This window comes from Erinaceus europaeus, chromosome 8, assembly GCF_950295315.1.
Source record: "Erinaceus europaeus chromosome 8, mEriEur2.1, whole genome shotgun sequence".
NCBI lineage: Eukaryota > Metazoa > Chordata > Mammalia > Eulipotyphla > Erinaceidae > Erinaceus > Erinaceus europaeus.
The window spans coordinates 25,934,039-26,078,217 of NC_080169.1; the positions used below are offsets into that span (position 1 = coordinate 25,934,039).

The following is a 144,179-nucleotide window of genomic DNA, read 5'->3' on the forward strand; positions in this document are numbered from 1 at the left end:
CCCGACCCCCAGGATCCTGTCTTTATCCTTATTCCTTTCTATTCTAAATATGATGTGTCTTGGTGTCTTTAAATCTGGCTTAATTCTGTTTGGGACACTCTGAGCTTCTTGTACCTTTATGTGTTTTATATTTTCTAGACTAGAGAAGTTCTCAGCTATTATGTCCTGAAGAATGCTTTCTTCCCCTTCCTTTCTTTCTTCCTCTGGTAAGCTGATATTACGTATATTATTTCTTTTGCAGTCATCCCATAAGTCTGTTGTTGTTTTTAGTATCTCTTAATCTCTTTTTGAGATATCTTACTTCTTTTTTAGTCATCTCTAATTCATCCCCAATCTTGCTAATTCTGTCTTCAGTTTCTTTTATTCTATTCTCTCTCCCCTCTATGTTTTCTGGAGTTCATCTATTTTGTTACCCTGTTTTGATACTGTTTTAGCTTGTTCAACTAGTTGTGTTCTTAGCTTAGCTATTTCAGCTTTCAGCTCTCTAATAACTTTGAGATAACTTTTTCTTCCAGGGTCTCATTTGTTGTTTCTGCATTTCTGATGACAATTCTTTCAAATTCTTTATTCACTCCTGTGATATTTCCTTAACTAGTGTTTGGACGTCAATCTCATGATTTTGTGCTTCAGCCTTTTGGGGGCTTTTAACTGGACACTTGTCATGGTTCATTTTTCCAATTTTTCTTCTTTTTGGTTTAACCATTCTATATAGTATGTTATGAGGTCCATCTCTCTGTATTTTTCAATTTACTGATCATTCTTGCCTGGATGATCAGTACTTACTTGTGTCTAAGTAAGGTAGTTAATGAGTTCACAGTTGTGGAAATTAACAGTTGTTTCAATATTATTTCAATCCCTCAGTTGGAGCACAGAGACTGTTAAAGCCTCTTTTGTTATTTTTCTTCCATGTAGGCTATGGGAGCCTGAAGCCTTTTAAACTATAAGTAGGCTTTTTAGCTTAATCCCTCACTCCTGACCAAGAAATAAAGCAGAGTGGGGGAAAGATCTCACAGTGATTATGCAAAGTGTCTCTCATACCCCAAGGGTCCAAAGCTCTAGGCTCAACTCAGCTTCTCTGCCAAGCCAAGCAGCACTACTGGGCCCTATGAGTTTCTAGCAAGTTCCATTTATAGTCTGTAGGTTCTGAGGCAATTATTCACAATGTTCTCATCAGGAGAACAATGTGCAAAGTCTCCCACTATACAGCCCCACTGTTAGGCCATCAACATGTATATCTCCTGAGTTTCCTGGTCAGTTCTCTGTTCCCAGATGTCAGCACAGGGCCTCCCCACTGCTGCTTCAGCCTCTGAGGGCAGTAGCAATGGAGACTCACAGTTGCATTTGGTGAGTCTTAGGGGAGTCCTCTTCTCCCTTCATCAGACTTGTTGTTGGTAAAACAGACTTGAGGTTGTGCCTCAACTGGTAAACTACATACCGGATTGTTCCCAGCCACTCAATCTCTCCTTAGGCTTCTTCCTGTCCACGAGCCACACGTGTTTGTACTCACTGGTGGTTTGTTGGGTTCCTGAAGTCATTCTAGTCCTGTCTTGTTGTGGTCCCAGGTGGTCTCCTTTGGTATTCCTAGCTGACCCAGGAGAGGAGAGGAGAGGAGAGAAACATAGCTGTTGCTGCTCCATAACCCTGCCTCCCGATGTCTGTCTCTTGCTTTTTTCTAATCATCTCTGTTTTCCTTGCTTGTCTAAATTCCTGGTCCAGTTATTGGTCACCACAAATAACTCAGACTTCCTTGTGTGTAAGCCTCTATCTGTAGAAATTACGGTGAGAATCCAGTGTGATAATTCAGAGGCAAAATGTTGATATATGTGAATGTTGAATAAAGTGCATTGATTTATTTAAAGTTTATTTTGGAAGAGTAACAATAGTAATTATTTGTTCAGGAAGAATCAATTTAGCAAATGTTGACCAGATAATCTGATACGTTGGTAACTGAAGATACACAATAATAGTTTTGCTAGGATAAATGGAAGTATCTTTCTTGGAGCCATCATACTTGTGCAAGAAGTTTAGTATTCTTTGTGACAGCTTCTAGCACTGCTTTGAAAAGGGAAAGCCTCTCTTTCTCTCTCTTTCTCTCTCTCTCTCTCTCTGTGTGTGTGTGTGTGTGTGTATCCATCTAAGGACAATATGCTGTGACACCGAGCTACAAGTAAAAAAACAATTAGCACCTAACCACACCATCTGATTGATTCAGTACCTTTTTAAAGACTGACTTATGCGGTGTCAGATGTTTGGTAAACTGTTGCAGAAAAGTAAAATCTTTAGAAACTGAAACCCAAAGCCAACAGAAACAACAGTTTTTCAAGAAACATACAAATAACCCACTAACACACCGTAGTCACAATTCCCTGCCTCCCACATCTCTGTGCCACTCATCTCTGCCACATGGCATTACTGGGAAGTGAAAGTTGGGCCTCTCGGGTCTTAGGTATGCAAGTTTTGTGTTCATATGCTGAACTGTCTTGTCTCCCTGGCCTCAGAACTATTTTAGACATAGCTCTTTCTTAGTTGCTTTACGCAACTAGGTCTGTACTATTCAGCAGTGAAGGGGTTATTTGTAAGTGTGATCAAAGATTTAAACTGTCATCTTGATAGCAAGATAAGGGACAGGCTGCAAAGGAGCTTTAATCAATCTGATCTTGACTTATTGCAGAACTTCATTCAGCAGAAAATTATTTCTGCAGCATATTGAGTGCTCTGCTCTGATGGAGACCAAATAAAAGAAAGGTGGAAACGAGGAGAAGAGAATGGAAATTCAATCCACATGTGGAGGGGAGGATTCTTCAGTAAATTTTCCTCTGATGAAATAAGAAACAGAATGTGTAAGGCTCCTGGAATATGGTGTGCTCCTTTGACTAGTAAGAAATCTTACGAGAAGAAAGTAGACAAGGTGTGATTCTCAGGCAAGATCATTACAGAGGATGGACGAAAAGTGAAAATGTGACTGATTTAGTCTTGATGGTACAAACATTTGTCCATTGAACCAACCAGTCTTTTACAGAGTTCTGTCTATGATTGCTACAGTGAAGCCATTGAGGTGAGCATGGCACCTCTAGGAGTTACAGATAATGATTTGCACATTTATTATACCTTTAAAATTTGTCCAGCACCAGCTCCATTCAACACCCTGTGAAGAGGAGCAAAGCCTTGTTGGAAAAACTCTGAAGAGTGTGAGAATATATAGTCAGATTTCAGACAGAAGAGTTCACACTGTCTCCCAACACAAGTACCCACTACATTGGAGTGTTAGTTTTTATTTGTTTGAAAAGGGTAATTAAAATCAGGCAGGCTTTCTCAGATAGTATGTGGCTGGAATATTTATAAATTTTTTTTTGATTTTTTAAAATCTTATTGCATTACCATTTCACATTTTAAAAAAGGAATAGAAGGTTAAGACTTCACCTAAATATATATAAAATTTCAGTTCACAGAGTACCCTTTTAATCTTAGGCCAGAGGTAATATGAATTCAAGGGATAATTTAGGAGATAGGACTTCTCTTTCCATGCTTTTGAAACTATGGGAAAAAGCTCAAGATAAAGGCAAGAAAATAATGCAAGCTTTTACTCTTTTAAATAATTGATTCACTGTTAGTTTGCTTGTGTTTTCTCTGTACACTTTCATTCTCAAAGCTAAATGTGTTTTGGGAACAGAAGGCGTTAGATATGGGTTTTTGGTTGCTGTTGTAGAGGTTTCTAAATTCATGAGCCTGCTGGGTATTCTAGGAGTGGGTAATATATAATTTTCAGAGATCTGCAGCTTCCATCTCTTCTTTTTAAGTTTTGTAGCTTATGTGTGTGTGTGTGTGTGTGTGTGTGTGTGTGAAGAGTTGATATGTTTTGTGATAGATAAGCCAGCTATCTCCCCAGAAATTTCAGCAGTGAACCCAAACTTTAACAGACTCTCTCCTATGGAGTTATGTGCTTGTGTGAGCCAGACTTGGAGTTTCTTCCCCACAAAGGGGAGGAGAGACTGCAAGGGAGAAACAACTAGCTATTCTTTTCTCTCTTACACTGATCTGGATTAACATTTTTTAGATAGAGATAGAAGAACACACACACACACACACACACACACAGAGAGAAAGAGAGAGAGAAATACTAATACTAATACTAAAACTTCTCCTAAAGCTGTGGGAAATGAGGCCTTGAACTTGGGTCTAGCTCATGACAAAATAGGTGCCTTCCCACGTGAGCCATCTTGCTTGTGTATAAATGGCTATCATAAACAAGGGGTTAAGATGAAAACTCAGATATAGTGGGAAAATAAGGATTCTCATCTGCCAGGGAGCATGGAGATTAGATGTAAAAGGATTAAAAAAAAATGGTGGGCTAAAAAAACGAGGAATAATGTTCTTTTTTTTTTTTAATCTCTGATAACATGTCTCCTTCAGAACAAAGATACAGTTAGTCTGGGGACTGTACTAATAAGGACTAGACTTATCAGCAGAGCTGGATTAACCATCCAATATGCAATATCTAAGTATAATTTAGTTACTCCCAGTAAGGAGTATGTCCCAGAGGGCATACGTTTTAGAGGTGGAACTAAGTCAAAGGACCTTTCTCTATGCTTAACTCTGTTTCTGTCTTCCTCTAGCTCCAGCTTTCTTTTTGAGAGTTGAACTTGGGGTGGCGTGAAGCAGGGTGAGGTTGGTTAGCTCTCCAGGAAAATTTGGAAACAGCCTTGGGGTTATGAACCTGGAGAGGCAAATAAAATCAACTGTTGCAAAATAATTGACTACAATTGCATAAGCTTTCTCAGTGTGTTAAATATTTAAAGGTGCTGAAGTATGTCATTCATGGATTCATTTTTTTTTTTTTTTTAGATGCAGAGAGGCAAAGAGAATGAAAGAAACCACAGCACGGAAGCTTCCTTCAGTGTGGTAGGGCCCTAGGTTTGTACCAGTGTCACATCACATGGCAAAGTAGCACACTATCCAAGGGAGCTAGTTCATAAGCCTAAAACTTAGAGTTTTTAATAAAATTTATTAAAATATTATTATTTAAATATTATTGATTTTTTTTAAATAAAAGAGAGCAAGTGAGATAGTATAGGGTCCCAAGCACCTCTGATATATGCAGTGCCAGACATGAAACCAGGGACTTTCAACCAAGGCATGTGCTCCACCACTGAGCATCTCTGCAGGCCTTCCCGCCTATTAACTACAAAAATAAATTTTATCCCGATGAAGGATGTATTTCCAATGGTGTGGAGTTATATCTTTATTATTTAATACTTTTGTAAATCATTAATAAAAATAAGACAAAATAAATAAGTTTAAAAAAAAAAGCCCTAGAGATGCATAGAAACTTGAGATTTCTTTGTCACACTGCAGAAATTTCATCACTACTCTTGCCACTTTATCCTACTTGTACAAGAAAGGAACATGCTGCTCTTATTTGCTTCATGGTTTGTGGAAACCAAGGTGATTTCCCAACCTGACCTTATCTCCATAGAGACTTGAATTTCTCTATTTTCCTGGATGACTTCTACAGAGGTTGAAAGAATGACAACAATTAAAATTTTGATTACTGCAATTTAGTCCCTTTAATTTAGAACCAGAAGCAAAATTACAAATACATGTGGATTTCAGGAACAGTGTCCATTAAATGATTGACTGGAAGTTACAACCAATTAATAAGTTCATTTTTTAAAAAACATCATAGATCTTTTGTTGCCCCAATATTGCCACATGTGCTTAGTTCTTCAAGGACTTTTCTTTCTTTCTCTGCTTATGAGATAACTATTAGTATACTCTTATTTCAGTCTTCAGAGTGGTTAGAGTTCCTTTTCCATGACCACCATCCCCTTTTCTACCTAAAGCAAATTTTTTGACACTCCATGTCAGAGAGTTCACACTGAACAAAGGATTTGGAGAATTCAGAGGGAACTTTTGACAGAATGTTTGGTGTGAGGGGGTGAGAAAAAGCCTGCAAAAAAACTAAAGGGGGCTTGGGCAGTGGGTGTTGGGGTTGAGGGAGGATTGGCTAAGATTGAAGGGGAGGAGGTTTCAGTGATCGTGGGGGAGGGCTTGATTATCTTTTTTTTTTTTTTTTTTTAAATTCGTGCTTTGCCCTGAAACAAAGAACACTTGAAACATCTAAGAGAAAACAAAACCAGTGGCTGCAAACAAAGCTGATCAATCAGAAGAGAGAATGTTGTGAAAGTACCACAGTGTCAGAATATTTTATCTCTGGAGAGCCATGGGAAACTACTAATTAGCTCCATTAAAACTCAAGAGCAAATAAAAGAAAAAGGAATGTACCTGCGTACAGTCTTTAAAAATACATGCTTCTGTAAAAAAAGAAAAAATGTTGCCTGCTATACGTAAGGTGGAAATTTAACTAAATCACTGCTGGAAAAAATATTTGGTTAGGTTTCAAAGATTGGAGAAACCAACTAGTTGTAAAATGGAATATTTGAAATGACTGCCTGAGAAAAGTAAACTTAAAAACTGGAAAGGTATGCTCAGTAGATCTAAAATAACAAAAAGGTACAGTAGAGGCCATGGGATTTCGCATTTGCAGGGATGAGTGAAGGTGCTCGAGCAGCAATTAATTTGTCAAATTTTGAGTTGTGACTGTGTTTTCTTGAAGAGGGATTAGGACTAGTCGTTAGTGCAAAGTAGCGTTTTATTATGGAACAAAAATTCTTCTAGGTTCTGGCTCAGAAATTCTGAATTGTGCTTCAGGCATTTGTCTCCTGTCTGGTTAACTGTAGAAATAAAATTGAAGAGAATTTGGCTGCTAGGTTATATGGCTGGAAAATGCTTTGAGAGACCTTCTGGTTGGATTACTTCTAACCCTTCTCTGACAGATGAAAATTTATCTTATTTTTAAATGCTCCCCAGAGGAAGAGTGTCCATAGACTCCCTTATTTCAGATTTTAATGACCTCCACATTCAGGAAATTCCTTCTTCTTTCATACCTAAACCTATTCTGCTTCATCTTTAGTCCACTTGCTTCTGACTTGCCCCAGAAGAGATGGAAAAAAAACGAGGCTACACTCTTGCATAAACATCCTTTCACATAATTAAAGATGAACTGTCCTCAGTTTTTTAAAAAATCTCTTCTTCTTTATCACATCAAATCACTCCACTTCCTTCTGTTTTTTCTCAGGGATTCAGTCTCCCAACCTCTTATTCACCTTTGCAGTAGCCTCAGAAATTTACTTCCCTGTCTGAAACCTAAGCCATTGACTGCAAGAAAAGAGAAAAATGTGGCCATGCATGTCCTTCCCTTGTTTCCTCAACTGGCCTGAGCTAGGGCTGCTGTAAGAGCCTAAGTGTAAGGTACTGATAATGTTTTATACTTATCCCAAATTATAACTTTTTAAAGTTGATATTTGCTCATACAGTAAATTAGTGGATATATACAGGGTGCATCTTTCTAGATTTTGGAGAGTGAAAACAAAGCATGTCATATAGTATTAATACAGCAAGCGTGACTCAGTTCACTGTATGGGTGAGTCTAATGGTGGCTTTGAGATAAGTACAAATCTACCTTGGTGCATGAGGTCTTTCTACTAAGCTTAGGAATTCTGAAAAATATACTTTCAACTTTGCACAATTGAAATACTTCATTAATTAGTTCTTGGTTCTTAAATTGAACCAATGACCTTCCTCTGGTTCTTGTTGGTGAGACCTAGAGCCTAAGTAGATGTCACCCTTACCAGTATGCTATATATATGCTTCTAGGGCAGGAGAGTCTTGACTCATTTTCCTGGACATCAAGGATTTTGACTAAACAAAGTAATGTACCTTTTTATTTTTTATTTTATGATGATGATGATGATTTTGCTTCCAGGGTTATTGCTGGGACTTTTGCTGCCTGCACCACGAATCCCCTGTTCCTGGTGGCTGTCTTTTTTTTTTTTCTTTCACTTTTCATTAGATACGACAGAGAGTAATTGAGAGGGATGGGAAAGATAGAGAGTAGGAAAGAGAGATAGACATTTGCAGAGCTGCTTCACCACTTGTAAAGTGACTCCCCCACCCTCCGCGCAGGTGGCTTGAACCTGGATCCTTGAGCTCTGTATTATGTGCACTTATAATTTATTCTTGCACTGAGCAGAGTCTTTTCTTACCTATTTGCAAAAAGTTTGCAACTATTCAGACATTTGGGGATCAGAGAATCACAGATGATGCTTTATTATAATTTATAGTTTCTCTAATTTCTCCCCTCCAAGTACTAACCAGGCCCAACCCTGCTTAGCTTCTGACATCAGACGAGATCAGGCGTGTTCAGTTTTGTACAGCCGTAGACAGTTTTTCTAATTTCTAAAAAAATTTCTAGTAACAATTTGAAGGTTTGCACCCCCCTCCCATCTCCCTATAGTTCACGAGATAATGGTGTGAGAATGTTAAATGGGAAGCAGGTGCTTGTATTAACAACCAGTATCTGTTTTATGAATCATATATTTGCTTTTACTTATGTCTTAACAACAGATTACAGAAGAAACTGAAACACAAAGAAAGCAAGTTACTTGTCAGTCTCACAAGGAACACTTTTATAGCAAACTGTGTGTGTGTGTGTGTGTGTGTGTGTATGTGTGTGTATGTGCTAATGAAGAGACAGTCCTTGAAGCCTTCAGTCCTTCATATTAATCAGTTTATTCATTGACAGTCCCCCATCCTGATGATAGGTCATTCTGTAGCCTCAATACCAGGGATGTTACAGAGGATAAAAAAAGACAAAAATCATCGCCTTCAGAAAACCTACATTTAGTTTTTGTTTCACACACACATATCCATCCTTCAGCACCACCTAATAGAGTGAGAAATTGTACCTCAAATACATATTCCTGGGGCTGGGCAGTGGCTCACCTGGTAGAGTGTGCACATTATAGTGCCCAAGGACTCAGTCCTCACCTGCAGGGGGGATGTTTCATGAGAGATGAAAGTATGCTGCAGGTATCTCTACCTCTGTCTTTCTCCTCTCTCTCTCTCTCTCTCTCATTCTGTGTCTCTATCTAAAATGAAAAAATAATTAAGGAAAATGTATTCCTGTGGCCAGTAAAAAGATGCAGTATGCAAATTAGAGTGTGTCATGCCCCAGGTTTGATGCCAGGCACTGAACATACAGGAGGGATGATCTGATTTTTTCTCTCTTCTATAAGGATACAAGAGATCTTTTTTTTTTTTAAAAAAAAAACTTTTATTTTGAAGTTATTAAAGTTATCATTTATCTGAAGTTTACAATGAATGTGGAAAATGCTTTGTGATTATCATGTTAAAAGGCTACAAAGTTGTGTATATATTCTGTTCTAAATCAAAGTTAAAATAATGTAATCACTCTTTTCAAAACACACAAACAAGTAAAGCTTACAAAAACCAGACATGTAGAAAAGGTTGAAAAAATACAACAAAATGTTAACAGTGTTTGCTTGAGGGTAGCAGAATGATGAGTAAATCTTTTGCTTTTGTTTTTTGGCATTTCTCATTTTTGGGGTAGTTCTCATAAATTACTTTTAAAATGGAGTGACTGATAGTCATTAAGAGACAAATATTTCTTTTGTCTTTAAAAAAGTTTTCTTTCTTTTTTTTTTTTAAGATTTTGTAGCCTTTTATTAAAATACCCCTGTGATGAGTCAATTCATGAGCCATTGTCAGTGAAGTTGGAAAGGCAAAGGGGTGTGGGGCAGGATGAGATGGGGCTGTGGAGGTGAGTGGGTGGAGAGATGATGCCTGGAGAGAGATGCTGGAAAGGGAGGCAGTGTTAGTTACAGCACATTGGCCGCACCTCTAGGCAACTATGCTTCAGGCAATGCCATGGGCCTGAGAGGCAGAGTTAGTCTTTCATTTGAGGGTAGAGTGAAGAAATGAACATTTAATATGAACATTAGGCATGGGATCTTCCAGAGTATTCCATTCCATTTTAGAGGAAACTGAGCTTGGAGGTGTCATGAATGGCTTCAGGAAATTAAGAAGTGAAGTCAGGATTCAAACCAGTTTTGCCTGACTGGAAGGCTATCTGTCTTTTCTGAACTTTTTCAAATGTGTTCCCCATGTTTTTTGGGTAAAATTCAGTTTTGCCAGCGATATACCTGGAGTGGTCTAGCTCAAGCTGATTGAAATTAAATTTCATTATTATTATTATTTAAGGAAATGTGTTTGTTAAATAACTAAGTGTGACTCTAACTCTGATAGATTTTTTTTATTATTATTCAGAATATTTTCTACCAACCGACTCAGCTGGAAAAAATACCTTTGTCAGACCCTATGCCTAGTTTTGGGTCAGAAAATAACATCACTTTGGACTGCAAAAACAGAGTAAGAAATGTGATAGCCTAAGACCTTTTCTTGAAAGAGCAGGCATATTTACTGGAACTATTTTGAATAGCTAAGTATGTATACATATGTAAATACATAGACTTCAGTTTGAGTTCAAGATTTGTGTGGAAGTCTCTGAGCTTCCGCCATCTTCACATAGCCACCAGTCTCTAGGATGTGCTGAGCTGGGAGTTTAATCTACATTCTGTTAAACTTGGGAGTTATTTTCCTAAGGTTTTTCTACTAAGACTCAGGAGCTGTAGAATCATCCAGATTTTTTTTTTTTGTCAACTATTTTATTTCTTTAGCTAGATGCCATGGGTATTACTGACGCCCATATTATTTACACTTTGTGGTCAGTCAAGTGAAGGAAGTTTGAGTCAGTAAGTGCTGTGTTCAAACATTCCAAGGGTTGTGTACTATCAATTGGTTGACAGACTAGTATGCTTCGTATGCTGATAAGACCAAAATAAAATAGTTGTTGCTCTGAATACATCTTTCCAGAAAATATTCTTAGTCTACCTCCATGTTAGCTATCAAACTCAGGCAAAAATTACTGAAGTCACAGCCTCCTAGGAACATACCTAAAAAAGAATTCCTAGCTTCTAACAACCCTAAAAACCCCATTCACCTGCTCTATTCCTACTTTCTGGTTCCTGTTTATTACAACATTTTGTTCTGCTAAATATTATTATTATTATTATTATTATTACTTATTATAAACCAGAGCACTGCTCAGCTCTGGCTTATGGTGGTGTAGGAGATTGAATTTGGGACTTTGGAGGCTTGGGCATGAGAGTCTCTTTGCATAACCATTGTGCTATCTACCCCACCCACTGCTAAATATCTTAACTGCCTTTCAGACACCAAGATGCAGATGCTACTATGATTCCATCTTGAACTTCCTGGGCAGATGACCTCATCAATGTGTCCTAGAACATTACCTCTCCAAAGCCCTACCCCATTAGGGAAAGACAGAAACAGGCTTGGGGTATGCATTGACCTGCCAACATCCACATTTATTGGAGAAGCAATTACAAAGGTCAGAACTCCCAACTTCTGCACCTGAAAAAGAATTCTGGTCCATATTCCCAGAGGGGGAGAAATGATAAGGGAAGATAGAGGGCTCTGAAACCCAATTCCATCAGGACCCAGAGAGAGAAGAGGAAAAATATAAAAGACATTCAGAAGTAGTAATAGGTATAGATGTGACATAAAAAGAAAGAGAAGGCAGGACAATAAGAAATGTGGGCAAAAAAATTATATATATACAGTTATAGACAGATAATTATAGAAATAACAGTCAACTTAAATTTGTGACCTTGGGAGAACCATTGCAGTTTCCAATGAGGAAAATGGAGACACAGAACTCTGGGGATGGGAAGCGTGTAGAATTGTACCCCTGCTATGTAATTTTGTAAACCAATATTAAATCACTAAAAAAAAAATAAATAAAATTCTTGAGCATACCCTACACTGGAAGTTGGTGTAGGATGAGGTGTCCAGAATTCTTTAGACTCAAAAAGTTGGAACATTTGAAGCCATGGTAGCACAGCCACTTAGGCAATGGGGCGGGGGGGGGGGGGGGGGAGAATGGAAGAAGGAACAGGGAAAGACAGGCAGACAGACAGAAAATGTCATGGTAAATTGAGTTAAGAAGGAAAGCAAGTTTTGCATGAAAATGTGATAAAGTTTCATTGCTCCATTTTAATGATAGCATGGAATTCTAAGTAAACATGGATGAAATACAACTTGTCAGCACAAAAAATACTGCCTGTCACAGTCATTTGTGTATAAAATATGACCTGCAGGTTTGAACCATATGGTTACATGAGTTCTAATTTACGTGGCATCTTCTTAAGTCAGCAGAACACGTCCTGGCCGGCCTGTGGGAGGTGGAGTCAGCGCCTCACCCACTCAAGTGGAAAAGGTTCCCCGGGGTTCTGATGGAGCCTCAGGAGTTGAGAGAAGAATGACCCTCTCCCAGATAGTGCAGGGCTGTCCACACAGTGACATGGCTGACCAGGCTGTCCCTACAATCAGCCTGCAAAATTGGACATGCGAGATTGAGAATTATTAAACATCACAGCTTGTGACTTAGACTCTCCTTCTGTTCCCACTGGGGGAAAAAAGAGTAACACAATCCCTTCTAGATGCACTAGGGAGAGCGGACATTTGGATGCCATTTTAAAGCAATGCTTAATGAAGTGAGAAAATGCATTTGCAGCGTTGTGCTCCGTGGCACATGTACGCAAGCCCAGAAGTGCACAATGGACACATTTTGTGATTTAGACATGAACTGGAAAAACCAAGGAAACGGTATTGAAACAAAAATCAGACTCAAAAGTTGAAGCTCAGCCTGAAACAGAAATACATTTTTTTTTGCTCCTGAAAGAAAGGAAGAAAGAAAGAAAGAAAGAAAGAAAGAAAGAAAGGAAGGAAGGAGGAAAGAAAGAAATCCTATCTTTTCTGCTCCTCCCTGGGGGCTGTGCCCTGTCACTTATCTTGAGATGACCTCTCTACCCAGTCTCTATGAGAAGCTTTCAGGAATCTGGTTGGAGCAAGTGACTTTTGTGACACTTAACCTTTCTGTAAATTCTCGGGGAGCCCCAGGGTTCTTTGGTGACCCTTTGGGTGGTCCCCAAAGTTACAACCACAGATGTCTGCTCCTGATAAGTCCAGAGACCAGGGGGGGAGGGGACCCCTCACCAACTCTGCTAGAGGGTGAAGCAGCAACCCGGACTGGACTGCCAAGTAGTGGGGCCCAGAGCAGCTGCTCATGCTGGGAAACAGGAATGCAGGCCTCAGTGTCACTATTTTCCTGGCAGGGGTGAGGGCAGTTACCCTTGCTTTTGGAAGATCCTTACTCCCCACCCCTCTACCCCCATCTCACCTCCACGCCCACCATGGTTAACTGACAACAAAGTTTTTCTACTGTTGACATTCCCTACAGCATTAAGGCCCCAAATAAGACTCAGACATGATACTCAATATAAGTTAGCCTCAAAATGGAGGTGGTGATTCACATTGGTTTGGAAGAATGAAAGCCCCAGGCAGAGGTGTGGGGACAGGTATGTCTACCCAGTAGAAAAGAGAAAACAGAAAATGTGAAAGAGAAAACAGATCTAGAAAGCATCGTCTCAGTTGTTATTAAGTCATCATTGCTGCAGAGAAAAAGTCACCTGATGTTTACTGAGGACCAACTAAGTAGCAGAAATAGAGTTGGCTGTTTCTTTTAATTTTTTAATTTTTTTAAATTTTATTTATTTTCCTTTTTGTTGCCCTTGTTTTTATAGCTGTTGTAGTTATTATTGTTGTAGTCATTGTTAGATAGGATAGAGAGAAATGGAGAGAGGAGGGGAAGACAGAGAGAGGGAGAGAAAGATAGACACTTGCAGACCTGCTTCACCGCCTGTGAAGTGACTTTCCTGCAGATGGGGAGCTGGGGGCTGGAACCGGGATCCTTATGCCCAGTCCCTGCGCTTCGTGCCATGTGCGCTTAACCCATTGCACTACCACCCGACTCCCAAGTTGGCTGTTTCTAAGATGTAGTTTCACATGGTCTTCATCAGAGCACCATCAAAGTATTCTAGGCTTATTACAGAGATTAAACAACAACAACAACAACTGAAGTTCATAGAGATTCAAATCATGCTCTTGGGCACAGAACTAACTTGTTGAGCCAATTGCTCCAGGATTCTATGAATCCAGCTCCTGAATCTTTCCCACTTATGGTCACAGTAATATCTGATCCTAGTGATTATTACACTGCTATTTGAGATTAAGACCATGTTTTATTCATTTTCTAGTAGAAATCTGGTATTTGCTTATTATGCTTTCACGTGGGAGATTTTTTTTCTAGACTGAGAAGTTTGTCTTTCTCTGGTTCTTTTAAGTGAATCTTGCCTGCCTACAAATACCCATGCCCACATTGTGTTAAAGTCACCCCAGGATGTGAGTCTAGGAGTGGTATTGGTGGATTGTCAGGTATTTTGTTTTTATTTAAGGACTCTCCAAACTGTTTTTCACAGAGGTTGTACTAGTTTGCATTCCCACCTACAGTGCAGGTGTTGCTATTTTCTCTACACACTTATCAACACTTGTCATCTCTTGTTTTGTTGATGTGGGCATATATGCACTCTATGTTCATAGCTACACTATTTAAAATCAATAAAATATGGAAACAACCTAAATGACGAGTGGCAGATGACTGGATAGACAATTATGGGCTAAGTACTCACATTTCTGAATAGAAGCACTATGCTGGAATTAAAAAAAGATGATATTGTGTCTGTCAGGATAAGATAATTGGAACTGAAGATGACTATTGAAAGACTAGTGAAAGACAACTACTGAATGATTTCACTCATATGTGTAATATAGATAACTAAAACAAAAAAACTTGCAAAAAAAAATAGAATGGTAACCAAAATACCAATTGGACTATGTGAGAACTATAGTGGTTATGGGGGTGAAGGACATAGAACTTTGGTAGAGCATGATTTACACACTTTGGGGCAAGGTGTGAAATTGTACCCCTGAAATTTGGAATTTTATAAAATTCTATTATATTACTTATTAGTTAAAAAGTTTAAAAAAAGAGTTAAAAAAAAAGTCATGCTAAGCATGTGAATTTTGTCTTCAGAATTCACCTAGCTCCCATTTTTAAAGATATATTCTGGCCTTTTCTTTTCGGGATCCCAGATTTTGTGGTTTTTCTACCTCCTCTGCTTGTTTGGCTTCTGTTTTGTCCCTGCCCTTATCTGGCCACCTGCCTTGGCCTTCTCCTCTTGTACTCACATAGCTACTGGTGCCTACAACTAGTTTCCGTGTGTGACTGCGATGGGCAATTGATTTGGGAGGCTTATAGAAGAGCTTCTTCCCCCTGGCTTCCCTGCTCAGTGAGTAGACTTTCATTGGCACCATAGCTTTAGGGAATTGATTTTTTTTTTTAAGTGAAAATCTCCTGACATGGACCAGATAGCCGGGGGTGCATTAGGTAGAGCAAACATATTAATTAGCATGTGGGAATACCTGGGTTCAAAATCCTTACCCCCCCACCTCCACCTGCAAGGGGAAAATTCCACAAGCATTAGAACAATGCTATAGGGATCTTACCTCTGTATCTCCTTTTCTATCCCTCTCTGTCTCTTATCTTCAATTGAAAAAAGAGATGAAAGGTTAAAAAATGTTTTCTGGGAATGGTGGCATGATGCAGGCATGAAGTCCCAGAGATAACCTTGGCAGTAAAAAATTAATAATAAATTAATTAAATAGAAATAAGAAAATGTCCTGACAGTAAAATACCTACTTTTGTTTTATCCTATCATTTATTAAATATTATTATAAAATGGTGAAAATGTCAGATCACTGATAGATTAAGGCTAAAAGTCTCTAGATAATTTGTGCTATTTTTCTATACTTCTTTTTCTGGCCTTTGCAATTAATGTTTTTGTCCATCAACATATAGCTTTTTATGTGTGATTGTTATAGTTAAAACTGAAGATGATTTTTGTGATTAAGAGCATGGGCTTTTCAAACAGTCTGTGATATATATTCATATATATGTGTACATATATATATATATATATATTTTTTTTTTCCTACTCAGTGTTATTGCTGGGGTTCAGTACCAGCACAATGAATCCATTGCTCCTGTGGGCTGTGGGTCTGGTCTCTCTCTATCTCTCTTTGATGGAGACAGAGAAATTGAGAGGAGAGGGGAGATACCTGCAGCACTGCTTCACTGCTCTTGAAGATTCTCTGCTTCAAGGGGGGGTGGGAACTTGAACTTGGGTCCTTATGCATAGTGATGTATGCACTGTACTGAGTGCACCACTCTTTCCCTGAAGTGTTTGCTTTCTAAGGATATCTCCTAAGCCATCTTGTCTCTGTTTTCCTCATTATACATAAACAAAGCAGCCCTGGGTAGGGACATGTTGTCAATTAACGACCCTACCTTGAGGAATAGATCAATGGCTGCCAACTATTTTGCACCTAAACATACTTTAACACTCTTTTTTCTCATAGATTCAGTGTTTCAGAAGATTTTATTATAAAATCACAATTGTTTTTCCAATCAATCTTTTAATTTCCCAGAAATACCTAGTTATTAAATGGCAATTAAAAATTTCAGCCCAGGTCTGTGTGTTGACTATAATCTGAATTCTAAATTCATACTTTTAGGTCAAAATGAGAGAAGTATTAGGTTGAGCCATGGGCAGTTTCCAATGGCTGGCTATTTCTGACTTATAAAAATGACAATGACATAGAGTTCTACCAAACATTAGGCTTAATTACCATAATTTCAGGTAGAACCAATGCATTTTCTATGTCAGTCTAGGTAGATATGTCCTGGAAAACATACAGCTTTGGGAAATCATCTTTCATAGCTTTAGTACAATATTCTTTTTTATACCGCCCCCCCCAATCTGCTCTGCTGTGCCCAAATCTTGGCTTTCCACAGGTTCTAAGAGCTTAGGACATTAGCTTGGGAAATACTAAATTAAAGGTACAACATAAATTCTGATATATATATATTTACCAGCTGGTGCCTTGTGCAGGTACAATTTTATAGCTCCTGAACCAGTATTTTTATTCAGAAAGAGACAGAGAAAGGAAGGGAGAAACATCCTTTAGTGTCATAGTACTACCAATGTGCTATGCCACTCTACTCACCAAGATATTACTCTGGTCTCCATGGTTGTTGTTTCTAGGACTTTACCAGCCTTGGTTGACTTTTTCAGAGAGACAGAGGGAGAGAGGATGGTCCCTGCATGGCAAAACAGGCACCCACCCCACTGAGATATCTTGCTGTCCTCTTTCCACCATGAACTTTTTAATAGAAGTTCATTACGGCAGACTGGGGGTATGGACTGACCAGTCAACGCCCATGTTCAGCGGGGAAGCAATTACAGAAGCCAGACCTTCTACCTTCTGCAACCCTCAACGACCCTGGGTCCATGCTCCCAGAGGGATAGAGAATGGGAAAGCTACCATGGGAGGGGGTGGGTTATGGGGATTGGGTGGTGGGAATTGTGTGGAGTTGTACCTCTCCTACCTTATGCTTTTGTTCACTAATCCTTTCTTAAATAAAAAATTTAAAAATAAAAAAAAATAAATAAACTGTTAAAAGAAAAAAAAAAAAGAAGCTCATTACACATAAGTAATTGGTGTTTGTATAGAATTCTGGTATTTTTTCACTTCCATGATGTCTGGTCTGTGATCACAAGGTAAAGAAGGAAAACTGCTAGATGAGAGAACTACCTCAGGATTTGGTACTGTGTGCTCTAAGAGAAGGTTGAGCTAGACTACATGACTTCCCCTATAGAAGGCAATTATCACTGATCATCACACCAATTATCACTAAAATATTTAGCACACACTTATTTTAGGTGTACAAAGGACTCTTACAATACTTTGGGCTTTGCTAACTTCTGTGAGACATGTAATAGTTTCCTAATTTTGTAGGTAAAAAAAAAAGAAAGAAAAAAAGAGTGAATGTTAAGTTCAGGGCAGTGAAGATAGTTGGCTCTAGAGTACAGGTGCCCCATAGAATTTTTTGCCACACTGGAAGTGTTCTGTGTCTGTGCTGTATAATGTGGTGGTCACTAGCCACCAGTGATTGATGAACACTTGCAACGTACTTAATATAATAGCATTATAAATTTTATTTAAATCTAAGTTGGAACAGTCTTATCTAAAGGTTACTGATTAGACACTACAGCACTGGAGTTTGTATTTTCTTCTTTGTCATGCTTTCTGTTTGGTGTGGGCATTCTGACGACAGAAGAAAAGGGAAAGCAAGCTCACTCTAGAATCTGAGTCTGATAGATACAAAGTGTTTTTCCAACACTGAAACGGGTTGCTAGGGGTTACACATAAACTTTGCGCAATCACTGTGTGCAAAGGCTATTATTCCACGCGGTACTCTGATTTGTCTGGAGTATTGAACTATATTGTCCCCCCCCAAAAAAGCCTTCAGGACAAGCTAAATCAAACTCTCCAAGTTTCTTTAAAGCCATATGGTATTATGACAATCATGACTAATTCCTTCTCTGTTGGTCTGAATCTTGTTAATCTGCCAATCTGGTTAGCACCCATTAGAAAGCAGCTTTTATCTGAAAACTCTCATTAGCATGTGAAATTAGTTTTAGCCTAAACTACGTTTTGCCAAATCTTCCTTTGGTCTGATCTTGAACTAGAGTGTGTACACAATGGAGTTTTTGTTTCCTGAGTGTCAGGCTATCTCTGATGAGGTCAGATAACTCCCATAAGCATTTTATTATTATTATTATTATAAGATGTTTACTACTTTTTACTATTAAACTTTGAAAGATAAATGTATACATACCTATTTTAAAATTTCACTTGCACAACAGAGAACTTCTTTGTTGCTCAACAAACTGTTCTTTATGGTTTTATAGAAAAAGAAATCTTAAAAACTAATTTCATGTCATCCACTGATGTATCTAACTATCCTTTAGTTACTAAAATCTCTGAAAATTTCCAAAAAAACTACACTTTCTCACCATTGAAGGGAAGTACTAGAAAAAATAGAAATGGGCAGAGTAAAAATGTTTTATATAAACTAAACCAAGGAGTAAAACTATACCACGAAATCTTATAATTCTGTAAAACATTTAAATCAAGAATAAAAGAGAAAAAAAAAAACCCTATTTTTACAATGATCGTTGTTATGTCTTTTTATCTTTCACATTTTGACCCAGGCCTGGGAAAATGTCATACTGGAAGGCATTTGCAGACAATAAGTATAGACAAGAAAACAAAAGTCTTCTTGATTCTGAGCTTGCATGCTGTTCAGCAGTTTCATTACTATTTACTGGAACAGTTGTGACTATGTATGGGAAGGAAGACATCTCTCTCTCTCTCTTTTTTTTTTTTGCATTTCCTGTCATTCCCTGCCAAATCTATCTTCCTTTTAAGAACGTTTGCTAAGCCTACCCAAAGGCAAAGTGATTGCAAGTGATATACTATTGCATTAACATACTCTTTAGAATCTTGACTCCTCTCAGGTTTTTTTCAGTGTTGATTGTCCTTTAAAAGTATTAAGGGCCAGAGAGACTGAAACAGTACAATACAGGACAGGATGTGTATGCAAGCTTCTGTTGTGGGACTATTCCATCTTCAACAACACCAATAAACAGAGGCAAGCATTAATCTGGCTTGGAAAAAGGGGGGCACAAAAGAGATAAAAAGAAACAAGAGGGAGTCGGGCGGTGGCGCAGTGGGTTAAGCGCACGTGGCACAAAGCGCAGGGACCGGCGTAAGGATCCCGGTTCGAGCCCCCGGCTCCCCACCTGCAGGGGAGTCGCTTCACGGGTGGTGAAGCAGGTCTGCAGGTGTCTATCTTTCTCTCCCCTCTCTCTCTGTCTTCCCCTCCTCTCTCCATTTCTCTCTGTCCTATCCAACAACAAAGCAAAGTCAACAATGGCAATAATAACAGCAACGAGGCTGCAACAACTAGGGCAACAAAAAAAGGGGGAAAAATGGCCTCCAGGAGCGGTGGATTCATGGTGCAGGCACCGAGCCCAGCAAAAACCCTGGAGGAAAAAAACAAAAGAAACCAGAAATAGTCTCTGTGAGAACTATGGAGGCTATCTCTGGGAAGTGGGAGGGTGAAGACACGTAACTTTGGTGGTGGGTATGGGTGGAACTATTCACTATAACCTTAACAGTTTTATAACCCACTATTAATAACAAATAAAAAAATAAAATAAAAGAGGGGCCGGGTGATGATGGTGCACTTGGCTGAACCCACATGTTATAATTCTCAAGGGCCTGGGTTTAAGCTCTCAGTCCCCCCTTGCAGGGGGAAAGCTTTGTGAGTGGTGAAACAATAATGACAGGTGTCTCTTTGTCTCTCTCCCTCTCTATCACTCCCTTCTCTCTTGATTTCTGGATGTCTCTATCCAACACATAAATAAAAATAATAAAAAATTAAATTAAAAAAGAAATTAAACAAATAAAATGAAATTAGAAAGTAATTTCAGGGGTAGATAGCATAAGTTGATGCAAAGAAACTCTCATGCCCGAGGCTTCAAAGAAAAAGCCTCTCTTTTAGTGCCCTTAGACATGGTGCAATGGGTAGACAGTTAATAGATATATTTTTAAATTTCTTATTTATTTACTTTTAAATTTTTAAAAAATATTTATTTATTTATTCCCCTTTGTTGCCCTTGTTGTTTTATTATTGTAGTTATTATTGTTGTTACTGATGTCATTGTTGTTGGATAGGACAGAGAAATGGAGACAGGAGGGGAAGACAGAGAGGGGGAGAGAAAGACACCTGCAGACCTGCTTCACCGCCTGCGAAGTGACTCCCCTGCAGGTGGGGAAGGAGTCTGGCGGTAGGACAGCAGGTTAAGCACAGGTGGCACAAAGGGCAAGGACCAGCACAAGTATCCCGTTTAGAGCTCCCGGGATACTTGCGCTGGTCCTTGTGCTTTGTGCCACCTGCGCTTAACCCGCTGTACTACCGCCAGACTTCTTTATTTCTTTATTTTTAACAGAATTATCGCTGGGGATTTGTGCCTGCAATATGAATCCACAAATTCTGGTGGCCATTTTTTCCCTTTTTCTGGTTTCTTTTATTTTGACAAGACACGGAAAAATTGAGAGGAGAAGGAAAGATTAAGAGGGAGAGAGAAAAGAGAGACACCTGCAGATGGGGACTAGGGCTTGAAGCTAAGCTCTTGTGCATGGTAATATGTATATTCAATCAGATGCACCACTGCTTGGTCCCAAGAGTTAATCTTATAGATATGACATCCTGAGGTTGATTCCTAGCATCACATATATCAGAGTAATGCTCTGCTTTTCTCTTTTTCTCCCTTGTAAGTAAATAGATAAATAAATAAATGTGTGTGTGTGTGTGTGTGTGTGTGTGTGTGTGTGTGTGTGTTTTGGTCACAGTAGCAGCTTTTTTTTTCCCAAATAAAAAGAGAGAGACAGAGAGTGAGGAGGGAGATACTACAGTACTGAAGTTTCCCCTTGTGCTGTAGGAGATGGGGCTTTGAACCTGGGTCATCTGCATGACAAAGCAAGAGACCACAGGTGAGCTATCTTGCTGGCCCAATAAAATCTTAGGAAAAAAAATAGCTCAGCTGGTAGAACACAGGACTTGAATGTCTGAATCTCCTGGTTTAATCCCTGGAGCTGTATACACCACATTGGAATTCTGCTTCCCCTCCTCTTCCTTATGTTCCTTAAAATAAATTTAAAAAATTTGCCCTCTGTCTGTCTCTCCTCCCCTCTTGATTTCTCTCTGTCCTACCAAATAAAAATAAATAAATAAAATGCACCTTTAAAAAATATTTGTCATGTCAACCAAAACAAGAAGGGACAAAACTTGAATTGGAAGTATATGCCAGTCAAGCCCTTGTACTTCTGGTCCCAGAGAAGATCAGTGACTAAACAGGAGGAAGAACTAATGTATTCTTGCTAAGCACCCAGAAAGTGAACCCTGCTGGTCTTAGCATATCTATTAAATAGTTTGGGATGGTTCTGAGTGTCAGTTTCCTCATCTGCAAGATGGGGATTACTATGTGTTTCTACCTATTAAAGTTGTTCTGAAGATCTGTTGGCTAGTACAAGATGTGGGCTGTGGTAAGGGCACAGTGAGTGGCAGCTATTGTTATTTTTATCTGCAGGACATTGGGTGCTGGGTGGAAGGTAAAATAGCTTTTGTGCCTGTCATTGTTTGGGTGCATTGTCGCTGCTCACCAAGTATCAATACTAATCATCACAGAAAGTGGGTAGAGTCACTTTGGAAAGGGCAGGGAGGGTCTATGCAGGGCAAAAGTCAGACTCTTTGATGTGTTGCCCTGCATTGGTCACTTCTTAGAAACTTTGACAGACTTGATTCTGCCTCCTGCTGAATGCTGATGTTCTGGGAGGCACAGGCCCTGGAGGAAGAAACCAAGAGAAAGCTCAAGTGTGGGTGGGACTCCCTGTAGAAAAGCTGCTTATGGAATGTAGGGGCCTGGGATCTGAAGCATCAATTGCCTTTTGTGAAGGGGTCCAAGATCTTAGATGCTCCCTTGGAGGCCTTAGCTTTCAGAGAAGACAAGTTCTAGAGAAAAGTTTGATGGTTGCCTAAGGAAAAGAAAAGATGTTTTTATTTCCTTACTTTCATTCTGTTTTTGATTTTGTCATGAGAGCAGGGGTGGAGTGGGAGTGGATGAGAATGAAACCCGTCTTAGAGGATTGCAGAACTCACATCCACAAATCAACTTGGCTAAAGCAGCTCCCAGCCCTCATGATCCATATAAGTATTGCTTTCAGTTTCCATCAAAACTGTCTTGACTTTTGTTGGAGGGCTTTTGGTTAATGGAAGAAGACTGTTTTTATTACAGATAACATTCTCTTCTCCTTTGCTGACTATCACTATCACCAGGAGAGAACTCTTGGCAGACTGCCCTGCTCCAGATGGTATTGTTTGAATCTGGAAGCATCAGTTGACTAAAATATTGTAGGTATAACTTTGGCAAATTATTTAACTGCCTAAGGTCCTGTTTCCCCACCTTTCAAATGGGGATTTTAATAACACCTAGCTTATAACCATGTTTGTGAGGGACAAATGTGATAGTGCTCTACCCACACTGAGCCAGCCCTGAGCAAATGCTAGTTGATGATACAATACCCACAGGGCAAGTACAGCCAGACTTGATGACTCTCTCTCTTTTTTCTTTCCCCCTGATGATTTCTTTCTTTTTTAAAAAATATTTATTTTTATTTATTTATTCCCTTTTGTTGCCCTTGTTGTTTTATTGTTGTAGTTATTATTGTTGTTGTTGTTGTTGGATAGGACAGAGAGAAATGGAGAGAGGAGGGGAAGACAGAGAGGAGGAGAGAAAGATAGACACCTGCAGACCTGCTTCACCACCTGTGAAGCGACTTCCCTGCAGGTGGGGAGCCGGGGTTCGAACCCGGATCCTTATGCCGGTCCTTGTGCTTTGCGCCACCTGCGCTTAACCCGCTGCGCTACAACCCGACTCCCCCGCCCCCCGATGATTTCTAAGCCATGAGAAATATGTCACTGTATATAATAGTGGAGTCAAAAGGTGAGACTTTCTTGTCCATTCATTTTCTCACCTGAGTGTGGCCTTTGCGCTTGCTTCCAACTTACTCTGTTACATAGCTGTTTGAACACTTTTCCCCATACTCTGTCTCCCAGAGTGGGAATCTTAGTGTTCCCTTTCCTTTTCCTGTTCTACTTAGGGATCCATCCAGCTTTATTTGCTACCTGAGTGTTTAAGTTCCCTTTCCTGCAAAAAGTAAAGATCAAAGAGTAAAATGAGGCAAAGGTGTCCCCAAATTACAAAAATAATAAAATTCTGAAAATTGTGGTGTGTTTTTATTTTTATTTTATTTTCTAACTTTTAAGTGTGGTTGTAGATTGTATTGCATCTAGCGCATTGATACCTTTGCATCTAGCATTTGACTGAATGGAAGGATTCAGGCTCCAAGTTTCTTTCTGTGGGTATACAACTGAGTTTGTGTTTTCCTTTACTTATATATTTTTTATTTAAAGCTAACTACTTCTCTGTGGTAACACAAGATGTGCTTTTCAATATTTAGGGTCTTTTATTTTTCCAAACTGTTTTATTAGAAAAGAGAGGGTGTCAAACAATTCTAGGCTTTCTATTTGAAAATAATTCCGTGGGTTTAGATTGGGGTCTATTGATGCTGAATTTTTTTCAACCTTCCAAAAGATTCTGATGGAGCCTGCTCATGGACAAGTGTTTAGGAACTACTTTGTTAGTGTTTCACATACACACACACACACACACACACACACAGACACACACACACACACACACACACATTCTTGCTCTCCAACAGATAATAAATCCCTTCAGTACCCCCCCCCCCAACACTTCATCTGCACTATTCCAGCCTTTAGGTCCATAATTGTTCAACAATTTGTTTGGCTTTGTATGTTAACTTTCCTTTCAGCCACCAGGTTCCAGATGCCAGCATGATGCTGACCAGACTTCCCTGGACAGACGACCCCATCAATGTGTCCTGGAGCTCCGCTTCCCCAGAGACTCACCCTACTAGGGAAAGAGAGAGGCAGACTGCAAGTATGGATTGACCAGTCAATACCCATGTTCAGCAGGGAAGCAATTAAAGAAGCCAGACCTTCCACCTTCTGCAACCCACAACAACCCTGGGTCCATACTCCCAGAGGGATAAAGAATGGGAAAGCTATCAGGGGACGGAATGGGATATAGAGATCTGGTGGTGGGAACTGTGTGGAGTTGTACCCCTCTTATCCTATGGTTTTGTTAATGTCTCCTTTTTTAAATAAATAAATAAATAAATAAATAAATAAAAATAAATCCTTTCATGGGATCAGAAACTTGGAGCTCCCTGTCCCCACAATGAAGGCAGTCCCCAGGAAGATTCTAAATGATAACAAAACAATCCTGGTTAGATTTCCAAGGATGAAAATTAACAGTGACTAATTATGCATCATCTGCTATTTGAGTGTTAGAATAAAGATGAATGGGAACTTGGGAGAAAACTCTCTCTAACCCACCTATAGGAATCAATTCATTTGACCATAGAGTAGACTGCTGGGCTGAGAAGGGCAGTTATTACTTAATAGGTACATACTGAGCTTATAAAATGTTTTATTAAATGACAAAAATTCTAAACATTATACAGGGTCCCATTTTGTGGTATGCATGCTAACTACATTCCCAGATGACTTTAATGAGCAAATTACAGAAGTTTTGCAAAGAAAATAGATCCCCAGAGAGGGGAGAAGAAAACCACTAGGCTGCTACTGTGTTGAAAGTTGTCCCAAGAGTTCCCTTCTCTTGCCCAAAGTTTCCTGGTGGAAGAAAATCTGCTGTTTGGAAAAAGAAACTTTGGACTCATCTGTTCTATCCTCGCTGCTTGCTCTTACTTATCCGTTCCCAACCACAAGGACCTTGAAGCAACAGTGAAAACAACACTCCTGTGCTCTTCTTCTTTAAGAAAGAAAACATTTCACTGAGGGAGATGGGGATGGGGGAGGGACACAGACCTTCAGTGGTGGGAATGGTGTTAATAGATACTTCTATTAACTTATAGTCTCACAAATAACTATTTAATTAATATGAGAGGGGGAAAATGGATTGAATGTCTCAAACTTTTTGATGCATAGACCATAGACTGATAGATATTTGTTCAACCTAAGCACTTAAGACTTCAAATTGGTAATCAGATTGAATTTTAACAGTGGGCTCAATTATTAATACATTTCTAATAATGAATTGTTCTTTGAAATATTGTCTTCAAAAAGCTTAGACCAGGGAGAACAGAAGCAACAGGGTAGCATTACTTTATAAGATACAGCTATATATAAATAGCATAAAAGGACATAAATTATGGTGAGGTCTTGTATGATATAGCAAATCCTAACAATGGGATTTTCAAGGTTAACCTAATTGCCAGATAATTTGGTTATAGCAATAACTATTGCTGTCTTAAACCCTAAGACACCAGGAAACTCCCCATTTCTCTATAAAGCCCATATTTTCCCCAGTCTTGGAATCTTTAGGGTGGGGCTTACTTTCCTGCATGCTTCTCTCAGCTCGTACCAACTGATACTGCATCTGCTGATCCCAGCCTAATCTATGCAACCAGTACCACCTTAGCATGCTTCACTATGGACTGTGTTTTGGAGGGGGGGGGAGAGAAAGAAAACTGTCTATTCAGTTCTTTGACCCCCACTTTTTAATTTAAATTTTATTTATTTATTTATTTATTTATTTATTTTCTGTTGCTGAGCTCTAGAAGTACTTTATAGATGTTCGATGTTGGATGTTGGGAGCAGATGTGTGATATGCAAATCTGATAGTGGAATTGAACTTAATACTGAACAAATTTGAGGAGACACACCAGTAAAACACTATATACGTTTTAAGAGTGGCCTACCAATCACTGAGCTCTTTAACAAATTAATATTTCTCTGGCCTGCAGCCATCATTCAGGACCTCAGCGGGTATTTAAAGAGTGCCTTGACAAAGCACTAGACTTTAAGTCACAATGACTAAGATGGTTGGAATAGCCTCCTGCCCTCACAAAAGTCAAGTTTTCATTCGGAAACTTGACAAGGGTTAAATCATGAATAGGCAAATACTAAATGGTGGTACATGGCTAGAGACAAGATAATAGGAACTTGGGATAGAGGATGAGTATAGGTTGGCCAAAGCATAGTTTAGGAAATTATCTCTGAGAAAGCATACGGGCAGAGACATGAATGTTAAGGAGGAGTCAAGCAAAGCTTCAGGGGGAGGGAAGATCCAAGCCCTGTAGATGAAATGGGTTTTACAAGTTTACTAAGTATTGTGGGGTCATTTAGCCTAAGGGGTCCAAGACCAGTCATAGTTTAACTGGTTAAATGTTTATAGTTTCAATTGGACATTCTACATTACCTCTCTACAGTTGCTGTTTTTACTTTGTAGAATGGGAAATATTATAGTATCGGTCATGAAACATTTCTATGAAGGAAATATATAGAATGCCAGATAATAAATCAAGCTTACATAAACACAACTTATCTTCAGTAAAGAATTCAACAAAACTTTATTGAGTACCTACTATATGTCAGAGATTATTCTTCTAATTTATTGCTAGAGGGTCCTCTATTGCTATAATATATGTGAAGGTCAGGGAAAACACTTCCCTTCCAAGCTATGACCTTAGGGTAGACAGAAAACATGAACACAAGTGGGAAGCTTATGTATGAACTAAATGTTGGTTTATTGTACTTCAGAACATTTATTTCTATAACAAATATTTATTGTGTGTCTGCTCAATGTTAAGTAATATAATTAGGTACTGGAGACAGTGAATAAGATAAAGTTTCTGACCTGGTGAATTTTATACTTGGAAATTCTCAACTAAGATTTATCAATATCTAATTTGATTAGTGGTTTCAACAAATAATCCTGAAATGGCAGGATATATATATATTGGTATTCAAACCAAAATGTGTCCTTTCTGAAATAAAAATGAGGAGTTGGGGACAGCTGATTCTAGCAATGCATGTAAATTTCTTTTCCCTGTTTTGCAATTAAAATAAAATTTGGCCAAGGTCCTTTTGGATCAGCTGCTGCATAGTGTTGACAATAATATCAACTGCACTCTCCTGAGACTTGCTAATTAAATTGAAAGTTTAATGGAAAGAAAATGCACATGTTTCGTACTAATATGCTGATTTGTTTGGAATTGAGTGAATTTTAGATATACTTTCAGGATAAGTTAGGGACAGTATATAAGATATACAGTGAAATTGAGGACTAAGAATAAAAGTAAAAGATATTGGACTCAATACAGGATTTTTATTATCATAGGTGGACAGTTCCATATTTTCCCAAAATAGGTGTTGGCATACCTCATCCTTCACACAACTCATCATGCTCCTCCATTATAGGGCTCCAGGGCAGGCGGGAATTAAAAACAGTTACTTCTAGGCAAAGAACTGGAGTGGAAGAGCAATGAACATGTGTGTGTTTGCTTATCATTAGTTGTGTTTCTGCATTGTGCTTTTTTTTAAAATTTTATTATTTTATTTTTATTTATTTATTCCCGTTTGTTACCCTTGTTGTTTTATTGTTGTACTTATTCTTGTTGTCGTAGTTATTGGGTAGGACAGAGAAATGGAGAGAGGAGGGGAACACAGAGGGGGGGAGGGAAAGATAGACACCTGCAGACATGCTTTACCGCTTGTGAAGCGACTCCCCTGCAGGTGGGGAGCCGGGGGCTTGAACCGGGATCCTTACGCCTGTCCTTGAGCTTTGCGCCATGTGTGCTTAAACCGCTGCTCTGCACTGTGCTTTTTAAAGAAAACTTCTCTTCAGATTAGAAAAAGCCACACAAAGATTTCTTCAAGTACTATTCTCTTATATAAGTATCATAAAATTATTCAAGATCAAGAGATTGAAACTGATCGAATATTGATAGAATGAACCAGGGCAGATATTAACTGTTAAACCTTAATCTACAAATTAACAATTTACAATTAATCTTAATCAACAAATGCCTTTTCTGCTCTACATATATATGTATATACTATAAGTGACTAAATATTGATTTACAAAATTATAAGATAATGGGTATAATTTCACACCATTTACACCACTAGAGTTCTGTATCCCCAGTCTCTCCATAGGAAACTATAGTGGGTTCTTCCAAGATTGCAGATATGATTTGACTATTATTTCTATAACTACCTGTCTATATTTATATACATTTCCCTTCTTTTTTCTTATGGTCCTGCCATCTCTTCTAAGTCACACCTACACCTGTTACTATTTCTGAATATTCTTTTTTTTCCTCTTCTCTTTCTGGGTCCTGATGCAGTTGGAGTTCAGAGCTCTCTGGTTATCTTCCTTATCATTTCTCCCTCTCTGGAAGAATGGATCAAAATTCTTTTTGGGGAGCAGAAGGTAAGAGTTTTGGCTTCTGTAATTGCCTTTTCACTGGACATGGGCATTGGCAGGTGTATCCATACTCCCAGCCTATTTCTATATTTCCCTAGTAGGATAGGGCTCTGGAGAGGTGATGTTCTGGGACACATTTGTGAGGTCATCTCTTGAGGGAATTCAGGGTAGAATCATGATAACATCTGCAACCTGATGGTTTAATAAGCAAAATATTATCCATTTCCATCCATTTTATCCCAAAGGACACAATATCATCTTTTTTATTGCTGATTAGTACTTCACTGAGTATTTGTCCCATAACTTTTTTTATCCAGTCATCTGTTAGAGGGTATTTTGGTTGCTTCCACATTTTTGAATATTGTGTATAATGCATCTATGAACATGAGGGTACATATATCTCTTTGAATTAGTGTTATTATCCCCTCTTTAAGGATTCTCTATAATATTTGTACTTGTTTGCGCTTCCACTATGCTCTACCTATATTTAAGTCCTATAATTGGTTGAGAATCTGACTATTGCATATAGTTAGTTCTCTCCCTACTCTCTCTGAGCTTGTGACTCTGCCTTAGTCTTTCATAACTTTTGAATAGTACTGACGAGCTATTTGGTTGAAAAGGAGTTTCAGAATTTGGGTTTTTTCCAAATTTGGTTTTGTCTGGTGTTTTCTGCTTTTCTAATTATGTGCACACTGCATAGTACACATAACTCAGGTAAACATTTTGCTCAATAAATACTGTCCAGTTGACTTTTTCTAATGTTAAATATACCCTGTGTCAATAATTCATTTTTTAGCAGCCAGGGAAATGGTTTAGCAAGTAGAACACAAGACTTGCATGCTTAAGGTGGTGGTGGTGGGTGTACTTAGTAGGGGTGAGAGAGGAGGGTTCGACTCCCAACACAAGCCAGAGGGTGCTCTGGTCTCTCTCTCTCTCGTAAAATAAACACATCTTAGAAAAAGAAGTTTGGGAATCAGGCGGTAGCACAGCGGGTTAAGCACATGTGGAGCAAAGCACAAGGACCAGGGAAAGGATCCCAGTTCCAGCCCCCAGCTCCCCACCTGCAGGGGAGTCCCTTCACAGGTGGTGAAGCAGGTCTGCAGGTGTCTATCTTTCTCTCCCCCCTCTGTCTTCCCCTTCTCTCTCCATTTCTCTCTGTCCTATCCAACAACAACAACAATAGTAACTACAACAATAAAACACCAAGGGCAACAAAAGGGAATAAATAAATAAATAAATAAAAATTCTAAAAAAAAAAGAAAATTTTTTTCTTACATCAAGCCTTTCCTAAGGTTCTAAATGACTTTTTTTCTTATTAAACAATTTTATTTTAATGAGAGAGAGAGAGAGAGATATGCCAGAGCACTGCTCAACTCTGGTTTATGATTATGTTTGGAGTTGAACAAGAGACTTTGGAACCTCAGGCATGAAGTGTTTTTTCATTTTCATTTTCATTATACCATATCCTTATTCCCAGGGTTCCTCTCTTTTCTAGCTCTATTTTTGGGGAAGGTAATGAACCATTGTGATCTAGCCTCCACTACAAGACTTTTGCTGATTGCAGAGGAACAGGTCAGACTCCCTTTGGGCTCTGGGAACATGCCAGCCACAGAGGCAGAAGCCAACTCTGACCCAAGCAGAGGAGCATCAGGGAGTGACTGACATGAAGCCAAGCCTCCTCAACCAAAGGTTCTGGCCCCTTAAAACCCCCATCCTTACCCACAAGCATCTCCTCCACTCACTGTTACTAAGCACTTAGGCCTTGTCAGGTCTCTGCTTGTCTAAGAGTTTGCCTTTGGCCTAATCTTAGCCTCTCACTCCTTTTAAACAAAGGGAGTGGTGACAGTCACCATCTCCAAATGTACTCTCAGCCTTTTGAGGCTTAGAGAGATTCTTAGCTCTGGCATAAATCAAAGAAGAGAGAAAATATTCATTTAGTCCATAAAAAAAAAAAAAAACCTCACTATCCCATGTCCCATACAGGAGCTTATTCTTTTAATAGCTTTATTCTTTCCCATTAAGAAAGGTATTGTTCCAGAGCACTCATTCCAGACTGTATATTAGCCATTTCATTTTTCACAAAGGGGAAAAATACCTTTCCACACATGATTAATACTGTAGTTGAATACCAGAAGAGCCGACCATGTTCTGGCCTTGAGCCATCCGTCAGCAATTTAACATCTGCAACTTAGCCACGGTGAGTCACAGCTAACATCATGAACAAATCATGGCTGAACAAATCGTGGTCAGAACAGTTTATGAACTTTGTGTGTGCAGATCATACCTACTCGCCTGGGATTTGAAAATGAGGATGATCTAAAGTAAGGAAAGCCACATATGAAAAGAGAATCCACTGATCTTTGTCAGTAAAACATTCCGATTAGATTCTCTCCCATGGGAATTCAAAGCTCTGCCCCCTCTCACTTGAAGGTAATAAGGAAGAGGGAGGCTTATATTTTAGAGAGGCATTGTTAGAACTGTGCAGATTGTAGTATCGGAACAGTTGCGTGCATTTCTTAGTGTAAACACTTTCTATCAGATGTGCAGGCATGCTGGAAATAGACAATGTGTGGGTTGAGTAGGTGGATTCAACTTAACATTTTTTTTTTTTTAATACACTACACTGCTTCTCTGCCATCCACCCCAAGCCCACTCTTATCCCCATTTTTTTCTCATATATTAATATCCACTGGGTAGGTTGTTCTAAGAACAAATCCAGCAATGAACCCACATGCACTGACATTAAACACATAGTAGGTGCTCCTGGAACATAAGTTTTCATTCTTCCTTTCCCCTTTCTTCTCCAAAGAGAAAAGGTGTGTCGGCTAGAATTAACTGATGAAGACAACTTTTCTGGAAGTTAGTTGAAGGGCAGATTCTTTAGAGGAACATGAATAGCTTTATAAATTGCCTTCAAGAGTCACACCAAATCCTTCAGTCTGTTTTAAAAGAACTGTTTACCGCTGCATATGGCAGTCATTATTTGGAATAATAAACCCTCCGAGAATCTGAACATTCATGGGCCAACAGATGGGTCAACTTGCTTCGCAATTTAACAAAGTAATTTATTTCAATCACCAAGACAGGGCATGTGAAGATTACTAATTCCGTTCACAAGCACAAGGAGCAAACACCACTACATTGTGCAATTGTGCTGCCATTATGGAAATGCACACCTGTTCAATTGGTTTTGAGACAGGATTCATTTCGATTAATGTTTCCTTTTCTTCCAAGGTGTGTATTAAATTGCCATGGATTCTTCTGCTGAAATGCATGTGCTAATTGGTGTCAGGATGAGATAAAGATCTCAGTGAAAATTTATACCAAACCATGGATATAATCAAGGTCCTCAAAGTCAGCTTTGGGAAGTAAAACAGGTGCATCAGAAGTATATTCTTATTGTAATTGGACAATATGTTGCTTTTTTCTTCTTCAAGCAGTCATCTGGGTTCAATGGGGATAAAAAGACATGCTCATTTGTTCCTTATCTTCAAGTCCTCCTAAGTATACAATAGCTTTATTTCCCTTTTCTTCATCCATTTTCACTCATCTGTTTGAAGGGAGAAAAGAATACAAAATGATAAGATAACTTCTTGGAATAAATTCATATATCTGCTAAAAATGGGATTTAAGGTGTTAAAGATAACAGGTAACATTTCTCTGATCATCTACTTTCTTCACCTCACATCCCAACACCAAGTTGGACAGAAAGTCCATGATAATTTCAGGAAGTGTCATCCAAAAGGTGGCACCTGTTTCACATTTAAGAACAGTCATATGTTACATAAGATTATTCATGCTAATGCTCTTTTTTGAAAAGAAAATATTTTCTTCTAAGATAAATCTTTCTCCACTTCTATGTCTATACTACTTACTTCAACATAAATGACTTTCTTCTTTCTCATCATTATTCCAAAATATTTATTTATTGAATGCATTTTTTTTTGCCCAAAGTCATATTAGCTTCTGTGGTATGAACCCTAGTAGAATAGAACATAACTCCATCTCCTCTCAGCCAGCAGGGGGGTTATGGGGAAGGCAGCAATTATAGCAACTATAAATGTAGGTTTTGAGAGGACCCTTATCCAGGGTCATTAGCAAATATATTTTGTCTTTCAAGTCTCCATATTTATTAGGGCAATGAGCAAATATACCAAAGGGATTGGCAAAATTATGACATAAATGCATCTCAACACTAGCAACAATTGAAGTAGTATGTATATAAACTTATTTGAGAAATAGGTTTATATACATACTCAATTTATTCTCAATTTGAGAAATATTATGAGTTTGATACTTGAGTGCAGTGACTCAAAATGTCTCATACCTCATTCAAAATCCCTTTCTATCACTCTCTTCCTGTGGGTGACAGGACTGACAGTACCATTTTGCCATTCCTCTAGCTTTTCTCCCCGGTCAGGTTCTCAGGGGTTCTCCTCTCCATTATTCCCTCAATTTTCCCATGCTCTGCCCCTCTTCATTGTCATTTATCTCACTTGGGCTACTGTTGTCATTCACCTTCTACAATGTTCTCCTCTCTGCTTTTTCTGCCTTCTACCCAAAAATTCCTTATCTACTTGGCAGGTTGATTCTCTTGGCCCCCAGACCTTCCCCAGTTATTCATTCTCAAGGAATTTGATTGAAACTTATAAACCTGATAGCCAGAGTCTTCTCTAGACTGGCCACAACAACTTTTCCAGCTCTCTCAATGACTCACATGCTTTCTTTCATGTGTGTGAAACCAAGACATCATCCATGTACAATTTCACTGATCGTGAACCAATATTTTCACTGTAAGGGACAGAGAGAAAGACAAAGAGTGGGAAGAGACGCTACAGCATCAGAGATTCCCCCACTTCCAATGTACTCCCATGTGGTGCTGGGGCACAGACCTCGGTTGCACACGTAGTAAGACACACCTGCTGCCCTGAGGCCCTGAGTCATCTCTCTGGCCCCACTCTCATCTCTTACCCCTCCCCCACACAGTCTAAGCACAAGGATACTAACTATTCTACAAGTCCATCTTTGCTTTTCCACATCTAAGCACTGTATTTAAATACACTGTTTCTAGGCCTCTGTCTTCAGTACCAGCACTGAAGTCTTTTTTTTTTTTCCCAAAGGTTTTAAAGCATCTCTGTACCAGCCTCTGTATCACTTGACCAGCTGCTGTTCTTTTTTATTTTTAACTTTTTTTTCCTTTACTGGGGGACTAACTTTTTACATTCAACAGTAAATGCAATAGTTTGTACATGCATAACACTTCTCAGTTTTCCACATAACAACACAACTCCCACTAGGTCCTCTGTCATCCTTTTTCAGGACCTGTATTCTCCTCCCCACCCACCCCAGAGTTTTTTTCTTTGGTGTAATATACCAGCTCCAGTCCAGGTTCTGCTTACTGTTTTCTGATCTTGTTTTTCAACTGCTGCCTGTGAGTGAGATCATCTCATAGATATCCTTCTGTTTCTGACTTATTTCAATTAACATGATTTCTTCAAGCTCCATCCAAGATGGGCTGAAAACAGTTAAATCACCATTTTTAATAGCTGAGTAATATATATGCCATAACTTGCTCAGCCACTCATCTGTTGTTGGACACCTGGGTGCTTCCAGGTTTTGGCTATTACAAATTGTGCTTCTATGAACATATGTGTACACAGATCTTTTTGGATGGGTGTGTTGGGCTTCTTAGAATATATACCCAGGAGAGGAATTGCAGGGTCATATGGTGGGTCCACTTCTAGCCTTCTGAGAGTTCTTCAGACTGTTCTCCATAGGGGCTGGACCAATTTACATTCCCACCAGCAGAGTAGGTATGACATTCTCACAGGAGTGAAGTGGAATTTCATTGTTGTCTTTATTTGCATTTCTCTGACAATCAATGACTTGGAGGATTTTTTTCATGTGTCTCTCGGCCTTTCAGATGTCCTCTGTGGTGGATAATCTGTCCATGTCCTCCCCTCATTTTTGGATGGGGTTATTTGTTTTCTTGTTGTTGAGTTTGGCAAGCTCTTTATATATTTTGGTTATTAAACTCTTGTCTGATGTATGGCATGTAAAGATCTTCTCCCATTCTGCGAGGAGTCTCTTTGCTTGGGTAGTGATTTCTTTTGCTGTGCAGAAGCTTTTTAATTTGATGTAGTCCCATAGGCTTATTCTTGCCTTAATCTTCTTTGTAATTGGATTTGTTTCACTGAAGATTTACATAAGGTAGGATGGTGGAGTAAGAGTATATCAGATAGTACCACTAAAGAGAACTACTGGAGAAGAAGAACAGAAGAAAGAGAAATCAGGACTGGATGGTGGTGCACCTGATTGAGTACACACACTACAATGTGCAAGGACCCAGTTCAAGGCCCCATCCCCACCTGCATGAGGGAAGCTTCATGAGTTTTGAAACAGTACTTCGTATTTCTCTCTCTCTCTCTTTCTCTTTCTCTCTCTCTTTCTCTCCTTTTAATATCTCTCTGTTTCTATCGCAAGTAAATAAATATTTGTATAAAAAAGAAAGAAAAATTAGTCACAGAGTGGTGTAGAAAGAACCTACAAAAGACTCCAGTGTTCATATTTTATCTTTTGTAGACAGATGTGTTTTTTAGGCAAGCTGGCGTTGTAGCTTATACTCATTTACAGGGTTTGAAACTAGCTAGTGTGCTGACTCCATATGGAGACCTGACTTCATGAATAATCCCAACTCACAACTTTTACAAGTAAAAGTTCAGGTCTTGAAGCTGAAATCAGGAAAGCACATGTAAAACCAAATAGCTTTCTGGAAACTTTTGTCACCATGAAAATATTTTAGTTCAATATTCTACATAAAGTACACAGTAGCAGTTAAATAAAGGAATGCTTAGTAAAGATCATCTGGGAATGTGGGGGGAATTGTAATTTTGCAAAGTGTTATCCGGAATTACAGATTTAGCTAGCTGCTTGTCAATTTTTTTCTTTTCCTTTTGTTTTTTTTTCCTTTTTTGCTTTTTCTTCTTCTTCTTTTTTGTTTGTTTGTAACAAGGACACTGACAAAACCATAGGAAAAGACGAGTACAACTCCACACAATTCCCACCACCAGAACTCCGTGTCCCATTCCCTCCCTTGATGGCTTCCCTATTCTTTATCCCTCTGGTAGTATGGACTCAAGGTCATTGTGGGATGCAGAAAGTGGAAGGTCTGGCTTCTGTAATTGCTTCCCACTGAATATGGGCATTGACAGGTTGATCCATACTCCCAGCCTGCCTCCTCTCTTTCCAGTTCTAGGGAATCGGAGCTCTAGGACACATTGGTGGGGTTGTCTGTCCAGGGAAGTCTGGTTGACATCATACTAGCACCTGGAACCTGTGGCTGAAAAGAGAGTTAACATATAAAGCCAAACAAGTTGTTGACTAATCATGAACCTAAAGGTTGGAATAGTGCAGATGAAGAGTTGGGGGGGGGGGTCTCTATTTTGTAGATAGCTAGTAGGCATATTTTAGTTATATTCCAAAGGGCCTGTGGCTATACTAGTTTTTTTTTTTTTTTTTTTCTCCCTGAGCCTGAAATCTGAAATGCAGGTGGATCCAAGTTATTGTCTGGGGAGATGATGTCATAGCTGGAAAAAGGACCAGGAAGCTAGGACAGGGAAGAGAGTAGCTCCCAAATATGGGAAAGGTATATAGGTATTGTTGACTGTAAACCCATCAATCTGATCTCATCTGGGGCCCATATTCAACTTAGAAGCCTGTGTGACCTCTGCATTACTGTAGATCTGAGCTTACATTCTGTGGTCATGATAGGAACATTCCAAGCTGCCCCAATATAAGGACCCATCTTCCTCAGGTGTAGCATAGAGTATGTTGTTCAGCCTCCCTTCAGAGGATGGAACATTCTTTACTGTTGTTAATTCAAGTTGAAGGCAAGGTCCTTTGGGGGCCCACAAAGGGCTCTATTTTGTTGTTCCTGATATAGATGACCAGTAACAATGGAGACAGAGATTTATTTCAAGGTCTAGGCCCATCTTGTCTGTTTGGGAATCTCAGGACTCCCTGAATAGAGCCAGCTGATGGGGAGGCCTGATAGTGACTAAAGAGTCATCATTAAATATGCCAGTCTCTTGCCCTTATTCAGCTTTTGAAGTCCTTGTTTTGGTAAGGAAAGCTTGGGAGTGAGTGAGGGAAGTATAATAGGAAATAGGTGAGGAGGGTGACTAAGTCTAAGTAGACACTATTTCATTATGAACTTCATACTGACTCACTGTAGACTATTGTGTACTTTTGCTTTCAGGTATATATTTTGCCTTAATTTATGGATATATGTGAACGTATGCCCTATCTCAAGGGACCTGGTCTATATCTAGGTTTTGGGACTTTTTTAGGTAGTGAACCACCTGGAATGGAATTAGAGAATCCTATGAAAGGAAAGGTATCACCTGAGTAATGAGGATGAAGGGTTGACATTCTATGCCTGATGTCTCTGGACACAGTCTGAAATGAAGCATAGCGAGGTGGTACTCGTTGCGTTGATTAGGTTGGGATCAGCAGATACAATATCCTTTGGTTGAGAGAAGCATGCAGGAAAGTGAGCCTTACCCAAGAGGTTCCAGAACTAGAGGAAATATAGGCTCTATAGAGAAAGTGGAAGGTTCCTGATGACTTAGGGTTTAAAAAGGGCAATAGATGGTTATTGCTATAATCAAATTATTTGGCAATTGGGCTAACTTTGAAATATCCCTTTGTTAGGATTTGCTGTATCATATAGAACATCACCATAATTTATGTCCTATGAGATTATTTGTATATAGCTGTGCCACTGGTTGTTTCTGTTCTCCCTGGTCTAAGCTTTTAAGAGAGTCAGCATATCAAAGACTTAGCCTATGGTCTGTGCATTAAAAAGTTTGAGACATCGAATCAATTTTCCCCCTCTATTTCCCCCACTATTTAATTAAATAGTGATTTATATGACTACAAATTAATAGGAGTGTACATAAACATCATTCCGTAGCACCAAAAGACTGTATCCCATATGCCACCCCCCTACCCTACCACCCCCCACCCCATGAAGCCAGACATACACCCTCACCCTGAACCCAGGGTTTTTACTTTGGTGCCCTACTCTGAATTCAGTCAAATCTTGCTTGGAGTTTCCCTCTCTGTTCTTCTTCCTGAACTTCTGATTTTGAGTGCGGTCATCCCATACTGGTCTTTAACTTTTTTGACTTAGCTCACTTAACATAATTCCTTGTAGCTCCATCCAAGATGGGTCAGAGAAGGTGGGAACATTGTTCTTAATAGCTGTGTAGTATTCTATTGTGTATATACAACACAGCTTTCTCAGCCACTCATCTGTTGTTGGGCAGCTGGCTTACTTCCAGGTTTTAGCTATTAAGAATTGTGCTGCTGTGAACATAGGCATACACATATCTTTTTGGTTGGGTGTTATGGAGTCCTTGGGGTATATCCCTAGGAGCGGTATTACTGGGTCCTGTGGGTGGTCAATGTCTAGCCTTGTGAGCATTCTCCAGACTGCTCCCCACAGAGGTTGGACCAATTTACATTCCCACCAGCAGTGCAGAAGGGTTCCTTTGTCCCCACAGCCTCTCCAGCATTTGTTGTAGCTGTCCTTTTTGATATATGCCATTCTCACAGGGGTGAGGTGGTATCTGAATGTTGTCATTATTTGCATTTCTCTGACAATCAGTGACCTGGAGCAATTTTTTATGTTTGTTAGCCTTTTGGATCTCTTCTGTAGTGAATGTTCTGTTCATATCCTCTGCCCATTTTTGGATGGGGTCGTTTGCTTTTTTGGTGCTAAGTTTGCTGAGCTCTTTGTTTTTTTGGTTATTAGTCTCTCTCTGATGTATGGCATGTGAAGATCTTCTCCCATCCTGTGAGGGGGCTCTTTGTGTGATAGTTTCTTTGGCTGTGCAGAAGCTTTTCAATTTAATGTAGCCCCATTGATTTTTTTTTTTTTCCATTTTAGTCTTCCTTGCAATTGGGTTTTTATCATCAAAGATGTCCTTGAGTGTTCCACCAATGTTTTCCTCTAAGTATTTGATAATTTTTGGTCTATCATCCAGGCCCTTGATCCATTCAGAGTTGATTTTTTGTTTCTGGTGAAATAAAGTGGTTTACCTTTATTCTTCTGCATGTTTCAACCCAGTTTCCCCAGCACCTTTTAATGAAGAGAACCTCTTTCTTCCATTTAATATTTTGGGCCCCTTTATCAAATTTTAGATGTCCATAGGTGTGGGGTTTAGTTCTGCGCTTTCAGTTCTGTTCCATTGGTCTGTTTGCCTATTTTTGTTCCAGTACTAGGCTGTTTTGATGATGATGGCTTTATAATATAATTTGAGATCTGGGAGTGTGATGCCTCCATTTCTGTTTTATTTTTCCTCAAGATTGTTTCGGTGATTCTAGGTGTTTTCTGGTTCCAGATAAATGTCTGTAGTTTTTGTTCTATTCTTTTAAAAAAACTTGGTGGAACTTTGATGGGTATTGCATTACATTTTTACACAGCTCTTGGGAGGACATTTATTTTGATGATATTAATTCTTCCAATCCATGAGCATGGGATGTCTTTCCATTTCTTGGCATCATTTTCTATTTTCTTGAGTAGTGACTCATAGTTTTTTAATATGCAAGTCTTCCACTTCTTTGGTCATGTTTATTCCTAGGTATTTTATTGACTTTGCTGCAACAGTGAATGAGAGTGATTTCTAGATATCCTCTTCAGACTTAGTGTTTACATAAAGAAATGCCACTGATTTTTTTACATTGATTTTGTAGCCTGACACCTTGCTATCTTGCCTAGTAACTTCCGGTAGTTTTCTGCTGGATTCTTTAGGTTTTTCTATGTATACTATCATATCATCTGTAAAAAGTGAGAGCTTGGCATTTTTCCTTCCAATCTGTATTCCTTTTATTTCTTTTTCTTGCCTGATTGTTATGACAAGAACTTCTAATACTATGTTGAAGAATAATGGTAATAATGGAGATCCCTGTCTAGTCCCTGATCTGAGGGTAAATGCTTTCAGCTTCTGTCTATTGAGTATGATGTTGGATGTGGGTTTGCTATATATGGATTCCACTATCTTGAGGAATTTCCCATTTATTCCCATTTTTTTGGTAGTGTTTTGAGCATGAATGTGTGTTGGATTTTGTCAAAGGCTTTCTCTGCATCTATTGAGATAATCATGTGGTTTTTGGCTTTGCTTTTATTGATGTGGTGAATGATATTGATTGACTTATGTATGTTGAACCAGCTTTGCACTCCTGGGATAAATCCTACTTGGTCGTGATAAACAATCTTTTGATAAACTGCATGTATGTACTGATTGCATATAAAGGCTTGGAATGACAGCCCGGGTGATCCAGGAATACTGGTAAAGAAAATAGCTCAGTGAGAAGCCTGCTGTATGTGGCTGCCTAGCTCCTGGGAGCTGTTTCTGGGGTGGGGCGGGGAGAGGTGAGTTCAGAAATAATCAAGTCCAAAAGATTTTCCTTTGTGATTTTGGCCTCTGTTTGCTAGCCCAAGAGTGAGTTATAGGACTATATTTTTGTGTCACCCTGACCAACACTTGTTCACCTTTCTGCAGACAACCCAGTATCCTACCCTATCCATAGAATCCCAGGTTGTAAGCTGCTTCTGTTTGGAGCTCAGTGCAGCTGAGTTTCCAAGTCACCATCTTGGCTCCCCTCCCCTTTTCTTTTTCTTTTCCTGGGATTAATCTACAGTTCTCACAGCCTCTGTGGTAAATTTGGTCATGCGGGTGATTCAAGTACATGAAATGTATGTGGACCTAATAGATAACACTTCTGGACTTCATGTTATTTCTCTTTGCTGCAAAGTTCCCTGTTGAAGATGTAGAGGGAGAGATGGCAGCCTTCTAATAATTTTAATAATTCAGCATAGTCACACTGGATTTCTGGGTGAGGGAGACAAAGATTTCTGGTATGCTAAGTTGGTGAGATTTGGGGTTTATCTGGTAGAGCACCTGTCATGAGTCTAATATAACCTACTTTACAATATGTTTGGAAAAATGATGACAAAGAAGCAAATTATCCTAGTGGAATTTCTAACAAAGCATTTTGCCTTGTGGTGGGTTTGTTGCTTTGTCTATGAGTATCCTCTGTAGGCCTTTGGAAATTGTAGCCATGGTGCCCTGTGGTCTTGCACCCAGTTAAGTGCACATAGTAGTATGTGCAATCACCTGGTCAAGGACCTGGGTTTGAGCCCCCCCACCCCCAAAGACCCTTGCAATGGGGATGCTTCACAATCATTGAAGCAGATCTGCAGATGTCTGTCTTTCTCCTTTTCAATGACTCCCTGCCCCATATTTCTCTCTGTCCTATCAAATGAAATGGAGAAAGGGGGGGGGTAAAAAAAAAGGTCACCAGGAGTGGTGAATTTGTAGGGCAGGCACCAAGCTCAAGAGATGACTCTAGTGGCAAAAGAAAGAAAATAAAAATAAAAAGAAAGAAAGAAAGAAAGAAAGAAAGAAAGAAAGAAAGAAAGAAAGAAGAAACTGTAGCTTTTAGGTTTGATAGTATGACTGAAGTTCTCCTGCATTAAACTAAAAAAGAAAAAAACCAGTTGAATGTGGATGTAAATTCCTAATAGTTTTAACAACTGAAGAAAAAAATTCCAAATGTTTCACAAAGCACTAAAATACTGTACATTGTTTTCCTTTTCAATGGGAAATTATTCACAGGGCAATAAAAGATTGCTTTTTCAGTAAACAGATTATGTTTCAGTCTGCGGTGTGAACACTTAAATGAAACGATGCAATATGCCACTTTTTAAAGGAGGGTTTTAAACATGTCAGTACAAACCTTTCAGTCTTCTGTCCCATAAATTCAACTTTTTAAAATGAAATCAACTTGAGCCCTGTAGAAGCTTATACTACTATATCAAAACCAGTGAAATTTGCCTGTTTATTGCCACCTTTGGACTGTGGCAAAAAAACACTATTTTCACATGGGACAATTTCTTCAACTTTACACCAACTGAAATTTAATTGCTTTCACTTCCTGGAATCATTAGGCATTAGTCCTGTAAGAGGCGGAGCCTAGAGGAGAAGCTGAAAATAAGTCTGTTTAATACATTTCACCTTAGAATTTTATCCCTCTTCCCACGACTCCTGGTTATGCAGCATGTTTCTGCCTGGGAAATTACTTTAGAAAAATTTAAAGAAGCAAGAAATAGTAAAAGAAAAAGAAGCAACAAGTGCCCTGTTGGAAAGAGTAGACATCTTAGAAATAAATTAATACTACTCGTGACTGAATTATACTGTCAACAAGCCAATAGAAATTTCTGATTTGCTAAACTCACTTTTTAATATGCTTTTATCTTTCCATTTTTTTGTTCCTCCCCATCGTGATTATGGTTGGGTCCCAGTGCCTGCATGTTGAATTCCGTAGTTCCTGGCAGCCATTGTTTTTCTTATAGAGATAGAGAGAAATTGAAAGGGAAGAAGAGATAGAGAGAGAAAGAGAGAGAGAGAGAAAGAGAGATACCTGTAGAACTGCCTTACCTCTTATGGAGCTTCTCTACTGCAAATGAGTGCCAGAGACTTGAACCTGGGTCGTTGCACATGATAATGTGTGCTCTCTACTTGATGTGCCACTGCCCAGCCCCACTATGCTTTTGTCTTTACAAAGAGAAAGAGCCAAACTAACAGGCAAAATCATAGACTATCACAAACTCTCTGCGTTATGATAGCTTTACATCCAGGAAAATCAGAATTATACAAAACATATACTGTGTGATCACTTTATCCATATTCCTGTTACCACAAGTTGTTTTCACTTTAAAAAAGGCTTCACAAATCTTTTTATATTTAGTTTATCATACAGTTGCAGAGTTTTTGAAGAGTATGGTAATACTTCACAGAACCAGAGCAGAAGAGAAAGGGCAAAATTAAAGTGCTTTGTTGGATCAGCAAGATAGCTCACTTGGTCTGTCATGCTGATGACCCAGGCTTCTAACACTCCTAATTCATTGAAGGAAACTTTGAGTCTGTGGTATCTTTCTCCATGTCTCCCTATCTCTGTCTCTGTCTTTCTATCTGAAAATGTTGGCTTGGAGAGATTAAAGCCCAATTAATAATAATAATAATGATAATAATATAAAAAGAAAAAAATTTGTATGGTAGTGACTTGCCACCCATTACCAAGGAAGAGATTTCAAATATGTGTGCCTAATAAAAGTTGCTTGCTAAGATCTTTTTTAAAAATTTATTTATAAAATGGAAACATTGACAAGACCATAGGATAAGAGGGGTACATTTCCATACATTTCCCACCCCCAGAGCTCCATATCCAATTACCTCCCTTGATAGTTTCCCCATTCTTTATTCCTCTGGGAGTATGGACCCAGGATCATTATGGGGTGCAGAAGATGGAAGGTCTAGCTTCTGTAACTGCTTCTCCCCTGAAGATGGGCATTGGCAGGTCGGCCCACACTCCCAGCCTGTCTCTCTTTGCTAGTGGGGAGGCTTGGCTCCAAGACACATGGTGGAGCTGTCTGCCCAGGAAAGTCAGGTTGGCATTATGATATCATCTGGAAGCTGATGTATGAAAAAGAGTTAAGATATAATGCAGAACAAATTGTTGACTAATCATGAACCGCTGGAATATTAGTCAACAAATTGTTGACTAATCATCATCCGCTGGAATATTGCGGATGAAGACTGGAGTTTCCATTTTGGGAAAAGATAGTAGGTTTGTTTTAGGTATATCCAGAGCCATCAGGAACAACATAATGGATCTGTTTGTGGGCCCTTTTAGGACCTTGCCCTCAATGTGGATCAATAATGGTAGGGAATGTTCCATTCTCTCAAGGGAGGTTGGACAACATACTCTACCTATTTCTCAAGAAAGATGGGTCCTGAAATTACTGCAGCCTGGAATGTTCCTAGCTGTGACCACAAGAATGTAAGATCAGACCTATAGGAATGCAGAGGTTACATAGGCTCCTGTGCTGACTACGGGCCTCAGATCAAGTCTATGGGGTTTATAGCTAACAATATTTACATACTTTTCCCATATTTGGGAGCTACGCTCTTTCTAGTCCTTTTTCCAACTATGACACCATCTCTCCAGACAATAACCAGAGTCCATCTGCATATTAGATGTCAGGCTCATGCAAAAACTAGTAAAGTCATGGGCTTGCTAAGATGTTAACCCATACCTCTTTGCTAGGGATTCCCTAAAGGTGCATTCATTCATTCATTCATTCATTCATTCACTCATTCTTTAGCCTAGTCATGGTTTACTTTTGATGATTCTATAAGGAAGTCTTCTGGACCATGGCATGGGGAGGGAGAGGGAGGCTTTGCATCATGTCCTGAGAGCAAAGGCCTACAGAGAGTTTAAATAAAGAAGTTTAAATAGCAAAGTTTAAATAGAGAAGTGTCTTATATTTACCGGGCACCACCGTCTAAGCTGCTGTCTTGACCTAACAGAATTGCTTAGTGCTTTTATTTTTTTTTAATTTTTATTTATAAAAAGGAAACACTGACAAAAAACATAGGATAAGTAGGGTACAACTCCACACAATTCCCACCATCAGAACTCCATATTCCATCCCCTCCCTTGACAGCTTTCCTATTCTTTATCCCTCTGGGAGCATGGACCCAGAGTCATTATGTGTACAGAAGGTGGAAGGTCTGGCTTCTGTAATTGCTTCCCTGCTGAACATGGGGGTTGACAGGTTGATCAATACTCCCAGCCTGTCTCTCTATTTCTCTAGTGGAGCGGGTCTCTGGGAAGCAGGGCTCCAGGACACATTGGTGGGGTTGTCTGCCCAGGGAAGTCTGGTTGGCATCATGGTGGCATCTGGAACCGGGTGGCTGAAGAGTCAACATATAAAGCTAAACAAATTGTTGACTAATCATGAACCTAAAGGCTGTAATGGTTCAGATGAAGAGTTGGGGGTGAAAGGGTCTCTGTTTTGTAGATAGTAGGCCTACTTTAGTTATATTCCAAAATGCTTAGGATTTGGATAAGGTTTGGCAAGGGCCATTACCATGTTTGTGTTCATGTTTGTAATTAATTAAGGTAATTAATTTTTAGAATTTGTTCAAAGGAGGAAAAGGCCAGTAAACATCAAAACATTAGCTCTGCCTGAAGGTCTCCATTAGAAGATGTTAGTGTATATAACTTGTGATAGTTTTGAACCTATTAAGGTTTTATTGATTATTTGTTTATTTATCAGAGCAATGTTCAACTCTAATTTATGGTTGTCCTGGGGATTAAAAAATCAATTGAGTTTTACAGTAATCTCATTTCTAAAACAAACAAACCTTTATTTTAAAAGATTTTAAAAAATCCCTTGTGATAGAAGCAGAGCTAACCTAACAGTCTTTGATATGGAGATACAGCAGGCAGACATGGATTTTCCTAGATTAAAAGCAAATGTGTAATGTAAGCTGAAATACAAGGAATTTCTCCATTTATCTTTTTGATTAGAGGGAGAAAAAAAATACATCCGATATCACTTGAGTTTTAGGTCGATGATTTGAAACATTTTTATAATAATTCAGTGGCTCTTTTGAATATCCAGATGTTAGTAATGTCTCCCCTCTATGTGATTAGGAATGAATCTGCCAAGGAAAAATGAGGCTTTTTCTCTTGGGGGAAAGTTGAGTTACTTCTGTTATTTTCCCAGGCTTCCTGGGGAAGTCTATCAACATGTGAATAAAGGATGGGAACAGGAGTCTGGCAGGTCACCATGGAATTATCAGCTCTGCTCTCTGAGTTCAGCCTTTATTGTTTATACATTCAACTTGAAATATGACAAATATAGTAAATGACTTTATTTATTGAAACCCAAAAGTCCTTAAAGGGTTTGGGGGTTGAAAAGTCTGTACTGTTTTATTGTTCTCACTGGCTGTGAAGATTGTGACTATGGCTAAAGTTAAGAAATAACAGAAATAACAAATGGGGATTCCCTCCTTTACATTAAACTTTTCTTGGAAGAAAAAGAAAATTCTACTTCTCCTCCTGCTGGTCCCTCCCCCTTTTAAAAAAAATAAAAGGAACATTTAAAAATCATAAACTACTCTTAGATATTACAATAACCAGTTTGGATAATTTTTGTCTCATTCTATGCTTGATATGACATCTGCCACAGTTTTCTTTTCTGTATTGAAAGAGTGCCAAGAAGAGTTGTCTTGGATCTAGAATTCCCTTCAGAATAATTCTGTTGAGCATTAAAGTAGTCTGTTTGGTCTTTTCCTCATTTATCTTTGCTTAATTTTTTTTCCAAGTTTATTCATTTATAGGAGAAAGGGTGAGTAGAGCATCATGCTGTTATATGTGATGCAATCTAGGGGTCAGGCATGCAAGTCTGATGCTTTCCTCACTGAAAAACCTCACAGGCAGCACTATATTTATATGCAAGAACTTAAACACTGCTGGCATAATATCTACATATAAAAATACAATTGCAGCATCCTCTTTCTATACTTTGCCACTCATTCACGGCTTTTATTGGCAGTGCTTTCCCTGATATTTCTAGATTTTAAATTAGAGCTTTTTTTTTGGGTAACATATCAGAGAATTTATTACTCCTTTATCATTACAGGTTTTTTTTTCCTTTTTTGTGACTGATTTCACTCAGTAAACATTCTCTGGAGAAATACACTATCTTTCATTCAAACATTATTTAGATATATAAATAATTAAATTTTTATATGTTCAGTTATTTAGAGGATGAAGTGACCCTGAAAACAAAAAAATTTTGAGTCCCTGTTCTAGAAACATTCTATCATGGAATGTTTATCGCACTCTCTAATTCAGTAAAGTTGAGGAATTTCTTAGCAATGTTTAGTAACAAGTGCCAGAAATCACACCCCACATCTTCTAGGAAACTTCTCCTGTAGAATTAAGCACTTTCTCTGGTGCTTCTCTAGTAGCTTATATATTTCTCTGTTGTGCACTAGCTCATTGTTATAATATTTCATTTTAAAGTTTATCTTTTACTACGTGAATGCCTATCAAGGCATGGGTTATATAATACTCACTTTATGAGCTCATTTTTTTTGTCAGTATTAACTGAATATTGATAAGTAGGTGAATGATGAAACTTAAATGGCAGTCAACAAACTTCAAAAGTAATGAATTATATAAATGAAGAATATGTTATTTAGGGGACTGGGTGGTGGCATACCTGGTTGAGTGCACATGTTACAATGTGCAAGGACCTGGGCTCAAGCCCTCAGTCCCTATCTTCAGGGGAGAAGCTTTACAAGTGGTACAGGTGTCTCTTCACCTCTCTCCCTCCTTACCTCCCTCTCCCTCTAATTTCTGACTTTCTATACAATCAATAAGTAAAGATTTAAAAAAGAATATATTATTTTCAAGGCAACTCTGTAATGAGTGCTTTTATTTATTTTTGGAGAAAAAGATTGATAGAGAGGCAGCAAGATAGAGTGAAAGTGACCACAGATCCAGCCTTTTCTTTTTTCTAAGATTTTATTTACTTATTCATGAGAAATATAGGAGGGAAAGAGAGAGAGAGAGAGAGAGAGAGAGAGAGAGAGAGAGAGCCAGCCACCATTCTGGTACATGTGGAGCCGAGGATTGAACTCAGGACCTCATACTTGAGAGTCCACTGCTTTATCCACTTTTGGGGTATCTCTCTCCCTCTCCGGCGGGGTGGTCTCCAGGGGAAATGTAACAGGCTGGTTCTTTCTTGCTCATGACAGGGGTGACACAAAGTAAAAGACACCAGGGGACTTTTAGCGTGCCTAGAATCTGAGTCCTAGAATCCCAGAATCCTAGAGTCCGTTTATTAGCAAAATGGACATGAGTTAAATAGAAAAGCAATGGAGGTAATTATTGTTGAAATATGTCAGAAATTACAGGCCTCTTAACAGTCAGCATGCCCCTAAGTTAGGGGGCTGGTATGACAGGAATTGATGAGATACAAGACAGTTATTCTCCATGACACAAGCAACTTAATTATCCAAAGGTATTTGAGAGAAGCATAGGGGTTAAACCTGTAGGGTGAGACAGAGAGAAGATGGATATCAAAAAGCCATAAAGTTTGGAATTTCTCTTGTCTGGGGTCTGAGGTGTGTAATGAAGTGTGTGATAAGGTGTGTTCTTCTGTGTTCAGAAGGTGACTTTGAATCAGTGAATCCGTGGCCATGTGGCCTGCAGTTAATGGAGGGAAGTACTGGGGTTTCTGTGGGCTTGAGAGTCAAGAAGGAAAGAACTAAGTGTAAGTTTCCCCCCTTATGCTCACCTCGGTTGAGAGAGACTTACCAAGAGGTTATCTTCTCAGACCTCCATCCAAGATGGGGGTGGTTCTCCCTAAGCTCTATCAGGCTTACACATGTTCCCAACAACCCACTGTGCCACATTCCGGACCACCCAGCATTTTCTTTAATATGCTGGGGGCTAGGCTCAAACTTAGGTAGTACTCATGGCAGAACCACACACTATCCAATTCAGCTACTTCACTGGTTCCCCATAATGAGTGTTCTTTTCTTTCTTTCTTTCTTTCTTTCTTTCTTTCTTTCTTTCTTTCTTTCTTTCTTTCTTCATTTCTTTCTTTTTTTCTTCTATTGCTGGAACACTGGTATTTTTGCTTTGTGATAATAAATGGGTATTCAATCTTTGTGTCTGCCAGAGAAGCCAATTTCAATAAACCTTTGATACTAAAAGTCAACAGTGAATTTATTCATCTCACCTGGCTATTTAACTATACTAGTGAGTGGTCTTAAGAATGATTATACAGTTCAATATATCATGGAAGAAATGACATATAGTGAACCTCTTATTTCACCAATTTAGTTACTTGGTCTAAGTATAGAATCAGTGGTTTGAGGATGATATCTCATCTGGTTGCACGTGTGCCTTGCCATATGCTTGATCTGGGTTCAAGCTCTGACAGCATGTAAGAATGTTATGGCATGGGGGAAGCTTGAACCCAGATCATGCACACGGAGTCCCTTCAGGGTGGAAACTTCATGAGCTGTAGAACAATGTTGTGTTGAATCTTTCTCAGTCTCTATCTGAATTAAAAAAAAAAACAAACAAGAAAAATATTGTTAGGGAGTGGTGAGCTCACAAATGCTTAAAGCCTTAGCATTTCCAAACAAAACAAAACCCCATAAAGCCTAGTTAAGCAAATAGTATCATAGTTATTACACTGGAAAGGCAAAAGTTTTCAGAGGTGGTAGTTTAGTGTGAGAATTTAGAAAGCTTTATCTTCACCAAATTGTATGTTCTTTGATGAAAAAATTTTCCTGCTGTTTCTCTTTTTGTACATTTGATGATAAGGAAAAAATCTGTTGGTTGAAGTTGCTTGAAATTTTTATAATGTGTGCAGATAATGAATTAACACAGAGTGGGAGAACTATAATCACAGGACTTAAAAGTTAGTGGCAATAATTAATTTTTAAAACATCACTTTTTCTTGGCAGTGAACTTTTTGTCACTTGTAAAAAGATACTTTATATATTTCTCTTGATATATATTGCTTGTTTCTTTAAAGACATGGAGGGATATTTTAGACCTTGATTAAAAATAGGTTGTGTTAAATCCAGAAAACCTTGGGGTGGCAGGTGGTTCATTTGGTAGAGAGCACATATTACCATGCATGAGGACGCAGGTTTGAGTCCTGGGTAACCACATGGGAGTCCCTTCAGGGTGGAAACTTCATGAGCTGTAGAACAATGCTACAGGTTTTCTTCCCTCTTTCTCTCTACCTAAAGGAAAGGGGAAAAGTGGCCTCTTGGAGTGGTGGTATCATGCAGGCACTGAGCTTCAATGATTATATATATATATATATATATATATATATATATATATATATATTTAAATTTTATTTAAAAAAAAGGACACATGACAAAACCATAGTATAAGAGGGGTAGAACTCCACACAGTTCCCACCACCAGAACTCCGTATCCCATCCCTCCCCAGATAGTTTTCCTATTCTTAAATCCTCTGGGAGTATGGACCCAAGGTCATTGTGGGATGCAGAAGGTGGAAGGTCTGGCTTCTGGAATTGCTTCCCCGCTGAACATGGGCTTTGACAGGTTGATTCATATTCCCAGCCTGCCTCTCTTTTTCCCTAATGGAGTGGGGCACTGGGGAATCAGAGCTCCAGGACATACTGGTTGGGTTGTCTGTCCAGGGAAGTCTGGTTGGCATCATGCTAGCATCTGGAACCTGGTGGCTGAAAAGAGAGCTAATGTACAAAGTCAAACAAATTGTTGACTAATCATGAACCTAAAGGATGGAATAATACAAATGAAGAGCTGGGGGGGTTCTCTGTTTTGTCAATAGCTAGTAGGCATATTTTATATTCCAAAGGTCCTGTGGCTATACTAGTTTTTTTTTTTTTCTTCCCTGAGCCTGAAATCTGAAATGCAGGTAGATCCTAGTTATTGTCTGGGGAGATGATTTCATGGCAAGAGAGTAGCTCCCAAATATGAGAAAGGTATACAGATATTGTTGACTGTAAACCCCATCGACTTTCTCATCTGGGGCTCATATTAAGTTTAGGAGCCTATGTGATCTCTGCATTTCTGTAGATCTGAGCTCACATTCTGTGGTCATGATAGGAACATTCCAAGCTGCCCCAATATAAGGACCCATCTTCCTCAGGTGTAGCATAGAGTATGTTGTTCAGCCTCCCTTCAAAGGATGGAACATTCTTTACTGTTGTTGATGCAAGTTGAAATAAGGTCCTATGGGGTCTATTTTTTTGTACCTGATATAGATTACCAGTAACAATGGAAACAGAGATTTATTGCAGGTCTATGCCCATCTTGTCTGTTTGGGAATCTCAGGACTCCCCGAATAGGGTCCCAGCTGATGGGTGGCCTGATAGTGACTAAAGAGTCATCATTAAATATGCCAGTCTCTTGCCCTTATTCAGCTTTTGAAGTCCTTGTTTTGGTAAGGAAAGCTTGGGAGTAAGTGAGGAAAGTATAATAGGAAATAGGTGAGGAGGGTGACTAAGTCTAAGTAGACACTATTTCATTATGAACTTCATACTGACTCACTGTAGACTCTTGTGTACTTTTGCTTTCAGGTATATATTTTGCCTTAATTTGTGGATATATGTGAACGTATGCCCTATCTCAAGGGACCTGGTCTATATCTAGGTTTTGGGACTTTTTTAGGTAGTGAACCACCTGGAATGGAATTAGAGAATCCTATGAAAGGAAAGGTATCACCTGAGTAATGAGGGTGAAGGGTTGACATTCTATGCCTGATGTCTCTGGACACAGTCTGAAATGAAGCATAGCGAGGTGGTACTCATTGTGTTGATTAGGCTGGGATCAGCAGACACAATATCATTTGGTATGAATTGAGATAAGCGTGCAGGAAAGTGAGCCTTACCCAAGAGGTTCCAGGACTAGGGGAAATATAGGCTCTCAGAGGAAGTAGGAGGTTCCTGCTGTCTTAGGATTAAAGAAGGCAATAGATAGTTATTGCTATAATCAAATTATTTGGCAATTGGGCTAACTTTGAAATATCCCTTTGTTAGGATTTGCTGTATCATATAGAATATCACCATAATTTATGTCCTTTGATATTATTTGTATATAGCTGTGCTACTGGTTGTTTCTGTTCTCCCTGGTCTAAGCTTTTAAGAGAGTCAACATATCAAAGACTCAGCCTATGGTCTGTGCATTAAAAAGTTTGAGACATTCAATCAATTTTCCCCCTCTCCTATTAATTAAATAGTGATTTATATGACTACAAATTAATAGGAGTGTACATAAACATCATTCCTTAGCACCAAAAGACTGTATCCCATATACCACCCCCCCACCCCACAACCCCCCACCCCATGAAGCCAGACATACACCCTCACCCTGAACCCAGGGTTTTTACTTTGGTGCCCTACTCTGAATTCAGTCAAATCTTGCTTGGAGTTTCCCTCTCTGTTCTTCTTCCTGAACTTCTGATTTTGAGTGCGGTCATCCCATACTGGTCTTTAACTTTTTTGACTTAGCTCACTTAACATAATTCCTTGTAGCTCCATCCAAGATGGGTCAGAGAAGGTGGGAACATTGTTCTTAATAGCTGTGTAGTATTCTATTGTGTATATACAACACAGCTTTCTCAGCCACTCATCTGTTGTTGGGCAGCTGGCTTACTTCCAGGTTTTAGCTATTAAGAATTGTGCTGCTGTGAACATAGGCATACACATATCTTTTTGGTTGGGTGTTATGGAGTCCTTGGGGTATATCCCTAGGAGCGGTATTACTGGGTCCTGTGGGTGGTCAATGTCTAGCCTTGTGAGCGTTCTCCAGACTGCTCCCCACAGAGGTTGGACCAATTTACATTCCCACCAGCAGTGCAGAAGGGTTCCTTTGTCCCCACAGCCTCTCCAGCATTTGTTGTAGCTGTCCTTTTTGATATATGCCATTCTCACAGAGGTGAGGTGGTATCTGAATGTTGTCATTATTTGCATTTCTCTGACAATCAGTGACCTGGAGCAATTTTTTATGTTTGTTAGCCTTTTGGATCTCTTCTGTAGTGAATGTTCTGTTCATATCCTCTGCCCATTTATGGATGGGGTCATTTGCTTTTTTGGTGCTAAGTTTGCTGAGCTCTTTGTATTTTTTGGTTATTAGTCTCTTGTCTGATATATGGCATGTGAGGACCTTTTCCTATTTTTTGAGGGGTTTCTTTGTATGATGGTTTTTTGGCTGTGCAGAAGCTTTTCAATTTGATGCAGTCCCATTGATTTGTTTATGATTTAGTCTTCCTTGCAATTGGGTTTGTATATTCAAAGATATCCTTGAGGTTTAGGTGGGAAAGTGTTCCACCAATATTTTCCTCAAAGTATTTTATAGCTTCCGGTCTAACATCCCTGTCCTTGATCCATTTGGAGTTGATTTTTGTTTCTGGTGAGATAAAGTGGTTTACCTTTATTCTTCTTCATGTTTCAAAGCAGTTTTCCCAGCACCATTTATTGAAGAGAGCCTCCTTTCTCCATTTAGTACTTTGGTCCCGCTTTCAAAGATTAGATGTCCATAGGTGTGCGATTTAGTTCTGGGCTTTCAATTCTGTTCCATTAGTCTATGTGCCTATTTTTGTTCCAGTACCAGGCTGTTCTGATGATGATGGCCTTATAATATAGTTTGAGATCTGGGAGTGTGGTGCCTCCATATCTGTTTTGTTTCTCAAGATTATTTTGTTAATTCTAGGTGTTTTCTGGTTCCAGATAAATGATTGTAGTTTTTGTTCTATTTTCTTAAAAAAGCTTGGTGGAACTCTGATGGGTATTGTGTTAAATTTGTATATGACTCTGGGAGAAATATTCATTTTGTTGATATTAGTTCTTCCAATCCATGAGCATGGGGTGTCTTTCCACTTCTTGGTATCATTTTCTATTTCCTTGAATAGTGACTCATAGTTTTCAGTATACAAGTCTTTCACTTCTTTGGTCATGTTTATTCCTAGGTATTTTATTTATTTTGCTGCAATACTGAATGGGAGTGATTTCTGGATATCCTCCTCTTCAGATTTAGTGTTTGCACTAAACAAACTTGCTATATTGCCTAGTAACTTCCAGTAGTTTTCTGCTGGATTCTTTAGGTTTTTCTATGTATACTATCATACCATCTGCAAATAGTGAGAGCTTGACTTTTTCCCTTCCAATCTGTATTCCTTTTATTTCTTTCTCTTGCCTGATTGCTGTGGCAAGAACCTCCAATACTCTGTTGAAGAATAGTGGTAATAATGGCAGCCCTGTCTAGTCCCTGATCTGAGGGGAAATGCTTTCATCTTCTGTCTATTGAGTATGATGTTAGATGTAGGTTTGCTATATATGAATTCCACTATCTTGGGGAATTTCCCATCTATTCCCATTTTTTTTTTGTAGTGTTTTGAGCATGAATGTGTGTTGGATTTTGTCAAAGGCTTTCTCTGCATCTGTTGAGATAATCATGTGGTTTTTGGCTTTGCTTTTATTGATGTGGTGAATGACATTGATAGACTTACGGATGTTGAACCAGCCTTGCATTCCTGGGATAAATCCCACTTGGTCGTGATAAACAATCTTTTTGATATATTGCTATAACTGGTCGCCCAAGATGTTGTTTAATATTTTGGCATCTGTGTTCATCAGAGATATTGGTCTGGCAAAGACAGCCAATTAAAAGTATCCAAAAAAAGAAAAAAGAAACCACCAGGTAGTCTTTGATTGGTCAGATATTTTGTCACTCAAATAGAGCTCCAGCCCCCGGGGGGGGGGGGGCGGGAGTAGGAAAACAAAAAGAAAAAAGCTTGGAATAGCACCCCTGCTGTGCTAGGAATCATGAAAATAGCTCAGTGGGAAGCCTGCTAGGAGTGGCTGTCCAGCCCCTTGGGGCTGCTTCTGGGTTAGGTGGGGGAGGGGTGAGTTCAGAAATAAATAAGCCAAAGATTTTTCCTTTCTTTGTCCTTTGGCCTCTGTTTTGCCAGCCCAAGAGTGGGTTATAGGACTCTTTTTTGGTGTCACCCTGACCACCCCTTGTTCATCCTCCTACAGACAGCCCAGTATCCTACCATATCCAGAGAATCCCAGGTTGTAAGCTGTTTCAATTTGGCGCTCACTTCAGTTGTTGTTTCCAAGTTGCCATCTTGGCTCTGCCATATATATATATATATATATATATATATATATATATATATATATATACATATATATTCCTTATCCATGGTGAACTGCTACTGGTAACTTGAAGATGCTGTGGCAGTGTGGTTATAAGAATTTGGAAGGGTGAGAACCTGTATTCCTAAAACATACACAGATATACCATTGTTATTTCAGTAATAAATTTTAAAATAAGTAAGTAAATGATACATATTTTTTGTGATTAAGAAGTTTATAGTATGACACATTAAATAGTTCCTCTCTGTATTTTACTAGCAATAAATATTTGATTTAGATGTTATCATGATCAAGGGATCTTCAGTGCTATTAATATCATGTTCAGATTTACTAGGATTTGGGTATTTAGTGATCTAGGGATGCTGCTATTCTGAAATTACTCGTGTTTGGGGTCTAAATTAGGCTGTCTTTCATAAAATTTTAACTTCTGGGAAATGTACCTTTTGCTGGTCTCAGTAGAGTAGAGTTTTAGGTCTTCAGCATACTTGGTTTTGATTTACCTCTAAAGCCACATTGAACATTCTGGGGCACATGGAGAAAGCAGGTTTTCGAACTGGAGCAATGAGATAGGTTTCAACTCCTGTTGCATTCAGAGCAGATGCAAAACTTGTCTCTACCTCCCCACTTGAAGAGTTTGAAAAAGAGAATGATGAATCATGTTTTTCTTCCAGGGATCAGAATTTTTTCAACTCATTTGACTTGAACTTTTATCTAACCTTTCTTAGTTTTTTTTTTTAAAAAAAATCACAGGTGCAAAGTGCAAGGACTGGCATAAGGATCGTGGTTCAAGCCCCAGACTCCCCACCTGCAGGGGAGTCGCCTCACAAGTGGTGAAACAGGTCTGCAGGTGTCTGTCTCTCCCCCTGCCTCTGTCTTGCCCTCCTCTCTCCATTTCTCTCTGTCCTATCCAACAACAATAATAATTACAACAATAAAAAATAAATAAAATATTTTTAAAAATCACAGATTGTCTGAATTCAAAAGAAATTGTAGACACAATCATCAACAGTTTCCTTTTAATGTTGCACATACCGAAAACTAGAGGTTAGTGAGTTGCTCAGGTCAATCATGAATTGGTAACACAGTCATACTAAAACCCCAGTTTGATTTATTTTTAGCTATAAGTTAAAGGAAAATGTTTGTAGGACGTTTGCATGTTTGTTTGTTTTACCAGAGCAATGCTTAGCTTAAGCTCATGGTGGTGCTAGGGCTTGAACCACAGATCTCAAACATCAGAATTCAGGCATGAAAGTCTTTTTACATAACCATTGTGCTATCTTCCTAGCCCAGGACTTCTTAGAGTGCAGTTTTAGATTATAATGTGAAGTGGAATGTGATCTCAGACATACAGGGATACAGAGGTTACACAGGTTCCTGTGCTGAATATGGGCCCCAGATCAGATAGGGTCTATAGTTAATGGTATTTGTATAGTTTTCTCATATTTGGAAGCTACTCTCTGCCCTGATTCAGCTTTATAGTCCTTTAGATAATTAGAGTTTTCTTCCAGAGTCTCATTTGTTGTTTATTCATTTCTGTTGACAATTCTTTCAAACTCTTTAGTCGCTCTTGTGACTATTTCCTTAACTAGTGATTGGATGTTGACCTCATTATTTTGTGATTCAACCTTTAGGGGGATTTTAGCTGGACTCTTGTCCTGGTTCATTTCTCCAATATTTCTTCTTGTTGGTTTAACCATTCTATATAATATATTATGAGGTCCCTCTCAGTATTTTTCAAGTTACTGATCAATCTTGCCTGGATTGACTTGTGTCTAAGTAAGGTACTTAAAGAGTTCACAGTTGTGGAAATTAACAGTTGTTTCAATAGTGTTTCAATCCCTGAGTTGGAGCACAGAGGGTGTTAAAGCCTCTTTTGTTCTTTTTCTTCCCTATAGGCTATGGGAGCCTGAGGCCTTTTAAACTATAAGTAGGCTTCTCAGCTTAATCACTCACTCCTAACCAAGAGATAAAGCAGGGTTGGGGAGAGATAGCACAGTGATTATGCAAAAAGATTCTCACACCCCAAGGATCCAAAGCTCTGGGCTCAATTCAGCTTCTCTGTCAAGCTGGGTAGCACTGCTGGGCCCTGTGAGTTTCTAAACAAGTATTGTTTATAGTCTGTAGGTTCTGAGTCACTTATTCACAATGTTCTCATGAGGAGAACAATGTGGAAAGGCTCTCACTACGCAGCCCCACTGCTAGGCCACGGAGGTGTAGATCTCCTCCTGAGCTTCTCGGTCATTTCTTTGTTCCCAAATGTCAGCACAGGGCTCATCCTTGCTGCTGCAGCCTCTGAGGGCAGCAGCAATAGAGACTCACAGTTTCATTTGGTGAGTGTTAGGGGCGTCCTCTCCTCCCTTCAGCAGTCTTTTTGTTGGTAAAACAGACTGAAGGTGGTGCCTCAACTGGTAAAATACCTACCAGACTGTTATCAGCTCCTCAATCTCTCCTTAGGCTCCTTCCTGTCCACAATCCACACTTGTTTGCACTCACTGGTGATTTGGTGGGTTCCTGAAGTTGTTCTAGTCCTATCTTGTTGTGGTTCCAGGTGGTCTCCTTTGGTATTCCTAGTTGATCTCGGAGAGTAGAGGAGAGAAACACAGCTGCTACTGCTCCATAAGCCCACCTCCAGATGTCCCAGCTTTCTAGTCCTGTTCCCAACTCTGACACCATCTCCCCAGACAATACCTTTAGCCCACCAGCATGTTAGCTGTCAGGCTCAGGCAAAATTAGTAAAGTCATAGGCCCTGTGGAATATACCTAAAATAGCTTTTTCCAAAATGGAGACCCCAAATCTCATCTGCTATATCCTTACCTTTAGGTGGTTGGTTATTAAAGAATTTGTTCTGCTTTATACCTTAATGTTTTTCAGCCACCAAGTTTCAGATGCTACCATGATGACCTTCCATGGGCAGATGCGCTCACCATTGTGTCCTGGAACCCCATCTCTCCAGAGCTCTGTCCCACTAAGGAAAGATAGAAACAGGATAGGAATATGGATCAACCTGCCAATGCCCATGTCCAACAGAGAAGCAATTACGAAAGGTAGACCTTCCATCTTTTGCACCCCATCCTACCAGAGGGATAAAGAATAGGAAAACTTCTAATGGAGATGAGATATGGAACTCTGGTAGTGGGAATTGTACTCTCTTATCCTATGGTCTTGTTGATCATTATTAAGTCAATTAAAAAAAAACAATTGAAGTGGATTAAATCCCACCCCAATCTATACACACACCCCTCTCTATATTGAAGTCTTAACTCTAGCTAGAACAACTATGTAACTATATTCATCTATTTGCAGACACAGTCTCAAGGTATATTACCATGCCCGTGCCTGTATTTGTTGCTCAGACTCAGACCAAACCTACAAATGTGGAGGTCATTTACTACTCATGTCATGTCTCACGCTAATAACCAAAGGCTTTAAAGTGAAGTTCTAAGTTCCGTTGGTTTACACAGGTGCATAGAATATCATGGAATTGTAGATGTGATTATTTCTCCTTCTCTTCTTCTTTCTTCTTCATTTTCCTCTTATTTTCTCATCACTGGGCTTCATTACTCCAGGTGGACTTTTTCCAGATAGAATGAGGGAGACAGACAGAATGAGAAGGGAATATACTACAGCATGGATGTCTTCTCTAATTTTGTGGGAGCTGGACTGAAACATGGCTAAGAAGGCATATTATCCAGGAAAGATATTTTGCCAGCCCTGCCATTATCTCCATTAATTTGCATTTGCGATGTTATTGAACCAAATATGTAGCGCAACTATATAGGCTTCTCCACTTTTCTCCTCACCCCTTGTGTTCTTTTTTTTAAGTTAGATTATCAATTTTAGAGTATTGTAGGTCCCCTTGGACTTTCAGTTTATTTCAAAAGTATGATAAAAGACCTTACAGATATATTCAAGAAAAATATATTAATTGCATTGGGACTTTTCTTTCATTTTGCAATCTATAGTGAGCTTCTTATACTTGTTAAAGCTGTCATCAGGGAACTGACTGTGTTTTGAACTACATTCTGCTTTTAGATCTACCACTGAGGGTCCTCTCATAGTCAGTGTGGGCTATCATAAGAAAAGATCCTAGACTAGGTGACTTAAACAGAAGGTATTTACTTTCTTACGGTTCTGGAAGCTGAAAATACAAGATTAGCATTCCATATGGACAGGTTCTGGGGAAATCTCTCTTCCTTCCTTGAAAATAATACTTTACCTACCACCTGAGGAAGATGGGTCCTGAAATTAATGCAACTTGGAATGTTCCTACTCACGACCACAGAATGCGAGTTCGAACTACAGGGATGTAGAGTTACACAGGCTCTTGTGCTGAATTTGGCCCTAGATCAAATCAAAGGGGCTAATAGTTAACAATATTTATACACTTTTTCCATCTTTGGGAGCTACGCTATTCCCTGATCCAACTTTCTAGCCCTTTTTCCAGCCATGACATCATCCCTCCAGACAATAACTTGGGTTCACTTGCATATCATATGCCAGTCATGGGCCCTTTAGAATATACCTAAAATAGACCTCCTAGCTATTTCCAAAACATTGACCCCAAATCTTCATCTGCAATATTCTTGGCTTTAGGTTCATAATTAGTCAACAGTTCATTTGGCTTTATATGTTAACTCTTTTTTCAGTCACCAGGTTCCAGATGCTACCATGATGCCAACCAGACTTCTCTGCGCAGATGACCCCACCAATGAGTCCTGGAGCCCCGCTTCCCCAGAGCTCTGCCCCACTAGGGAAAGAGAGAGAGACCGGCTGGGAGTACGGATCAACCTGTCAATGCTCATGTTAATTGGGGAAGCAATTACAGAAGCCAGACCTTCCATCTTTTGCACCCCATAATGATCCTGGGTCAATACTCCCAAAGGGTTAAAGAATAGGAAAGCTATCAGGGGAGAGGATGGGATATGGAGTTCTGGTGGTGGGAACTGTGTGGAATTGTACCCCTTTTATCCTATGATCTTGTCAGTGTTTCCATTTTATAAATAAAACTTAAAAAAGAAAAAAGAAAAAGAAAATAAGTGTATTCTGCTTGTGTTCTCACAAGGCAGATAGAAGGGGAAGACCCAACAAACTCTGCAGTGTCTATTATTATAAGGGCCTTTCAACCCATAAATGAGAGTCACACTCTCATGACCTTATCTAAATTTCCCCTGAATCCCATGTCCATACCCAAATGTTATCACTGTTCATGTTAGGTCTTTGGGGTTTCACAGTTCAGAGCAGGTATCTTATAGTATAAATACTATGAGTCTGTGTTATATGTAGTAAGTGCTGTGAAGTATCAGAAAATTTATAATACAGAAACTAAAAGCGAAAGACAAAACAGTTCATTTTCAAGAGAACATAGCATGATTGGAAAGAAAAAAATACGGAGCAGTGTGAAAGGACAATAGACAAGAGACAATAAGGTCTATAGAAGTTCAAAAGACAGAAGAATATTTAAGGTTGGGAGAACCCAGAAGGTCTTCTGGAAGAAGGTGGCTTTCTGTTGGAATTTGAAAGATGACAAGATATTAGTGAATGATGATGAATGTTGTGTGTGTGCTCCAGGAAACAAGACAGAGATGGAGAAGTGCTTTTTGAAGAATGAACCAAGTTACTTGCCTTAACTTTAGCTAGGATAGAAACAAACAAACAAACAAACAAAACGAAAAGCAAAGCTAAATAAAACAAAACAACTTCACTCCGGGAAACTCTAAAATCCACATTAAGAACGTTGGAACATATGTGATGATTTGAGTCTTTTTAACTTCTGAATAAACCAGGTGGGTTTTGGGGGGAAATGAACTCAGACATAGTATAGAGTATTGCCAGGCGCAGAGGAGTGATGAGCACAGGGACCAATTTGGAGGCTGGTGAACTGATCTATAATGACTTTCTGCTTTCTCTCAAGCATCTAAGACATCTGTCTAAAAAGAACTTGAGCCTTGGATTCATTCCTACTGGAACTCTACAACTCCCCTCAGTTTTGATTTCTGCTTTGGCCAGTCAGACTTACTTCCTCTTGTCAGACTCTTTCCATGCTAGCTTGAGACTCTGGCTTTATCCTGAGAGACTAGTGTAGCCAAGTCAAGAGAGTGTTGATAGTGGATACAAGGAGAGGCTGGTATTGCACTGGCCCCTGCAGATCCCCCCTTTTGGGAATGGCAGAACTGGACTTGTGGGGGTAGGTGTGAAGGAGAAAAGCATAAAAGTAGGACTTGCTTTACATTTATGGAGCTAATTCCAGGATGAAAGACTGCTGGTCTTGTTTTCAGTATCTTTGATACTTACAATCTTAAGCCATAGCCTGCTTTCACAGCCTGAAATTTCCCCAACGTTTCCTGTTGGTGTAACAAGAGATGCCGGGATAGCCTGAGGGTACTTCTTCCCGAGCCGGTGCTCTCTGGGTTGGAGAGAACTCAACTGGAGCTGATCTAGGCTGCTGTGTGGGAGAGGGATCAGGAACGCGTGCTGCACCAACTTCCGCAGGAGATACACTCTGGAACTCTCGGAGCCGGAAAGCAATTTCCAAGTGTCTTTAATCAGAAGAGCAGCTGTTTTTATACTCTCCAAGTAGGGTGGAAACAGGATGTGATATAGAGAGGGTGGAGAGAAAAGTGACTGGTGAAAATCAGAGTGTGACAAGGAGGGGGCGGAACAGGCGAGAATCCTATAACTGAACCACCAATGCCCTGGAGTGCTTTATGTAAAAGTGATTTATGTAAATAGACCAAACCTTTGGATCAGTAAATCCCTATATAGGCATATGGATAAGAAGAAGCCAGGGGGAGATGGCAACTACCCAACAAAGAGAGTCACACTTGTATGAACAGTCAGATATTACTGCATCAGTCTGTGTAGTGAGTGCCTCCACCTCTGCTCCACATACCTGGATATTTATGTATGGGCATGTGTCATGTGGGTTTGAATAGGCTTTCATGGATCCTTCTCTCAAGGTCATTGTCAGAGTTTGTTTCCTGTAGAGCCACTTGAGAATGTTGACTCCTAGGGACGGTTCTCCTCTCCAGACTCAGACTATGCTGAACATTGATTGCTGGAGTTCGCAAAGAATCTGCCTAAGGCTAAAGAGACAATATAATGGTTATGCAAAAGACTCATAACTGAGGCTCCAAGGTTCCAGTTTCAGTCCCCAGCACAACCCTAAACAAGAGTTGAGCGTGTTAATACATATTTTTATTAATCTATAGTCTTATAAATCATTATTTAATCAGTATGAGAGGGGAAAGACAGATCAAATATCTCGAGATTTTTAATGCATAAAATTCAGTTCGGACTATATATCCCTTCAATATAAGCTCTTAAGGTTTCAAATGAGTAAATTCATTGTATTTTAACATTGAGCTGAAATTGTTAATGCATTTATAATAGTAACTTTTCTTATGAAATATTAAATCACCTATAAATATAGACCAAGGTGACTAGAAGTAACTGATCTTGCTAGTATATAAGATATAGTTATTTGTAAATAGCATTAAATGATGCAAATCATGGTAAGGTTTTGTATAGTACAATAGACCTTTTTTTAAAAAAAATCTTTATCTATAAAATGGAAACACTGACAAGATCATAGGATAAGAGGGGTACAATTCCACACAATTCCCACCACCAGAACTCCGTATCCCATCCTCTCCCCTGATAGCTTTCCTATCCTTTAACCCTCTGGGAGTATGGACCCAAGGTCACTGTGGGATGCAGAAGGTGGAAGGTCTGGCTTCTGTAATTGCTTCCCGCTGAAAATGGGCGTTGACAGATTGATTCATACTCCCAGCCTGTCTCTCTCTTTCCCTAGTGGGTTGGGGCTCTGGGGAAGCAGGGCTCCAGGACAATAAATCTTAACCATGGGATTTTCAAAATAAACCAAAATTTTAAATAACTTGGTTATAACAATAACTACTTATTGTCTTCTTAAAAATCTAAGACAACAAGGAATCTCCCTCATTCCCTATAAACCTGTATTTCTCCCAGTTCTGGAACCTCTGGTGCATGACTTGTTGGAATTCCTGCATGCTTCTCTCAATCTATACCATTAGATATTGCTGATCAAAGCCAAATCAACACAACCAGTACCACCTCAACACATTTCACTTAGCTTTGTGTGTCCAGAGACACCAGGCCTATAATGTCAACCCTCCAATTTCAATATTTTGGTGAGAACTTTCCTGGCTCATAGGACTCCTCAGTTCCATTTTGGGTGGCGCGCTTCCTAACAAAGCTGCAGAACCTAGATATAGACCAGGGCCATGTTACAGGGCACATGTGCACATGTATCCATAAGTTGGGAGAAAACATACCTTAAAGTAAAGTGAGCAATAATCTACAGTGACTCTATATGTGCAGCAGGCAAGTAGAAAGACCAAAAAAAAAAAAACCCATAAAATACTTAATCAAATAGTTCCTATTTGCTTTATAGAAAATGGAGAGGGTTCCTGCTGTCTTAGAGTTTAAGAAGGCAAGTGTTATAACCAAGTTATTTGAAAATTCGGTTTACTTTGAAAATCTCATGGTTATGATGTACTGTACCATACAAGACCTTACCATGATTTGTGCCATTTAATGCTATTTACAAATAACTGTATCTTATATACTAACAAGACCAGTTGCTTCTGCTCTCCCTGGTCTAAAATTATAGGTGACTTAACATTTCAAAGAAGAAGTTATTATTAGAAGTGTATTAACAATTTAAGCCCACTATTGAAATTCAATCAGGTTACCAATTTGAAACCTTAAGTGCTTAGACTGAAGGAATATATACTCAGAACTGGGAACTATGAATCAAAAAGTTTGAGACATTCAATCTGTTTTTTCCCTCTCATATTGATTAGTGATTTATAAGGCTATAACTTAATAGGAATGTATATCAACACCATTCCAGCCACCAAAGTTCTGTGTCCTGTCCCCTACCTCCCATATGGTAGAGCTGAAAATCTATCCTCATCACTTCCCGCCCTCCCCTGGAGTTTTTACTTTGGTACAATACTCCAAACTCAGTCAAATTCTGCTTTGTGTTTCCCTTTCTGTTCTTCTTTCTCAACTTCTGTTTATGAGTGGGATCATCCCATATGCATCTTTGTCTTTCAGACTTACCTCACTTAACATAATTCCTTTTAGCTCCATCCAAGATGGGTCAGAGAAAGTGGGTTCATTATTCCTAATAGCTGAGTAGTATTCCATTATGTATATATACCACAACTTTTTCAGCCATTTATCTGTTGTTGGGCACCTAGGCTGTTTCCAGGTTTTGGCTATTACAAATTGTACTTCTATTAACGTAGGTATTCACAGAACTTTTTTGATGGTGTTTGACTCCTTGTGAAATATATCTAGGACAGGAATTATTGCATCATAAGGAAGGCCCATTTTCAGCCTTGTGAGTGTTCTCCAGACTGCTCTCCACAGGGGTTGGACCAATTTATATTCCCACCAGCTGTGCAGGAGGGTCCCTTTGTCCCCACAACTTCTCTAGCATTTATTGTTATTGTTATTTCTTTCTTTTTTTTTTTCCTCCAGGGTTATTGCTGGGCTCGGTGCCATGAATCCACCGCTCCTGGAGGCCATTTTACCCCCTTTTTGTTGCCCTTGTTGTTGTAGCCTCTTTGTGGTTATTATTATTGCCATTGTTGATGTTGTTCATTGTTGGATAGGACAGAGAGAAATGCAGAGAGGAGGGGAGGACAGAGAGGGGGAGAGAAAGACAGACATCTGCATACCCGCTTCACCGCCTGTGAAGCGATTCCCCTGCAGGTGGGGAGACGGGGGCTCAAACCGGGATCCTTACACCTGTCCCTGTGGTTTGCGTCACATGCGCTTAACCCTCTGAGCCACCGCCCAACCCCCTGTTATTGTTGTTTCTGATGTATGACATTTTCACAGTGGTGAGGTGGTATCTTGTTGTCTTTATTTGCATTTTTCTGACAATCTGTGACTTGGAGCAATTCAAGAAGGTCTGCTGACCTTCTGTATTGAATACTCTGTTCATATCCTCTCCCCACTTTTGGATTGGGTCATTTGCTTTTTTGTTAAGTTTAGTGAGCTCTTTATACATTTTGGTTTTTAGCCTCTTGTCTGATGTATGGCATGTAGAGATCTCCCATTCTATGACGAATTGTTTGGGTGATGGTTTCTTTTGCTGTGCAGAAGATTTTCATTTTGATGTAGTCTCATTGGTTTATCTTTGTTCTATTCTTCCTTGCAGTTGGGTTTGTATCATCTAAATTGTCCTTGAGATTTAGATGGGAAAGTGTTCTACTAATATTTTCCTCTAAGTATTTGATAGTTTCTTGTATAACATCCAGGTCCTTAATCCATTTGGAGTTTACCTTTGTTTCAGGTGAGATAAAGTGGTTCAGTTTCATTCTTCTGCACGTTTCAACCCAGTTTTCCCAGCATCATTATTGAAGAGACACTCCTTCTTCCATATAATTGTGTGGGCCCCCTTGTCAAAAATTAGATGTCCATATGTGTGGGGAGATTTTTTTAAATATTTCATTATTATATTTGAATGTGAGAGAGCTACAGAGAGGAAGATACAGAAACCAGAATAGTGCTCAGCTCCTATTTAAAATTTTTATTAGTGATTCAGCAATGACTGACGAGATTGTGATATAAAAGGGTCACAATTCCCATCACCAGAGTTCCACATTCTCTCCACTCTATTGGAAGCTTTCCTATTCTTTATCCCTCTGGGAGTATGAACCAAAGATGTGGAACAGAAGGTGGAAGTTCTGGTTCTGAAATTGATTCTCCACTGGAAATGGGCATTGACAAGTCAGTCCATACCCCCCAGCCTGCTTCTATCTTCCCAAAGTAGGGTAGGGTTCTGGAGAGGTGGGGTTCCAGGACACATTGGTGAGGTTGTATGCCCAGGGAAGTCAGGCTGGCATCAAGGTAGAGTCTGCAACTTGGTGACTTTACATTAGATGTACACTACCACACCAGATACTCTCCTCACCCTAGTTTATTTCCCTCAATCACTCTAAGTCCAACCATATCAAATAAATTAAGGACTACAAAATCTGGATAAAAGCTAGAGACTAGCATACTTCAGTGATAGCTCTCTTGGCCATTACCAGGCCTACACCATAATCTGGGGCTCCAGTCAGGGAATCCTGGGATCCCCACACACATATGATGGGGCCTAGACCTCCAATAGATCCCTTTCTCCACCATCATTGGTCATCCCCATCAGGGACAGCATTGCAGATCTGCTTGTGGGTTTCTTTTTCTTTCTTTTTTAAAAAATATTTATTTATTTACTTATTCCCTTTTGTTGCCCTTGTTGTTTTATTATTTTACTTATTCTTGTTGTCATCATTGTTGGATAGGACAGAGAGAAATAGAGAGAGGAGGGGAAGACAGAGAGGGGGAGAGATAGATACCTGCAGACCTGCTTCACCATTTGTGAAGTGACTTCCCTGTAGGTGGGGAGCCAAAGGTTCAAACCGGGATTCTTACACCAGTCCTTGTGCTTTGCGCCACCTGCGCTTAACCTGCTGTGCTACCGCCTGGCTCCCTGCTTGTGGGTTTCTACAGGACCTTGCCCTCAATGTGGAACAACAATGGTAGGGACTGCTCCACTCTCCGAAGAGAGACTGGGTCAACATACTCTGCCACTCAAGGAAGGCTGGTCCTGAAATAGGTATAGCCTAGAATGTTCTTAGCTATGACGACACAATGCAAACTCAGACCTACAGGGATGCAGAATCAGATCAGTGGGGTTTATAGTCAATGGTGTTTATATAGTTTTCCCATATTTAGGAGTTACTCTCCTCTGATTCAGCTTTCTAGTCTTAGTTCCAACTTTGACACCATCTCCCCAGACAATACCTTTAGCCCACCTGCATATTAGCCTATGGGTTCAGGCAAAAAATAATAAAGTCATGGGCCTCTTGGAATATGCTTAACATAGACATCCCCACCTCTCCAGAGCCCTGTCCCATTAAGGAAAGATAGAAACAGGCTGGGAATATGGATCGACCAGCCAATGCTCATGTTCAATGGAGAAGCAACTACAGAAGTCAGGTCTTCCATCTTCGGCACCCCATAATGACCCTGGGTTGCTGGGCAGTAGCCAGCTTCCCCCTGCTTATCCCTGTGGTCTATTTACATAACTAGTTACTTAGGAACCGCCCTGCCTTCAGGGCATTGGTTTAATCCCCATTGGTTCAAGATGTCTTTTTGCTCCGCCCCCTCTCATAGTCACCCTGATTTCCACCACTCTCTTTTCGCTCCACCCTCTCTACATCACATCCTGTTTCCACCCTACTTGGTGAGTATATATACAGCTGCTCTTCTATTTTAACACACTTGGGATTGCCTTCCGGCTCCTAGAGTTCCAGAGTCTACCTTCTGCTATGCTAGCTCGGCACAAGCACGAGTTCCTGATCCCTCTCCCACACAGCAGCATAGGTTGGCTCCAGTTGAGTTCTCTCCAACCCAGAGAGCACTTGCTTGGGAAGAAGCACCCTCAGGCTATCCTGGCACTGGGTCTATACTTCCAGAGGGATAAAGAGTAGGGAAGGTTCCAATGGAGGGGATGTGATGCAGAACTCTGGTGGTGAGAACTGTGTGAAATTGCACTCCTCTTATCCAATTGACTCATTGATCATAATTAAATCAACAAATAAATAATAAAAAAGAATCTGCCTAATCTGCACCATTGAACATACAAATAATTTATAAACGACATTATGTTTCTAGAAGTAGAATTGCTAAATTAACTAGTATCATTATTAAAAATTTAGACAATTACACAATACTTTTTATAAAGGTCACATCTCTTTCCAGTTTCACCAGGAATGCGTGAAAGTGCCTGTTACTTCACATTCTTACAATCATATTCTATTTTTAAACTTTTTAACTTTTTCCAGACAACTTGTTTTCTCTTTCATTCTGAAAGAGATCCAGCCTTTTATGAGAGCACCTTCAATGCTCTCATACCACCCAGGCCTTTGTGGAGTAGGCAGGAGACAGAAGGGAACAATAATTTATAAACGAAGGTCTCCATCAGCTGAAAGGTAATTGTTGTTAAGTTGCTTGAGGACAAGCGCATGTCTTTTCCCTTTCCATCTATGTTGGCACACCAAACTTACTGTAAATGCATGTCAGGTTGAATTTATGTTATTTTGGTGTAAGAGGGGAAGCTTTCCCCCATAAATGCCCTTCAAACTTTGATGTTTCTCTTTTAAGAGCCTGAAAATGCTTTCATGAAAGTTTCAGTTCAAAGAATTCAAGTTTCATTTCTTCTTATAATGTTACCACCTGAAGACCTCATTAAACAATAATACTGCATTGTTGTCTAGCCTAAATTATTGGATATGTGTGTGGAAGTGTCATAACCACATTCACCTTAGAGCGTGTAGAGAAACAACTCTGAACTGCCTAGACTACAAACCTTACTGTCTGCATTTGCTATAGTATTTTTTTATATTGAGTCAGCCACTATTAAATATCCATGAGTTACAGCTCTTGGGTGCATTAGCCTTAAATCTAGGACATTTACCAAAAGAGTTTTGATTGATGAATCTCATGGGAAGCATTAGAATACAATCTATATTACATGCAATATTGAAAATTTTATTAGAATGCAGCATATGTCAAGTCCTCTAAAATAAGAATTTTTGCAATTTGACTTTGCAACCATTAAAACTTTCTATTAACATAGATCTATGCATGTAATAAAGTACATACAATATTTTAACATTTAGGATATCTTTGTTTATAAAAAAATATCTCTTTTCTATTATCACCTTTATTTATTTATTGGATAGAGACAGCCAGAAATTGAGAGGGGAAATAGAGGAGAGAGACAGAGAGAGACAACTGTAGCCCTGCTTCACCACTTGCAAAGTATTCCCCCTGCAGGTGGGGACCGGGTTCTTGAATTCGGGTCCTTGTACACTGTACCAGATGCGCTCAACCAGGTGCATCACCCACCACCCGACCCCCCAAAAGTGTCTGTTTTAAGTTATCGCAGTCCATGCTTTAATCCATATAAAAATATAAATTAGATTACATCCCCTCTTCCCTTCCATCCTTTTTGATGTTTTTCCTTTCATCACGTATAAGCTGCCACCCCTGCCAGTCATTAGGATAGAGTCAAAGTGTGTGTAATTGTACTTATATGTCTCCTCAGTTTTTGTACAAATTATTACTCTTTTTTGTCTTCTTGTTGTTTTAACAAGAGCCAAGAAACTAGTTGATTTCACAGTTCAGAATTAATGGTAAATGTTATTTGCCTGAGCAAAGCTACTTCTTTCACTGAGGTTCCAGAATGCTTGAAATTTTATGATTAGTATTTTTTAAATTGTTTCATTAAGGAAGCAGTGACTTACAAGGTCATTGAAGCTTTAAAAATGTATTACTTAAAAAATGTAATATAATGTATTAGGGAGGGAGGGAGACACCAGAGCACTGCTCATTTCTGGCTATGGTGATGCTGGGAGTTGAACCTGGGATCTCAAATACTTGGGCATGAAAGTCTTTTGCATAACCATTATGCTATCTTCCCCCACCCACTCTTCTCTTTTAGCAAATATTTACTGTGAAGTTGATTCTAAATCACACCACAATGAAGCATATTAAAGTACATGGTATAGGTATATTAATCCACAAACTGGATGGATTATGTGTAAAAGACACTAATAGAGAATGAACATGCAGGCAAGTGGACACAAGGACCAAAAGTTTGGCAAACTCAGGGAATGGTTATTTGGGGCAAAGTGTGGGAAAATATATGGTCATTCAGACTATACCACCCATACTGGGTGACCAGCTGATGACCCAATGTCTGTGGTGTGGAGGCTTACCCAACCAACTCTCGTTTCCTGGTGATAGCTTTTGGATGAGAGAGGGTCCAGATAGAACCATGGCTGATGGTCATGGGAAAAGATACTCTAGTGAGTTTATTCGATGCTAAGGTTTTCCCAGTCAAGATGGTTTTCTGAGAAGCTGTTCTAGGAAATAATCTGGATTTTTATTTACTCTTGTGAGATCTGAAGGATTAGCTGAAGAAAGGAGCCAAAGCAGTTAGGATTATGTTTTGCTGAGGTGGTAGAAGTCCTCAAATAATGCCACTTGAAAAAAAAAAAAAGAGGCCTATTTTAGTTTCACATAAGGAAACCTAGATAAAATTTCTTTACAATGTTGAGTCCCAGTATCACTCAATCTTGTGCAGGTGACTCATTCCTGACTCAAGATGGATGTTCAAACTCCCAACATTACTTCTTTATTTCAGAAACAGAGAGGAGAAACAGGAAAAGAAGAGTATAACTGCTCCCTTAAGGCACTATTTAAGGTTAGTAGTTGCACATCTGTCTACCAGGCAAGTTGAGAGTTATGATTCTATGCATAATGGCAACATGTCCAGCCAAATTATGGAGTTTGTTCTGTTAAAGCAGAAGAGAAAGAAAATTTTTTTTTCAGAACAGCCATCAGTCTGTCATTTTAAGGCAGATAGAGAGAATCTCTTGAAGTTCTTTGAAAAGTTAGAGTTGAGATTCCCAAGCGTGGTTAATCCAAATTTGTAGATTGCACATTTCCAGGACTTCATATACAATGATAAGTCAAAGAGAAGGAAAAAGTGGGATTATTCAAAGCTCACTAAAGAGTAGGTGGTGGCCTGCCAACAGCAGCTAACAGAGATCCCAGGTTCCTGTAAATGCAAATTGTAGTTTTTTTAAACCTCATTAAAGCCTGAAAATTATTATTATTTTAAAATTTTATTAGTGATTTAACATTGATTTACAAAAGTACAGGGGTACAAAACATACTGCTCCCACCACGAGTTCTGTATTCCCACTCTCCCCCATTGTAAGCTAGAGCAGTTCTCCTAAGATTGCAGATATGGGCTAACTATTATTTCTACAACTATCTGTATGGTCCTGTCTTTTCTTCTTTTCCAAGTCACACCTATACTTATTGCTACTTTCGAATGTCCTTCCTTTTTTGCTCTTCTCTCTCTGGGTCCTAGTGCAGAGCCCTCTGGTCATTTTTCTTCTGTCATTTTTCCCCCACTCGGAATATGGACCAAAATTCTTTTTGGGGTGCAGAAGGTGGGAGTTCTGTCTTCTGTAATTGTTCTTTGCTGGACATGGTCATTGGCACATTGATCCATTATACCCAGCCTGTTCAGCCTGAAAATTATTTTAATTTGATTTTATTAGATAAAAAAAATGTTCTTAGAGGGAGTTAGGAATAGAAGCAAGAGGTCCTTGTTCTCTTTTCTCTGCCTTCCAGATTGACCTGACCACTTTGGACAGTTCCAGAGTAAAACATAAAAATTCCCAAGCCTTGCTTGTTTGTATGCTTTTGGAATTTAAAACAGACCTCAATTGTGTATTCCGAGAAATCCTTCACTTTCTTATTGATGATTAGTACTACAACGTGTATTTGTAGAAGGACTTGATATGATCCAAGGAGTGGTGCCAGCAATTCCCTTGAGACACTATGCTAGTACAAGTATGTATAACTTGCTATCATAATTTGCCCCCAGAGCTGTAGAAAACCAGCAGAGGGAAAAACAAGAGATCCCGCTAATAGATAATTTAAGTCTACATGGATATTTATTGTATTCATAAGCTTCACTTACTGATAAAGAGAAGAGGGGAAAAAGCAGGATTTTCAGTCGCATTAATAATCTGTGACTAAGGGAAGAAGTGCCTACACAGTTGAGGAAGGTGATAAAAAATGCATGTGCGTCTAGGGAACATAGAATTCAGTAACCTCTGGTCAGTGTCACTGGAATAAATCTAAACTGAGCCCCAAATTTGAGACGTGACATAAATGGACCATTACACTTCTTTGCATTGCATTTTCCATATGTGGCTAAATACTTCAACACTTCAGACCACATCCTTTCCTATTTTTACTCCCCCCCCCCCCAAACAGAGCGTGTATTAAGACCTGAATTCCTATATGCAGAAAGAAAGCTTTTGTGAGGGGACCAAAATGTTCAGCAGCCCATGGGTACAGAGAAGACAATATGGGCATTATGGACTGGGATTCTGTAATCCTCCTTGAGAACTTTTGGAAAGATCTTCACTGAGGAGTGGGCCTCCCCCCAGCCCCTAGTCCTTATGCCACACCTCTTCATCTGTCAAATACTACATGTTGATAGAAGCAGAAAATGTCTAATAGCCTCAACTTCAGTGATTTTTATGGAGCATAGTTTTTAAATTTCTAACTGTAATGGAGCATTTGGAATCAGTGGATATTCAGCTCCCTGCTCCATCCACTGTCATCCCTACCCACCCATTCTTTACCCCTTCCTTGGTGGCACTTAATTTTTAGATCTGGAAAACTTTCAAAACCCACAGAGAACTAACTTTCACAGAATCGCTTGGTTTTTAATTATAGCTGTCATATACATAAACAACATATGCAGCAGCAGTGTCTCACATAACGCAGTTAAAAGATGCAAATATGGAGAATTTCAGTGAAATAAACTGTGCAAATAAATATACTATTGAATGTTTTACATGTGTGCATCTTTAAAATTAAAATTATAAACATGCACATCTGGTAAGGTTTTGTATATACAAAGTTCACCCACAAGTAAAAGTTGGCTGCAATTTCTCCGCCCAAACTTAATAAAATACGCATGTATGTGTGTAGAGAATTAAACACCACTTTAAAAACAATGTATATTGGCAACATATGCTTTTATATAAAATAAAATTACTTTTCTTACCTGGCTTTTACATTTCTCTCCTTCAGGAACAATATTCTGAAAGGATGATTTTATTATTTATATTGCGTCTGATGACATCAGCTATGTGTAATGGTGACTTTTGAGAGGCTAAGGCAAAGAGGGTTTATAGTTTAAGCTTAGACCTGTGAAGGGAGAAGGAAAGAGACAACAAAGACATGAGTGGTGATTCAACCACCTCTACCTGTAACTATTAGTACAACCATATGGGCCACTGAGAGTTGCCAATTGAGCTGTCACTACATGGCAGCTTCGGGACTGGCAGGGGCCAACTTTCTGTCAGGAAGCTCAGCATATAAGCTCAGAAACTGAGTGTAGAAGGAAGACATTATAATTCTCACATCTACTCTTTTTAAGTGAATGCATTTAGTGGGTTCCAGTTTCTAGTATCCATGGAACTGTTAAGAGTGGGGGAAAAAAGAACACCTTTCCTTTTTTAAATGCCTGAAGAATTTGGGATTGTTAAGTATTACAAACAATAAACACAATGGCATTTGGAGTCAGGGTCCTCAGATGCAAAATGACTTTATGTAATATCTTGGATCGTAATTTCTTCCAAATAGCTAAACACTCTTAAGGTAAAATTCATTGACCTGAGAGTCAAGTGCGTCACGGCATCTCTTTCACCAAGGGAGAAAACTGGGTGAAATGTATATTTTCTCCAAGTAATAAAATAGTTCATGTTTGTGGGCCATGAATTGATCTCTTGACCTGTAGGATTTACAGAGGTCATTATTTTTGACTCAAAGTCAAAAAGCTGGTTAGTGTGGAGGCCCTAAATCTCATCTGCTATATTCTTACATTTAGGTACCTGATTATTAAACAATTTGTTCTGCTTTATATCTTAATGCTTTTCAGACACCAAGTTGTGGATGCTACCATGACCCCAACCTGACTTCTCTAGGCAGACAACCTCACCAAGTGTCCTGGAGCCCCACCTCCCCAGAGCTCTTCCCCACTTGGCAAAAAGAGAGACAGGCTGGGAATATGGATAGACTTGCAAACGCCCATGTTTAGTGGAGAAGCAATCACAGAAGCCAGACCTTCAATCTTCTGCACCCCATAATGATTCCAGGCCCATACTCCCAGAGGGAAAAAGGATAGGAAAACTTTCAAGGGAGGAGATAAGATAAAAAAATTCTGGTAGTGGGAATTGTGTGAAATTGTACCCCTCTCTTCCTATGGTCTTATCGGTATATATATTGTAAATAAAAATAGCTGGTTAGTGAAAGAGAAAGTTCTAGAATATGGCTCTAAGTGCCATGATTTTCAAAAAATATTTTTGGGGAGGTATTCTAGGCTTACAGAACAGTTGAGTGTAAAGCTTAGAGCTGAGGAGACAGTATAATAGTTATGCAAAAAGACTTCCATATCTAAGGCACTGAAGTCCCAGGTTTTAATCCTTGGCATCATCAAAAAGCCAGAGATGAGAAGAGATCTGGCATCTCTCTATGTCTTTTTCTTTCTTCTATTCTTCCTTCCTTCCTTTCTTTTCTTTTTTCTTTTTCCCCAGAGCAGCCAACCACTGGCTTCCGGTGAGGACAGGCTTTGAACCTGAAGCTCTGTTTGCCTCAGAGTCCACAGGCAGAGCCGCTATACCAGCTTGGCACTCTGCTGTGTATTTCTTTCTTTATTTACTCTCCCCAAAGTAAAACTTTTTTTAAAAGAATACAATAAAGAATATAGAGTTTTCATACATCTCATCTTCTGCTTACCCTCGATTTCTTCTATGTTTACTCTCTTGGTTAGTGTGGTACATTTGTTGTAATTGATGAGTCAATATTGTTATGTTATTATTAATGAACGTTCATTTTCTTTATTAGGTTTACTCAGAACTGTAAACTGTATGGATTTTGACAACTGTGTAATGATGTGTATCTACCATTATAGTGGTGGGTGTGGGATCCATAGAATTCTATGTGAAAAATCAGTAGGAACACTGAATAATTTCATTGTTTCCCAAATTCTTTGTGCTCTGTTTGCTCTTCCCTGACCCCAGGCTCCTGGCACTCACTGACCTTTTACTGTTTCTGTAGTTTTGACTTTCTCAAAATGTTGTATAGTTGGTATCATACTGCATGTAACCTTTTCAGGGTTACTTATTTCAGTTTCCCCCATTTTTTCAACGACTTAATAACTCCTTTCATTGCTATATAATATTTCATTGTTTATATTTATCTATTAAAAGATATCTTTGTTGTCTGTTTTTTTTTTTGTTATAAATGGAGCAGTGAGGGGGCCTGGGTGAAGGCACACTTGTTTTGAATACACACATTTCATTGCACAAGGACCAGGGTTCAATTACCAGTTCCCACCTTCAGGGGATGGGGAGCTTCACAAGAGGTGAAACAGTGTTTCAGGTCTCTCTCTCTCTCTTCCTCTCACTGTCTCCCTACCCTCTCCATTTTTCTCTGTCTCTATCTAAAATAAATAAATAAATCTGTAAAAACCCCAATCACACTAACAATTAAAGAATAAAGAGTAATGATAACAGTAATCTTTATAATATAGTACATACCTTCTATATGGACTCAACATTAAATGTCAAGAATTTGCAAAATCTGTTCTTAAAAGCGATAGTACTTGGTAATACTAGTCTAGTTAAAAGCTTTTTAATAATTGTACAAGTAACCTGCCTTGTACAAATTCTGTACATCCCAGAAAGCCCTCTAAGCCATCTCTAAAACATCCCTTCATTTATTCCTTTCTCTTTATTTTTCTTTAACTTTTTATTGATTTAATAATAATCAATAAGACCACAGTATAAGAGGGTTACTCCTCACAATTCCCACCACCAGAATTCCATATCCCATCCCCGTCATCAGAAGCTTCCCTATTCTTTATCTCCCTGGGAGTATGGACCCAGGATCATTATGATATACTCTTCCCTTTAGGTTCCTGATTACTCCTTTCTCTAAGCTTGGTTAGGATGCTTCCTCATCTCTGAAGAAATCTGACAGTATGAATTTTATTCATATTGTAAGTCTTTCACATACTGCCTGTTCTCTGAATAATCCCTTTAAAGTGTAGAAAAGAAACAGAGAGACGTGGTTTGAATCCTAGTGTCTCTACTTTTTTAAACTCTCTAACCTTGAGCAAATGATTTAACTTCTTGGAGTTCAGTTTTCCCATCTGCAGAATATGCTGAGGAGCTGATTAGATAGCTCACAACTTAGTTAATGAAATAGCCTGAGAAAATAAGAAACTCTTTAAAAAGTCACATGGAGACATTTGTTTGTTTTATTTTTACTTAGTTCATTCCTTTGTATTGCCTTTGCCAGTAAATATGTGGCATGAAGTGTTAAAAAATAAACAAAATAAACTCAGGACCTTATACTTAAAGAAACAAACAAAAAAACCTTAGAATGACAGGGAATTTAGAAAATCCTTAGCTGCTAGCTAACTGAGGTGAGAGAAAACTGTGTGTGTGTGTCCTCCATCATAGTCTACTCTAGATCCCCACAAGGGAAGGAAAGGCATTTCCACAGGGGAGACAGCCCGTAGTTGCTCTGGTTCAAGCTTTATGTGAACATTTTTAATTATTAAGTTATGAAGTCAGGCAACAAGTCAACAGGATTCTAGGCTTAAAAATGAAAAAAGCAGGGGGTCGGGTGGCATTCAGCGGGTTAGGCGCACAAGGAAACCGGTTCGGTTCGAGTACTCTGTTCCCCACCTGCAGGGGAGTCACTTCACAAGCAGTGAAGCAGGTCTGAAGGTGTCTGTCTTTCTCTCCCCCTCTCTGTCTTCCCCTTCTCTCTCCATTTCTCTCTGTCTTATCCAAAAACAGTAACATCAATAGCAACAATAATAATAACCACAACAATGTAAAAAAAAAAAAAACCAAGGACAACAAAAGCGAAAAAAATAGCCTCCAGGAGCAGTGGATTTGTGGTGCTGGCACTGAGCCCCAGGAAAACACTGGAGGGAAAAAAAAAAGCAGTAGTACTACTCTGCAATAAAAAACTGTGACAAAATAGAGGGTAATGAAGATGATAAAGTGAAATAATGAAGAGGTTAAGGGTAACTATCATATGGTTTTGCTCATATGTGGACTATAAACTAACCAAATGAACTTGTAAGCTAAATAAAGAAATAAAAGGTAACCAAACTATCTCTTACGACTCTTGAGAGCTGTAATGGTTATTAGGCAGTGGGGCCCAGAGGACTTGGTGGAGGATGCAATAATTTACATATATAGTATGTAGGAAATTATACCCTTGAAATTTTATAATTTCATAAAATGTGAATCATTATTATTATTAATGTACATATATATTTTTTATTCTTACCAGGGTTATCACTAGGGCTTGGTGTAGGCACTACAAATCCATGGCTCCCAGCAGCCATTCTTCCCCTCGTACCTTTCATTTCTCTTAAATAAGACAGAGAGAAATTGAGAGGAGAGGGGAAGTTAACTAGGGAGAGAGAAAGATAGACCTGCTTCGCCACTCATGAAGCATTCTGCCTTCAGGTGGGGAGCAAAGGCTCAAAACATGGTCCTTGTACATAGTAATATTTGTGCTCAACCCGGTGCACCACAGCTCAGCCCCTCACTATTATTATTTTTTAAAGCAAATTTTTGGGTTCAGACAGATAATTGACAAGGTATGACACTTGCCTTATTATGGATGTGGTTTAGGTCAAGTCCCTGATACTAAATGAATGGGTGTGGTGTTAGAGAAAGCTCCAGTGTTGGAGTGTCTCTCTTTACTTAGCTAAATAAAAAAGCAACCCTAGGAGTGGTGAAATTGGTATGTGCTATTTTCTAGCTATAAATAAATAAATAAATAAATAAATAAATTTCCTCAACAAATTGCTAAAAAGAGAACATTTGAATAACTACTGAATGACTACTAACAGTAGTTTTAAGATAGAAAAATACTTCCTACTTCGTGAAGAAAAGGAATTCAGCTGAAATGGGATCAATTAATTTCTTTATGATAGAGGAGGTAAAAGAAAGTAGAAAATATATATATTTTGTTTCCTAGAATGCGATGGGTTTTAAAGCCCAAGGGAAATTTGTATGAACTGCTTTAACTTGGGTTTTCAGTTAGAAAATGTTGACCAAAAATCACCATGATGTAGAGATCAGACACAATTCAGCATATGGTCCCTTGTGTATTGTCAAGAGATATCCAAGATAGAGGGAATCTTAAGACTTGCTATTTAAACAAACAAGCAGACTGGAAAACACAAACGGACTGGAACAACTGACATGACCTTTTCACTTATGGAACACCAGTCTACCTTGCTTCTTTTCTCATTTCCAATGAAACTGATACACTAGTTTGCCATTGAAACAAGTAGGAGCTTTGACAGCATCGCCTTTTGTTTTACAGAGGCAGCAAAGGCTAGGAACAAAAAGCCAAGGTTCAGTTACTTGCCAAGGACCAGTCATATATCCCGCACCACCCTGTTCACACTCCCTAAATGGACAAAGATCTAAAATCCAAAACCAAACGAAGCTAATCTGAAATCAAACCACGACAATCCAAAAGCTTTGCAACCCTGTAGATGAAGTTAATTGAAAACACCCAAGTGCATTACTGCCCTTCCTTTACACATTCTCTACAAATCAGTGTTTTTATTTGCCTCAAAACCCCCATTAAATAAAATTTGTCTTGTAGCACACAGATCATTTCCCATGACCAAAATGCAGCTCTGTCTCCCTTTCTTAGTAAAGAATCTGAGCTATGTTTCCCTTCAACAAATCCCTATTCTCTAACCCACATCATACATTTCACCATGTTTTGTCTACTTGTCTTCAGATTCCAGCTGTGACATTTCACTTATCACAGCTTTGTGTCTCAGGACAAATATTTACAGGGTAGGAGTGAGGCAAGAAAGCAGGTGAAACACTGTTACCCCAAACTTGGTTTTTAGGAGCCAGCAATCTAACCAATGACCTATTTCACCATAATATAGACAGGAACTTCTCTCTCTCTCTCTTTCTTCTTTTCTTTCTTACTGTCTTTCTTTCTTTCTTCCTAAAGCATATTTTAGCCTTGATTGGCCATCAACCATATGGCATGATTGTCCTGTGGGTAAGTTTATTATTAACAGCTCACAGCTGGAGTTACAATAACTGCACATGGCTGTGACATTGCACTAATTGACCAAGACATGCTTGAGAACAAGATGAAGAAAGTGGCCATTGCAAATTACTTCAAGCACAAACAGAGAGTTTAGTGGGTAACACCCGTTTCAGATTAGAGGCCTCTATGCTAAGATCAAATCGGTAAGGAGAAAAAAGCTGTCTGGAGAAAGGGAAAGAAGAGGTAGAGGTGTCACTCAGAGGCATTCTGCAAGCCTCCATTAGGTCTTTATTTGAATGAGTTATTTTAAAAGGATTTCTATTAATGAGGAAGAAATGACAACACTTACAGTGGAATTAATCCTGAATTAAGAGCCCAGACAATTAAATCAGTAAACACAATTGGGTGCCTTCCATCCACACTTCTTCGTCTAATCCTGCTGTCACAGGCAAGGCCAAGCAAGATCTGAGAACAGCATGTGTTATGTTAACTCCATCACTTAACATTAGAGTCAAGGAAGCCGAGTTTAGAGGGACCTGGTACGTAGTCTACTCTAGTGAGTGGGGTGATGAAGTCAGGGACAATGGCCAGGAGTTGTGCATGAGTTAATAAGCTACCATGGGGCTCTCTGGGGAAGGCTCCTGAAAGCTATGAAATGTGAACAGGCTGTCTGTGCATCTCTCAGTAAATTTCTTTCTCAGATGTTCCCAGCCAGTGCGACGGAATTGAGAAATGAGTGGGGGAGAACAGAGGCCAATGAGCACAGCGTCTTATAAATCAGCATCAGTGAGCTGAACTGGAACTGTCAAACTGTGGAAAACCTGCTGCCATGCCAACCTGTGAGTCTTTTCAAAAACAAAACCTAACCTTTGTCTTGCTCTCAAGATGGGAGAGGGCTTAGTTAAATTTCACAGACGAGTGAGGAGTGAGAAAAAGAAATATGATTTGTTAAGAAAAAAGAAAAGAAAAGAACTAACACAAGAACACAAGGTATAGTACATATGACATATGTATCATTTCCCAGTTCTAACCTTGGCTCAGGCAAGAATTACAAGTGGAGTCATGAAAAATAGGTAAGGACTGTCATTAGTAAGTCCTGACAAAAAAAGTCCACTGATACACTGTATTTCAACATCAAACTAACCAGATAGCTAGATTCTATCAATATCATCACAGTCCCCTCCCTCCCTTGTGGATAGAGAAACTGGAATATAGAAAATATCAATACTTTGAGCTGGGGCCATATAGAGGCTTAGAAGAGTTAGGCTCCCCCCCCCCCCCAACTTCAGGATCATTTTATTGAGGAAATGTTGAATTACAGGACTGATGTCATGAAGATATATTTACACCTTTTCCCAAGATAGATCTCAATACTTGCACACACTACCAAACCAGTATCTCATGCTATAGAGACTTAAGTCTCCAACATCCCCTCTGTGCTCCTTCATTCCCTCTTTTGAGTCCTCAAATCCACCACAGATTCACTATGTACTGTCCTTCGCTTTGCTTCTTAGATCCCAACTGTGAGTAAAAGTACCCTGTATGTGTCCTTGCATTTCTGATTTATTTTGCTCAGCATAATTCCTTCTAATTTCATTGATGTTGTAGTGATACTACAACTGTGTAGTATTCTATAAGAGTTATGATTTTGAGCCTGCATGGTCTGGCACCAGAGTCCATGTTCTCAACTGTTAAAATTATAGCACTGGTCTCTCTTTAGGAATACCACTGACTCTAGGTTCTAACTCCTGCTCTCAGCAGTAGTGGATCAGCTATCACAACAATTCACATTCTAAAGAAGTCCTGTAAGGGCCAAGTGGTGGTGCATCTGGTAGAGTGCACATGTTACAATGGACAAGGAGATGGGTTCAAGCCCCTGGTCCCCACCTGCAGGGGGAAAGCTTCACAAGTGGTGAAGCAGAGCTGCAGGTGTCTCTCTCTCTCTCTCTACCTCTCTATCATCCCTTCCCTCTCAATTTCTGACTATTTTTATCCAATAATAATAATTAAAAAAGTCCTGGGCTGGCACTCTGTACCTCAAATGCATCCAGGTTCAATGCCTACCAGCTCAATCATTCCATATCTATATGTGCCCGAGGTTATGTTAATGTTTTTCCTCCCCGATTCTTTATATGAAATGCTGAAAAAGAGCTTTACATTTGGAAACAGGGGATTAGGAGGGCCTCGTCTGGTTTCCAATGGCAATTGTAAAGCAGCCAGATTGCATTGTCTCCAAGATGTGGAGGCATAAGAGTCAACCCCTCATGCACCAGAAAACAAGGCCTGTGCACCAGGCCTGAAGTTGTGTTCCTGTTGCTCGGGAAACCAGAATTGAATTTCCTGAGTTATACACAGTGTGATTTAACAGTGAATAACCATATATATTTGCCTCCTTGGTCCTGTGACATCCTTTGTTTAGATCACAAAGCTCCTATTGACTGAAGAAGAGGTTTGTTGATCCAGAAGCCTGCAATGGATGCATGAGGTGGTGGGAGCTCCTGGCCAGGACTGAGATTTCTCATCCAGTTTGACAATCACCAGTCAAATGACCTGGCTCTGGAAAACCTGGATAGAATCAGGCATGAAACTGATTCTCCCTTTCCCCCTTGGTGCTTTCAATTTACACTTAAGGGAAGTGAGAAGCAATGAGGGAAAGGTTTAGCTAGTAAAGGAGAGGATGGGTATCTGTGGTAGAGAAGTGTTGTAAGCACTAGGCTTATCTATATCGTCATGGGCACTCTGCACTGAAGAGCAAGACTGAGGGACAGGACATGGCTCAAAGGAATGATACCTAGGCGAGGGAGACACATTCCTTAAAGAGTTAACCATCTAATTCGGTTTCTGGTATAGATATTAAAAACATTATAAAAGGTCTACAGACTATCTCACCAGACTTGGATACTGAGAAGGATGAAAGGGGAGTGCTGTGAGGAAGAGTGAGGTTAGCTCCTCCCTATGGTGGAAGAGGATGAGGTTTGTTGACATCTACCTTGGGAAAATGTGGAAATGAAACTTCATGATGATAATCCTATAAATCAGTATTTCCTCAGTTATGTGGTGTTGAAAAATAAAAAGGTCTGCAAGAAATTACCTGGGGAAATCCAAGGAAGGCTCCTCTAGATCTGAGGAGCAGGCTGGAAAAAGACCTGTGGAGTTGGTGGCACTTAGGATGGCTCAAAGGGATGATTACTTCAGTGAGTGATCATCTTCCTCAACCAGGGACTGGAATCAATGAAAATACAGGTAGATCCTGTGTTCGAGTCTCTAATGAACGCTAGGTGTTCGCTGAACTAATCACTCTTAGCCACCAGCTTTCTATAGTCATTACCATCACTGATTCACATATAATTAAGTTATTTTCTGCAGCAGAAAAGCATGAAGTTAAAGAAGAAGATACAAGAGAATCACATTTCTAATATGAGGACCTCAAACCCCAGAACTCTCTCTTCTAATCAGGGTGCTAAGTCAGAACAATAAGGGTCACCTTTGATACCTGAATTGAAATCCAAGAGCATCTTTAATTAAAAACGAGCTTCTCTTTGAGATCTTGGAAGCACATGCAATGGTTTCCTTGATGCTAACTTCAATTTGATGTTTTTTTTTCTTTTCCTTCCTTCCTTCCTTCCTCCTTCTTCCTTTTTTTTTTTGTCAGTTGGGGGTTTTGAGGCTCCTGGCTGATATCTCAAATAGTGAGAAACACATACACACACAGAGATATCACAGCATCAAAGCTTCCTTCAGTGCAGTGGGGGCTGGACTCAAACCTAGGTTGCATCCATGGCAAAGCAACATACTATCTAAGGGAGCCATTTGGTCAGCCCCCAATTTGGTGTACCTTTATGTTCATCATCAGACTTTTAAAATAATCTATCTAGTTCAATCCTGCTTAAGAAGGCATCTTAGAAATAATTTCTTACAAAATCATAAAGTACTTTTAAGCTCTTGGTTAAGGACATTTCAAGCATTTATGGAAATTTGAAAGCACGGCTGGCACCTTGGACCTTCAAGTTTCAAGAAGTTTTAACACCTGCTTGAAGTTTATCTCATTTTAACTCTCCCTAAACCCTGTATGCTTGCATCTCCTTGACATCTTACACTCTTCTCTGAACTAAATCTGAAGCAGACGCTAATCATCATTTCATCTGCAAGTATTTTAGTGCTATCTCGATAAGATAAGGACTTTCAAAAATATATCACTAAAAAGCCATGATCACGCCAAAGGATAACAATTTCCTAATCAGATTCTAGTCAGTGTTAAAATTTCCCCATTTGACTCATGTTTATGTACAAGTAAATAGGAAGTACTTTCATCCTGCATTGTTTGTTGTGTCTCTTAACCTTTTTAGTCTGTAGGTTTCCTCTCTTTTTTTCTTTGATTTTTTTTGTTGTTGCTAAAGAAACTAGGTTATTTGTGCTATCAAAGTTGCTACATTCTACATATTCTAATTCCTAATGAAATAATGAACTTAGGAAAGGATAATCAGTGGCTGCAAAACATTAGGTGAAAGGTCAACTATATCTGCCACCACCCATTAATCCTGACATTTCAGAATAATTTTATCTGTAAAAATTAATATACATACATCCTATTTAATGAGAGTGGGATCCTAGAAAGGACAACTTAGGCATGTACAGGCAGCAAACTATATGACCAAGTATGTACTTCTCAGGTGGGCACTGATGTTGTTTTCCTGTCCTGGTAGAAGAAAGAAGGAGACATTTTTATGTAGAAACTCCTCTGAAAGTGATATAAGGGGATACTACAAAAGTTTCACCAGAGATGAAATTGTACTAACCAAAATGCATTTTAATTGTTGCTTTTGAATAAACTCATCCTGTTGCTGGAAGAACTGATGGCTTTTTGTTTGATGTTCACAGTTCACATCATTTCTTATGATGCATCCTTTAGACCCATTGACCTTCCAGCTCTGTTCATTTATAGAAAATAGAAGGGTCAGAAAGATGTGGAAAACCACACAATCAACTTCAGCTTACACTTTATTATTTTTTTTGTTATTTCTTTATTGGGGGATTAATGTTTTCTAGTTGATAGTAAATACAATAGTTTGTACATGTATAACATTTCTCAGTTTTCCACTTAGAAACACTTTAAAGAAGCAAGAACTAAGTGAAAGCTATTAAGAGCTTCTAATAGTAAATACACATACATTTGTGATTAGTATTTAGCTATTGTATGCTTTACATTGGTTTGGTTTAGCTCTCCCCTGCCAGGAAAATTGGTTTAGTCCTGCTAGTTTCGCGGGCCCGCTTGTCCCCACCCCAAAGAACCCCGACAGAGTTCGAGACTTCTTGGCACCACCATGTGAGAAGGATGCAGGAGAATTCTGTTTGGTGATTAGTTTGGGTTAGTTTATGAATCGTTGTTCGTGAATAAAGAAATACAGCTTCTCTGCCCAGCCGTGTGTCTCTGGTCGTCTCTGTTACCCGCCCGTGAAGCCAGCCCAGATAAAACAACATATGGCACCTACAATGTGGGACCAGACCTGCGCATCTCTCAGATAAGTGAAGACAATTTGGCTACCTATGCACTATGGCCTTCTCTTCTGCTTGTGAAGAGATCTCCAAAGGCATCTGCCCTTTCTTCACGAGACCGTTTTGCTGTTTCTGGAACATTTATCTCTGGACCATTCTGTGGTTTCTGCCCAACGCCAGCCCACAGGAGCCCAATGCCAGCCTGCATGAGCTGGTTTTCCACCGCGTGGCGCGGGGCATTGGGCGCCGGCTCCCTCCACGCTGCTCAGCTGCTGGGAGCAGGGCAGCAGACATGGCAGGGCCATGGGGCAGGGCCGTGGAAGCCTATCATGGCCACCAGCCCGGGGCACCTCGGCCATGCCTTCTGCATGGCTGGCCTGCCCGCCCTCGTGCTATGAAGTCTGGACAGATCCTGGTCCCCCTGGAGACCTTGGGCTCCCTGCCAAAACTGGGCCCCCTGGCCGAGATCTCCAGCTTGGGTCTGAAGGCAGACAAGCTAGAATACGCAGAGATTCGTGCAGAGATCACAACCTACAATTCCTAGAAGTGGAGCTGCCCAAGAGGCCACCGCTGGACAATGCACTCCCAGAATGGCTAAGACAGTCTAGATCTAAATTCGTGTTTAAAATGACATGTCTTCATAACAAAAGTTTCTTTCCTTGTGTATTAAAGACCATGTGTATGTGTGTGTTTAAAGTTTGGTAACATTAACTTTAAGGTTAAAAGTGTAACTTTAAGGCTAAATTCTTACCAGGCAAAGTTAAATGAAAAAGGTTTTCAATGTAATTCTCATAAAGATAAAATTAACTTACATTTAAAGTCTGAGGTAAAAATTAGTTAACAATCAATATATTTTAACTAAGTTGGTCTAAACAAGACCTGCGCACACCTAGGGTGTGTCTCCATCTTGAATGGGTATAACAAAAGGTTAAAAAGACATTGTTGATATGTAAAAGTCTCAAATTCCTTCTCAGTTAGAAACGTTAGATTGCGCTATGGTTATGCTAATAACAAGTTTTGTTTCATAGTAAGTAAATTGCAGCTGTCAAGTTCTCTACAAAAAAGAAGTTGGTCTAAACAAAACCTGCGCACACCTAGGGTGTGTCTCCATCTTAAATGGGTATAACAAAAGGTTAAATAGACTTGTTGATATGTAAAACTCTCGATTACCTTCCCTAGTAGAAATGGTAGATTACACAATGGCTATGCTAATGATACTCATGCCTGAGGTTTTCTTTCCTTGATTCTCATGTTTACCTTTTCACATTCTATTTTTTAAACTTTAACCAACCTTAAAATCATTCTAAAAAAGACTTCTAATTGTAATAGTTATCAATTGTGATAAACTTCTAACCTTCTACAAGTTTGTTTCATAGTAAGTAAATTGCAGTTGTCAAGTTCTCTACAGAAAAGCAGAATTCCGGCAGCGGACCTTACTCATACAACACTCCACCCCCTGGCATTCTTCCGTGGACATCTGCTTTCGACTGGCACTCCTATTGGACTCACTGGTCTCAAACACTGACTGCAGCCAGCTGCCTTTGGGACTCTAGGCCGTTCCCTGCCCCCATGCTAAAAAAACGCCCATTGAGGCAAGTACGCCCCCCAGAGGCAGGAAATGTTTTTTTTAAGCTGATAAAGTTTTGCCCACAGAGGCAAAAAATGACCCCCTCAGGCCTTCCCTTGGCAGCACACTGGTTCTTGTTACTTGCTTACATGTTTCTCCATGTTTGTGCCAGTTTCTTTTTTGAAAATGCCTGTACGATACAGGTTTCTGTTCATCCCACACCCTTGATACTGTAGTCATTTAGTTAAAAAGAAAAGGGGGAATTGTTGTATGCTTTACATTGGTTTGGTCTAGCTCTTCCCCTGCCAGGAAAATTGGTTTAGTCCTGCTAGTTTTGCTGACCCGCTTGTCCCCGCCCCAAAGAACCCTGACAGAGTTTGAGACTTCTTGGTGCCACCATGTGAGAAGGATGCAGGAGAATTCTGTTTGGTGATTAGTTTGGGTTAGTTTATGAATCATTGTTCGTGAATAAAGAAATACAGCTTCTCTGCCCAGCCATGTGTCTCTGGTCATCTCTGTTACCTGCCCATGAAGCCAGCCCAGATAAAACAACATTTAGCAATACTCACTGAACAATACTCAATATAAATTTTCAAGATATTTTCATTTTTTCCTAATCTCTACCTTCATTCTGGATAAATGAGATATAACCTATGTTATATTAATCACATTGGAAGAAAATTTTGTCATAGTCTATAGCGTACAGAAGAAAATGGAAAAATTCCAAACTGGAAAAGCTCTGGATTTCTCACAAACTTTTAAGTCCTACAGAAATGCCAGTTGGATCAGGTCACTAAGGATAAATAAACACTCTAGCTTCGCTGCTGACATTCCCTTCTTAAAACACCATCTTCCTTTGCAGTCCATGGCCTAACAATTGTCTAGTCTTTTCCTACCTCTTTAAATTCTCAAGTCTTTCTCCTGGTTTATCTTTCACTTACTAACTGCTAGATATTGGAATATTTCAAGGCTTGATTCACTGACCTATCCTCCTTTCACATTCTACATCCTCCCTCTGTGATCTTGTCCAGCTCATGCTTATGGTTTTAATTATTATCTATATGCTGATGACTTTTAAATTTATATCTTCAGCCTAGACTTTCCTCTGAGCCCCCAATCATAAATCCAATTGCTTATTCAACATCTTGACTTGGCTGTCTCACAGCACTTCAAACTCTGCATGTCCAAAATCTGAACTCATACTTTCTGTCACGAACCTGTTCCTCCCTCAGCATTTCCTCTTTCAGTAAATAGCAGCACCAACCAAAGGTGAGCAAGCTGGAAACTTGGCAGCTATCCATGACTCCTCCTTCTCTCTCACTGCCATATTCATTGGCTCAGTAAGTGCTATTGACTCTGATTTCTGAATCTATTCATGTCTCTTCATCTTCATAGCTACTACCTTCATCCAAGTTCTCACACTCCCATTCCTGGATCACTTCCAGAGTTTACTATTCCCATATCCATGATGCCCAATTAATTATATAGTAAGTTATAAATATCTTTTTTTTTTTTTTTTACAACTCAATTAAAGGTCCCTTTTAGGGTCTGCCTCCTAGTCTCTTCACCAGTTTTATTTCATGATTCTTCTCTTTCTTGACTTTTTTGTTCTAGTCATACTGGTCTACAGGAGTTTGTGTCTCAGGACCTTTGCCCATGGAGCTGCCTCTAGGAGGGTTGTATTCTTATCATCTATCTAGTCAACTACTATGTATCTTTCTGAATTTTTAAAAAATTTTAGATAGCTTCCATTGGCTTCTGCTAGACTTTGCTAATGTCATGTTCACAGAAATTACAACCGGGGAAATTGAGGCCTAGAAATGTTGTACAATTTGTTCAGGAATCATACATTCAGACAATATTGTGCTGAAATAATTTCATATTAATAGCAGCTAGACCTGTTATCAAGTATTAGAACCCTGTGTTTCTAAATGATGTGAGAAGCTGGAATGAGTTGAGACAAAGGGAACATGTTAATCAAAGAGAAGGAAGATAGGATGTTTGATGAAAGATTAAAGGAAATGGGGATTGTTTAGTCTAATATGATGTGAAGACATGGGAAGAAAAGGGGGTTTAGAGTTTTTGAAGTTGGGAAATTATTACAACAGTGATGGCAATCAACAACCATTTTTGTATAGCCAAAAAGTACAAAAGGTCATATTATGTCTTACACTTCTGTGTGAGTTAGAAATTTTAGCCAGAGAAGGTATTGCATGACAAAAGCAAAGGCAATTAAAGATTTGAACAAAATACAGAGTTAACTCCTAAATGGCTTTTTGTGGAAATGGTAAAGGCAGGATCAGTAACCATCTAACTTACCTAGTGGTTTCCTTGCTGACCACCTCAGGCAGGAAGCCAGGTCAGCTGACCTCTTGAGACTGTTTGGAATTAATGAAAGAAAGAATGAATGTGACAGTGAACCTTGCCATCAGTCACAGGCTAGATTGTGCTCCTGCCCTGTCTGGTGTACAAAAAGAAATATTGAGTGGCTTGTGTCCCTAAGGGCTCCTCAGCTGATCACACTTAGTTGGGCTTATCTGGCTCCCAGGTGTTTTCATTTATATCTGATAAACTGTCAGCCATGAGTCAGTTTTGGGGGCTGAGGTAGGGAAACAAGGGGAGGGAGGGTAAAACCCCAGATGCTTTCTGAAAAGATGGGATAACTTATTCCTCAGGACCAATACATTTCGTCATCCTCTCTGTTTGCAGATGTTAAATTTGGGAACACTTCCAGGTTCCTTTTAAAATAAAATGAATCATGTATGTAAAATACCAGAATCCAGTCATCTCCTGGATTGTATCTTCTTTGCATATGGACAACATTTTGAAGATTTAAGAGGAATCTAAGTTTCACTGGCTGTGTTTCTTTCAGTCTAACCGCCCCCATGGGCTTTCTCCCATGAGCGATGTCTTTTCTACTGAGTGCCTACTATGTACCATATAAAGCAAAATACTGTCAGTGCTATATCAAGATTCATTTTGAAGGTTGGAAATTTGCCCCCAATTCATTATTTATCCTAGTTCAGAAGAATTCCAAACAGTTGCTTAAACCAGAACTGAGTGACTTAAGTTAATATTGCAACCTTTTTAAAGCTTCTGTAATTGTCAGTCACACATTTTTCTTTGAGAGAGAGGAGAGAGAGAGAGAGAGAGAGAGAGAGAGGGAGAGAGAGAGAGAGATTGGGACCAAATGTTTACTTTACCATTTTATTTGGTGCTAGGAATAAAACTCAAGATCTCACACAATGTTCCATTGTTGAGCTGTAAATCTTATGAATGGGCATTCATTTTGCAGCGAGGAAACCTACGGATAGAGAAGTCCAGTAGCCTGTCCAAGCACTCATACATAGTTAAGTGGGAGGGGGAAGCATGCATCAAAGCCAAACAACTTGGCTTATGAGCTTGTTTTCTTATGTTGTTGTTGTTTTAAAATATATTTTATTAGTGATTTAATATTGATTTATAAACTTATGAGACAACAGGGATATAATTCCATACCGTTCCCACCACTAGAGTTCTGTATCCCCACTCCCTCTGCACATGGACCCAAGTTTGAGTCCCCAGTCCCCACCTGCAGGGGGAAAGTGTTGAAGCAGCGCTGTAGGTGTCTCTCTGTCTGTCTTCCTCTCTATTCCCCCATCCCTTTTGATTTCTGGCTTTCTTTATGCAATAAATAAGTAAAGATAATAAAAACAAATAAAGAAAAAAGAAAAAAGAAGGGAAGCTTTCTTTCTTTTTTTAAAAAATATTTATTTTATTTATTTATTCCCTTTTGTTGCCCTTGTTGTTTTATTGTTGTAGTTATTATTGTTGTTGGATAGGACAGAGAGAAATGGAGAGAGGAGGGGAAGACAGAGAGGAGGAGAGAAAGATAGACACCTGCAGACCTGCTTCACCGCCTGTGAAGCGACTCCCCTGCAGGTGGGGAGCCAGGGTTCGAACCGGGATCCTTATGCCAGTCCTTGTGCTTTGCGCCACCTGCGCTTAACCCGCTGCGCTACAGCCCGACTCCTGGGAAGCTTTCTTTCTGTGTTATCTCTGCTATTGTTTAACCAGTTAATAAAATAGTTGTCTATATTTATATATACTTGCCCATTTTTTCTATGGTCCTGCCTACTCTTTCTAAGTCACACCTATAGCTATTGCTGCTTCCAAATGTCCTTTCCCCCACCCCTTTCTCTCTCTAGGTCTTAGTGTCTTGATGGAATTGGAGTTCAGAGTCCTCCAAGCCATCTTCCCCTAACATTGCTTTCCCTATGGGAATATGGACCAATATTTTGGGGGGATGCAGAAGGTGGGAGTTCTGGCTTCTGTAATTGCTTCCCCACTGAACATGGTTATTGGTTGGTTTACCCATATCCCCAGCCTATTTCTATCTTTCCCTAGTGGGTTAGGGCTCTGGGGAGGTGAGTTTCTAGGACACACTGGTGAGGTTGTCTGCCCAGGGAAGTCAGGATAGAATCATAGTAGCATCTGCAACTTGGTGGCTGAAAAGTGACAAGATAAAAAATAAGACAAAACAATAAAATTGAGCTTATTTTCTTAACTATGTCTCTTTTTTTTTTCTTTCTGATTCTGACCCCATTCTCATACTCTGTAAAGAACTAGGGTTAACTGAATACATTTTTTTTTACTCCAACTGGCTAATGTAACCTTTTAATAGCTTGAGGTAGAAGCTTCTTTTCTTCCATGTTGTCTTATCTTCCCATAGATCTTCTGTTGTTGGAGCAGCTGCAGACTCCCAGACTGTGGAGGTATTTGGATGCTAATCCATTGGCTGCAGGTGGCAAAATGCATGGCTTTAGTTCAAGCATCTCCCCCAGATTGGATGTTCCATAAAGGACACTCTGTTCTGCAAAGCTGTCTCTGCTACAGACTTTGATCTGGGAAAGGATGAGCTTCTCTGTTGAGTCAAAGCTGTCTCCTTACTTGGTTTATGAGAGCATCCTTCCAGGACTCTGTCTGCTTTTGGGGTGGAAGTGCCCTGCCAAAAATTTCAGCTCTCCATGCTGGCTATGTGGTCACTATACTGCCTGCCTTTTCAATGATTCTTCTGCCCTGGATTAGAGAGTGGTGTCTCATAACAGTTTGGAGACTATAGAAGTTTTCTTGGCAGGATGAACGTACAACTGGGCAACATGTTCTTTACTTTTGGAGTTGCCATCCAATTTTTTTCACGTTTGATTCTGTAAATCATTTTATCTTGTGTAAATTTACTGAGCAGTGAACACAGATGATCTCAATGGTAAAGATTATTTGAAACTCCATTTAAAAATCTATCCTCCTTTCAACAGATTAATGTGGTTTGACTTTGCAAATAATATTTTTCTCCAGTGCCTGCCAATGCATAGGTACCTCTAGCATTTTTTAGAAGAAGTAAAATATACTTCTATGCCAGGAGAAAGCAACTTGTCCGTGTATTGACAACTTCTGTTTAATCAAAAGCGTTTAAATCTCTTAGGGCAGGTGGGGAAGGTAAGGGGATGAAGTGGGGAGAAATGGAAATGTTTTAAAAGAGGTGTATAAGCCTGAAAAGGTCATTTAGAATATCCTCTTGCATTCTGTCAAACCCCACCTCCAAATTACAATTCTATTGGGGTTTTCAAGATAGATTAAGGCTAAATAATTTACAAGGTTGGGATAAAATTTTGGGTGCCTATCTGAAGTATCACATGTTGTAGTTATGTTCACATAACTATAATGAGAGAATCTGATGGAGGCAGGCTGTACGGAATGTTCATGTCCACCAAGTACAAATTGGTCAATGCTCATCAGATACAAAGCTTCTGTGGCATCTCTGCTATTGTTTAACCAGTTGATAAAATACTGGTCCACATGTAGTGACCATATGTTCACATTTTTTTTTTTTTTTGCTGTCGATGCTTGTTTTGTTTTTATTGGTTTCACTGCTCTGGGCTGTTTCAGCTAGAAAGGGAGGGGTAGAGGCAGAGGCAGAAGGAGAAGGAGGAGGAGGAGGAGGAGGAGGAGGAGGAGGAGGAGGAGGAGGAGGAGGAGAAGAAGAAGAAGAAGAAGAAGATGAGGAAAAAGAAGAAGAGTAAAAAGAAGGAGAAGGAGGAGAAGGAGAAGAAGAAGAAGAGGAGGAGGAAGAGGAGGGAAGGAGGAGGGGAGGAGGAGGAGGAGGAGAGGAAGAGGAGGAGGAGGAGGAGGAGGAGGAGGAGGAAGAGGAGGAGGACAAGAAGAATGGAGAATCATAGCACCAAATCTTTTACCAATGCTGTGGGGGGCCAGGTTCTCAAACCTAGATCATGTGTGTGGCAGACCAGGCATTACCCCCCCCCCCCTCACCTAGGTGAGCTGCCTTGCTAGCTTTGACGATATGCTTTTGACATGAAAATTTCTGAATGTTAGAAATCATCTTGTTATTTTCCTTCCTTCCTTCCTTCCTCCCTCCCTTCCTTCCTTCCTTCCTTCCTTCCTTCCTTCCTTCCTTCCTTCCTTCCTTCCTTCCTTCCTTCCTTCCTTCTTTCTTTCCTCTCTCCCTCCTTCTTTTCCTCCATCTCTCTCTCTCTCTCTCTCTTTCTTTCTTTCGTGACAGTATAATGTCTACCTGTTAATAGTGCATAGAAGACCTGTAGGTTGCTAGAGTTAAGGCACTTGTGATTCAGTGTGATCCAGTTAGGTTATTATAATGTAGGGACATCTTCTGTTTAAACTGTTTGTCACTTCTAGAAGGGAAGGTAGACTGGGTCTCAGTTTAGGCTCCAGCTTTGCTGCTCACAACCAGCGGGGGGCGCACTACTCAGGAGGTTTCCGAATCTATGAAAAAGCAGATAACTCTTATGCTCTGCTCATTGTGAATGTTAAATGACATGGGAAGTGTTTCTCAGTGCCTGGGAAAAGTGCTCAGCTGGTCTTTATAATTTTCATTTCATTCTATTTGGAATTTATATTATGTCTAACTATTAGTATTTTCAGTATGAAACCATCCAAAAGAAAGCTCAGGAATTCTTACAAAAGATATATAAAAGAAGTACACAATCCTGGAGGACATCATAAAATGGCCTGTCATATTCACTTCTTTTTTTCATGGAAATTCAAAGTTATGGAAGATGAGAATTAAAGTGGAAATCAAGAGGAACTGGGTATGAAGTTCAGTTCCGTTTAGTGACTAGTTATCCTACAGACATATAAAAGAAAGAACCAGAAAAAATTCATTTCATCACTTTCATTACTTAATTCTGTTAAAACTTGGGTATCATATAGCTACAAAAGTGACTATTACATACCAGAAACAATGTTTACTATCTTTCCAGAATATTCCTAAGTTTTTTTAATACTACTTATTTGATATACATTGAACATTTTGAATTTTCCATTATGTGAAAGGTCTAGTCTTTTGTCAAGAGTGATGAGAAACATGAAAAAAAATTTTTTTTAAAGTCACAAAACATCCTTTTGAATAAACTCCACTAACTTTTTTTGACAATCAGACTACATATTGGTTTTCACTGCACCAACAAGAGCACATTGGCAGAGAGAATCCAGCCTGGGTATAGTAAAAAAGGATCTTTTCCAAAAGACTGGAAACAATATAAAATTTCTCCTTAGGTTATAAATTATTTTTTTTTCTCATTGGTACTTCAAATAATTCATTTTGAGATATTTTATTCAGTGTCTCACCTCCCATAGTGATAATATCCTGCTGTGTTTAGAGAAGAGGAAGCTTAATGCAAATAAAAGTAATCCTTTTTCCCATCTCCATGGAAGCCATGTTGTCTTAGTTTTGATCATTTTCCCCAAATTAAGATTTCTGCATAAAACCCTAGAGTCTGTATTTGGCTGGCAGTTTTATGGCTGACCAAATTGTGCACTGGCCGGTGTTCTGGTTGGCTGCATGTTTACACAGGCTGTTAATCAGATGAGAAGGGGGAGAGGGTAGTGGGGACTGTCTGTGGGTCATAGCAGTCCTGCTTGCTGTAGTGCCCAAGGGCCTGCACTTTGTTACTACAAATTACATAATGACATGTTACATTTCAAAGTGTATTTTTACTTTAGGGAAAATTAAACCAATAAACAAACAACTCTGGTGTGTGTGTGGGGGGAGAACAAGATCCCTGGTTTCCAGATCTTCCTCTTTGAAAAGATCCTTAATTAAACTGTATCCATAAACAAATCATTGTTTTATTGAAAAGAGGGAAATTGCATATAAAAGCTATTTTTGAAAATTAGGATTCAACCCTTTGCTGGACAGGGGTCTGGTCCATGTTATGTATTTTATGATCTGTACAAAATGAAAAGTCAAGCTTGCAAAGCAACAGTAGATTTTTTCCATTTTTGATTGCTAATCCTTCTTAAATGTTATTTCCCACCCCCTGCTTGAAAGGAGTGTGGAAACATAGGAATTATCTTGGTTGTTCTAGGTACTGACTCATGCAAAACTATTGAGAACTTAGCATGAGTATGAAGTTCTGAGTTTAGATTTTTGGTCAGGTAGAAAAATTCAGAATACTACTTACAGTTTGGCAACTTTGAAATTGTTAAAAAGAAATCAACTTCTCTAAATCAGCTTCTAGCTTTTCACTATACAACTACAAGTCCAATACATTTTTTTTCTCAAAGTTGTTGACATTTAGTATATATTCAGGATGCAAGATTATAAAGGTAGCCCTTTTAGGGGGGAGGGTCGCTCATTGATTATGTAATTGCACAAGTTTGTGACTGCTCAAACATTTCTCAGCATAATCTATGTTATCCAAAGAGACTGTGTCCTCATTCTCTTTTCCCCCAGCTAAGTAGAATACTTGTGAAAAGGGACATTTATCGAACTGCATTTTAAATGTGCTATTTCACCAAGGCAATCCTGACCAAGATCTGCTGTTATCAGAACTATTTGGCCTGGATTTCACTTGGTTTGTTCAGGTGTTTGGCTGCTACTAGGAATAGCAGCAGCCCAGAAAATGGCTGGATGAAGGATTGCCACTCTTATATTTTAAAAACATCCCAGGATGCTTACATTTCTCAGGCAAAATTACGATGTGACTAAGGATAATTTATCAGTACAACCCACAAAATGAGAAATCACAAGAGCAATTGAGATAGACTGTCTACATCTTTCTGCTCAGGTTATTTATTTTTAAGTACAGATTGTTTAAAGAAATCTTTTCCTTTCAAATCTTGCAAATAAATAAAGGAATTTCATTGAAACTGTTAAAATGTAAGATTTCTCAGTGACTGGAAAAACCATAAGAAAAAGAGAAGATAGTGAAACAAAGGACATTAGTGTAGATTTTTTTGGATAAAAAGGAAACATTCTAGACAATGCTGTTTGCTTAGGATTAGACATGCAAATGTGTATCACCCCAGTTTGACTTTGTGGCAAAAAATGCTTTCTTTAGTCTCATCTTGGATACTTGGCAGTTATTTGAATAATTGATTTAGATTACTTGCTTTTACTTATGAAGGTAACACAGACTAAAATGTCACTTTTCAAGTGTCGTTGCTTCTGACATTAGATAGCTTAGTGTAAGGACTGCTGCCTGGGACATTTTGATGGGGTTTGACGTTGACTTTAGAGGGGGCAGAGAAATTCACCAGACATTTTAATTGTCAACTGGACTTGCTTTCATTGTCCCCAAATAGGTAGAAGTCTAAAGTGAAGCATGAGATACTAATTCAGGGCTCTTATTCTATGAATGACTAATTCAATTTTAAAAAATAAGAGTTTGCACCAAATGTTAGTACAGGAAACACCTAATAAGCTAAGAAAAGATTATAAATGGGAAAGACATCTTCACTTTAATTTTTTGTTTAGCCTGCATTTGAAGAAATGAACTGAGAAGGGCAGGGTGGGGAGGGACGATAGCTTGTTAAATGAATGAGAATAGGAATTATGATCACAGAAGAGACTATCCCCCCATTCTTTTCGATGGGTTGTTTTCCAGTTTACAATTTCTCTTCTGCCAGTTCTGCCTTTCCATGTCACCGTCTGCGTCAAGGCTCCAGGAGAAGTCGCTATCAGTACTGCCACTGCTCTGCACAGATCCAGTTAGAGGAAAGAAAGTGACTTAAGGCAGAGGAAAGAGTAAAAGGTCAATTCTTAGATGACATCTTAGATTTAAAAAACAGTATAAGAAAGAGAAGTGGATGGGAGTCGGGCTGTAGCGCAGCGGGTTAAGTGCAGGTGGCGCAAAGCACAAGGACCGGCATAAGTATCCCGGTTCGAACCCCGGCTCCCCACCTGCAGGGGAGTCGCTTCACAGGCGATGAAGCAGGTCTGCAGGTGTCTATCTTTCTCTCCTCCTCTCTGTCTTCCCCTCCTCTCTCCATTTCTCTCTGTCCTATCCAACAACAACAACAACAATAATAACTACAACAATAAAACAACAAGGGCAACAAAAGGGAATAAATAAAATAAATATTAAAAAAAAAAAAAGAAAGAGAAGTGGCAGATGAGATATCTCCCCTTTTACCTTTAGCTTATAATTTACTCTTAAGGGGATCGGGCGGCAGGGAAGCAGGTTAAGTGCACATTGCGCAAAGCGCAAGGACCGACTTAAGGATGCCGGTTCGAGCCCCGGGCTCCCCACCTGCAGGGGAGTTGCTTCACAGGCGGTGAAGCAGGTCTGCAGGTGTCTGTCTTTCTCTCTCCCTCTCTGTCTTCCCCTCCTCTCTCCATTTCTCTAGGTCCTATCCAACAACGAACGACATCGACAACAACAATAATAACCACAACAAGGCTACAACAACAAGGGCAACGAAAGGGGAAAAAAAAAAAAGGCCTCCAGGAGCAGTGGATTCATGGTGCAGGCACCGAGCCCCAGCAATAACCCTGGAGGCAGAAAAAAATTTACTCTTAACATGTACTTCTCCCAGTTTCTTTTTGTCTATATATTTGACTGTCTATCTTTCTTCCATCTATCTATATCTATCATCAGCATCTTTATCATCTACTATCAACTCCACTATTTCTTTCTCCTTCCTACTCTTCCATGCTTTTTCATAAGTAAAATTTCTACTGATACACAAGTCTGAAATTAGACCTTAAAAAATTAGCACTACTATTCTCTTTTACAGAGAGGTAGAGGTTTTCCTTGGTAGGTTTTAATTCTCCTATTTTTGCTTATGATACTTGACTTCATATTGATATAACTGAGTATCTATTGAAAACTTTTGTGTTAAATGGGACTGAGTGGAATAAAGGTCTACCTTAAATGGAATAAAGGAAAAAATATGAAGATTTCTGACATGGACTTGGTAGTTAATTTCTGGGGAGTCCCATTTCATATGCATGAAAATCTCTTTAAAATGCTATTAGAAATCACGCACACAAAATTTATTTTTTAAAATGCTGTTTAAAGTATACATGCATACATATATATGCATATATATGTAAAGAGAGCCTCATGTGCATTCTAATAAATAATATGAAAGATTAAATGTTAGAAATAATACTTGAAAGTTTTGCTGAATGCAATGCCACAGACTAATCAAATAGCGTTGTATACAGTGGATATCCCTTTAGGAGTGGCATGAAAATGTGTTATTTAGAATATTTTCCTGATTGAGCACGGAAGCACACCAGTTCACCACTTTATATTGTTCTCTTATGAGAGTCATTTTGAAAATGCTGCTTTAAATGGCCATTATTAAATCTTTATCAGTTCTGAGCATTTCAGCCTTTTGCAATCCAGAAATTTCTCAATCTGACAGAATAAGAAATGCATTTACATGGCCTAAGCTCTTAAATTGTCCCTTCCAATTAATGCCCCATCATGGAGCAATCTGGAAACCATTACTCAGTAACTCTTCATTATAATTGCTTGCAGCTGAGTATCCAGCCCTTGGTAATATAAGAATAAAAGAAAACTCAGTTAGTAACAAGTGCAATTGATTCCATTCAGAATTCCCCTGGTGTTTTGCCATGTTTGGCCTGCATGAGAGGAAACACTTTTTTTTTTTCTTTTGGGGCCAGGAAATGAGTTGGCAGACACAAGATGGTTTGTGTGGTGCTTGTCTTCATTTTTCAGCTGGTCCTAGTTAAAAATGAGACGGTGGGGCTCCTGCTTTCTCCCCACTGGCTACATTTTTTTCTGGGGGGGGTGTGGGGAGGGACTTTTCTGTTAAGAGATAAGAATATACAACTTCAATTTGCTGCAAACCAACAACATTTACAAAATGTCACCTTCTTGAGCCCCCAGCTAACCTGACTAACTTTTGCTATGGGATGGGGTTTAGGATGTCACTCACTCTCATCTTGCCTTTTGAGCTCAGATTCCCAGTGCATTTTGTGTAGGTGGAGAGTGTTTATGTGTTTGAAGGTTATCAGTCACTAGCTCCAGAAATGAAAAGATTTAAATTATGATAGATGAAAATGTGATGTGATGAGCTAACTTTGTCTCCTCATGAGAATCAGGAACTTGCCCTTTTTAAAATGATGGAGGAAATTGTTCTTATCGCTGCTTCCCCTCAGATATCAAGCCTTTCAGTACTGTTACTGTCTCTCCTACCCTGTACTCGTGTTTCCCTGCATTTTGAGCACTAGGAACCTGGACACAGCCAACTCATCACATCTTGAGCCCCTTCTCCCTACAGGTGGTGACTGAGACCCTGTGACAAACAAGTATGCACCGACTCCTTTGTGAATTAAAATGTGTAAATTGCAAAGTACTGTTTTCTTTTGTTGTCATTGCTGGGGCTTCACTGCTCTGGACTGACTTTTTCTGAGAGAAAAAGAGACAGAAACAGAGAGACAGAAGGGAGAGGGAAAGAAAACACAGTATGAAGTTTTTCCCAGTGTGGTGGGGGCTGAACTTAAAATTAACTCTGGTGCAGGCTCGCTCTTGGTCCACCCATGTCCCCGGCCATTGGGAGATGGAGGTCCAAAGTGGACCCCAGGCTTTTCCCTGGACCTCAGCGTGTCCAGGGCAAAGTGTACAGAAAGACAGGATAGTCAGCTCTGGGAAAAACCTTGGAGGACAATTCGTTTATTGAAAGAAAAAGCAGGTAGATATAGGCCACAACTTGGGGGGAAGGTTTGGGTATCCATTAACCCAAACACAGAGCAACATAATCCATAGTTACATTTTTACCAACAGAGCTTTATAATGTGCATTTTTCTGGAGGTAAATTGCAGGCACCTTAGGGCAGCAGGAGAGAGGCAAAGCTGAGCAATGTTGGCTGGGGTTTTAAAATCAACACAGTAATCTATGGCTTTTAAGGAAAGGGGGGAATGTGGCATGTGTAGCAAGGCACCCATGTTGGGGTCCAACCGTCATAAATTCCAGAGACCGAGGGAACCAGCCCTTCTCTAGACCTGAAGGGAGAGTTGGGGGTCAACCCGCTCATATCTCAAGGAAACAATGGCCTGGACTTTTCCAGGGCAATGGGCCCATTCTCCAACAGTCTGGTATATGACAAAACAGTCACCTGTTCAGGTGAGCTATCTTACTGCTATTTTCTTATAAAAGCATTAAGCCCAGTGAAATGCTAGCTGCCCATACTTAATTTCTATTCCTTACTTTTCTATAATATAAATGAAAGTTAAGTGGAATTTCGTTTTGACTTACTGCAGAAAGAAGAATGTAAAATCTCCCATGACTTAGGAAAATTGCTATAAATATTTTAGTGTATTTCTTGTATATATTTTTCTATGCATTCTTGAGGGAGGGGACCATTTCTTACCATGGCATGAATATTCTGTTTCTTTTTATACCCTGTTATAAGCTATAAAATTGCTGCTTTAATTATTAATGGCATATTTTAAAAGTCTACATTAAGGATTTTTAAAGAAGAGAGAAATATTTAAATAATTACATCAAAATATGAACAGTTAGGAAGAAAAGTCTTGGTATTTGAGATTCCAAGATCACACTGGAGAACAAAAGTTAATATAATATTGACTTTATTACCCAATGTGCTAGAACCCAGAATCTCAACTTTCTCAAAGATTTGAACTTAATGGTAATTAAAATGAACCAAAAACAAGTCTTACTTCCATTAAGAAATTTCTGGGGTCCTGGTATAAGCTTATGGAAAGGACTTAGGCAGGACAGGTAGTGTCTTATAAAGGGGGCCCAGTGGTGGCACACATATTACTATGCACAAGGTCCCAAGTTTGAACCCCTGCTACCCATCTGCAGTTTATAAGTGATGAAGCTGGTCTGCAGGTGTCTCTCTTTCTCTTTCCCTCTTTATCTCTCTTCCCCTCTCAGTTTCTCTCTACTCTATTGAATGAAATAGAAATGGGAACAAAAAGTGAAAAAATGGCTGCCAGGAATGGTGGGTTTGTAGTGCAGACACCAAACCATAGCAATAGCCCTGGTGGCAATATAAATGAATGAATGAATGAATGAATGAATGAATGAATGAATGAATAAATGAATAAGTAAATAAATACATAAATAAGAGAGAGAGACTTGTAGACAACTATCATAGGGAGAAGAGAGATTGTATCTATGTGACAACAACTATTCTGTAAACCATTAACCCCCCTCCAGTAAACTGGGGGGAAAAATTATGAAAGTGACCAGAGAGATGACTTAGTAAAATATAGAACTTGCATGTCGTAACGCTCAAGCCTGTCCCTCTTCTTTCTCTGATAAAATCAGTCAATCAATCAATCAATCACTTTTTTTTTTAAAGCCAAAACACTGGCTTGTGGTGCTACCAAGGATTGAATCTGAAGGATTGATCCCTGGTGCCTCAGGCGTAAAAGTCTGTTGCATTACCACATTTGCTATCATTTCTTCCCTAAATATATAATTAAAAATTATATAAATATATAATTAAATATATATAAATAAATATATATTTATTATATATTATATATTTATCATTAATATATAATATATTATATATTTATCATTTCTTCCCTAAATATATAATTAAAATTACATAAATATATAATTAAAATTATATAAATATATAATTAAAATTATATAAATATATAATTAAATATATAAATAAATATATTTATATATAAATAAATATATATTTATATATAAATAAATATATAAATATATATTTATATAAATATATATAAATTTATATAAATAAATAAAGTAGATACATAGAGGTAAGTTGCACAAAGGCAGGGAGAACTGCATTGTTTTATGTGTGATTTCATGTTTCTTTATGAGGGAGTTGAGAAAAAAAATCTATCAAGCTAGGTATCTTGATTTTATAAGCATTAAAAAGCCTCATTTTCTCTAGGATTATTTTCAATTTTTCTCTAGTCTCATTGCTTTAGAATAAATTCTGTCTATTGAAACCTGAATTCATTTAAAATATTCAATTAATGAGCATTTAAAAAATGTAATGATGGGGGACTGAGTGGTGTTGGACTTCGCAGAGTGAACATATCACAGTGCACAAGGACCCAGCCTCCAGCCCCTAGTCCTCACTTGCAAAGAGAAAGTTTCACATGCAGTGAAGCAGTGCTGCAGATATTTCTCTTTCTGTTTTCCTATCTTCCCATTCCCTATAAAATTCTCTTTATTTATATACAGTAAATAAAAAAAATCTATTTTGAAAATGTAATGGTGAAATCAGCTAATACCCGATGGCTATGAATTCAATTCAGTTACTCATTTTGGTTCCCAATCTTTGAGTGAAGTGGTAAAGTGGGGGTAAAGTCCATCTCTAATGGGTATTTGCCCTGTAGGGTTGGCTTCTCTATCTGAAATGATCACTCCCCAGCCCGCCAACTTTCAGGTTGGTCTAGTCCAGGGCTTTTGCCAAAGTGCATACAACTATTTGTATGTTACCATTTTCCCCTGTTGAGAGTCTTCTGCATTTTTCATGTGAACTGCTCATGGATGGGTCCCATTTTTTTCCTAAACCAGATAGGCTTATATGTTCTAGTCTAGGCTGTTTATAGGACTTTGGCTTTGTTTCAGGTTTTCAGCACCTTTATTTAAATTCTCTCTCCCTTCCCCATTGAGGCAGTACTTAAGCAATTCTCCCTTTTCCAATCAATCAGCAGGCATTTCTTGAGTTTAATTGAGCAGAATACTCTATCCTGAACCAAGGCTGTTGGTGAGTAATGCTTATGGCTTGACTCCAAGACTAAAATAGTGGACTTCAGTGAATTTTTTGGTTTTGTAAATTGTAGTAAAATACACATAACACAAACTTAGCCATTTAAAAAGTTCAGCGACCTTAAGTGTTCACATAATCTTGACTTTTAAAGGCCTTTCTATGAAAATTTTGAGTAATTTAAAATGTTGAGAACACACACACACACACACACACACACACACTCTCTTTTAGGTGAAACACGCAAAAGTCTGTTGATTCTTGTAAAGTGAATTAATTTTATCTGTGTTTTTCTAGTGGTAAGTTCTACAACCAAATGTTCTGTCTCACCCAGTGATAAATTCTGAGTGTAGTTACGTTATTTTGCACATGTTAAAACCTAAGACCTGGAAATGTACAAAGACAGTGGTCAAAGACAGCATGTCAACAATTGCTCGGCCCTCTGTTACTCTATAGGAGCATACCAGCAGAGATTGCTAATCAGAGGCCCCATGACTATCCAGTGTCAGATGTGCTTGGTTAACCCATCAAAGTATTTTAAAAAGTATGTATTGGTTTTAATCATTGCAGACTTGATATGATTCATATAAAAATACTTGTTCCAAGTTTCCTTTGAAAACTGGTAGATCAGACAGCATCATGTCTCTTCTGGGCATACCAATCATTATAGGAGTGGTGACCCCACCCGTTTGTACCAGGTTCCCCTCTGTAAGACCCAGCATTGTCATGTTGACCCTCACTTACTTTTGGGTGTGTGACCTTTCATATTTCACTTTCTTGAAAATCCCTATTTGCAGGGGTGATGGTGCACTCAGCAAAACACACATTACCATGTGTGAAGACCCAGGTTCAAGCTCCTATAAGGAAAAAGCTTGACAAGCAGTGGAATACTGCTACAGATGTCTCTCTCTCTTTCTATCTTCTCTTCTCCTCTTGACTTCTGTCTATATCCAATAAAAATTAAAAAATACAGAAATGATTTAAAATTTTTAAAAATATTTATTTATTTTTGTTTATTTTCCCTTTTGTTGCCCTTGTTTTATTGTTGTAGTTATTATTGTTGTTATTGATGTCATTGTTGTTGGATAGGACAGAGAGAAATGGAAAGAGGAGGGGAAGACAGGGGGAGAGAAAGACAGACACCTGCAGACCTGCTTCACTGCCTGTGAAGCAACTCCCCTGCAGGTGGGGAGCCGGGGACTCGAACTGGGATCCTTATGCTGGTCCTTGCGCTTTGCGCCACCTGCACTTAACTCACTGTGCTACCGCCCGACTCCCTAAATAAAATATTTAAAAAATATTCAGAAACCAAAGAAGGAGGAGGAGGAAGAGAGGATGGAGGAAGAGGAAGAGAAGGTAAAGGAGGAGGAGGAGCAGGAGTTGTTCTGCTTCCACAGTTACCACTGGGAGCAGTACAGTCCTTGTACAGACATTATGCCCCAGCAATAACCCTGGAGGTAGAAAAAGAAAAAGAAAAAAAAAGAGGCAGAAAGAAAGAAAATCCCTATTTGTTGCTATGTTTGTTTTGTCCTGTTCATTATGACCAAATTGGTATTATTATTATTATTATTATTATTGCCTTATTGTTGCCTTATTGGCACTTGGATGTTGATTGTGAACTGAGAACATCATGATCAACTTGCAATGAAATATTTCTCAAGAAAGAATATCAAGGAATATGTGGGCCCTCTTTATTCCCTTTTAAATGTTTTATTTCTGCCTTTTAGAAGTAAAAATAATTGGTGAAACTAGCTTGAGATAGCATACGGGGCGGTGGAACAAAGAAAGACTCACAAATACACATCTTAAAACTCATCTTGAATAGTTGAATTATACACAGCACTGAAAGAATGCCTTAGGAAAGCTTCCCAAAGATTTGGAAATCCTAAGAATCACATAAAATTGTCCAGACATTTTGTCCCCATTGGACTACATATCTGTAGTAAAGAGTTTACCTAAGCAATGAAACACTTCTCAGATCAGTGTGAGAGGAACTCTGTTTTCTTGCCAGTCTTCTCTGTAATCTAGTTTATTTTGTTTAGAAATGAGAAGTGAACCTATATAAAGTGATAAGTGACCTTCAGAGGTCTCTTAAAGAGTGGAAACTATAATTGTGTGTGTGTGTGTGTGTGTGTGTGTGTGTGTGTGTGTGTGTGTGTGTGTGTGTGTGTGGTTTCTGGGGGGATTGACACAGTCCTTTCTTTGACTCATCTTCATTCCCTTGACCTTTCTGATGAAGACCAGGAGAAAGAGGTGATTGTGTAGCTGTACAGTTTCCCAGATTACATATTTATTTTCTCCACACAGGTCCCTGAATTTGGTTTGGACTGACAAATCTGGCTGAATGATGACCAAATCAAATCTGAGAACTTTCTCAGTGTTAAAGTTTTCTAGCCCATAGTATCTATAAAAGAAAACAAGATAAAGTTACACTAAAAATAGGAACAGTAAGGAAAAAGCTCTCCCAGAGTTTACCATAAAAATTAAATTACTCCCAGGACCTTGATGACTATTAACTTTCTGGGCTTCTTGCATCACCCGGAGTCATTACTCTTAAGAATCTCAAAGCTCTTCAAAATTTTTGTTGTCTGTGTTCTCTCTGTGTCTGGTCTGGTACTACCTGGCCTCATACCACATGTGTCATTGGCATCTCTCAGCTGGTAATGAGTGAAATGACCTCCAAAACATTCCTTTGTCCATCTCAGAAAGTTAGATTCTTTACATGAGTTTCAATCTGACATTGAGGACCAGGAAGAAAAAGAATAATGAGCAAAGGACTTAACAGACATGTAGCAAAAAGACAGCTGTGTACTAAGGAGATGCCAAAATTTTGTGAGCTTCTTCTCTGGACAATGCCTGACTTCTTGTCATTTTTGCTTAGTTGTTTTAAATTTATGTATACAGTGCTGTCAAGTGATGGTACAACTGATTGAGCACACACATTACTATGCTCAAGGACCAGGTTCAAGCCCCACTTCCCCATCTGCAAGGGGGATAACTTCACAGGAGATGAAGCACTACTGTAAGTCTCTCTCTTTCCTTCTCTATTTCCCCTCACCTCTCAATTTCTCTCTGTTCTATCAAATGAAAAAAAACTATAAAAATGAAAAGGTAAAAGATAAGCTTATGTATGTATGTTTATAATAATAAAGAAACTATGATTTTTGGGTAATTTATTACATAATTTAAAAAGTATCATTTTTTATTTTTATCTATTTCATATGATAAGCAGCATTTTACATGAGAGAGAGAGAGAGAAGCCAGAGCACATTTTTAATAGATACAGTGCTGAGAATAGAATCACGAATCTTTGACATGCAGGTCCAATGCTCTATTAGTTAAGCCATTTCTTCAACAGCAGCATCCTTGCTTTTTTCTTCTCCTCTCTTAGAAGACTCTATCTATGGGTAGGCCTAGGGTCTCCCATACCAAGAATTCAGGACCATCAGTAATGAGAGAGGCTATACATAGTAAATAAGTCATGCTTCCCTCCTTTCTTTATACTTATTCAGTGTGAGAATGTCCAAAATCTATTAAAGTCTCTGTGGCAGAGACTGCTGGGGTATTAGCCACACTGTTTACCTCTTCCTCCTGGGCCAATATAGCTGTTCTCAGCTTTCACTATAAATGCCTGTCTATGAAACATCTCAGGCAAGTGCAATTTGAATGGCAATTATTTGCACCACTTCCAGGCTGAGCTTATTTTATTTTTTTATTTGTTATTGGATAGAGACAGAGAGAAATTGAGAGACAAGGGGGAGATAGAGAGGAAGAGAGACAGAGAGACACCTACAGACCTGCTTCACTGCCTGTGAAGCAACTCCCCTGCAGGTGGGGAGCCCGGGCTCCCCAGGCTGAGCTTATTGAACAGATTTTACATGAAAACTTATCTATGCCCAATGCCCTTTCATCCTGTTAGAATAGAAATGACTTCTTTTTTAATTTTAATTTTTTTTTATAAAGACTCAGAGAAGTTGAAAGGGGAGGAAGAGATAATAGAGAGTGAACAAAAGAAAGACACATGCAGCATGACTTCACTGTTTGTGAAGCCTGCCCCCTACAGGTGTGGCTGGGGGGCTTGAACCTGGTTCCTCATAGGTGGCAATGTGTGTTCAGGTGCATCACCACCTAGCTCCCCCTGGAAATGACTTCTTATACAACTCTGGGAGCTGCCTAATAGAGACATTGAGTCACATAATGGAAATCCTGAATCATCACATGGAGGAGAGTCTTAATTTTGAGTAATTTTTTACTGTGACAAGGGTGTGAAATACAGTTTTTAAACATTTGAGATCTCTGGATTCTTTAGATATAGCAGTTAATCTTACTTTGATAAAAATACAGAGATCAACTTGGTGCTTTCTGGGAGTAGGAAATAAGAAAGTAAGGTTTGTGAATAGCCTGTGAATACTGAAGAATGGAACTGTTTATGAATAGAGAAGGCAAAATAACCAGATTCTCCACATCTTTAGTATTGATTAACACTTAGAGTAGAAGAGTGTATCCAGTGTTGTGCTATATACACACAAGGGATTATTACTGAGATATTAAGAATGATGAAGTAGGGAGTTGGGTGGTAGTGCAGTGGGTTAAGCGCACATGGTGCAAAGCGCAAGGACCGGCATGAGGATCCTGGTTTGAGCCCCTGGCTCCCCACCTGCAGGGGAGTCGCTTCAAAGGCAGTGAAGTAGGTCTGCAGGTGTCTATCTTTCTCTCCCCCCCTTTGTCTTCCCCTCCTCTCTCCATTTCTCTCTATGCTATCCAACAACAAAGACATCAATAACAACAACAATAAAACAAGGGCAACAAAAAGGAAATAAATAAATAAATAAAAAGTAAAAAATTAAAAAAGTTCTAAAAAAAAAGAATGATGAAGTAATCTTCTTCACCTCATCTTGAATGGAGCTTGAAGGACTCATGTTAAGTGAGATAAGCCAGAATGAGAGGATGAATATGGGATAATTTTATTCATAGGTAGGACTTAAGAAATAAGAGCATAAAGGGGAAACACAAAGTAAAAATTAAAATGGGTTCGTTGTACTGCACTAAAACAAAGGACTTGGGGAGAGAATGGGGGTCAGGGCATTAAGGTCCTGGTGCATGACAGTGAAAAAAGATCTAAGCCAGGGTAAGAGTGTTTTGCAGACACTTAGCTTGGTGAGGTGAGAAATTTGTTCATGTGTCAACAACTATACTGTAAACCATTAACCCCCCTCAATTATAAAGAATAGAAGTGTGGCTCTATTTGGGTGTATAGTATATTCTCTAAACATTGACTCTTTGTAACTTGGAGACATGGACATCTCTCCAGGCACTTGGGGATGTTCACTTGGGAAATGTCAGAACTCAAGATTGTAAAATTTTTGGAAGAGTTTATAATAGGCACAGAATGCAACATGGAGTATATAATTAGATCTTTCCCTTGAATTACAACCTTTATCCATACAAAACTGGAGACAATAGATGGTATTTATATGCAGGACATATTAATTACAGAGTAAGAGTAAGAAAAACACAGAGAAAATGATATAGTGCTTTTGTTACAATTGTCCTAGAAGAGAAGACATGCTTTAAAAAGTCTCTTAATTGGTGTCTGACTTTCTAGAGAAGAGATTAGGGGGATGGAAGAAGAGGAGAGCTGAACTACCCTGACATTAATATAGTGAAGAACATTCCTTAAGTCCTTCCTGAATAATTGGATCCCATAATAGGCATATCAATTTGCAAACCTTAAGTGAGATTGAATTTACAGGATTATTTTTTCCAGAGGCTACTGGGCCCCTGAGAGATATATTTATAGAAGTAGTTATTATGTATGGCAGGAGCTATTTGGGATAGCATGAACCCCTGACTACTCCCAATCAGAGATTTGGAAAATAAAAAGACATACACAAAAAGAAAGTATTTCTACTTTCAAATATCAGGAAGATAATTATTTATTAGTATACTGTTATCATTGGTTAAATTTAATATCATAATTATGTAAAATTAGATACATGGACACTATTTAAAAATGCAGTTAAGTAGGAGTTGGGCAGTAGCCCAGCGGTTAAGTGCACATGGCATGAAGCACAAGGACCGGCTTAAGGATCCTTGTTCAAGCCCCGGCTCCCCACCTGCAGGGAAGTCCCTTCACAGGTGGCGAAGCATGTCTGCAGATGTCTGTATTTCTTTTCTCCTGTCTTCCCCTCCTCTTTCCATTTTCTCTCTGTCCTATCTAACAACGACATCAATAACAACAATAATAATAACTACAACAACAATAAAAAACAAGGGCAACTAAAAGGGAAAATAAATTTTAAAAAATGCAGTTAAGCACAAAACACTTCTCAATTCTTTTTTTTTTTTTTTTTTTTTGAAATTGGATCTTGTCTCACACTCTTGTGATTTCATTGCTCCCAGATCAACTTTCTCAGCTTTTAAAAAGAAATTCTGATTGGTGGGGGGAAGATACCACAGCACTATAGCTTGCCCTGGGACCAGAACACTCCTATGTAGTCTAAGGGCTAAGTCTCTGTTTGTGTGCACTGCTAGGCATGCATCCTAATAGGTAAACTGTCTTCTGGTGCTCAACCAAACCACTAAATTTCTTCCTTCTGCCCTCTTTCTTTCCACCAGGATTATCATTGGGTCTGGGTGCCTTTAAGACAATTCCACTGCTCTTGCTAATTTTTTTTTTTTAAGAGAGATAGAATGGGAGACAGAGATGCCTGCAGCACTACTCCACAGATTGTAAAGCTTTCCTCCAACAGATGGAACTTGAACCCATATCATCTCACATGGTAATATGTATGCTCTACTGGATGTGTCACCAGCCAGTGCCCCAAATTTTCATAGTGCTTCTAGTCAAAAGAAGAATGTTGACTGAATTATTTACACATCTGATAGCCTTAGATTCTGAGAAAAAGTCTCTTCTGGTGCTGCTGATGGCATAGACTAAAGGAATTTGTTCAATATCTTTATTTAGTTTACTTGGAAAATGGGGATCTAAATGTTAGATGGGTAACTTCCTTAAGTTTTTCTTTAAGCTGTATAATTTCTTCAATGACAGTAACATTTGATGAACTATATCACAGACATAATTTATATGATTTTAGCTTTGTAACCTCAGCATGAATTTAACATTTAATTCCTACCTCTAGAGGACCAATGTGTTATAATACTGTTTTTTCTGAAACATTCTGTACAAGATTACTATGCCCTTGCCTGCATGCTCTGAGTCTTATCATAAGCCAGTAAACGACTAATACATCAGATTGAAAATGCAATATCTTCAGTGAAGTTTTTTTCAAGATGTGTCATTTACTCTACTGAGACTGTTTTTTCTTTCTTTTTTTTTTTAAAAACAGCATTTTTATTAGGGATTTAATAGTGACCAACTAGGGGGTAGAGTTCCATACCACAGCCGACACCAGAGTTCTGGGAATAGATTTTTGCTGATAATGGTCAACAAATTTTGTTCATGTGAGCATACCTTACTAAGCTTAAAGAAACATGAATATTGTCCTATGTATTAAAATGTTGAATATTCTGGGAAATTGAGCCACTATTGTTAAAACTGTGGAGAAAATAGAGGCTACTAAGAGCAAGGGATTAAAGACAATAGATTTTTTTGACATTATGGAGGACATCATGCATTTGCTTATAGGCTGGGAAAATAAACCAAATGACAGAGTGAAGCAAATTGGGGAAAAGTATGGCCAGAGTTAGGTGACAATGTACTATGTTTCATGGTTATACAGAGTAATTATAAGTATAGAAAATTCTCTCAAACAGTCCACAAAGCAATGTCTCTGCCAAAGTATAATTCTCAGACTCTTCACAAGACCAGGAACAGCAACAGCAAAAATGCAAAGTCTCAGGGTCACCCCAGTCTTCCTGAATGAGCAAGTCTGCGTGTGAAAACTCAGTCTGCCCATTAACCAGTCTTCAGTAATTCTGATAAAGGCTGAAGTTTGAGAACCACCATGCTAAAGTGTTCAGGAACTGGGAAGCAAAGATGTAGTTCATACAACTGTCTCCAATTTTCCAGACATCACCCCACCCCCAACCCTCAGCCCCCAATAACTTTTTTCCCACTCTATCCATAATATTGTTTCTTTGCTTTTTTTAAAAAATATTTTATTTATTAATTTAATGAGGGTGATGAAGAGACCAACAGTAAGAGCAAGAGAGTAAGAGGAACCAGAGCACTCAGCTCTGGCTTATAACAGTGCAGGTGACTAAGCCTGGGACCTCAGAACCTCAGAAATGAAAGTCTTTTGCATTACTTACACTATATATCTAGCCTGATAGTGTTTTTTTTTTCTAATTTTTTAAAGATGTGTTTGTTTACTTGTATGAAGGACAGAGACTGAGAGACAAAGAAATAAAAATCAGGTACGAGAGAGAGAGAAAGAGAGACTAGAGTACCACTCATCTCTGACATATATATGGCAGTGCAGAGCATGGAGCCTAATATCTCTGGGGACATTAAGCATGCAAGTCCTGTGCTGTGAATTGAGCTGTCTCCTCAGTCCCTATGTCTTCTCAGCCCCTATACATACACATTTCTCCTACCAACAATAACTAGTCCTTAATACAAGCTCAAGTGAAAACAGTCATCTATTTCAATGCCAGAGAGAATCTAGCTGGGTTGACATTAGTAAGAGGCTTATCTACATCACTGTGGCTAGCATTATAAATGATTTTCAAAGGTGTTATCAGCTCTTAATCAAATTTCCCTACACTGGATCACAGTCCTTTACATTGGATCTCATTCAACTTCATACAGATCCTGGTTTACCACTTCCCATCCTCCATCTCACTCTTTTGATCCGTAGTAAAGATGGGATCTGAATTAGTAGCCCAGCACACACCTACTCCCTTCACAAAGATTAATGTTGCATAAACTTCTAGTGGTGAAGCAGGTGTTCAGGTATCTATCTTTCTCCCCTCTTCTGTATCTTCCCCTCCTCTCTCAGTTTTGCTCTGTCCTATCCAATAAGTTGGGGGGGGGGTGAAGAGTGGCCACTGGGAGTGATGGATTCACAGTGCTGATACTGACCCCCAGCAATAACCCTGGTGGCAAAAAGAAAGAGAAGAAATGAGAAGAAAAAAAAGAGAAAAGGATGAAGGGGACAATCTTTCATTAGTATATATATTTCAGTTTATTTTAAATACAACCTGTATTTAAAAAGAGAGACACTCCTCTCCTATACTCAGAATGATCATCTTGCATTATTAAAAAGGTTTCCTGTAAGGTTACTGACTCGGAGATTCCAGCAGAGAGATTAATCTAACAATTCTATCCAAGTCCAAAGGTAGTTTGGGGCTGCGGAGACAGCACAGCAGTGACACAAAGAATTTACATGTGATAGGGCACAGGGTCAGTCTTTAGTACCATCAGTACTCTGGTTGAAAATAATATTCTGGAAAAAAAATGTAGCATAAGACCCAGACTATTCAACTAAGCATCACTTTTTTGCATGTGACACAGCTGCCCTACAACTGCCCAGGTCCCGTTGATAGAAATGAGAGAACTAAAAACTGACAACAAAGACAAGGGCTGAAGTGTTGAGACTTTCAGCCTGCATGGTACCTGCTGTTGCACAAAGATAACTGAATTTGGAGGCTCCATAAATAATAGCTCCACAGGGACCTAGAGAAAGACACCTACCCAAAAGTCTCTGACTAGCTCCCTGTTTGTGTCAGCTTCCTAGTTAGGAGCCAGGGAAAGATTTATGATTTGGTGGTTGAAAGACAAATGATTTCAGTCTTTGGGTGCTTTAAGAGCAAATTTTTATACATCATATGGTTAAAATTGATCTCTGCATGGACTTTGGTATGGGATAGGCCCAAACTAATGCTGTTAGGTAATCAATGAGAAAAGACTGTGCATGAAGAATTAAAAGCTACAATAATGGATTGTTGTGTCAAAAGGCTCCTCACAGCAAGAAATGTGTGAAAGCTGATCACATTCAAAGAAAGATGAATGACAAGCTACCTCTACTGGCTCTGTCACTCAGAGTGGACTCCATTATAGACCAGTCTGAGACTTGATGCATGAAGTAAGCTCCCTGACAATTATAATTCTCTTCATGGAGATTCTGTGCTAATTTCCTGCCTTTCTATTTTGCCTTTTATCCTTAGAAAGTAGATTCCTTAGGTGGCGCTGTTTGTTATAATTAGCTGTGTCTATTAGCTCTTCCTGTTTCACTGAGTGTGAGAGGGTAGACCTTAGATTATTCAGAGGGACAAAATACTGCTGGCCACACTGCTTTCCCAACTCTCCACATAAGCTTGGGCCATTGCCTCCCTTCCTCCCCCAAGTAATTGATGCACATCCAGGGCATCTGGATCTAAGAAACTAACCCCCTTTGTGACTTCCCAGCAAACATGTGGAGAATAATAATACAAGGGCATTAAATTAGACCTCATTACCTAGCTGGTTGGGCCGTCCAGTTCTCCTGCACATAATAATGAGGTCTGATTTATTGTGGATCATTATTCAAGCATTACGGGTCACTAAATAACATGCTCTGCCCACACATGTCTTCTGGGCTAATAAATAGTTTGAGAGGAAGCATTCTTTGAGGGCTTCAGTCTCAGGTTTGGACCTGTAACTCCAGGCCCATTAATTGTGTGAAGGCACTTTGCCTTTTCACAGAATCTTAGGAACTAAGGTGAGAAAAGTCTAATTAACAGTCAGGGAGGATGTGAATGGAAAACAAAGGATAGAATGTCTACTGAGCCTTAGGGGATGCAGGCCAAGGAGGGCAAACTGGTAGAGGGGACAGAGTAGAGACTAATCTCCAAAAGTCAATCCTGCAGGCCAAGGACGAAAAAGAGGAGTTGAATTCACTTTTATCTCTTACTCTCTCATACCATGTATTCTTGAAATACCACTGGAGAGTTCAGAATCAGATCACTTTCATTGCTGGGCCTTTGCACATGCTGCTTCTCCCTGTGAAGAATACCAAACACCATTTTGTATGCTCTTTTGGAAACTCAGTTTAGATGTCATTCTCTCCCCTAAGACTGCCAAGAGCTTACTCTTACACAGAGCATCATGCAATATAGTTGCCGCCAACTTGCTTGTATTTTTTCATTTGAATGTGAGGAGCTTGAAAGCCCAACTTGCAATGCAATGACTGCTCCCCTCCTAATGCCAAGAATAGCACGTAATTGCAGGTGTTTATTAGCAATTGGGTGGAAAAAACAAAACAAAACTGAATGCCCATATGAAAGAGAAGAAAGGCATTAAAAGTGATTCTGTGAATATAATAGTAGTAGTAGCAGCAGCATGCCTTGGCAGTCTTCACTCAGGAAGTGACCTCTCTTGACCACTGACTTCACCTTGCTGAGCGTCTCACTCTTTAGACATACTTCCTTGAAAAAAGAAAACATGATTTGACTTAATTAATCTTGTATCCTTCCAAGCCTAGGGGTGAGTCTTGCCACTAGTAAGTGTTCATTAAATGCCAGATTAAGATATTGGCTCTCATATCTGGGTTCCCCTGTTTATCAGAGTTTGCGGTCATGAGGCCACTTTCCTGGAATGTGTGAGGAGAATGTGGTTTCTGCCTGGGGAGATGGAATATTGAAGGCTTCTTTTGGTCTTTGTGCTAGTTAGTGTTCCACTGGTGGGCAAAGCAGAATGAGGTTCTGGCAGGGCTAAGTGTTCTTTCTGAGTCCAGTTGAAGCAGGCTCACATTGTGAATGAAACCTGGTTGTAGGCTTTTCCTTGAAGTCATAATCCCAAATCATAGAATATTGCAGCTTCAGACGTAATGGAATTACGGGGAAATGACAGCATCAATGGATTGTCCTATATTGATAATGTCCACATTTATCTTTTTAAATTGCAATATATATTTTTTAAAGCCCATTTGCCCTGAGAAAGACACTGGGGATTGGGAAAACAAGATTCAAGGTAATCTTTTTTTTCTACTTTATAATATAGTGTGTGTAACTGGTAAATACTAACTAAATCTGACCATATATCTACATTATTTATAGGAATAATTTGGGGATTATTTGCTTTATAGAAAATTTGTTGGAATGCTTTAAAAATTACAGAAATTAAATGAAATCAGACTCCCTGAATTATCCATGAATACAGCCTCACATAATCAATACTGTAGCCATTCTGGGATGACATTACATCTCAAGACTATTTTCTAACTTAATAAGATTAGATATAATAAACTGATATTATTTCTTTGTGAATTGGGGCCTCTGACCTGGTAATTTAATGCCTTCATTATTGCACCAGGAGAAAGCTGAGAGACCCACTGAGACCCATGTGCTTGCACTACACTCTGTCCAAGTGATAGCTCAGTGTTTCTCGATTTCTGTGGAGGATGGGTTATGTGCAATTGAGGAATATTCTTGTTTTCAGAGCACTCAGAACATTATTTTCAGCGGAAAAGCATTTATATTTAAAATGAAAACTTTTATTGATTCAGTAACAAAGATTAGAGGATGAGATAACTTACTATCAATCTGTGACAGTGTAGATATTCACATGCTGGCCATGAGGTGACTTCTATAAAGCAGGGCCATGAAAGTGAGGGTTTTTTTTTTTTCTTCTTTGTCCAGAGTGAGCTTGATAGTCTCTAGCTTTGCTATTGCTGCTCTCTGGGAGCAAAGACAGGGAAGGGTGTGAATATCTGAAAAAGTGCTGTGGGACCTGTGGGGTTGAACTCTTATCCCATTTTCTCACGAGCTCAGTTCATGCCCCTTCTCAATTGAGGAGTCCCCTGAGTCTGCCCAGTATAAAGTACTTTCTCATGAACCTTTGCCACTGTTCATGCAGCTGGAGGGGAATTTCCTCCCTATTTAAAATGTACTGGGCCTACATCTTAGACTAGGAGATTGGTCAGAGTTCTGTGAGGTCTATTCCCAGAAAATCACCTATGATGAGAAACGAATGAAGGATATGATTCCCAAGGCTAAGATCCAGACTACATATCAGAAAGAACAACGAATTAGACAGAAATAGTTCCAGGAAAGATGATCTTAGCTGGGAGGGTCTAGGATAAGATGAGACAGAACATATTCTATTTACAGAGCATGACTGCATGACTTAAAATGCTCAAAAGCAAGGGCAGGAGGCAGTTAGAGATGCTTTAATTGACCAGGACAATGGGGAATTGAAGAATCTCTGGAGAACAGGAATTACTTACCCACTAAATATGTTGGCTGTGGGTGACTTGCTGAACTGGCACTGTTCTGTTGAAAGTTATGTGGCAGAGATGACCTGAGCCCAATTGAGGCTGGACTATGCAACAGGAATAACCATGGCAGCCTACTGTGCTCCAGATGCTATTGTAAATACTTTGCATTCATCATTTCATTTACTCCTTAAATCAACCACAGTTGCAGGGAGGTAGGCATTACCTTTCCACACTTAAACACTTGGTGAAATTGTTACATGCTTAAGGTCACCCGGCTGGAAAACTGTTGCTGAAAATTAACTCTAGGTTGCCAGGTCTTCAAGGTTGTCTGCGTGAGTGAATGACTGTATCACTAAGCCACTCATTTGAGTCTGACCGTGTTGGAAACGTCAAAGAAAGAGTCACTTCAGAAAAATGATTTCTTTTGTAGGTTGTCTCTTTTGTGTATAAGTGGATCTAATCTTATAACATAGTATTCTAATAGGAAGCTAGTTACTACTAAAAAGCTGTGCATGTTTCTGATGGTCACTTTTACTGAGCCTCTAATTGTCCTTGGAAATACAGGTAAAGCACCTTGATGAACTCAGACATTAATATCACATGTGAGGAGGGAAGTGTTTTTCTGACATCCTAAGGCTGTTATTGCCCATCAGTTCTGGAATATTATAGGGGACACACTTGTTTACACATCCTGTCACAAGATCTTCTCACCAGTGACAAAATCTATGACAGAACACCAGTCAAACAGCCTCTGATTCCGTAGTGGCTATGTGAAGATCAGAAGATGCATAGTTATTCTGCAAGGTGTAAATATGGAAATTCAGGTGGAAATGATGACTGCCACATACTTTCATTAAGCATGTTCTCTCTGATTCTGACCCTGCTATAAATCCCTTGTATGCTGTGTTAGCTCACAAAATACTTGGAGAAACAAAGTGGACATTATGGCAAAATTTTATTTCTGTCTCTGTCTTTCTACCTTATTGACTGAAATGAGTCATAAGGTACAACTAGCTGCAAAGGAAGCTCCAGGTGAGTAACTGTGTGCAGATAAAACTCTCAACATTTTAAAAATTAAAATTATTAGAAAAAAGAATTACAACTTGAGTAGTTAAACTTATTATCAAGGTAGGCTTTCCTCCAAGTAGACGTATAGGCTAGGAAGTCAATTTCACAGAAGATTTTCATTTCACTGAGTTTCATGATACTATGAATATATAAACAAGAGAACATGGTGTGTAAGGGAAAGGAGTGAGCTTGAGTCTTCTCTTTCCTACAAATCCCACCCCCCCCCCTTTTGGGGGAAATCAATGTGTTGGGCCACAAAAACTGGTCAAATGGCATTTCCATTTGTATTGGGAAGTACAATCTTCTCACCAAGAAACCATGACATGGATGTGAACAAAGGAAAGATTAAAGTACTGAGAGCAATGATCTTGGTAGACATGGCAAGGGTGGGATAAGAAGAAACTTTCTGAGTGCAGGAGAAATCTATTGATTTAATATTTTTTCTTTTTTATAAGTGACTTAATATTGACTTACAAAAACATGTCAACAGGGGTATAATTCCACACTACTCCCACCACTAGAGCTCTGAATCCCCCAAACCTCCATTGCAAATCACCCAAAGTTGTTCTTGCAGATGAGGATTAACCATTACCTCTACAACTATTTGTCTATATTTGTACATAATTGCCCCCCTTTTCTTCCAGGTCCAGTCCTCTCTTCCCCTCCAAGTCACATACAGCCCTATTACTACATTACCTTTTTCCTTTTCTCTCTCTGGGTCCTGATGGAGTTGAAGTTCAGAGTCCTCTCATCCTCTTCTTCCTATCACTTCTCCCTCATTGGGAGTATGGATCAAAATAGTTTTTGTGGTGTTTTTGGCTTTTGTAATTGCTTCTTAACTGGACATGGCCTTGGAAGGTCAATCCATACCTCCAGCCTGTCTCTATCTTTTCCCTAGTGGGGTAGAGCTCTGGAGAGGTGAGGTTCTAGGACATATTGGTGGGGTCATCTGCCCTGAGAATGGCAGGATGGCATCATAATAGCATCTGCAACTTGATGTCTGGAAGGTGGCAGGATATAAAGTGAGACAAAAAAAGTTTATGAATAGGAACCAAAAAGTAGAAACGAAGCAGATAAAATTAGGGCTCTTAGCAGGAAGAAAGCTAGAAAGTTCACTTTACGTATATTTCTAGGGGCCCACGACTATGGTAGTTTTTGCTTGAGTTTGATAGCTAACATGAATTTGGATAAAAATATTATCTGAGAAAATGGTGTCAGACTAGAGAGAAGGGCTAGTAATGGTAGGGACTGCCCCAGTCTTCAAAAGGAGGCTGGGGTATCCTGCCCTGGCACTTGAGGAAGACTGGTCTTGAAGTGCAGTCTGCAATGTTCCAGACTGTGGTCAAAAGCTGTGGACTCAGATCAGTTGGGGCTTAAAGGTTACACAGGCTCTGGTGCTAAATATAAATATGTATATATGGGTCCTGAGTTGGGTGAATGGAAGTAAATAGCTAATTTTATCCATACCATTTTTTCAAGAATGGGAGCTATTCTCTGCCCTAATCCAACTTTCCATTGGTTTAAATTGTTAAAACTTCATTATAACTATAATGGGAAAAATGGAATATACAGGACAAGAGTGGGCCAAGGGAGGCCAGTGAGTCTAAGAGGAAAATTGTATCTTGTTTTATAGTGGTAGAAATGGAGATGAAGAATAAAAAATGAGGAGGCTGGGCAGTAACACACCCAGTTAAGTATACAGAATGAAATGCAAGGACCCATGCAAGGATCCAGTCTGAGGCCCCAGCTCTCCACCTGCAGGATGGTGGGGGTCACTTCACAGTAGTGAAGCAGGCATTCAGGTATCTATCTTCTTCTCTTCCTCTCTATATTCGCTTCCTCTCTCAATTTCTCTCTGTCCTATCCAATAAAATGGAAAAAAATTGCCACCAGGAACCATGGATTTGTAGTGCTGGCACTGAGCTCAGCAATAACCCTGGAAGCAATAAACAAATACATTTTTAAAAAGAATTTTAAAATGAAGTATATGATTTAGAGTATATTAAAATAACCTTCTGGGTTGAACTGAGGAATAAGTGAAAGGAATTAATGAAGATTTTTTTATTATATTTATTATATTTATTTATTTTCCCTTTTGCTGCCCTTGTTTTTTATTGTTGTTGTAGTTATGATTGTTGTTATTGATGTAGTCATTGTTAGGACAGAGAGAAATGGAGAGAGGAGGGGAAGACAGACAGGGGGAGAGAAAGATACACACCTGCAAACCTGCTTCACCCCTTGCAAAGCAACTCCCTTGCAGGTGAGGAGCTGGGGGCTTGAACTGGGATCCTTTTGCTGGTCCTTGCACTTTGCGCCATCTGTGCTCAATCCATTGTGCTACCACCCAACTCCCTAGAAATTTTTCTTTTAAATTCAGTTAGTAGGTTAAATGGTGACATATTTTTTAGATTAGAGGGTATTAATTAGTGGATCTGGGTACTCAAGCAGACTACAAGTTGCACAAAAATGAGACTAAATCTTATTTCTCTCTATATTTCTAGAGACATGTACAGTGTTGGGCATATTGTAAATGTTTGATAAGTGAAGCAAAGAAGGAAAGAGTCACTTAGATAGTGATGTCCACATTGATCTATCCCTTGGATTTATCATCAACTACATAGAGATCAAATTTCCAATATTATTATTCCCATTCATATTTATTAATCTTTTACTATGTGTAAGCAATGTACTAGTGAATGAAAATAGAATTAAGTTTAAAAAATATATTTTATTTTATTTTTAATTTTTTATATTTATTTATTTTCCCTTTTGTTGCCCTTGTTGTTTTTAATTGTTGTAGTTATTATTGTTGTTATTGATGCCATCTTTGTTGGATAGGACAGAGAGAAATGGAGAGAGGAGGGGAAAACAGAGAGGGGGAGAGAAAGATAGACACCTGCAGACCTGCTTCACTGCCTGTGAAGCAACTCCCCTGCAGGTGGGGAGCCAGGGACTCGAACTGGGATCCTTATGCCGGTCCTTGCACTTGTCGCCATTTGCGCTTAACCAGCTGCGCTACCACCCAACTCCCTATTTTATTTTATTTTATTTTATTTTATTTTATTTTATTTTATTTTATTTTAATTAGAGAGGCAGATCCAGAAAGGAAAACTCAAGAGAGTAGGACCAAATCACTGCTCAGCTCTGGCTTATGGTGGAGCTGGGGATTGAATCTGGGACCTCGGAGCCTCAGTCATGAGAATCTTTTTGAATACCCACTATGCTGTCTTCCCCGTCTGAAAATAGAAGTAATTACAATGCCTGATCTTGAGTTGATCTAGCCCCTGTCTGTCTTCCTCTCCTCTCTCGATTTCTCTCTGTCCTATCCAACAACAACAACAATGGCAACAATAACAACAACAACAAGTGGAAGAGTCATGGAAATAACTTAAGCATCCAATGACACATGACTGGATAAAGAAGTTGTGGGGTACACATATATTCAATGGATTAGTACTGTGCAATCAAAAAGGATGATATTGTATCATTTGAAACAAGATGGTAATTGTGCTAAGTGAAATAAATGAAGAGTTAGACAATTACCAGGTGGTACGTTCATGTGTGGAATATAGATAATTATAAAAATGCATTTTCAAAAAAAAAAGGTAACCAAGTTATCTCTATGTGACTTTGTGAGAACTTAATTGGTCATAGAGTGGTTGTAATGGAGGAACAGAACTTTGATTAAGGGTGTGGTGACTTACTTGCTCTACTTGTGGGTATAAAGGTGCTCCTGAGATATTAAAATTTTGTCAAACACAGTTAAAACAATATATATATATATAAATTCCAAGTTATAATACAATATAAAAAGACTATCTAAGGAGTTGTGGAAACATAAAGGATAATCTTAAGTGGTACCTAGCTGGAGAAAGTTCCAGGAAGTCTTTTCTTAGATGCTTGAGTTGAGTCTTTAAGGAAAGTTGGAGATAGGCCACAGCTCAAGAGGCTGGCAATAGTGTTGTAGGCACAAATAACAGCATCTGAGAAGACATAGAGGATTTATTGAGTATGGAGTATTAGGGAACTGTCCCAAGCTGAAACCTGCTAAATGCAAGGTAAGTTTGGAGTAGGACAAGTGTAGATCACAAAGAGTTTTACACTTCATAGGCTATGTTAGATGCAACAATTTATTGTTAAGATTTTAGGCAGCCCAGTGGCATGATATATTTTGGGAGAAGTTATTTCCTGGGTTAAATTTATCACGACTGAAAGGGACTAGAGGCTAAGAGACCCTCTGCATTTCTTAATGTAACCTGGATGGGAGTTCATAGAAAACCAATCTAAAGTAATGACAATGGGCATGGAGAGAATTATGCACTGCAAATGACATATAGAGAAATGAGTTGACTCAGCAGACTGAATATGGGGACAAGAGAATATGAAGTATTGAAGATAATTTTCAGATTTTTGGCTTAGGTGGCTGCAGGGATAAGGTGTGTGCATTCTCAGCAATGGAGACTACAAAGCAAGGAGCACCTGACTTGCAAAAGTTCATTGAACCAGAACCACGTCTTCCATTCTATGAACATTAATAAGGAGAACTCAGCAAAGTAATGTTGCAGGTGCATGTGTGAGATCAGAACTGCTTTCACTGGTTGCACTGATTCTGGCATTTATGTTGATTGAAGTGAAACCTATGAATCTAGTTATTACACCACTCTCTCTGTAGCTAGTGGGAAGTCTGCTTCAAGGCATTTATTTTGGTTTCAAAAGTGATTACACAGCAGTCTGCATGTGGTGCCTGCTGGCAATAACTGGATTTGAAATTGTCCTTGGCACTGCAGCCATTTGGGGCTACACAATTCCTTTTTGTAAGAGTAAGTTAAACTGCTCACTGCAGGATGTTTAGCAGCATAACTGTCCTCTATCGCTACATACCCATTAGCTACGACCCTCAGACTCGAGAGCCAAAAATGACTCTAGATGTTGCTAATGTTGCTGGATGGCCTATCTCAACTACACTAATAAACACACACTCAATGCACATCAATAATTTTCTCAGGTAATCTGCTAATATATATATATATGAATTATATACCTCCTTTCCCCATGTCTTTGTGGACAATTCTACTTATTTCCCATGTTACAGTAGAAGAAAGCAAAATAAACAGCTACATTTCTCTAATGCTCAGGATGCCAAATGACCTTTCCCTTCCTCCCTCCCTCCTCCTCCTCTCAGGGCTTCACCCCTCAGGGAGAGATCCTACAACACTGAGCTCTCCACCCTGACTCTATGCAGGGGAACTGAGACCATGAACCTGGGTTGTGTTCATGGGCCCTGTGTGAAAACCAGATACTAACTGTAGCACTTCTTAGATATTTATTTTATTTGACTTTTATGACAACACAATGGAGTAAAGTCCTATTATCACCTTCATTCTGTGAGATGAGGATAAGGAAATATATGGAGAGTGTGTTATTTCCCCGATGCCCCATAGCTAATCAGCAGCAAAGCCAGTATTCAGAATCCAACTGTTACCTGGTAGTTTCAGCCTGGTACTGAGTAGCAGCTGAGGCCTGCTGTGGTTCTGGGAGACTTTCCAGTAGCTACGAGCAAGCCAGAGAGGTGGTAGTTGAGTCTGCACCATATCATTACCTATAGTGTGTGGGCAAAAGATTCACAAATGCATTAAAGTGCCCGGATTTCTTTCCAGCTGCCTTTCCCTCTCTTCAAGCTCCTGTGGTTCTCAGTGACCTTGGGCAAGTTGAATCATGTTGATGGGGAGTTCCTGTAGCCAGAGCAGGCTGTGATTCTAATTCTATCCCTATAGTCTTTAGTCCAGATGAAGGCACGTCAACACTATGCTACAGTCTTTCCTGGAAACTCTTCATGACTAGGGAGACAACACTTTCTCTATTGTTATTTATGGAAGATGAATGTACTTTTACTGGCTTGGGAAGACAGGACAGAAAGTCAGAGTGGCTGGCAGTATAACTTAACAGGCCAGTGTGGCTTAACTAACATCAGGAGAAACAAAACATTTATAGTATAATCATCAAAAGGATAGGATGTGGTGATGACAAGGAGACTTACAATGGTCATATCTAAGCAGACATGAAGGTTCTATTTCTCAGTGACATTTTTTTTTTTGACCCAGGCTTTGACTCAAACCAAAATCAAATTTAAAGTAGACTAAAAAGAAGATCATTGTGGTCATTTTTTCCAGATTCCTGCACACTGTCCAGTCACTTGAAAGTTAAACTGCCATAGAATAAGCATCAGAGCACCTTCTGCAACCCTGTTGGGACTGGCCCCACAGGAAACAGGGATTAATAAACAACCTATGAGTCTCTTGTCTCTAAGAGTCTCATTGTGATTTCTAGACCAGCAAGATCTGAAGTGGCAAATATCTGGGCCTCCTGTGTTAGTTCATTGTGACCCATCAAAAGTGAGGTCGCGGGGGTGGTGTGGGGGTGGGGGTGGTGCTCTACATACAACACAGAGCCTGGCTTTCCAGGATGACAAGAAATTTATTAAAAAGTTAATAAAAACATTTTTTTCCATAAAAATGTGTCAGGAAAGGCTCTGTTTAAGACAGGAAGCTGGGGACAGAGAGAAGGCTGGTAGATAAGGAATATGAGAATGATGATCTTATGTCCCCAAACCTACCCCTTAGTGGATAAGGGTTTTTTTTTTCGTACTGTTTGTCTTGTGCCCATGTGAAGATTACACTAGAGGTGTCCCATCTCAGCAGGTATCGCAATGGGCATATTCTTGAGCCAAAGAAGAAAAAAATATGTGGAAACAGAGGCGGCAGCATGTCCACGCTTAGAAGACTGGCCATTTGTGGTCCAAGTAACATTTTACTTGTGTAGATTATTTCACTGGATTATTGTAACAGACTTTTTCAGGGGCAGAGCAGGACTTGTGACACTATTCATATAAGAAACAACAATAAAATCTACCACCTATTGCATACTTACCCATGGCCGAGCACTGGATCAAGTATTTGACCACTGTAGGGGCAGTGAGCTAAGTGGTCTGTGTATATTTGCAGTGGGCTAAATGTTCTATGAATATTTGCATTTAAATTCTCATAACAACTCTATGAAGAAGAAACCACTTTTATCACTGTTATGTTGGTAAGGAAAATGAAACTCAGAAGGATCAAGTGATATACTCAAGGTCACACAACTAGTTGTTGTCAGAACCAGGATTTGAATCTGGGTTTAACTGACCCTAAGAAATTGCTCATAGTGGGCTGGGCGGTAGGTAGCACAGCAGGTTAAGTGCACATGGCGCGAAGCACAAGGACCTGTGTAAGGATCCCAGTTTGAACCCTGGTTCCCCACATACAGAAGGGTCACTTCACAGGTGGTGAAGCAGGTCTGCAGGTATCTGTCTTTCTCTCTCTGTCTTCCTCTCCTCTTTTGACTTCTCTCTGTCCTATCCAACAACAACAACAGCAATGGCAACAATAACAACAACAACAAGGGCAACAAAATGGGAAAAATGGCCACCAGGAACTGTGGATTCCTAGTGCACACACCAAGCTCCAGCAATAACCCTGGAGGCAAAAAGAAAGAAAAAAAGAAATTGCTCATAATCTTTAAAGCCAGTCTTCACAGCCTTTGTGATTTGTTGAAGGTGCCCAGGTTATGGAGCAGAACCCCTGCCCAGAGTTGACTTTGTTGAGTTCCTCCAAGTGGGTGGCTTCCATCCCCCCCACCATCCACCCACCTGCTTTTCTATCCTGTTCTGCCCGAGGTGGGGCAGCTTCCTTTCTGTGAGCAGTAATGAGCTCTCTAAACTCAGACAGTGGCCTGGGATGGCAGGTTAGGGCCGAAGTGGGAGTTAACTGAGCGCATAGGCGTCTCTTGCTTGTTTTGGGAAGGCACCAACTCTGGACCACCCAAACTGCTCTTAGCCAGGACTCTACTTGGGAACTCTGACATGGAGTTGGCAGTTTTCCTACTCCTTCTCTACCTCCTGCTAACTCCCCTGGGCCAAATGCTCAAGTACCATAAACCTCTCAAAGCTCCATGACCAGTATGCTGCTGGGACTGATGACATAGTCCTTAGTCAGAACGTGCAGTTTCCCCACATTCTGGTTCTGATAGGAGACAGCTGCTCCCCCGCCTTGCTCCACAGCCCTAACTCAAAACAGGATGCCTGTCTTTTCCCTCCCAGTCTACTTTGCCTCAGTCTCAGTCTCAGTCTGTGTTAGTTTTCACCACAATGTCTACAGTTATGAGTGCTTAGCCTGAATTGGAGCCACTCCTTATCACTGTCATTTTTATTGATGTGCAAGGATTGGTGAGAGTCATCATGTGACTCGAGAACTAGACTGCTCTGAGTCTGAATTTGCTTACCACTTAGAAGTTGCAGAAATTAAGGAAAGACTATATTTTTAACCATACTGAAGTGCCTAATGAGCAATGGATTAAATATCCCTGCTTCTCAGGTGTGCTGCAAAGATTAAAGGTGATTGTAGGACACTCAGACAGGACCCTGAATATAACATCCCTCTGTGGATGGAAACCCCTTACCCCTAATTGTGTATACTCCTCTAGGAGTATGGACCCAAGATCATTGTGGGATGCAGAAGGTTGACGGTCTGGTTTCTGTAATTGCTTCCCCACTGTGGGAAGCATGACAGGTCAATCCATACTCCCAGCCTGTCTCTCTCTTTCCCTAGTGGGGAAGGGCTCTAGGGAAGTGGAGCTCCAGGACACATTGGTGGGGTTGTCTATACCGGGAAGTCTGATTGGCATCATGCTGGCATCTGGAACTTGGTGGCTGAAAAGAGAGTTAACATACAAAGCCAAACAAATTGTTGAACAATCATGGACCTAAAGGCTGGAATAGTGCAGATGAAGAGTTGGGGGAGGGGTCCTCCATTTTGTAGATAGCTAGTAGGCATATTTTAGTTATATTCCAAAGGTCCTGTGGCTATACTAGTTTTTGTTGTTCTTGTTTTTCCCCTGAGCCTGAAATCTGATATACAGGTGGATCCAAGTTATTGTCTAGGGGTGATGTCATGGCTAGAAAAAGGATCAGGGAAGAGAGTAGCTCCCTAATATGGGAAAGGTGTATGAATATTGTTGACTGTAAACCCCATCAATTTGATGTAATCTGGGGCCCATAATCAGCTTAGGAGCCTGTGTGACCTCTGCATCTCTCTAGATCTGAGTTCACATTCTGTGGTCATGAGTAGGAACATTCTAGACTGCCCCAATATCAGCCCATCTTGCTCAGGTGTAGCATAGAGTATGTTGTCCAGCCTCCTTTCAGAGGATGGAACATTCTCTACCATTGTTGATTCAAGTTGAGGGCAAGGTCCTATGGGGGGCCCACAAAGGAGTCTATTGTGTTGTTCTTGATAGAAATGACTGGTAACAATGGAGAGAGGGATTTATTGGAGGTCTAGGCCCATCATGTCTGTTTGGGAATCTCAGGACGTGTGAGTTCATTCCTAACCCTGATCATACCAAATCCATATACAGAGCTATCAAATAGATTTGTACCCTTGGCTCCTAGTTGCTTGGAGACAGAGCATAAAAGGACCACTTTTCCAGGTAGAAAGCACAAGGACCAATTTCTTGGTACAGCAGCAGAGATTCCCCTGCCAGCCCTCTGGATACATGTTCAGGTTCACCATGAACTTCTTTTCATTTGTTGTTCCCATTAAAGGCTACATACATTCCCAGATCCCTACCTTGTAATCTTGTTCACTTTATTCTCTTGGTCTGGTATACCTTCATTCCTATCTGTGTCTAAAACCCAGAACATTAAAATATTTTCTCAGCAAGGACTTTGAAAATAATCTCCATCTCTCTCTCCCTCTGACTAGTGTTATAAATTAAAAACAATAAAAAGCATCTACTTTGAATACTTTCCAGCTAAAAAGAATTCACTCACTTTCTATACCCCCTAGAGAGCACTAACTCTGAGGAGTGCCCAAAGGCAGAGATGGGATAAATGTGATTTGTCCCTTTGTTCTGTTCTCATTGAAGGTTGCAAACTCTATGAAAGCAGAGACTACATGTTATCTACTTATTAACACTATTCTAAAAGAACATGTCTAGACTAGGGTTTCTCAGTCTTGCCATCAGTGCTAATTGAACCTAGGTAATTCTTTATTGAGGTGGATCTAGTCTGTTCATTGTGAGATGTTTAGCAGTACCCCTGACTTCTAGCCATCAGTTGCCAACACCACTACACTTGCCCACTGTGATAACTAAATATATATCCAGACTTCATTTAATGAGTCCAGAGAGAGTGAAAGAATAAAATCAACCCAGATAAGAACCACTGCTCTCCACTCCTAATACATACATTTAAAATATGTTATTACTGACAATAAAAATATACATAAGAGTAGGAAGAAAGACGAGGCAACAAGCCATTTATGTCTCTTCTTTCTCCAAAATAATTGTTAATATTTCACAAATATTATTTTATCTATTGCTACCTACAATATTTTAAAGTGTTCTAAAGCAAATCTCAGGCAAAAAGTCATCTCTCTCATAGATTCTTAAGTACTTATCTCTAAAACATAAAGATTTAAAAATAAACACAAGAGTTAGGAGATAACTCACTTGATAGAGTATGACCCTGGGTTTGAACCCTGATACCACATGAGAACCATGGATGGTATCAAGTATGCATTGCAGTAGTGCATTATCTGTTCTCTCTCCTGTTGCTTGTCTGTCTCTCTCTGTTTCCAAAATAAAAGACTGAGAAACTTACCCTGGAGAAGATCAGTCAGTAAGGTGTCATACATTCTTTTGTGTGTGTGTATGTGTGTGTGTTTGTGTGTGTGTTTGTGTGTTTGTGTGTGTGTGTGTGTGTGTGTGTGTGTGTAGGACAGAGAGAAATCAAGAGAGGAGGGGAAGACTGAGAGGAGGAGAGAAAGATAAACACCTGCAGACCTGCTTCACTGCTTGAGAAACATCCCCCCTGCAGGTGGGGAAATGGGGGCTTGAACCATGATCCTTATGCCAGTCCTTGAACTTTGCGCCATCTGGGCTTAACCGGCTGCACTACCACCCAGCCCCAGGTGTCATACATTCTTGAAGTCCTGGAGTTGTGTGCACACGTGTGTGTGCACACACATGTTCACAACATCATCACTTCTAACAAGAGTCACAAATATCAGTAATATTATTTATACTCAGCCTAAGTTCAGATCTCCACAATTATCTCAAATCATGATTATTTCAAATCATGATTCTTTACAACTATTTTGTTCAAATCAAGATTAAAAAAGATTCTGAAATGCATGTCCATATCTTTTAATACAACTTTATTTTGAGCCATTTGTTTTTAGGAATAACTGATACATATTTTAAATTATTGAAAGTGAGAGGTACTGAATCAAATTTGAAGGCAAAAAAAGAGGGTTTCCAAAAGTTGTTATTACATTTTCTTCCCTGGAGGCATAAACACTCTTATGGCTGTCAGCTTCAGCTTTATTCTGCTCTGAGTCACCACTGGCACACTTGTTGCCTAAAATACCATTTACCTCATGCATTTATAAATATCTTTTTATTTTTAAGTGCTTTGTAATGTTTAAAAAATTAAGTTAAGTATACTCCGAGAGATCTTCTACTGTTGTTTTCTTTCATTTTCTCCCAGTTCAGTGTCAAGTGGACACCAAAAGATAACTCTTGTTGATATAGTTTGTTTTTCTAATGACTAGAAAGTTCAGTTATTTAAAGTAATTACTTGGCCACTAGTTCCTTTGATCAGTGGTATACTCATGTTAAAGCATATGTTTCCAGACTTCAGGTAATGACTTTTTTCTTTGTGTTTACATGATTACTTCCACAGCAAAATAAGAGTATGATTTATTTTTTCCTCTGCAAAAGTAACCTCAGGGTGATAGGAAAAATTATGTATCTATCATGCTGCATTGTTGTTTGCTTGTAGAAGCTGCAATTTGTTTTCTTCTCTTGAAATGTTTTGCTTTCCTTATGACATAGAGAGTATTTGGAGATATATGATTATGCATTTTCTTTATGCATATATTTTTGCCCTTGGGTAGAAATCTAGTGTCCATGGAAGAATATGGCATTTGATTGAAAGCCAGAGAGCCTGGTAGTTTTTCCAATAGTTACAGTTCACGGTTCTGCTTGGAGAAAATACTTCCAACTGTGGATAATGGACTTTCCTTGAGAACTTGAGACAAGTTGCTGGTTAATGTCTCTGAAACAGCCTGTTAAGACTGTTACTACAAATTAGAGTCTGGATCATTCCGAAGCCCAAATAGACTTCTTTCATCTTCCAGATGGCTGTCTGATTGGGAGCTGGGCAGGATCACGTTTCAGGTTGTGACTTAATGATTCAGGACAATATTTATGGTTATTACTTGACAGAGGGCAGTGGGGAAAATTAAAGCATAGCCTCATGCTTCATTTATGACAAAAACAAATTCATGGCAGAGTTGTAGATTAGAGGTGGCATCTGAAAGCTCTAGGCAAAGTCCAGTCACAGGTTTGAGATGACCCACTGGACCATGTACACTTTGGTTAGGTTGGCAAGTCCCGGTTTTAAGACTCCAGTCAATGCATCATCTTTAGAAACAACCAAGTTATTCTCCAACAGAAATAATAGGAAAGGTACATTTGTGAGTGAGAGATCTCAGAGGAGACAAATAATGCAATTATGTTCTTTGCTGGTATGATGACTGCATGCAGTTGAAATTTATGTTTGAGGGCACATTTTTGACTTTATTATTACAGTTGGTAATATCAACAGGGAAAAAAACTAATTGCACCTGTCAGTTGTGGGCATTCTGTTTATATAGTGTGTAATTTCTCCATTAACTTCTCCTTCTAAAACAGGCTCTCTATTATATAATATTTATCTCTTATATTACCTAGAATTTTAGAAATTCCATAGTTGGGGGCTTTGGGGAAGAGAAAGGCAAGATGGGAGAGATGAGACTTAGAAAGGGATAAATAAGGCTTGAGTCAGTTAATGAAAGTGCAGATTGTCCAGGAGAAAGTTTATCTTGCTCCATTAATCCTCTACTCTGAAATGAGAATGCACGTATTGTTCTGGAGGTGGGGGGTTGGGGGTGAGGAAGAAAACTAAACCATATGCCATTAATACATTTGACCAACTGTGACATTTTTTAAATAAGGTTTTAACTGGTTTTATTATACCAACTGTGTAATTTCAAAATGACTCTGTCATTTATTATATCTATTATAAACAAGCACTTTGTTTAACCAAGCCAATAATAACCTTCACAGGCAGAGAAGGCTGATATTTGAGAGAACCAAATCTTCTGATTATTTAGATAAGGGGAAAGAAAGCCTTTGGCTAGAAAAAGTTTTTTAAAAAAACTGTAGTATCTTGAAAAATTAATTTTCACACTACTCCAATAATTTGATATCTTCTTTTCTCATGTATAAGAATGTCTTTCCATTGCCTGAAGCCCACTCCTAAATGATTGTACCATCTTGTTTCCAAACACACAGAATATACTAGGGTTCCCAGTTTATTCTCACTGCACAGGAAGTAAAGTATCATTCATACCTTATTCCACACACTTACAGTAGGAAGCATAAACTCAAAGCCACAGGTTCAGAGTTCCCAGGCCATCTGTGCTCTGTACTATAGCTCCTTTCCCAGCACCAGCACTACACAATATCCACCCTTTCTTTCTTTCTTTCTTTCTTTCTTTCTTTCTTTCTTTCTTTCTTTCCTTCCTTCTTTCTTTCTTTCTTTCTTATTGGGGTATTAAGGTTTTACATTTGGCAGTAAATACAGTAGTTTGTACATGCATAACATTTCTCAGTTTTCCACATAATAATACAATCCCCACTACGTCCTCTGTCATCCTTTTTCAGGACCTGTATTCTCCTACCCCACCTGAACCAGTCTTTTACTTTGGTGCAATACACCAACTCCAGTCCAAGTTCTGCTTAGTGTTTTCTCTTCTGATCTTGTTTTTCAACTTCTGCCTGTGATTGAGATGATCCCATATTCATTCTTCTATTTCTGACTTATTTCACTTAACATGATTTCTTCAAGCTCCATTCAAAATGGGCTAAAAATAGCAAAATCACCATTTTTAATAGCTGAGTGGTATTCCACTGTGTATTATACCACAACTTGCTCAGCCAATTTTTCTAAGTTGATTCTGCACTCCCAATTTCATCACTTCAGACTTATGACACATTTAAAAATTTTTTGTTGTTGTTGTTGTTGCCCAGTGATTCACCATTCTGGACATTTTTCAAATAGAGGCAGAGATATAACCAAGAGAGAGGGAATGACACTGTAACACCAAAGCTTCTCCCAATGCTATGGAGGCTGTACTTGAATCTGGGTCACATGCATCCAAGCAGGCACCCTCACAGATAAGCTATTTCACCTTTAAATTGTTTTGTGTTACTGGATTTACAACATATCATCACATTGACATTTACCCTGTAGACCAGAGCTTCCACTTTTTGTGGGAAGTTCTTGCTTGAGGTGCTGGATATTGTGTGACACCAAAGTTAAGTTAGCACATGGCAGAGGCAGGTCTCCAGCTGTTCTTACCACCTGAGCCTAACTTTGTCATTTCACTTCTGTGTGTTCCTGATCATTGATCCCAGCTCATGCCTTTGCTCCCAAAATACCCACAGCCAGCCCTCAGACTGAAAGCTACATCTGCTGGTAGGCTTTTCTGCATTTGAAAAGGGTAACTCATGGACTGGGGAGAAAGCTTAGTGGTTATGTAAACCAAAGGTCCCAGATTCAATCCTCAGCACCACCATAAACCAGAGCTGAACAGTGCCCTGTAAAAGAAAGAAAGAAAGAAAGAAAGAAAGAAAGAAAGAAAGAAAGAAAGAAAGAAAGACAGGAAGGAAAGGAATCTTTGACAAACTGTCAGTTAGTTAGAGGAAGAAGGGATTTCTAGATGGGTCAGCACACTAACATTTCTTTTTTTTTCAAGAAGTCTTCCTTTTATTTTTCTGACATAATTTGTGTGTGAGAAGAGCAACTTTATCCCAAATCAATGGCCATTGTATTTCTCCTCACTCCCACACAGTTGTCCTGATGAAGGTGAAAGTTGGAGTGTCTTAATAGTGGCACCCTGTTGGGTTCCCTACAGAAGAAAAGACAGGATGCTTAGTGTCATTTCTGTATCAAGTGATTAATAAGATCAGCCTATAACAGACTCACACTGTCTTCAAACTCAACCAAACAGCAGTTCTTCATTTGGCTAGCTTTAGTACCAAGCTGGCAGGAGGAGAAGGTGAATTACCAGATCCAAAGCATTGCACTAACAAAACAGTGAAAGAGGTGAATGCAGGCAAAGTGGAGGCCAGTCTGCCAATTAGAGAAGAAGTGAAGCAGATGACACCTGACACTTGGCGGGGAAAGCAGGAAGGTTTTAAATAGACATCAGATTCTGTTTTCACCAAGAGGTCAGCTTTAATCAAGTTCCCAATGTAAATATTACCAATATAAACCAAATAATGGAGGTTAAACAGCTGCTCTCCAGGTCAGTGACTCTTGGTCAAGCTGGAAGATTTCACATCAAATGGACCAGCTGGAATTTACCTGAAGGACCTCAGTGCTCAGCAGTACTGCCCTGAAACTTGAGCCTGTACCCACTCTTCTAGCTGATGGATGGAATGCAGAGAGAGGGGAAGAAGGCAGGGATGTCTCTGTTTTCATCTGTGGTTGAAAACCAGATGCAGGGGGAGCCCTGTGCTTTCATAAACACAGAGCCACAGTTTATGTCAATGAGCTCAGTATGAATATTTGATACCCAAGCTGACCTTTCCTGCTACTTGACATAACTATGGAAGGACATCTGGTGGTGCCTCGGTCCAGACAATTAATTGTGGTCCCTGAAAAGCTTTAGGCAGCTGTTTCCAAGATGTTCTACAAGACATACTATCGGAAGGAGCCAGGTAGTATTGCACTCAGTAGAGCACACATGTTACCATATATTAGCACCCAGCTCAAGCCCCCAGTCTCCATTTGCAGTGGAGAAACTTCACCAGTGATGGAGCAGTGCTGTAGGTGTATTTCCTTCTTTTTGTCTCTCTCATCCTCTCTTATCTCCCCTTGTCTTCCACTCTATCCAAACAATGTTCCCCTAGAATAGTGGAGCTCTGCAGGAATGGAGTTTCCCATAGTAGAAAAAAAAAGAAAAAAAGCATGTTATAAGATCATACTGTAAAGATAAAGCTACTCTTTTAAATAAGCTGTAAGCCTGATCTATTTGTCTAGTCTACATAATCCTGATCCTCTGGAGATTTTACAGTACATTCTTATGTCTTACTATTTCTCTTTTGCTTTTGTCTGACCTTATGAAGTCATAGGTATGCACTGTCACTTGTCACTTGTCATTATCTCCTACTGTGTATAGCTACTGTCTAATGCCCAGAAATATTGACCCCATTCCTCTCACACCATCTACAGGCTTCCCGACTCGCATGGAGTTTATAGTCTTCCAAATGAAGTGGAACAAGAGTACAAATTGCTATACTACAAATACCCTGTTCTTATCTGCTGACACTTCTAATAGTGGGTGATTTCCAGGAGGAATGAAGGAAGAATTTTCTTTTAGTTGTATGTAGGGAGGATCAAAAGAGGTTTTTATTTATTTTTATTTCTTTACTATTTCTTGCTGGTAACACTAACTTACAAAATCCTATGAGACAGATCTTCTCACCCTTCCCAATTTACAGATGGGGAAACTGAAGCAGAAAGAAGGTGATAAACTTGCCCAATCTATGCTGGTAGAGACACTTAAACTCAAATCTACCTGACATCACAGATTGGGGAAACTGAAGCAGAAAGAAGGTGATAAACTTGCCCAACCTATGCTGGTAGAGACACTTAAACTCAAATCTACCTGACATCACAGATTCTTAACCATGACTCATATTGCCTCTTTAGATGAAACCATTAAGCTTGCTATCTTTCGCTCCCACAGTTTGGAGTTCTCATTCATTTCTCACCGAGTTCTGAGTGAACACACAATTTTCCAACTGCATGTCTTAACTTTTTCTTCCAAAAATGGCCTTTTAATCAAGATGTTGAAAGATTCCCAAGTGGTTTACATGGAGAGATAAATCTGAGAGCACAACACAGTACTGAGAGTTAGTGTGTTAGACTAGATCTCTTCTAAGAATCTTGACAAATACTCAGTGGACTTGCTCCCAGTAGATGCTCAGCAGAACCTGGAGCTATATAACTGTCCAAGTAGCTGCCCTGCTCACCACTGAACTTCACATCCAGGAGAAAAGCATGCTTGCTCTGTGCCTTGTCTAGTTCAACACAAAACTGCAAGGAAAACAGAAGGCTGTTGCTTGAGAACTGCACCTCTTGTCATGTTTATGGGCATGCCAGACCATAAAACCTGGAGAGATATGACTAGAATAACCACATTATCTCTTTCAAAACAAAAAGGGAAGGAGAGTGAGCATAGAGATTGATGTACAAAATAACAAATCTAAATAAACAATCTACATAAATTTGCATTTGTATGGGAGTATTGTTGGAAAATGTGGTCTTCACATCTCTTAGGAGGGCCTGATGTGTGATTTCTGATCATATGCCTCCCTTGTCTCTTTAAAATCAAATCCTATATATGGACTATGTGTCTTGTCTATGCATTGTTACAAAATTACCCAAAATAGAAGTTTCTGAATTACATGTGTGGTACAGCTAGCAGAGGCCAAATTCATACATTCTCATGATATGCTTTGCAAAAAAAAAAAACAAGTTGAAGGGAGTGTTTTGCTTAAGAATGAACTGGAATTTACTAATCTCAAAGGAAAATAAAACAAGTAAAAAAAGTTAAAAGAATTTCCTTAGCAAAAAGAGTAATACTTCTTCTCTTTCACTCTTTCTTAGTCCACGCTTGAAAAATCACTTGAAATAACAGAAATGTCAAGTCTTTCAGAGAATCATTTTTGTGCAAATTTTTATTTGTTTCGGTGTAAGATGGAAAAGCAATACTGGCTTGATACTCTCTCAGTAGGAAAAACAAGGAAGAATAGCTTCTCAGCTTTGGTAAAGATATTTAAAAGCAGAACAATACTATGGAATAGTCAGTGGGATTAAAACTAAGGGGCAAGCATCAAAGCTCAGGTTATCGATTATTTGCTGTGTATCCTTAGGTAAGTTACGTCACTGCTCTAGACCTAATTTTTACACTTGTAAAAGAAAATACAAAAGATTATTTCCAGTTCTAATACTTTTGATTTGAGGTTCTCATAGCGAGAGATCTGTATGTAGTGATTTACTCGAGGTAGTCCTAATTTTTGCTCATTTTTCTAAAATAATTGTTATCTTAAACATATTTTGTTTCTATGAGAGAGAAAGACATACAGAGAACAAGATGCCACATGCACATACATACACACATAACACTGGTCAGCTCTGGTATACAGTGGTGCGGGAGACGGAACCTGGAACTTTGGAGCTTCAGGCCTGAAAATCTATTTGCATAAATAATATGCTGTCTCCCCTATGCTTTAAAATAATTATTAATAAGGCACATTTTCAATCTTACTGGTTTGATACACTGTTATCAATAGCAGTTTATATAACAAATTTCACTTGATATCAGATTAGATAGCTTCCTACAATACTGACATTAACCAAAAATGAACAAGAAATATGCGACCAAACAATTAGTGCTTCTTCTTTTTTTTTTTTAAATATTTTATTTTATTTATTTATTCCCTTTTGTTGCCCTTGTTGTTTTATTGTTGTAGTTATTATTGTTGTTGTCGTCGTTGTTGGATAGGACAGAGAGAAATGGAGAGAGAAGGGGAAGACAGAGAAGGGGAGAGAAAGATAGACACCTGCAGACCTGCTTCACCGCCTGTGAAGCGACTCCCCTGCAGGTGGGGAGCCGGGGTTCCAACCGGGATCCTTATGCCGGTCCTTGTGCTTTGCGCCACCTGCGCTTAACCCGCTGCGCTACAGCCCGACTCCCAATTAGTGCTTCTTCTAGTAAATAAAAGTAACAATAGCATCCCTAGTTTATTAAGCTGACTATGTGTGTGGCCTTCTTGCTTCACGTGTTCCAAGCTTCAACTAATACAATTCTTATTATAACTTATTATAATGTTAATTCATTTCTCTTTTACACTTGGGAACACTGAGGAACAAAAGGTTAAGATAACTTGTTCAAGTGAGGCTTTGAACTTAGGTCTCTTTTACTCTTGGGAATCAGCATTTAAAATTTTGCCCATAATGCTTGAGGTATAACACATCATATAATATCCATAATTGCTCTGTTTTCCTTGATTTGTCTTAGATGCAATCTTGGCTGTGAAAGCAAAAAAAGAGAAAGAAACCTTTGTAAATTCCAAGCCATTCTTTATGACATTTAGACAGACAGATAATAATTTCCTCAAATCACTATGATTTCATGTGAGAAACATTTATTTTTTTATTTTTTTGTTTTCCAACAAAGACACTCAGCCCCCTAGGTCATTATGCATCTTTGGAGCACTGCAAACTTTGATAGAACGCCTACAGAGAGATTATTGGAAAAATTTGATGCTGATTAGACCATGCTATTATTATCCAGCAAAGCAAAGGGTTGAGTGATAAAAGCAGTCTAGAGTTCTAAAATAATTTTCAAAGCAAAAGAGGCTTTGAAAAAAAAAAAGATGATTTGAATGCAAGATGTAAACAACCAAACAAGTATTTGAAGGAGACCAGTAAGGAAGCATCTGAGATACCATGCCTGTCTATGCCTGATGACTTTCACAGGGGAGCCTTGAAGCTTTTCAGAGGTGTTTTGTTTTGTTTTGTGTTTTCCCTTCCCTCCCTTCCCCTCCCCTCCTCTCCCCTCCTCTCCCCTCCCCTCCTCTCTCCTCTCCTCTCCTCTCCTCTCCTCTCCTCTCCTCTCCTCTCCTCTCCTCTCCTCTCCTCTCCTCTCCTCTCCTCTCCTCTCCTCTCCTCTCCTCTCCTTTCCTTTCCTTTCCCTTTTTATTTTTCAGAGTTTTAAAGAAGAATAAAACCAGTGGCAAAAGAACAGCAGCTGTGGGCACAATAAGGAAATTAGTTGGAGTTGATTTGCAATTAAGCATCGAAAATGGATCTGTATGACCCTTCACTGCAAACAAGTCCCATTTGCGGTTTGCCTCTTTTCAGCTCTCCTCCATCCTTCACCCCCTATTCCACCCTCCCACCCCCGTAAAAAAATACACACTTCATCTTTAGTCAGGTATGTCTCCGCCTAGGATATCAGCTAAGATATTACATTTTCTGGGGGAAAAAATAGCTCACAAGAAGTTCAGAACCCCATGAAGTTAAATAACATTGACTTTGGGTTTCCATTTCATTTTTACTTTTTTGTCATTTTATTCTTTTGGAAAGACAGAAGAAATTTCTCCTTTCAAAAGACTGCATGTGCAAAACAACGAGTCAAGGACTGTGGAGCGCTGTGAGAACAGTTAATTACAATTCCCATTACAAGATGAAGTACAAACTTTATTTATTTATTTATTTATTTATTTATTTATTTATTTCTGTCTTTATGAACATGGTAATGTCATTCATTAGGCAGTGGCATCTCAGATCAAAGATAGTTATACACAGGAGGTTTAAAAATGTTTAGCTGTATTTCTCCGTGTAATGAACTTTAGGGTTAGATTGAGTATGCCTTCTAGGACTGTTATACCTTCCCTGATGTACACCACTTAGCTTCTCCCCCCTCAACCCATGAAATTATCCCTGTAGGTCTCATGACTGAGATTCCTTGACAGCTATTTGAGAGGGGCAGACCTCGACCCTTCCGGAACTGGAAATCAGTGTTTTTCTCTCAGCACTCAATTTCTACTTCCGGTCCACAATGCAGCTTGTGCCCTTCCAATGCCTCTGGGATACTATCCAGTCTGCCGATGATTCACTTGGAGTCAGGAGAAGGAGAACCAGGAGAGATGCAGGAGGGAGGGTCAAACCCAGGTGTTCTGAGTCATTAAGCATACTGACTCCTCCAGGGGCCGATCTGAGTCTCTGGGCTTTGACAACAGTGAAATGTGACAAGAAAGTAAATATCCTAGTTCACCACTTATCCAGAGGTCAGGCACTCCTCAACCTCTACCTTCTGGAGCTCAGTTGAGAAACAGGAAGGAAGCAAAACAGGCTCCAAGCTGCGGAAATGCCAGTCACAAAGCAATGCACTTTAACTGTGTCTAATTGACTCTTAATTAGCACGTGCTCCTAACAAGCGCATTTATGTAGTCTCCCAGCCCCAAACAAATTAAAAGCAGAAAATTAGCATGGAGTGAGTAAAGAGTGAAGAGAGATTAGTGGTGATAACACTGAAGGCACTAAGAAATGACGGCAAACAAACTAACATCAAAGAAAAAAAGAAAAAAATATATATATATATTCCAGAGAAGTGATCCCAGAATTAGCAAAACCAGCAACCCAAAGTCAAACTTCAGAAACCATCTGTTACTGAACACCCTAGTTCCTGCTTTAGATGCTGAGACAACTTGAGAAGAGTTGGACACAGGGCACACACACAGTGGTCTTGACTACATTCTCCATCTCCCAGCTTCTGTAACTCTTTTCCTGGACAATTTAGTCTTCTGGAGAACTTACTCTAAATGTGTAGCAGGAACACTACCCTTGGAGATTCTGATACCCACATTTTTAATACTGGAATTTATGCATTTTCACCATCACCACTTTCTATGATAGTGACTTAAAATTACACTTTCAATTACTCCTTCACCCAACTGGGAAATACCTTGGGCAGCTCATTTGCTGCTCTGAGACTTGGTGCTTCTGTAAAAAAAGCTAGTATATTTATTTACACACATATTTTTCACATAGATTTTTAAACATTCTTTTTCATTTTCTATTTAAAGATATTTATTTATTTAAAGGATAGGGACAGCAATAAATTGAGAAGGAAGGGGGAAAGAGAAAGGGAAAGAGAAAAACACCTGTAGCACTGCTTCTAAAGTCCAGGCAGGGATCTGGTGCTGGGAAATTGTGCAGATGCAGTCACATCTGCCATGTTGTCCCCTCAGGCCACTGCTAGTTCCCGGGAGAGTTGGGACATTCTCAGAGCGCCTGTTCCGCCATGTTGTGCCCTCAGGGCATTGTCTATTTCCCCCGATATTTGGAGTGCTTTGGTTACTCCTCCCCCTGAGAGTTATTATGGTTATTCCTCCCCCCTGAGAGTTATTATCCTGGAGTGCTATGGTTACTCCTCCCCCTTCCCATTCTCTTGAAAGCTGCTCCTATAAAAGCGTGCTTCTTCTGCACCTCTCCCTCTTGCCAGCGCTTCACGCAGGAAAGGTTACTGCATGAGGCGGCCATTTTCGCTACCTCCATGTGGCCCAACCTGTTTCTCTCACACCCAACTCTGAGGTGCCAGCGCAAATAAAGATTTGTGTTTCCTCTTCACTCTGAACCTCCTCTCTCTCTTCTCCACGGCGCAGAACGACAATCTGGGACTTGAACCTGGGTTTTTGTTTATGATAATATGTGTGTTCCACCAGGTATGCCACCCCCCCCCCCACCAAGATGTAGTATATTATCTTTAAATAATCTTATAGTCCAACCCAATAAGAGCATATACTATTGATACTTTCGTGGGAATTATCAGGCAGCTGCTGGAATAGTCAAAGAAATTTCATGAGGACAACTGATTAAATCCATTTTTCAAAAGGAAACCTAGTCGGATATACTCAATCAATATTTATAGTCTTTATAAATTCCACACTCCATCAGTAAGAATTCTGAAGAACTCTGGAGGCATTCTTCATCTCCTCCTCCTTCACTGCTCAGAGCAACTTTTTCACTGGACTGAATTTTCCTCCACGTTGGTAGGAACCATGCTTGAATTTGGGTTGCACACATTGCAAATCCAGTGTACATCCAGGTGAGCTATTTTGCTGACAAGATATATCCATTTTCATGGATTTGGATTTTAATCGATACATAAATCTTGCATGTGGTACTAGACTCATATATTGATTGCATCACAGAATAGACACAAAAATAAGATAAACAGCCACTTCTAAGATCACTGAGACAAGGCCATGTGGTAGAGCACCTGGTTGAGCACATAGGTTATATGTGCAAGGACGCAGGTTCAAGCCCCTATGCAGGAGGAAAGCTTTGCAAGTGGAGAAGCAGTGCTGTAGGTGTCTCTTTCCCTCTTTATCACCCCTACCCCTCTCAATTTCTGGCTGTCTCTATCCAATAAATAAATAAAGATAATTCAAAAGAAAAGATCACTGAGACAAGTTTTAGGGTAAATTCTAATCAACATTCATTAGAATTTGGGCTATTCTGAGGCAAATTGTAATTTATTTGCTACTGTATTCTAATGGCCAGCATAATTCCTGGCTCCTGGAAATATATGTTTTTTATTGAATGAGCGAATGAATGAATGAATGAATATGAATGAATAAATAAATAAATAAACGTTTGGGGCTTTGGCATAATTAAGCTTTCATTACTGGGAGTTTTCATCTATATGGAATTTTTTTTCCCATGGAGGTCAACAGTATGACCAAATATATAGAATAAAGAGTGAGGCTGAGAAGTGTCATTCATATTTGAAGAAACTGTCTCTTAGAATTTATGAAGATGGGGAGTCAGACGGTAGCGCAGCGCATTAAGCGCACATGGCTCAAAGCGTTAATGGACGGGCATAAGGATAATGGTTCCAGCCCCCAGCTCCCCACCTGCAGGGGAGTCGCTTCACAGGCGGTGAAGCAGGTTGAAGGTTTCTGTCTTTCTCTCCCCATCTCTGTCTTCACCTGATCTCTCCATTTCTCTCTGTCCTATCCAACAACAATGACATCAAGAACAACAACAATAATAACAAGGGCAACAAAAGGGAATAAATAAATAAAATAAATTTAAAAAATAATTTATGAAAATGATCAATATTTATGGAGCTTATAAAGCCTTCTCTGGGTCAAGAGAATGACTCATAATTCATAAAATAAAGTAAAAGCACCGGCTATTCTATAACAGGTATATATTAAATACCATGTGTGTTCATGAGAGACTTGTGTAAATGTAGTGTTGGTGGTGGGGTGGGGGTTGACACTTTAGGAAGTAGTGGAGACGACAGGTAAAAATTTTCAATTGAGGTGTGCGTATGGAGTCCAGGAGATATTTTTAATTTATAAAATGGAAATATTGACAAGATTATAGGATAAGAGGGGTACATTTCCACACAATGCCTTCCCCCAAAGCTCCATAACCAATCTTCCTTGATAGCTTCCCTATTCTTTACTCCTCTGGGAGTATGGACTCAGGATCATTGTGGGGTGCAGAAGGTGGAAGGTCTCGATTCTGTAATTGAATTTTAAAATATATCTCGAAAAGCAATGTACTAGACCAGCCTTTATACAAAGACTTTTAAAATTCTATTGCACCAAACTGTAGTTTGTGGCTTCTATAACATGCAGATCACTTAGTCCTAAAACTTTGTGTCCAATACCTTTAGTGTTGTTTGCTAAAATGACCAAGACTGCCGGTAACTGCTGGAGCTGTGAGAAAGGGTTATCTCAGGAAAGGTAAAAGATGAATTCCTCACTTAGTCTCAGACTTCTCTAACTTTCTGGTCATAGACCTCTTATATTCTTGAAAATTATGCATGACCCTAGAGAGCTCATGTGTATCTGGGTTGCGCCTATAAATAACTATATTGAACATTTAAATGGATTTTTATTTAAAGTACAAGAAAACCCATGCCATTCATTCGCCATTCTATCTGTGAACTCCTCACAGCATAGACTCTTGAAAAGTACACTGCAAATTCATGACAGAGAGTGAAAAGGGGAACTAACACTTTAGTATTATTTTGAAAACCATTTGAACTGGATGAACCTGGTTAAAGGAGACCCTGAACTGCACTTTGAACCACTGACTTAGTTGATTCCAGAGGCAAAAAAGAAAAAAGTGACCTATGCCCACTCTTAGAAGAAGATGTCAGCTAAGATGTAAGAATGACATCTGGCTGATGAGGACTGAAGAATTTTAGTTGTATGGAGCCTCTCTTTGGTGACAGCTGGTGGCCTACCAAATTATGACAAAGCACATATCCTAGTGTGCTGAATGTGGAAGATACGGCATTTATAACAATTACCTTTCCCCTCTGAAATATTTGAAACTGCTCTTCTTGACATGATCCTTGACATAGTGACCCATCTTTTTGTGAATTCTTTGCTATGGATGGCCTTCTCTGGAAGTCATTAGTTTCTGCGTGTAGGTGAAGAATTCTGAAGGGTAGTTGCTCCAACCTTCATCCACACGTCTCAACAGCAGTATTCTTTTGAATAGCTCTTTTCATTTCTGCAGAAATTTCCTTCTGTATTATAAACAAGATAGACAATTCACCTATTTCCTTGTAAAAATATTTAGCATTTTATTTTTTATGTATTTTTTAGTTTCAGTTATACAAATATGCAAGTACTTTTTGAATGACTGAAATATGGGACACAAAATTGAATTCAAGGCCCTGGAAAAACAGAATATTAAAAAGTTTATTACTGATTTAATAATGATTAACAAGACTGTAAGTTAACAGGGGTACAATTCCATACAGTTCCTATCACTAGAGTTCCATCTCCCATCCCCTCCATTGGAAGTTTTCTTATTCTCTTTTTTTTTCCCTTTTGTTGCCCTTGTTGTTGTAGCTTTGTTGTGGTTATTACTGGTGTTGTTGATATTGCTCATTGTTGGACAGGACAGAGAGAAATCGAGAGAGGAGGGGAAGACAGAGAGGGGGAAAGAAAGCTAGACACCTGCAGACTTGCTTCACCGCCTGTGAAGTGACTCCCCTACAGGTGGGGAGCCGGGGGCTCGAACCGGGATCCCCACACTGGTCCTTGCGCTTTGTGCCATGTGTTCCCCAGTTTTCTTAGTCTTTATCCCTCTCTGGGAGTATGGACCAGAATTCTTTATGGGATGCAGAAGGTGGGAGTTCTGGCTTCTATAATGGCTTCTCAATTAGACATAGATGTGGGCAGGTCAATCCATACCTTCAGCCTGGAAAAACAGATTTTTTTTTTAATAAAAAGAATAGAATGGGGTAAGTATCTTCTCTTTTTCTTTCAGTGAGGGATAGGAGTGGGATAGAAATAGGCTGGTCATTTGGAGATGGGTCAAGACATTGGCAGCGGAGTTATTTACAGTATAAAATAAAAATGGTTGATCCTTTATTCAAAAAATCAAGCAAAAATGGTGCTAGCCATACCAGAATATAACACTTTTTCTCTCTGCAGTTTCTATTCCTTTTTTAAATTATCTTTATTTATTGAATAGAGAGAGCCAGAAATCAAGAGGGAAGGGGGAGATAGAGATACAGAGACAGAAAGACACCTGTAGCCCTGCTTCACCACTTGCAAAGCTTTCCCTCTGCTTGTGGGGACTCAGGGCTGGAACCTAGGTCCTTGTGCATAGTAACAGTTGTGCCACCACCCAGTTCCCACAGTTTCTATTTCTTTCAGCTTGCCATAATGTTTATTATTATTATTATTTGATATCCAATGTCATCTCCTCACCCACTTTATTGGGGGAATTAGTGGTTTATATTACAGTTGTTGACACGTAGTATCCAATATCATTTTAAGTCAAGAAAAGTAAAAATTTTAATCCACTAGCAAGGATTTTGCTGTTCCTTTTACTTTGCCATGCCAGCTTTAAGTGCATTTAATTTGTGTGTGGAAGAATTGAAATTTTACAATTTGTTTTTCATAGTGTATACAGGCATATTTAATTCTTACCAGAACAAGTAGAAGTGGAAACACTTAACAAAACAAACTCAGTTGTTTATATTTCACTCATTCATATGTGCACATTTCAACCACATTTTAGAAACATATGGTTTCCATAACACACTTATCTTATGCTAACTTCGAGTCTAGCTGAATTCTTACATATATGTAACAGAGCCACTGGAGTACTGTGTTGGTGAGGCATTGCCAACACTATATGAGAGAGGGTCAGCAAGGAAGACAGGACATGTTCACTGTGTATCTCTCCTCTGCTGACAGGTGTGCTATGTTATCCTATTCACTACCACAAGTTCAAGATAAAACTACTGAGAAGTTCAAAACCACAACAACTGAGAATGAATCAAGCATGGGATCCTTCTAAGTGTAGGAGAACCCTGTCTTACCATGCATGTCACACACTCATGAAACTGATTTTGACTTGGAAGATGCAACTCTGCTGAGAAAGGAAGATAAATCTGACCAATAGCCTGCCCTTAGGTTATGATGTGTGGGTATTTCTCACCAACACTGTGTGTGCATATACTGTGGAGAATAGTGTTTCCATAGCACCATGTTAGACAGCTCTAGAGGAAGACCAAGAAGATCTATTGGAGTGCAGCAAGAAATTGACTCAACTGGGGCCAGATGGTGGTGTACCTGATTAAGCACTCACTACAGTGCACAAGGACCTACATTCAAGTCCCTGGTCCCTGCCTGCAGGAGATGAGCTTCATGAGTGGTGAAGCAGGGTTGTAGGTGTCTCCCTCTCTCTATCTTTTTCCCCTCCTCTCTTATTTCTCTCTGTCTCTATCCAGTAGTAAATCAGTAAAGAATAAAGATGGTATTTTTTTTTTAAAAAGAAGAGAAATTGACTGAATTCATTTTTCTCTTTAGATTTTTTTCATCTCTTTTGTATAGTATTTATGTGTTTCTTGAATTCACAAATCATATTAACAGATCACTATACATATATAAATTGTAAAGGCATAAGCTTACATTGGTATTTGTGCTTAATAATGTTCTACTTGGCTAAGTAAGTTGTGGTTATATACACAATGGAATACTATTTAGCTATTAAAAATGGTGAATTCACCTTCTTTACCCCATCTTGGATGGAGCTTGAAGAAATCATGTTAAGTAAGATAAGTCAGAAGCAAAAGGGTGAATATTGGATGATCTCCCTCATAGACAGAAGTTGAGAAACAACATCAGAAGGGAAAACACTAAGCAGAACTTGGATTGGGGTTGGTGTATTGCACCAAAGTAAAAGACTCTGGGGTGGGAGCGGGGGAGGGTTCATGTCCTGAAACATGATGGCAGAGGAGGACCTAATGGGATTTGTATTGTTATGTGGAAATATTATGCATGTACAAACTATTGTATTTAAGAAATAAAAAAAAAAGTTCTACTGGTAAAGGTAACCAAAGTTAAAACATGGCCCCCTTTATACTGGAGGAAATTATGGTGCTGGAGTCTCTCTGTCTCTATCTCTCTGTGCCTTTCTTTCTTTCTTCCTGCTGGAAAAAGTCATCCTGGAGCAGTGAAGCCCCAGTGACGACAACAACAACAACAGAATGTTTTTACTAAAAAGAGTACCTGAAAAGTCAATTAGAGGACACTGTTCCTGAAGATGACATGTATAATGTGTCAAGGAAGAGGGCCTAGAGACTAAAGAGAGGCCCGTTTTGTTTATTTAGCCATAACTTCCTGTGGAGTTTAAACATAGTTCTCTGACTGGGATAATTAGGCCCATGTGCTCAGACAGCTAAGACTTGAGTAGAAGTGGAGTAGAGTTCCTTGTTTTACACTGGGAATTACTTAAACTGTGTCAGTGGAAGTAAAGCAAAGATAAAATCAGGGGCATTATTGGTTTCTGTTAGTTTCCTACCAATAAGACAGAGACTAAAACTGCCAGGCAAAACAAGAGCAGGCAAGGCCATAGCAACAACTTGTGGACTTAATTGTCTTTGACATAACACATTATGAGCTAGTCTTATTCTTCCCAATTTGCAGATGAGGAAATCAAGAAACAAGTGATCTATTTAGGGTTACAGAGCTAACTGTGGCAGGAATGTCTACTACCTGCTATCCTCTATG

At 39.2% G+C, this 144,179-nt stretch overlaps 1 long non-coding RNA gene across 1 annotated transcript; it reads right to left on the reverse strand.

The window, feature by feature from the left end:
- Nucleotides 1-32,028: 32,028 nt before the first annotated feature.
- Nucleotides 32,029-87,611, reverse strand: LOC132539769 (uncharacterized). The gene is made up of 4 exons (XR_009551069.1): nt 87,493-87,611; nt 82,910-83,041; nt 82,697-82,809; nt 32,029-32,298 (listed from the first exon to the last, which is right to left on the reverse strand). It is a non-coding gene; the product is annotated as an uncharacterized LOC132539769 (long non-coding RNA).
- Nucleotides 87,612-144,179: the final 56,568 nt, after the last annotated feature.